This window comes from Notothenia rossii (assembly GCF_949606895.1).
Source record: "Notothenia rossii genome assembly, chromosome: 9".
In the NCBI taxonomy this organism is placed as follows: Eukaryota; Metazoa; Chordata; class Actinopteri; order Perciformes; family Nototheniidae; genus Notothenia; species Notothenia rossii.
Window position 1 is genome coordinate 73,049,080 of NC_136907.1, and position 114,362 is coordinate 73,163,441.

General features: G+C 39.7%; 8 protein-coding genes and 2 long non-coding RNA genes across 14 annotated transcripts; 7 read left to right on the forward strand and 3 right to left on the reverse strand.

Annotated features, from left to right (window-relative positions):
* The first annotated feature begins 2,810 nt into the window (after positions 1 to 2,810).
* Positions 2,811 to 19,903, forward strand: LOC307020193 (ATP-sensitive inward rectifier potassium channel 10-like). 2 transcript variants are annotated; one of them, XM_079651400.1, is made up of 6 exons: positions 2,811 to 3,114; positions 8,735 to 9,080; positions 10,984 to 11,195; positions 11,467 to 11,598; positions 16,804 to 16,981; positions 17,949 to 19,903. In XM_079651400.1, the coding sequence occupies exons 2-6, from the start codon at positions 8,735 to 8,737 to the stop codon at positions 18,341 to 18,343; spliced, it is 1,263 nt and encodes a 420-aa protein (XP_079507526.1). In that variant the 5' UTR covers positions 2,811 to 3,114; the 3' UTR covers positions 18,344 to 19,903. The 2 variants fall into 2 exon arrangements, with proteins under 2 accessions (XP_079507526.1, XP_079507527.1); XM_079651401.1 differs by lacking the exon at positions 2,811 to 3,114 and adding an exon at positions 5,172 to 5,315.
* Positions 19,529 to 27,129, forward strand: LOC307020201 (SLAM family member 9-like). Of its 4 annotated transcripts, XM_079651416.1 has the most exons (7): positions 19,997 to 20,135; positions 21,735 to 22,043; positions 22,127 to 22,408; positions 23,270 to 23,374; positions 23,707 to 23,750; positions 24,873 to 24,908; positions 25,372 to 25,504. In XM_079651416.1, exons 1-6 carry the CDS (start codon positions 20,078 to 20,080, stop codon positions 24,891 to 24,893), a joined length of 819 nt encoding a protein of 272 aa, XP_079507542.1. In that variant the 5' UTR covers positions 19,997 to 20,077; the 3' UTR covers positions 24,894 to 24,908; positions 25,372 to 25,504. The 4 variants fall into 4 exon arrangements, with proteins under 4 accessions (XP_079507540.1, XP_079507542.1, XP_079507539.1 ...); XM_079651414.1 differs by lacking the exons at positions 19,997 to 20,135; positions 24,873 to 24,908 and adding an exon at positions 19,529 to 19,663 and having other exon boundaries at positions 25,372 to 27,129; XM_079651413.1 differs by lacking the exon at positions 24,873 to 24,908 and having other exon boundaries at positions 25,372 to 27,129.
* A 10,830-nt stretch (positions 27,130 to 37,959) lies between these two features.
* On the forward strand, positions 37,960 to 39,926 carry LOC307019954 (uncharacterized protein; the record flags this gene model as incomplete). The annotated part of the gene is made up of 2 exons (XM_079651050.1): positions 37,960 to 38,091; positions 39,370 to 39,926. The coding sequence occupies exons 1-2, from the start codon at positions 38,082 to 38,084 to the stop codon at positions 39,924 to 39,926; spliced, it is 567 nt and encodes a 188-aa protein (XP_079507176.1). The 5' UTR covers positions 37,960 to 38,081.
* A 6,728-nt stretch (positions 39,927 to 46,654) lies between these two features.
* LOC307018380 (SLAM family member 5-like) lies at positions 46,655 to 52,931 on the reverse strand (the record flags this gene model as incomplete). The annotated part of the gene is made up of 6 exons (XM_079648610.1): positions 46,655 to 48,342; positions 49,587 to 49,630; positions 49,965 to 50,069; positions 50,931 to 51,212; positions 51,296 to 51,598; positions 52,919 to 52,931. 6 exons carry the CDS (start codon positions 52,929 to 52,931, stop codon positions 48,163 to 48,165), a joined length of 927 nt encoding a protein of 308 aa, XP_079504736.1. The 3' UTR covers positions 46,655 to 48,162.
* Positions 46,656 to 82,802, forward strand: LOC307020219 (zinc finger E-box-binding homeobox protein zag-1-like). The gene is made up of 2 exons (XM_079651458.1): positions 46,656 to 47,024; positions 80,636 to 82,802. The coding sequence occupies exons 1-2, from the start codon at positions 46,976 to 46,978 to the stop codon at positions 80,899 to 80,901; spliced, it is 315 nt and encodes a 104-aa protein (XP_079507584.1). The 5' UTR covers positions 46,656 to 46,975; the 3' UTR covers positions 80,902 to 82,802.
* LOC307017518 lies at positions 59,852 to 60,767 on the forward strand. Its single transcript, XR_013802207.1, has 2 exons — positions 59,852 to 59,952; positions 60,503 to 60,767. It is a non-coding gene; the product is annotated as an uncharacterized lncRNA (long non-coding RNA).
* Positions 61,929 to 63,130, reverse strand: LOC307017517. The gene is made up of 4 exons (XR_013802206.1): positions 62,983 to 63,130; positions 62,532 to 62,592; positions 62,338 to 62,449; positions 61,929 to 62,000 (listed from the first exon to the last, which is right to left on the reverse strand). It is a non-coding gene; the product is annotated as an uncharacterized lncRNA (long non-coding RNA).
* Positions 69,026 to 77,502, forward strand: LOC307020202 (SLAM family member 9-like). The gene is made up of 6 exons (XM_079651417.1): positions 69,026 to 69,240; positions 70,014 to 70,319; positions 70,403 to 70,684; positions 73,493 to 73,603; positions 73,940 to 73,977; positions 75,201 to 77,502. The coding sequence occupies exons 1-6, from the start codon at positions 69,180 to 69,182 to the stop codon at positions 75,378 to 75,380; spliced, it is 978 nt and encodes a 325-aa protein (XP_079507543.1). The 5' UTR covers positions 69,026 to 69,179; the 3' UTR covers positions 75,381 to 77,502.
* A 30-nt stretch (positions 82,803 to 82,832) lies between the features above and the next one.
* LOC307020196 (keratin, type I cytoskeletal 50 kDa-like) lies at positions 82,833 to 87,412 on the forward strand. The gene is made up of 7 exons (XM_079651403.1): positions 82,833 to 85,149; positions 85,624 to 85,706; positions 85,794 to 85,950; positions 86,027 to 86,188; positions 86,484 to 86,609; positions 86,763 to 86,977; positions 87,262 to 87,412. The coding sequence occupies exons 1-7, from the start codon at positions 84,790 to 84,792 to the stop codon at positions 87,299 to 87,301; spliced, it is 1,143 nt and encodes a 380-aa protein (XP_079507529.1). The 5' UTR covers positions 82,833 to 84,789; the 3' UTR covers positions 87,302 to 87,412.
* Positions 87,413 to 105,307: 17,895 nt separating this feature from the next.
* Positions 105,308 to 111,431, reverse strand: LOC307020205 (SLAM family member 5-like). Its single transcript, XM_079651423.1, has 6 exons — positions 111,313 to 111,431; positions 109,455 to 109,760; positions 109,090 to 109,371; positions 108,113 to 108,214; positions 107,756 to 107,799; positions 105,308 to 106,582 (listed from the first exon to the last, which is right to left on the reverse strand). The coding sequence occupies exons 1-6, from the start codon at positions 111,371 to 111,373 to the stop codon at positions 106,403 to 106,405; spliced, it is 975 nt and encodes a 324-aa protein (XP_079507549.1). The 5' UTR covers positions 111,374 to 111,431; the 3' UTR covers positions 105,308 to 106,402.
* Between the last annotated feature and the right edge of the window lie 2,931 nt (positions 111,432 to 114,362).

The window sequence follows — 114,362 nt, forward strand, 5'->3', positions numbered from 1 at the left end:
CTCGGTTAGTTGTACCACTCTTGAAGTGAGGTTTTGTTTCGTTCTTTATTTAGTGTGATAGTGTTATTTCCCGTATGCGTTTAGACTCCTTTTTTAGAGTCCTCCTTTAGTTGGTTATTTGTCAACCTGTGCCCTTTTGGCTCTTTTGTTTGTTTCAGGCTGCTTGCCTGCCATTTTGTTCACCTGTTGTGCATTAAAACAGCTTATAACTTTTACCAATTACATACTGGTGTGTGTTGCATTCCTCTTCCCCTAGTTGGGACGTAACAATGGGTTTGGATGATGGGGGAAACTCGTGTCACAGGCTCTTTAATGTTACATGTGTTACATATGTTACATGCATTAAAAAGTACTAAGATAAAAAAAATGTAGATATAATAAAAAATTAAAGTTACACAATTTACAAAATACACATCATTTAGCAGCCAGGTATATATTGCAGTTATTAACGGCATATTACACATATAGCACATATTGGGGGCGGGTCTGGCTGCTGCAGGAAGGAAGGACCTGCGGTATCTCTCCGTGAGACAGCAGGGGTGCAGTAGCCTGTCTCTGAAGGTGCTGCACAGTGAGGAAAGGGTGTCCTGGAGGGGGGGACACATTGTCCAGCAGGGAGGACAGCTTGCCTGCCATTCTCCTGTCTCCCACCCCCTCCACAGTGTCCAGAGGACTCCCCAGGACAGAGCTGGCCTTCCTTAGTCTGTCAGCAGCCGAGATGCTGCAGCCCCAGCAGGCCACACCATGGCTGATGCCACAACAGTCATAAAAAGTCTGAAGGAGTGCCGCCTGCAGCCGAAAGACCTCAGTCTCCTCAGCAGAAAGAGTCTGCTCTGTCCCTTCTTGTAGAGAGCAGCAGAGTGATCAGTCATTCATGTCATTTAGAGATTTCTGTTTCAGAAGGGGAATATCTGACAGATATATTTTGTCATGGTTAAAGAGTAAACTGTAGAGAGATGAGTGAAACTGTAATATGTAGAAGTATACTTCATGCTAATGGGCTCTACTTTGTGTTAATGAGAGGAAGGAGCAGAGATGACGGAGTTTGTTTTTAATATAGATTTGTTTGAGTTTACAGCCTCTCTGTGCATGTTTTTTGTCCAAATGTGTGTTGGACACCCCTCACCTAACTAAGGGAGGCTAAGCTGGTACGTGCAGATTGCATGCTTGCATCTGTGGCTAACACATCAGTTTTTTTGTGGTTAACCGTTGGCTGTAGGCTACTAGTTTCTAAAGAGGATGTCTAACTGGAAGGGAAGTTCTCATGAAAGAGGCTGTAAAGGTGCACTAGGTTTAGTAGGCTTTACAGTTTCTCTCACAAATTCTCCCACTTTGCATAGACAATGCTATATACTACTCATTTAGTGACTATCTGTTAAGCTGTGTGTGTGAAAGTTACACCTTGTACTGCAGCCTCTGCCTCTGAATTGGTGTGAATGTATTTGTAAAGTGCTTTGCAGGGTCGTAAAGACTGGATAAAGTGCAATATGAAATGCAGCTCACTTAATATTAATGTCGGCTGTACACAACAAATGCTGAATCTGTTGTGCAATCTGTTGTGCAGTTCATCAAAGAGAGACTGATAGAGAGAGAGAGCTCTCTGATTGGCTACTTGATCAGTTCAGTTTACATTTTTCAAAATATCACAGGATCACAAAGCTATCAGATCAGTTTTGTGTTAATCTTTTCCAGTTGTATTAAAGCATATGGATTCATATGGATTCTATAAAAGCACAGCGTATTTCTACTTGGTTGCACCTTTTCACATTTTATTCAAACATTTAAATGTTCTGTTATGGTGAAGATGTTTCCCTATTCTTTATGTGTTGTGTTGATGTGCATGATGAACTCTCAAGATCAGGAGCTGTGAAAAGGGTATGCTAGTTCAGTTTGGGTTGGCCTTCTGTGAAGCTGATTCTGTGCTTTCCGGTCTTGCTGATGCTGATGATATACTGTACTAGCAGTCTTTGCAGTTATTGAAGCGCAACAGAGGAAGTGGAGGTTACTGATACGTGTCGACTTGTTCTCTGCTAATGGCTCCAAGACGAGAGCTAAGTTCACTATGTTGACATGCAATTACACAACTCCACTGAGGTGCTCATGAGGAGAGGACTGAAAGGATGCTCCACTGTGATGCATTAAAGACGGCCTCCATCTTTACTTACATCATGCAATATGTAGTTATGTAAGTAGGTAAGGCCACTCCTGAACTTTGCATCAGACTCTTTAGCACATTTAACCAAATGTCCTCATCAAGTCTGTGCACCTCTCCCTCTGTTTTACATTCTGCTTTGTCACCCTCTCCTGAGGCAGAATAAGGGTCCGTATTCACCTCACGGACGCCCCTCTTTATGTGTTTGAGCTTAACAGGACGCTCCGTACGACGCTCTTGGACACAGCAAACGCTGGGCACGGAAGTTATGAATAGGGGGCTCTGTGGTAACCCCCGAAAGAGGGTGTGTGTGTGTGTATGTGTGTGTGTGTGTGTGTGTGTGTTTGTGGCGCAGGGGGTGGTCTGGTGGGGCCGTTTGTTGCCGTGTGAGCGTGTGAGCGTGTGCCAGAGTGCATTTGTATAGAATATGCATGAGGCCTCAAACGTGCATCTGCTGGTGTGTGTGTGAGTTTCTGTGCACATTTCAGGGAGTGTGAAACAACTACAAATGCAATAAAACATGTTTTTTAAACTATGATTCTTTTATCCCATGTTGATGCATTTTTGGTCCCCTTTGCTATTCTGATTTGGACTGAGACCGCTGGGAGAGGCGATCAATTATTACAGCAATTACACAGAGGCGAGGAGGACAACACAGGATTCCAGGAGAGAGGGAGAGACACACGGAGGGAAAGGGTAACAGTGAGAGAGAGATGCCTCTTATAAAGCCAAGTCCTGTCTCTCTGGGGAGAATGTGCGAGCAGTGGGACCGGGCTGAGGGTCAGAGACAGAAGCCTGAAGAGCCAATGACTGTCTCCATAATTCTCCTCAATGGTGCATCAGTGCAGCGGGACATTACTCAGCTGTGTGTGCGAGCAGGTGCAGGACAGCAGAGCAGACATGAGGACCAGAGGCTCCACTCCTCTCTGCACAGCCTTTAGACTGTAATTCAATCTGTGAAGGTAAGAAACACATTTCTCACCCGAGTGCAATGACACTAATGCAAGACATACAAATGTTTTTAATGCCAACATTTATATTTGTTGTAACAAATAAAGGAATCAACACGTGTCATTTACACTTCAGGTATGTTCCTTGGTTCCTACCTGAATAATGACTTCTCCAGAAAGGAAATGTGCATATTGTATTCCCGATTTATAGCTTGATTTAATTTATGTTTTATATATTAAGTAATATACTGTTTGTATTGGTATAAGTATTTATATTGTGTTATTTCCACTTGTAGTTTATATATTAATTGATAAAAAAACACAACAGCAAGAACAACGTACCAAAATATTCAATGACTTTATAATTCAGCGCATCAAAGCTTTAAATGATTGTGAAATTACCGAAATTCACAGAAGCCACATTTCCATAATCGACCAACCCTGAGCTGTTTTTGTAATGTTCTAAACATACAGAGGCAAACTACATTAGAGTAAAGCAAAACCAATTGTAGGTAATTAAACAAAAAGATAATAATTGTTTATCTCACGATGACACCTTGTTCACAGTTCAAATTCATAGTTTACATGTTTATTTATAGCTGCATTGTGAACAGTGGCAATATTCCTCTGATTGAATTTGATGCAGAGATTTCAAAGTGTCACAGGATGGGCATCAGAGAGGAATGACGCTGAGTTGGAGAACTAAAATCTCTCGTCAATGCTCAAATCCAATCAGAGCATTTGATTCTAGCGCTCAGATCTGACACTGCCAGTATTTCACATCTCACATTTATTAAAATACACATATAATTCTTATTTATTCTCCACGGCATCAATAAAATTGAATAAAGCTACAAAAAGTTATTGGCAAAACAGATATTTGAGTTGAAATCAGTTCACAAAGTCAGAAAGAGGCAATGGTTAGTTAACACTTAAAGGACTTTAACGCTGCAGTATGATAAGTAAAAAAAAGTGAATACAAATAAATAATCCAAATGTGTTTTATTTCTTAGGCGTTGCAGATATACGCAATGGAATTACATTATGGGGCGTAATCATGTTTTTATCTGATTGTGTGAGTGTGTTTCAGTCTTTAAAGCTAATGAATGAAAACGTGATTAAGCTTCTTTAAGAGCCGTACGATCTCAATTTATGACCTTTTTTGGCAATTCAACAAGTTTCTTTATTACGTTTTATGTGTTGGCTGTTTTTAATCAGACACCAGGAGAAACTATTATTGTAAAACACATATATAAGAACTGCAGGAGAAAGTGTGTGAGACAAGGAGGTGGGGAGTACACAGAAGTTATTTTCTGCTCAACAGATGTTTACAAATTGAGTGACAAATTATTTCAAACCTTTCACTCTTTTCTAATAAGTCACATCTTATTTTGGCACCTCATGTGATTCTGTTAATGCTGATAAAGTGAAATTATTTAAACTAAAATCTGGGAAAGAAAGAGAGAGATATATATATATATAGAGAGAGAGAGAGAGAGACAGAGACAGAGAGAGAGAGAGAAGAAAAGGAAGGTAAGAGCAAAAACAAACTCAAGGGAGAGAAAGAAAAAGTGTGTGTGTGTGTGTGTGTGTGTGTGTGTGTGTGTGTGTGTGTGTGTGTGTGTGTGTGTGTGTGTGTGTGTGTGTGTGTGTGTGTGTGTGTGTGTGTGTGTGTGTGTGTTTGTGTGTGTGTGGGAGATGAAGGGGGATAACTCCTCACTCCAGAATACTAACGAGGGCCTTTTGTCACAGACCTCTCTCTTCCTCCCTCCCTTCTTTTCACTCATCTCTCACACAAATAGACTTTTAATTGTACACTCTTTTACAAATAATTACACACAAACACATGCACACATGTAAGCCTTCAGTCACACACACACATTCGTAGAAATACTTTTGTAATTGTAATCCCACTCTCACATAATCACACAAACACACACGGATACAGAGTCGTTTTTGTCAATGGCGTCTTTTGTCTCTTTCATCTCGGCTGCTAACAAAGCATTCCTGTGTACAGAGAGGAGAGAGGGAAGGAAGCAAAGAGAGAGAACGAGGAAAGGGAGAAAAAAGTGAAAGACTAGGGAGAGTGAGAGATCAGGAAAACATGCAGCGCTCCTTTGTTTGGCAAAAGAAAACGTTTTGATTCAGTTTTTGGATTCGGCTCAGTACAGTGCGGTTGTTGCCATGGAAATGGAATACATCCTACTCGAGAGGTGGGTCTAAACTATTTCCCTCATTTCCTCCAATTATCTGATGTGTGATAGTAGTTATTATTTTTCCGTACTGGGAATGTGAGATTGGATGAGAGGGCGATGCACCGATGAAAGAGAGATGTTTTCAATGGTGTCTTTGTGGTTATGAAACTTCTGAGGGGCTCACAACTTGCACAATCACCAAAGTGTGATGTAATTAAAGCTGTTATGCAAACCGAGGTCAGCATTGTATAGAAGCCATTTAGATTAACACCATCCGAATGTACGAGGACATCCCTGACTTTGGGTTGTTCTCTCAGTTTGTTTTGTTTTTGATCCATAGAGTTTTATTTTGCTAACACTTTTGTTCTTAAGTACATTTTTAAAATGCGGAACGTATTTCTTCACCGTGGTATTACGAAACGACTACTTCTACTTTCCATCTATTTTCTCAACTTTGCATGCACCAAAGTGCAACAGGTCGGTTTGACCTCCGGATTTGGATCATCATCATCATCATCATCATCATCATCATCATCATCATCATCATCATCATCATCATCATCATCATCATCATCATCATCATCATCATCATCATCATCATCATCATCATCATCATCATCATGTGGCTGAATGGGAGCAAAATACAGTCCTGAGCCGGGCATTCAGAGAGCAACACTTTGGCTCTTTTCCTGCCAAACTCTTCCTGCTGTCTAAAGTTACCAGTCAGAGGTTCACTCTTTGTCCACTGAAGGCCTCTCTGGTCTGAATCAACAGTTAAGCCTTAACAAAAAACGTTATCTAGATAAACGACAAAGATTTCTACCCTTCATTTATTCATTAAAGTTCTCCTCTTTTCTCCGGATGAGAAATGAGTTGTTGGGTTAATTTAGTGCATCTTCAGCCTAACTCTACTGTTTCTCCTTTTTCTCTTTCCCTCTCTTGTGGGTTATCTTCTGCTTACTGGCCTGCAGGCTTTATCGGACGTAAGTGAGCGTATCAGATGTTCAGACTTACAGTAACTGTCTGTCTGTCTGTGTGTGTGACGGGTGAAACTCCATCTGCATGTACTGAAAGGGCACACATTCATGAAAACATCCCACAGTGTAAAGCACTAAAAACACACTGAGACTTTCATGTATGAATATGTGCAGCTTTTCTATACATTAAGACAATAATACACTGGGTTTGTCCTGTGAACATAGCTCAGAATCCACCCTGTACTATCTCTAATGCACTTTAATAATCTTTATTCTAGCAGTAGGCCTAATGGTTCCCCTTTTTTTGTTGTCATTTTAAGATCAAAAAGATATCAGCTAAACAGGAACAGCTTTTCGTTGATGTTCACACTTGATAGCAAGTGTTTCTTCCTGTATCCATGACACCACAAAATTCTACTGAAACACAGACAGACAGACAGAGGCTGTAATCATAAACACACTAATCGTAAGATGGATAAAAGTTCAGGATCGTAGTTTTTCTTTAGTCCTCAAGCACTCAGTCAAGTAGAAAAGATGCTAATGGATATCATGCTAAAAGTCTCACAGTGACATCCGCAGTATAATTAGATTACCGTCTCATCCTCTCAGTTAGCCTGTTAGCTAACATGTGCTAATGACCAGTTATCATTATATGTTGCTAATGGTATCGAAACAACATTTCTGAGAAGATATTTCCCTAAATGAACCTGGTGGAACACCTGAACGCCTACTAGTGTTGCTCAAAACCACAAGTATCGTTCACTACACGCACTATTTCCTTTCCTGTCTCACTTTCTGGTTTCATTTAGAATCATTTTGATCTACGTGCTGTTAACTGCTGCAAACTACACGTAGTATCAAATGTGTTCAAAAGGAGGAACACAAGTTTAGACATAGGGTCTGTACTCTAAAGAAACCTTGGTTGTAAAAGCAGTAGTTTCTTCATAGAGTATGTGTGTTCCCTATTAGGCAAACTGTGTGAAATGTTGACAACCACATTTGGAAATGCCTTTTTATCTTATTTTTTCACAATCATAAAAAAACGACCCACTTCTTGGTATTCAACTTCCCGTGGCACAATTGTGTGTTTTAGCTTACGTAATTTATTCTAGGGCATTTTCTAATGATCTTTCCACTGAGGGAAGACTGAAGGCTTGCTTTATACAAAATAAAAAGCGTTGGAAATCCCCCCAACTCACCTCTCACGTGATGCAAAAGAGAGACAATGTGTGTACACTTCCGAAACCAACGATATAAACAACACAAACAACTAACCCACTTTTAGCAGCAACTTCTCTCTTTCGTTTCTTCTACGTGACAAAAGGCTTTTTGGCTGTAGCTCTGAGCGTTGCACTTTAGTAGCTATATTTTTTTAGCATAACTTCATTTGTTTTGGGGTTTGCCTTAAAAAATACTTGTCTCAGGATGCTAGAAGCAGCTGTAGGGTCATCTTCGACATGACACCTGATGTTCTCGATTGAAGCTACTGACAGGATGCCTTTTATCTATTTAAGAAGGGACAATGCACATTATGCAAAATGAGCACTTGAGTTCATCATGTAAATGAGTATGCATTGAGTATGTTTCCTACAAATGGCAGGGTTTCAGGAACACTTCCAAAATCACAACGTGGGGTAAAACACACCGTGCACTCACACAAGGGTTTTTACCTATTTGGGAAACTCCATTGACTTTATGCAAAGTGAGAATAGGAATACAGGATAGGAACATGTTATTACAATACAATACAAAGGGGCTTTATTGGCATGACCACAAAAAATATACTTTCTGTTCTCAGCAAGCTAGAACAGTTTTATTTAAGCTTTTTCTTTGTTTCTATCAAGTCGAGCCTGAAGCAATGGTTTTTGAGGCTGGGGTCCAATTGATGAGACATAAGTACACACCTCTGTAGACTGTAATATCATGCCTGAAAGATGTGGTGACCTTAGGAAACTCGCAATCAAGTTTCACCAAACTTTAACAGAACATTATAGCAAAGACTTCAAAGACACTTGAGTCCGTGTGCTTGGCCTCTCAGGATTGCTTTGCTGATTAAACCTGCTTTATAACTTAACGTTACAGTTTCATGTTGAATTGCATGCTTGTTGCTTTTCTTTGATTTGCAACATATTTTTGATATGATCAATCACATGTTTAATTCAAAATGTTCATTTGAGATGAGAGCTGTGAGAATGAGAGCAGGTGCGTGCAGGGGAAGTTAGAAAACTTAAACAGTCATCATGGGCAGTTTTTGCTTTCAACACATGCTATAGGATATCACACTTGTCACTTTATCAGATCATGAGGTTCTGCTGATGTTGAGAACACACCAATATGTTATAGAAATGTTTTAAATGTCAAGACATTCTACCCCAAATCATCTCAGATGAGCCTATACGCACTGGCCAGTTAGAAATGTTATTATCAAGAGAAATGATTTATTTCTTTGTTGTTCCCCAGATGACATCCGCCTCACCGCCCTCCTCTCGTAGCTCCTCTCCTCAGAAGGTTTGCCACTCCCAGACACAGACCGATGTTTTGAAACCCTTACTGGGTGGCGGCGTATCCGGTACGGGCGGGACTCTGAGGAAGAGGAGACGCGTCCTGTCCAAAGATGGACGAAGCAACGTGCGCATCGAGCACGTCAGCGGACGAAGTGCTCTGTACATGCGTGACCTCTGGACAACCTTTCTGGACATGCAGTGGCGTTACAAGTTATTCTTGTTCACGGCTACGTTTGCAGGGACCTGGTTCCTGTTCGGGGTGCTGTGGTATCTGTTGGCACTGGTGCACGAAGACCTACTTGGTGAGAATGGGGGGGAATAAGGTTTAATGGGTACTTCAATGTGTCTTCCCAGAGAAACATGTTTGGGTCACTAGATGATTCAAAGACCTCCCTGTATAGGCAAGGCAAGGGAAGTTTATTTATATAGCACTTTTCAACACAAGGCAATTCAAAGTGCTTTACAAAAAATGAAAGACATTAAGAAAATGGCATTTAAAATCAGTCATTAAAAAGATATATGGAGAAAAGTTACAGTGCAGTTTAAGATATGAATAGTTCAATTAAAAGCACTGACAAAAAGAAAAGTCTTCAGCCTGGATTTAAAAGTAGTAAGAGTTGCAGCGGACCTGCAGGTTTCTGGGAGTGTGTTCCAGATATTTGGAGCATAATAACTGAACGCTGCTTCTCCATGTTTAGTCCTGACTCTGGGGACAGAAAGCTGACCAGTCCCTGAAGACCTGAGAGATCTGGATGGTTCATAATTTAGCAGGAGGTCAGAAATGTATTTTGGGCCTAAACCATTCAAAGCTTTATAAACCAGCAGCAGTATTTTGAAATCTATTCTTTGACACACAGGAAGCCAGTGTAAAGACTTCAGAACTGGAGCGATGTGATCCACTTTCTTAGTGTTGGTGAGGACTTGAGCAGCGGTGTTCTGATATGATAGCATGAACAGTGCATTAAACATCTTGAGCGTCCTTCACACAAAATAAAAAGCAAACCGCTCACACTCTAGTCACAGCTCTGAGAAGTGGGCGTCACTGATAGAGTGGTGTAAAGTAAAGTGTGAAATTATCTGCAGGAGGTGTTGAAGTGGGTGTTTGGAAAACATGAAACTTAACAACCATCTATTCTAGAATCTCTAGACCCTTGTATCCACGTTCATTGGGGGTGAGTGGGTGAGTTGTTAATGCAAATTGCATTTCCTGGACCTATTCTTGAGATTAAATAAAATATAAAATTAGACATTGGCATATCTCAAATATGCTCACCCCCACTTCCTCTAAATATCACTTCTTCTTACGCTTGCTCAACTTACCGGCATAAAAGTTATAAAAAGTACTATGTAATGACACATAGCAATAGCATATTTTCAAAGCAGACACTTGTTTACACTTCCCTCTAAATGTATAGTTTTTAAAGGTCCCATGTCATGGCCATTTCTACTGATCATAATTCCATTGTTGAGGTATACTAAAATACATTTATATTTTGTAATTTTCCAAACTCACATTGGTTTCTCATACAGCATCTCTGTATAGTATGTGTATTCACTCTCTGTCCTACACGGCTTGTTGGAGCTCCTGACCCCCCCCCCCCCCCTCCCCCTCCCTGTGAGCCCAGTGGCCGTCTGCGAAACAGCGAGACACAGCGAAACCCAGCCCGAAACGCACACACACCCGCAACCTAGCTGGGAGTTTGTGTGTGTGCTCAGGCTGAGTTCCGCGGTGTCTCGCTGTCTCGCAGACCCCACACCAGTGAGCCAGCTCACAATGTCCCGCTCCTCGAAGCAGCAAGGCTCGCAACGTCCCGCCGAGTGTGTGTGTGTGTGAGGAAGTCTGCGGATTGGTCCAAACGTAATGGCTCCGCGGACGTTACGTTACGTCACTATACCCGAAATACGTCACTATACCCAAGAAGTAAACAATGGAAAAAGAGAAATCCCCAACGAGGCGTTCTGGGGCAGCATAGACAGGTCTCTTCTGTGTTAGAGTTTTACTCGCTACAGGGAGTACTTTGAGGGTTTTTGACTCTGCAGACCGTTTACATGCAGAAAAACCTTCATAACACACAAGGGGACGGGTGATAACCAGAAAAGCATGACATGGGCCCTTTAAGACATAACAATGGCCAGTGTTCGCACAGAGTTAGAGAACAAAACAAAAACACAACATCACAAAAATAACTTTGTATATTTCCCCAGAATTCGACCCTCCATCAAATCACACACCCTGTGTGATGCAGGTGCAAACCCTGACGGGGGCTTTCCTCTTCTCGCTGGAGACCCAGACCACCATTGGTTATGGTTTTCGATGCATTACTGAGGAATGTCCAGTAGCCATCATCCTCCTCATCGTCCAGCTGGTGCTCACTATGCTGATGGAGATCTTCATCACCGGTACCTTTCTGGCCAAGGTAGCCAATGCGTAAATATTTAACTGCAGTACCAGCAAAGTTCTATTTACATAGAACTTTGCTGTTTTCTTAATAATTGCAGCAAAAAGTGAAAGAGAATTTGTTTTTCTCCAATACAAAGCAGATGTGTCCTCTCCTATTTTGAAGCACAACTGCAGGCAATTCTTGAACAGGCATTCATCTGTTCCTATGTTGAGTGCAAAACTCCTCAACAAGTTTTATCAAAGATGATCTGACTGAAACCTGAACGTATTGATCTGTCCCTGCTTAGATTGCCCGGCCAAAGAAGCGAGGGGAGACGGTGAAGTTTAGCCAGCATGCTGTGGTGTCGACCCACGAAGGGCGACCCTGCCTGATGATCCGGGTGGCCAACATGCGCAAGAGTCTCCTGCTCGGGTGTCAGGTAAATGTGCATTGAGACAGAGTGCAGGGTTGCCAACTTTGGGTACCTGGCTGGAGTGAGATTTTGATATCATGGGTTTAATACACATATGCGCACGAAATGACTGCTATCGTGTCAGCAGCGGGACCTTAGCATATATATAGGATATATATATACAATATATACAAATACACAATATTGGACACAGACTATAAAGGGCACACAGTTTCATTCACTAATGAAAGTCAAACACATGTTTGTTTCCACTAGTTTTATTGTGTGCCTGTCGCGATAAGCAATTAATTGACGTATCGTACGATAAATAAAAATGAAGTCGATAAATTGCCATTTACATGAGGATGTGACTAGCAGTTTGAAAGGATGTTCTTGAATTATTATTATATATTATCATTATGTCTAAAGTGGTCATACAACGGTGCCGACAATATTATCGCAATAATTTCCGGGAAAATGTATCCAACAAAATTAATTATCGTGAGAGGCATACATGAAACACACACACACAAACAAATCTACAGACTTACTCCAAACCGCCAAATATATTAATTAACACACTCTCACTCTCATATACTCTTTGACTCTATTTTGGCCTAGTAGAACAATAAGCAGCAGACTTTTACTTTTTTATAATTTCTACTGGATCTTAGATCTGCGCATGCGCAATACGGGTCGGCAGTTGCAGCTCCAGAGTATTTTTGTTGGCTAATCTATGGTAGGGCTAACCCATACAGTGGTGGGGCTCAAATCAGTCCTCATTTGCAATGTAATTACATACACGCTCCCCTTGACAGTGAAACGCCACGCGTGAGGTTTAGATTATTTCCCTGTCTCAATCCAAATTGAACTGTAGAAATAACTAGAGAATGCAATTCCTGAAGAAATTGCTAGTGGGAATGCTTTATGCTGAAAATCTGACGCTAAACTGTTGAAATGTAATGTGTAAGAAAAAAAGTGAATAATTTAGATTGAAATGATACATGAACACTGGGGGCTTGAATGTGTGATGAGAGAAGAAAAGAAAGTGAAAAGACTTGGAATAGCAGCAGAATATTTGAACCGCAAACTTCTGAACTAACTTGATGGCGAATGATCTGTCGCCATGGCAACGGCATTTGATGACACCTCATAATACGCTTAGATGCGTTGATGGCTGCATTGTTACCAAACCTGTGAAGTTTTGGGCTGTTTGGAGTATTTTCACTGAAGTTATGAGAAAACCGTGTTTCAAGGCGAGCATTGTGTTGCCATGGCAACGGCATTTGAAGAAATCTCAAAACTGTCCCGTAGATGTCTTCACGACTGGACTGTTAGCACACTTGTGAAGTTTGAGCACTTTTTGAACATTTGCATAGGAGTTATAGCGACATCATGTTTTATGGCGAGGGATGCGTTTCCATGGCATATGGTGAGATCTCAAATTTGGCGTAGAGCTGTTGAGGCATGGACCGGTGATATACAAGTGAAGATTGGGGGACGTTTGGACCGTGTCCATTGGACTTATAGCGACATCATGTTTTATGGCGAGGGATGCGTTTCCATGGAAACGGCATATGGCGAGATCTCAAATTTGGCGTAGAGCTGTTGAGGCATGGACCGGTGGTATACAAGTGAAGATTGGGGGACGATTGGACCGTGTCCATTGGACTTATAGCGACATCATGTTTTATGGCAAGGGATGCGTTTCCATGGAAACGGCATATTGTGAGATCTTAGATTTGGCGTAGAGCTGTTGAGGCATGGACCGGTGATATACAAGTGAAGATCGGGGGACGATTGGACCGTGTCGATGGGACTTACAGCCACATCGTGTTTCATGGCGAGTGGTCCGTCGCCATGGCAACCCATACTACGCTTAGATGCGTTGATGGCTGCATCGTGACCAAACCTGTGAAGTTCTGGGCTGTTTGGAGTATTTTCACTGAAGTTATGAGAAAACCGTGTTTCAAGGCGAGCATTGTGTTGCCATGGCAACGGCATTTGAAGAAATCTCAAAACTGTCCCGTAGATGTCTTCACGGCTGGACTGTTTGCACACTGCTATCTGAAGTCTGCTGCTCTGAGCATGTCAGTTGGAGTGATGACATCATCGTGTTCCATTGTACAGGTGTTTATAGTTGAGCTAACGAGGTGCCTAGACTTCAAAGGCTTCGTTGTTCTGAATGAGAGATGAACCTCTTACATGTGAGCGTTTTGTGGAAGAACCGTAACAGATATCTGTGAAATTTGAAAACGTGAAGCATGTCAAGGAAGTTGAGAATCTGAAGTGTAATATTTGTGTAGTTTCGGGTTAATAATGTGGCCTTTTTGGCAGTTTAACTAAAGGTGTGCGGCTGCTGCTGTGAGGAAATATCTGCCTGAAATTACAATGGGCTTTAATGGAGACATGTTGAACGTTTTTGTCACTTCATGCCCTCAAGAGCAGGGCCGCCTTAATGCACGGGCTGACCTGGGCTGAAGCCCAGGGGCCTACGGAGATCGGGGGCCTATCATGAGCCAATTAAAAAAAAAAAAATTAAAAAAAAAATTCTTTTTTTTTTATTTTGGGTGTTTTTTTTTTTTTTTAAATAAACAAATTCTTGGCTTTCAGAATAGGAAACTTTCATTTCCAAAATCACACGATAAATACATTTTTGAATCTTGTAAAGGGAAGACGACAGCTCTCCCTCACCACACTGCTGTTCCACAGCGCCGCCCCCCTCCCTCCACTGAAATTATTATTGTAAGACGTAGAGTAATGATAGATAACACAGCAAGGTCCGTTACAGTTTGTTTTCATCTGATTTTAAAAAAACAAAGTCTTGGCTTTCAGAATATTAAACTTGTTTCGGCAAATTCAGATGATAAATACAACTTTGAAGCTTGTAACGGCATAATTACAAGCGGAGAACGGAGTAACTTGACGTCACAGCAGGCATAACAACAGCCGATGTTTCTCGTGAGGGTTTTCCCCGGGAAACAAACACAATACACACAAACGCAAATATACACAAACACACACACGTCAGAATGAGAATATGTTTCACATATGACTTATTCAAATTGCGAGTGATTGAGTGAAGAAAAAGTTTGAGTGGCGCTCGGAAAAGGAAATTGTTGAGGGAAAAGGAGTTTCGAGACAAGCAGCTATTACAAAAAATGCCGACGCTTACAGGTTATTTTAAACCTGTAGGCCAGGATGAGGAGGAAGGACAGATGAGTTCTGTACCGAGCGGTAGCGGTGCCGGCCGCGGGGCCTCGGAGACAAGTAGGCCGTCTGGTTCTGATAGCGATGGAGTAGCGGGAGAGGAAAAACAGACAGGAGGGACATTATCTGTTGGAGGAGATGGAGAGGACGACGAGGACTTGCTACGTGGAGGGGAGCCAACGGCAACCGGACAAATACATGAGGGAGGCCCGATACGTCACTCATATGGAGGAGAGGACCAGGCGCGTGTAGAGCAGAGTGGAGAAGTGCGATCACAGAGCCTGCCGAGGCTATAAATGACTTTGATTTGTTGTTTAAATAGGGGGCCCACAAAAACTATCAGCCCCAGGGCCTGATGGCAGGTTAAGGCGGGCTTGCTCAAGAGGCACTTTGTTTAATTATTTTTGCTTAATTATTTGTAATCTTTCAAGCTACGGGATGTTTTCCTACGTTTGTCATGAAAAATTATGTCTCAGGAATGTAGGGTTTGGGAATTATTGCAGTTTTAAAAAAATATATGAAGGCAAATTTCAAACTGTCCTCCACTCTAGCTGTGACATCACGCACTCTGCCTTAGCGAGCTGCGCAATGTTAAAGTTCAAATGTTAAAAATGTGACGAATTATGGGATGTATCTCTGGAATTAGGAAAGTTATGAATGAGAAAAGTAATAGCCATCGATTCCCGACCGAGCTGAACGCTTTGATGTTTGAACAGAGTTTCTGCGATGTTCAATGCGGGGAGAAGAAGCGCGGCAAAATAAGTCGGCGGAATAATAAACTTTTCGTGCGTAGAAGAAAAGTTAGTGGGAATGCTTCCCACTAAAAAAGGCACATTTGTCTTGTAGTAAATAAAAAGGGCGACCTGGAGCCAATCCTGCAATTTCCCCACAAGTGAAAGAGTTGACATGCTGAAAACCCAACCCCTGCAGGGGGGTCTGGGGGGAGATTTTTTGAAATATTAACATAAAATACACGTTCTGGTACTCTCTTGAGAAGAAAAATAAATGAATCTATTACTAAACGACATCATTAAAAAAATGAATGCCATTTTAGTTTTTTGTTACTTTGTTCTGAAAGCTGAACCTGTTGCTCCTCACAGAGAGAAGAGGGAAGAGGCTGTGTGAATTACTTTACATTGTGGATAAGGGTGGATAGCCCCCATTGTTCTGTGTGTCAAAAATGAAAGACAGCCCACACACCTATCAATCATCAAACCGTGGGTTCTTATTTCATTAGATGTTGATTTCTATCAACACGTAATGTTGTATCGATGTATATAGAGATGTACTACAGCAAAAGTATTCTCCGTCGGGACTTCCTGCAACAATACAGTACCACGCCGTTAACTTGATTCTGATTGGCCAGAAGACATTATCAAAGATGTTCTATTGAGAAGACAATCACTGCCTGACAAAAGTTTTCAAAACCGTTTCTAGTCTTCGGTATTCTTGTTTTTGACGTGAGAATAGTTTGGGCAGCGTGAGAGCGTGAGATTGAGAGTGAAAGTGTGTGTCACACGCAGTTGGCAACCCTGCAGAGTTTAGATGAACAGATATTAAAGGTCTCTTATCATGCTATTTTGAGGCATATATTATGGGTCTCAGATATACAAATACATAAAAAACATGTCTATGATGTGTTTTGCTCAAAATAGTAAATGTTAGCTCTGAGTGTTAGCAATGCTTACTAATGTAAACTGTAGACCATATTACGTCCAACATACGTCTGACATTGTTTCTGATAGGGCCGTGGGTGAAAGCCAGCCCACATTTCCGATATTGCATCATATCGGAAGCAAATATGGATCGGCTCCGTTGTTCCCCTGTTTTTAGAGATTTGGTTACGGAGGAAAAGAGAGGGTTTTAATTTCTGACACTTTGTGAGTTCCCTGACACACCGGGGACACATCTTTATGTATAAAAGACATCAAAGCGCATTTAGCATGAAAGGAGACCTTTAATACAACTTCTACTATAAATGTGTGTACGAACAATTTCTCAAACTTTGACCACCTCTCCCAGGTGACTGGAAAACTGCTCCAGACTTCTCTGACCAAGGAAGGCGAGACAGTTCGTCTGGACCAGAGGAACGTTCCCTTTGAAGTGGACATGTCCAGCGACAGCCCCTTCCTCATCCTGCCCCTCACCTTCTATCACATCATAGATGAAAACAGCCCGCTGAGAGCCTGGGCAGCCAAGGGTAGGTTTATTACAATCTTGGCCCCCATTGGCTATGAGTTTGGAGAGTTGGGAGAATATTTAGCCTCTTGGGTCAAGGGGCTTTATTTCAGGTGTTCAATACTACTGGGAGTGCAAATGAGCTAGAATGCTTCAATACCTTGATCTTGTCTGGCCGTTGCCTGCAGTTAGAGATGACATTACTGAGAAATCATGTGACAGAATGCATTTCCGCTTTTCTGTGTTTGGCGAGCAAAGACGATCTGATAAGATTACATTTAGCTTGCGTCTTAACTTGCTGCAAATTGAGATGACCTTCCATTTGTAATCTCACTTTATTTGTAAAATAAAGAGACACAAAACGTATTGTTTTTTTCTCATTTTAACTTCCAACCTTTATACCTACCAGGTTTATCTCTTACCAATACCAACTTTCCTTAGTCAAAGTCAAAGTCAGTCAAAGTCAACTTTAATTTCAATTTTTCTGTGTGTTTGTACAGACAGAGGGATCGAAATAATGTTTCCAACAATCCCGAAAAATGCAAAATACAATAATACAAATATACAAATATGTTTAAATATGTATATACTGAGGGTGACGAGGCACTTGGAGGGATGGGTGGGGTCACCCACAATGCTGAGTGCTCTGCGGGTGAGGCGGGTGTTGTAAATGTCCAGCAGTGATGGGAGTGAGGCAGAGTTGCGACCTTCCCTGTCCATTGATTGGACTCCATTTGTTGCAAGCCAGCCTCTTTTTCCTCTCTTTTTAATGGTGCATTCCCCTTTAATTCACCCTTATTGATCTGTGTAATACCATGAAGCCATTGGCAGGACTTTGTATCACCTGTATCAAGATACAAACAAAATGTTGACCTGCTTTTACCAACGTTACTCTTAATACCACTGGTGGTCCAAAGTGTGCCTTTAAGTTGTGTATTTATCATGAATCTTGCTTTCCTCTCTTTCATTTTTCCTTTTGCCTCCACTAGGTGGGGGCTGGACAGATCCAGAGCTGGCGGACTTTGAGCTGTTGGTGATCATGAGTGCAACAGTTGAACCGACCTCCGCTACCTGCCAGGTGCGCACCTCCTACCTGCCGGATGAGATTCTGTGGGGTTATGAGTTTCCCCCTGTCGTCTCTCTCTCCACATCAGGCAAATACGTAGCAGACTTCTCCTTTTTCGACAAAGTGGCCAAGACGAAGACCACGCCCATCTTCAAACCCTCCAGCCCCCAGCCTGGGTACCAGAGCAACGGGGGCGGGGCTGCGCCTGAAGTGTCCGATCCGGAGAAGATTCGCCTGGAGCAGAGCTACAGGGAGAGAGGAGAGGAACGTGGCCGAGCCAGAGACACTCCTCTCAGTGTTCGCATCAGCAACGTGTGAACAGATTAAAATATTTGAAAAGACAGAGTTCGATGTCAGAGGCAAATGAATGAAAACAACACCTTTTGAAAGGTATCTAGGTTCTAGTAGCAACAGAACAAGGAAAACATGAAAGACTGTGGACTGCTGCATGGTCAACTTCAAGCTCGTCATGCTGAGTTGATAAGTGTTTTACACTGGGTTGACTTTACTCAGATTACAGCATGACACACTGCCTAACTGCAGCTACTATTACTGCATATTACTAACTGAGAACAGAACAGAACAGGTTAGACAGGATGTTGAGAGGTGAGACAGGGTGAACCTTTGAAAAAACAAGAATAATACACACGTGTAATCGCTAAACATTTATAAAAAGTCTTATGACGATGAGTTTCATCTCAGTTTTTTATTATTAGTATGAAAAACACCAATGAGTAATTCTGAGCCGGTAAAGTATAAATCCCCCTAAACTCCCTAAACTCCCTGAACTCCCATATCATGGTCATGGAAACTTTATGCAAAATACAGAAATACTTGAGAAGAGACACAAACAAAATACCACTTGCTGTAATAGGTTAGGTAAAGCACTTTCTGTTAAGATGATGGAGCACAACTGTAATAACTGTAACACGTTTCAGAATATTTAGTGTACATAATGCTCTGTATCTGTTGATGGTGTGGGCATTTATTTGTTGCTGTTATTGACAGAGTTAGCACTTTATCTAAGTACATGATGTACATTTGCACCTTAGGAAGATTAGCTTTGGAATATATGATTGTTATTATTACTAAAAAACACTTAAACATTAAACATCTTGCGTTTTAAAGCAGTTAGAAAATACTTATATAAATGCGTCCTTCCTGGAATTAGTTTCTCTGTCTCAGTGACTTTAGGCAATCTGACATGCAAATGAGATAACGTTTGAAGATAAGGACATCACAAACCAACCAGCCTAACAATGAAACCTGGTTACCACTTAAAGAGTTCAAAGGCTGAAGCCTGCATGGGGAAGAGAGGGAAAAGGCTCTGGCCTGGTTTACTGATCCATCCTTTATGGTCCTCAGACTCATCCTGCATCAATGTTTGTTCAGCTTCCTTCCTCCTCCTCTCTCTCCAAACAGATCCCTCTTCCTTCTTTCCCCAGGCCACGCCCCCTTTCACCCAGTGGCAGTTTCAACAGCTGCTGCACATACTTGGATGGAGACAGGTTATAGCAGGTTGAAAATGTGACTGTTGACAGCATCGAGGAAGCTTGCTTTTCCGTGCGATTTATGATTTACTAACTTTATCAAACTAAAAGGGAACAATTTCTCGTAGCCCTTTTTGATTTTTCAGAGGTGAGTGCGGAGAATGTGAAAGTTCTATTGTATGTGACTGAAAATGATTTTATTCTGATGGGAATGTTTGCCATTAACGAGGGTGAATATAATGACTATGTTGGAAATTGAATGTAAATGTTATATTGTATTGAATTAACATCGAGCCCTGGAATGTAAATAGTGTTTAAGAGAGAAAAAGAGATACACCTCTCTAAAAAAAGTGCTTTGATAAAGCTGGTTATGTGTTTTTAAAGGCCATATTTGGTGTCATGTTGTGTACAGGGCGGAACAATGGATGAAAGGAAAGAGGAGGAGTTTAAATGAGAAGCATCTGGTGGAAAGACAGGCTGGTTTCAAACATGAGCAATGAACCTCTTCTGAGAGGAAACTTACAAAACGCTGGGACACTTCATCATACAACACATTTGCAAAATGAAGTTGTTTGTTTTACTTCTCTTTGTTTATTTGCTTTATTTATGTGAATCACAAGGTAAGAACATCAACTTGTTTGGTTTTAACAGTCAAAGTTGTTGTACTGTAGCACTACTTAAACAATATAAAATTAGAAAGGTAAGGTTTTTTTAAACGTATATTTCAATGAGGTAGTATTTAGAAATGTATACAATCATTAGTTATCTGTTTATTGTCATTTAATAAAGTAGTAACACTAATTAAATGTAAAATTGTAAGTAGATATTTTGATACATACAGTTATGTCTGTTGAAACCACACCCAGGCACAAAGTCCTAGCGATGTAACGGAAATATATCTTCAGTGTAAGTGAATGTGAAATACAGCAGAAACTTGAACCAAAATCTCCAGTCATCAGGATTATTAAATAGTTTCTATACTTTTATGAATAAGTTGATCCATACGAAGATTAACATTTTATTTTAAACACTTTTGTGTGGCGGTACGCACTTTTTCAGTCCTTTCAAGAAACAGTTTAGATATTTCTATATTTCATAGTGTAGTTGTTAGCATTGTGAACCCGGAAATGTTGAGTCCATCAAAGTTTTATGATAGAAATGTGTAGTCCCCAGCTCAGAGAAACGGCCAGATAAAAAGTTGCATATTTTTGGCAATTTGCACAATTAGAATAAATTGCATTAACTAAAATCAACGTACGATGTAAACAATAGCTAAAAAAACTCTTGGCCCATTTGAAAAATCTTGGAGTGGTTTGGCAGTTATTGAGGACGCTGAATCCATTTCTGACAGTTTCAGGATCAAAAGTGGCAGCTTCAACCAGCAAGTGGAAATATATGTACTCTAGGCTGATTTTGACATGAGTTGCGATCATTGGATATCGAGAGCATGAGAGGGAAATTAATATTTTTACTTAGGACAATTCTTTTTCAAATGAATAGATAATCTGTCCAATCCAAATGAGTCCCCTAAATCTTTGAAATCGACCTGAAATGAATCAAAATTCAGAGTACAAATATTGGCATATTCCTTATAATTACCCCCAAAACAACTCCAAAATTGTCAAAATCGACCAAGCCATTTTTTTTTAAACTCTTCTCCACATAGGCTATAATAGTAATTCATGCTAATAATAATTATGCTGATTGTGCAAATTGACCAACATATGCAAGTTAGTATCTGGCAGTCTCTCTGTGCTGTGTACCCAAACTATACATTTTTAACATAACACTTTGGTGTTCTCAACATTTAAGGTTTCAAATTAGGACTCAATGAACTGGCAACTTCTAACCTTCAGAGTAGATGAAAAACCCGGGAAGTGGTTTGAAGCAGATTATAAACAAATGTAGAAAAGGAGTAAATGCTTCGCCTTTGTCAAATCTGGGAAACAATAGTACGGGAAAAGAGGAGGAAAAAAATGCAATGTGCAAGAAAGTCCCCTGTTTTTCATACGAGACTGAATGGAAATAATTTGTGATATGAAAAAAGAAACATAAATACTAAAGATTTAGGTTGGCTAAGTTTCACCTGATAAATGATATTGTATGTTCCAACCTTTGTTTATTCATAAGATGAAGGTATTTTATAATTACATATAGCAACCCAAATAACAATATACTGTATGTGATATTTACTGTATGATGTGTCTACTGTTTTACAGGGATCAGTGCTGGGACTATGTTTGTGCTGAAGGGAGAGGATGTGCTTCTGAATGTCACAAATGCTGATGTTTTTCAGGATGTTTTTAGTTTTACATGGAAATTTAATGAAAAAAAAAATGTATTAACATTTAACTCTGGCAACAATCCAAAAGTATTTCCTGATTACACTGGAAGGATTGAGTTTACTGTGAACAATTTCTCTGTGAAATTGAAGAATCTCCAAGAGGCAGACAGTGGAGTTTATACTGCTGTAGTGGTAAATCATTCAGGAGACGAAACAGAAGCTAAATATAGTGTCAAAGTTCAAGGTAGGTTTGTTAACCTCTCAAACACTGATAGAGTTTCTGTGGTCTTGTTTCTAAAACTCTTCACCTGCTTCTTCCCTCCTCAGATCGAGCGTCTCTCCCTCTCCTCACAGTGAGCTCTGTCTCCAGAAACTCTTCCTCCTGTAGCTTCACTGTGACCTGCAGCTCACAGCACTCTCACATCAACAGCACTTTCACATGTGACACCAGAACCTGCAGTCAGGAGGGAGGAGAGCGGTCAGAGGGGATCCCTGATACTTTTCTCCAGGTCCACCAATCAAGTGGCTCGATCATATGTAACCATAGCAACCATGTCAGCTGGACCAACGACACCAAAACAATCAAAGATGTCTGCGCCAAACCTGATGGTAAGACTGAAAGAGAAACTACTTCCTGATAATAACACACAGTTTGGAGTCAGAACATCTGACCTTAAAAGCTTCTTCTTTTTTTATCAAAAACTTTTATATGTCTGTAAATAAGATACATTTTATTCCGCAGTGTGAAAAATGCTGTACATTGGGTTTGTCACAAATATTGTAAAACCCATGTATTACTCTGTTTTTCCAGGCTCTAAAAACATTTAAGGAAGAGTTTATTTTTACCTCATTGAACCAAGAAACATTTTCAGTGCAAATATTGCTAACTGTTTTTGTCCTCGTCTTCTGACCTCTTTTAGTTTCCGCTGCTGTGAGCAGTGTTTTTCAGACAGGACAAGAAAACTAGAAGAGTGCATAACACCGAATGAAAAGCTTGTTTTTCTTAATGGTTTCAGTTAAACCTGTATAAAAAATATAAAATGATGAGCCTTATCTTTCAACTAGAATGAAGTGTTTTAATTAAGTATTTTGTAGTTTATTAAACTAAACTGGGAATTAGTTGGTGAAATTGGGGAAGTTTCTGCTCCAGTAATTTGACCATCAACGCAAGCTATCATTATCTACCAGCATTGCTTTGATTAAACAAGAAGCAGGTGTTGCTTACATTTTCTCATTCAGTGACCTTTGGAAGGTTGGTAGTTTCACATTGAACTGAAGGAATGTTTGGTTTAACTTATTAGGGTTAAAGCAAACTAATGAAATTATTTCTAACAACAGATCAGGTCTGCTACTAAAACATTTTTGTGTAATTCAATCTAACAGTCTGGCAGGATGTGATGCAGTGACACACTTGACTAAGTTTAAGAATTTAACCAAGCATTATAATGTGACTTATGTTTTTATTTACAGTTCCTCCCCCACCAAACCCTATTTACATCATTTTGGCAGTATTATTCACAATTCTCACTCCCGCCATCATTAGTGTACTTTGGTATCTTCGAAGGAGAAGAACATGTAAGTAAGTGTGCATTTTATCAAAAACATTTTTATTTTAGCTTTACTGTTTGTGGGAATTAAGTGTTTTAGTCAAGTTCATCATATGCCACCTACACATCCTCATTGTCTAATTGAGCAATCACATAAAACATATCTGAAACCTCTCAAACAGCAACATGCTCTTTATAATATTCTCTTGAAAAAAATAATTTATACACAATGTCTGGAGTCAATGCAGATGCAGCTCAAGTAATGTGAATGTTATGAAGGTGATAAGCTTTAAAGGTGAAGCTCTCAAAATGAAATGTAAATTAATGCAAATCCACATATCTCTTTTGACTGACCTGCAGGTAAAAGAGTGAGTATCGAAAATACAGTTTATGATACTGCTCAGGTAAGAGACAAGGTTTCTTTTACTTTTCAATCAAAAATGTAAATGAATTTTTGATTTTCAACAATTTAAACAGACTTGGACTGAATATGAAGAACAAGCTAAATCCATAACTGGAGCCTCAGACAGTTATATTGCCTACTATGCACACTAATCACTAATCACTATGCACACTAATCACTATGCACACTAATCACTATGCAAACTAATCACTATGCAAACTAATCACTATGCACACTAATCACTATGCACACTAATCACTATGCACACTAATCACCATGCACACTAATCACTATGCACACTAATCACTGTGCACACTAATCACTATGCACACTAATCACTGTGCACACTAATCACTATGCACACTAATCACTATGCACACTAATCACTATGCACACTAATCACTGTGCACACTAATCACTATGCACACTAATCACTGTGCACACTAATCACTATGCACACTAATCACTATGCACACTAATCACAAATCACTATGCACACTAATCACTATGCACACTAATCACTGTGCACACTAATCACTATGCACACTAATCACTATGCACACTAATCACTATGCACACTAATCACTGTGCACACTAATCACTATGCACACTAATCACTGTGCACACTAATCACTATGCACACTAATCACTATGCACACAGAGTATCTGCATATATGTAATGGCTATTTACTGTTTATTATCCATGACTCCTTTCTACACCACCGTCTGTCTGCAGTTCCAGGTCCTGCTGCTCACATTTCTGGTTGTGCTGCTTGCTCTTTTAAAGCTTTGGGTCACACTAACCTGATGCAGCGCGATGCTTCTCTCTAAACCTGCTGAGGTCTCTGTCTAGTAATATCTGTATTAAAACTGCACTGTGTTTCTTAGTGATGTGTATTTGTTGTTTGCTTGTGTGTGTTACTTTCTTTCTTTTTTTTTTAAATATAGTTTTCCCATAAGTTGATGCACTGATGGAACGATGCTCCTTCTTCATGTTTTTAAAACTCTAAATAACATGCTTGTGTCGTAAACATAATGCAGACACAGTGACATTTACCAAAGGTTTTTTTCATGCATATCACAAACATGATCTGAACTGTGCTTTTCTATTTTTGTCACACAGCCGTTAACCAAAGCTCTGTGACTTCCTGAGCCGAGGGTGTGCACTTCTGCATTTTCTTACACAACACATACTGAGAACAGAAGCCTCTCACGGGAAAGCTGCACTTGAGAAACATTTGATTGAAAACCGTGTGATAGCTGTGTGAAGAGTTAAACACAGTAACGTACAGATAACTGTTTTAAGAGAACCAGAAATCTTAATATTTAGTCTCAGAACAAATTAAGAAAAGAAGAGACCTGTAATTCCCGTGTGTTTCTCTAAATGCAAAGTACTGTATGTGTTAGCAGTGCAGAGGATTTTTTGTGTGCTTATTTGGCCTTACTCTGCTTTTGATTAATAACACCTAAAAAGTCATGCCTTTGAACTGAAAATATGAACACCATTATCACTTTTACAGTCAATAATATGGAATTGTATTGTATTTGAGGAATATATGACATATACAAATCCAATATTATACAAACAACCTTTGGTAAATCAATGTTTTGTTATGTTCCAGTTCGTAGCTCCAGCCCGGACTCAGGATCCAACAGATGATGAAGCTTCAGCTCCGCCTCTGTCCTCCACCTACGCTTGTGTTGGTCCTCACACTGGACCCGCAGCACCCACTGAGCCTAGAAACACAGCTCAGCTAGAGAGTGTGTACGCTCAGGTGAAAAATACCACACCAGGTCCTTGAAAAATGATCAGGAGTCGTATTCCACATACTGCACTTTTTGGGATTACGATGTATGCCAACTGAGCCATGGACTTTATTTTCACATTACCCTCTTTTAGTGTGAAAATCCTAAACCACGTCCTGTGTCTGCACCCAGAAGTGCTCTAACTCCACCTTCAATGCACAGTTGTGATTGGTTAATGATTGGTTGAAATGACTCCTTTTCTTGCAGTGTATGCATTCTGAATCTCTATGGCTATGGGCGGCCATCTTGACTCAAAGTACATTATTTATTGACTTCTCAGACAATCCTCGGACAAAAATGTACTTAATTTTTTTACATCTTAATGTTTTGGCATTTTTTGTATATCTTTAATTTCTGTCTGTTGTATGCACCTGATCCTATTAGTATATTTAGAAATATGGGAAAGCAATGATGTTTTGTAAATGTATACGAATGTTAGACTATATCTAACTTTAAAGGTCTCCTATCATGCAAAATGCACTTTTTTTTGTCTTGTATACATAAATATGTGTCACCGGTGTGTCAGGGAACAAAGGGTCAGAAAACAAAACCCTCTCTCTCTTCCTCCGTACCAACATCTCTAAAAACGGGGCTACAAAGGAGCTGATCCAGATTTGCGTCTAGATATGACGTAATATCGGAAATGTGGACCCACTGGCCAACTTGTGGCCCCACGCAAAGGTACTGCATGAGGCCCCCCCGGGTCTGTACACACAATGTGTGAATCTCAATATGTTACTTTTATTACATTTCCAGGAAATAAAATCGAATTCCTCAAGAACAACAGCTTTGGTGACATTCAGAAGCAAATCCTCTCCCTTCAGCACAAACACAGGAGTCCCAGCACTGATCCCTGTAAAACAGAAGACACATCATACAGTAAATATCACAATATATAGATTTCAATTCTGAATGTTACTCCAATTCTGTACTTTCTTTCTGACATTCTGATGAAAGGAAGGTTTCAGTTGTTATACTCCACATCAGCTTACTTGAAGAAACTCCTCTTGGACCACAGTGATGCCAAGATTTTAAACTCTTAAAGAGTCAAAATGTTTTCTGTTTTAAGCAGGACACACTGACTGTAATTAGATCGTGTTAAAACATTGAATTAGACGTGTTTTTATCCTACCTCGTGCCTCAGTGCAGACCAGCAGCCCCAGAATCACGAAGATGAACATGACAGTCTCTGTCCGGTTGCCCTGCCTGAATACTCAATGTCACAGGTTACAGTGTGAGTCCTGTTTAGCTCTAACAACACATCACCAAGTCTCCTTCCTGTAAAAACCACATAACCTTTTGCATCAAGTGAAAATATTAACATCTCTTTTTCAAAGTTCCTCTCTTATCTCTGTTTTGGGATCTTTTGATAAAGACCTTTTTTTAATCCAAACGTTTGTCAAGAAAGCAGATTTTAATGTGAAAGTCAATTACAGGATGATTAACAAGACACTTTACATTTCAGTTGGTGTATGTTGCACCAGATGAAGTAACAGATGGAAAAAAACATTACAATTGTGTCAATACTTTACATAAAACCAATAAAAGGTGTAGTTTGCACTGTTTATTACTCACATTAGTTTATGTGTTGCTTTACTTTAACTCTTCTAGCTGATGTCCTGCACAAACAACATTAACCACTTCCTTTCTTAGAACTCTGTGTCTCACACCTCTTGCACCTCAACGTGTTTATATTCTGTTTCAAAGATAGAGGAACGTGCAAAGATGTTTTCGCACAGCACACATTCTGCACTGACAACATTTACAAATAACTAACCATAAAAAAGGAAGGCCTGTCTCAAACTCAAACTTTGTCCAATTACCACTGACCTTCCTGCATGCCTCATTAGTCACACTAAAGGGGCTTTATTTGAGGATGAAACTGTTCTAAGATACCAGGGACTGAATCTGAGGAATGATAGATATTCACATTCTCCTCTAGTAAAATAAAGAATAAGTAACTAGTTAAGGAAACTGTAATGTGCTACTCTTTTACTGACACTGTGTGTTTTGAATTGATGGACAACTTCAATGAGAACAATGTTTACGAGCTGAAACAAAATGAAAACTATAAAGATACTGTGATGGAAAAGTCTTCACAAAGCTCTTTATTTGTCTCATGCTGCCTGTGCTGCAGCACCTCTTTTCACCCTCTGTCTGAAACCAGAGCCCAGTCTGCTTTGATTGGTTAGCTGGATGGCTCTGTTGTGATTGGTCAAACCGCTTAGAAATGTCCCGCCCATTTGCCTTTCATGTAAAATGTGTGTGAGAGTTAGACAGTAGAAGCCCGAACGTTACAAAGTGATGTCATTATGTTCTTAAAGTAAACAAAGGAGTCCAATGGAAGCATTTCCAGCCGGGGAGGATCGTGCGGGAGAGGAACTTTGGGATTTTAGGCTTTGCAGACCATTTACATGCACACAAACCTATATAAGGGAAACCCCACATACGTACAAGCATCTTTCGGTTCAAGAAAAGCGCTATAGAAATATAATTTATTATTATTATTATACAGTACAATGAAAATAGATCCCTTTAAGTAAATGAATTGCTCACAGCAAGAGTCTGAAACTTGCTCTTAACATCAAACATGTCAGATGTTGCGACACACAAGATACAATTATATATATAAAATACACCCTCACATTTTCATGCTGTAACCAGAACCATGATATGAACTACTCCCAAATGTTTTTTTATATAAAATACAACAGATAATTTATGGTTAAAGTAATAGGATTAGCTGTACACAATTTGGATTAAATAAACACAATTTATACCACATTAAACAGCTGATTTCTTTTTTTGGGTTAGTCTGAAGAAATATGTAATGTAAATGTTAGTTAAAGGCAGGGTATGTCAGAATGGAGAAACCAGCTTGAGTGCGCTATAATTTGAAAGTATTCAGCCGGAAAAAATCTGCCTCTTCCTTGAGGCCCAGATACACCGGCCCGAAATCGGCAGTAAATGGGAGTCGAGCCGAACATGAGCGTGGGCACTCCCTATTCGGAGTGGTGTGCGCCGCACCGTCGAGTCTTTTCTGCCGACCTGACGCCTTGAATCAGCGTCGGGAACACCACCGGAAGTCGGACAAAGGGATAACACTGATTGGCTGTTCAGCTAGCGAATCAGTGCATGAGAAGCATTAACGGAAGTGAGGGAGGTAAACAAATGATTTAAAATGGAAGATGGAACACACACGGACGGCTATTTCACCTAATCGGTTTATAGAGCTCCTGTTCGTTCATGTTTTCAATGGACGAGAATGAAAATGGAAAGAAAAACGCTAATTGTTGTTTGTTTATATCACGGAGTCTGTTCTTCTTCTCTGTTTTCCGGTTGTTGCCTCTTTTGAATGATGAATACACACTACCGCCGCCTGCTGGTAAGGAGGGTTATTGCCACTCACGCATACGCAGTTCATACGTGCTCGGCTCGGATTTGCGGTGTGTTCCAGTGCGCGAAGTCGGCAAATACGCAGGAGAGTCCGGCGACACAACAGTCGGTGTCGGCGTCGGCGACTTCTCAGGTGACTGGCCGGTGTATCTGGGCCTTTAGAGAATTTTACACCCAAAAGTAAGTATTCTCTCTTCTTTGCTTGACAAACCCATCCATGGACAAACCCCGTGATAGTCCTCAAGCTCTGTGATTGGCACTTTGAAATGGAATGGAACCAAGGCACATGGTCCAAAACTGGAGTCGGACGGGTCCACCCCCTCCCCCACCCCGTCACCAGAACTACACATGCTGGCTATTGTGTGTTTCGCACATAGCTTTCCATTTTCTATGGCACGTCTCTACTGGGAATTGTAGTTTTAAAAGACGTTTTCGTATTTCCCATATTAAGAAGTTGCCAGTATTAAACTGTGTACACCCCTAGAGGTTTAGGGGATACGAAACAGAGTGGTGTTATCACATTTATAACATATAATTCATAAATGGGTGAAAATTGCTTGTGCCCATAATGGGCAGCATTAGTATACCCACATGCCAGCTAAGGTCAGAAGAGCTTTATTTAACAGCTGGTCTTATGTCTGTGACCCCTCCTGTTGGTCATTGATAAGCCTTGAACAGGGCCGTGGGAAGTAGGGGTGCTGAGGGTGCTGCAGCACCCCCTGGTGGATGACAGGGGATCTGCACTTCTACAAGATACAATACTAATACAATACCAAAAAAAAGAATTTTCAGCCTTGATGTAACAACATTCATAATTAAGTAAAGATAACACCCTTTTCACCCCGGTTACATTTTCCATTTGCCCTGTACGATGGGCGCTGTAGTGATGAAAGTGGGGGATGTTGCCTTCAGGCGCCCGCAGCTCACAGCCAAAGTGAGAGAGATAGAGAGAGGGGGTGCACCGGTACCGGCGGGGATTGTTGTTAGCTTCTGCTGCGCTAACGGATATAAGAAGCTGTTTCTACAATAATGTGGAGGGAGGGTTCTGTCCTGTCAGACTGAGAGGCTCAGTGAGGTAAAGGAATCTGAGGGTTTAGATAGTTCACTTTAGTCTAAATTATCTCAGTGAGTCTCAAACGTATTGATCACAATTATGTAAACAAATATTTCCAAGACACACCTTTATAATTATTAGGATAAATAAAAACAGGTTTGAAATCATTCCAATGTATAGCCTACTATAGGACAGTGAACCAAAAATATCGTTTAAACTGGAGAGATTTAAAAATATGCATAAATAAATGTTAACTGGTAAAATAAGATATGAATGAACAACAAAAATAAAATAAGTTATATTTATTTGTTATTGGCTATGGTAGGTTAATGAAAATGTTCACATACTTATTTGATTAATAAAATGCAAACCGATCTTTTTCATATGGGTGTTAAGAGTTGTACCCCCTAGATCAGGGGTTTTCAAAGTGGTTAGGTGAGCCTCCCCTCAGAGAACATAAGAACAGCCGCGCCCCCCTTCCCAATTATTATTGCTGTTATTATCATTATTATTGTTGTTGCTGCTATAATGCAGGGGTATTCAATTGCATTTCAAAGAGGTCCAGTAAGATAAAATGTAATTAAATGCTCTGTTTTCGCTGTCTACCTTCCGCCATTTGAAGTTACTCCGACTGTTTCTCTCCTCTTGTCTCGTGTGTGTGTGTGTGTGTGTGTGTGTGTGTGTGTGTGTGTGTGTGTGTGTGTGTGTGTGTGTGTGTGTGTGTGTGTGTGTGTGTGTGTGTGTGTGTGTGTGTGTGTGTGTGTGTGTGTGTGTGTGTGTTTGAATCTATCGTGCTGACTGCACCGATTTGATTGGCTGGGTAGCGTCACCTCCTTAAAACACTACACAATAACTTTTTTAAACCTTTTTATTTTTATGTTTTAAACACATTGTATAAAACTCCCCCACTACTTGGACTATTCCTTGCACCCCTCTAGAATAAGCCCGAATGGTCTCAACCATATTGCATAAGTAACGTGCACTTGTTACTATAACAAGATCGCAAGGACATTGGTAGCGATCAGAAAATTGAGTGTTGTTCAGTTTGTGTGTTGTGGAACATGCGTGTCCGTGCATGAAAATATACCACACACCCAATTACAATTGCATGTTCAATTCACTACCCTGGAAGTTAATACAGTTGTTAAAGTTGGAACAGCCTGTGGACAGCCTTTCTTCCTTGCATGTCAGTCGCCGACACCTTCTTACAGAGGACAGGCACATCTAGCTGCAGCACGACCCGTATATTTCCGCACGCCGTGTTCTCAAGACATATTTGTTTTAACATTTTCAACATGGTGGATAAATCCTTATATGCTCCCGGCAACACACTGAGCGTCAACTTTGCCTCCTTATTACACTCACCCCTACTTTAGTGGGAACAATGAGTCTGCGTCTTTGATGCACACAGGAATAAACGCAGATCATACTCTGGCTGCAGCCTTTACCGGTACTTGCTTTTGATCAAAGTCAATGCGGAAAACCTGCACTCACACAGGTAAGTGGAGGGGAAAGGAATGAGCACTTTTACAGCCTTTTTGGCGAGGTGGGGGAACTCAGTCTCCACAGACAGCCACAAGTGGGCAAGTGTCACTTTACTCGTCTTTTTCTCTTTCTTTTGTGTCTCACGCTGCGCCTCCCCTGAAGCTCTCTGGCGCCCTCCAGGGGAGGTGCGCCTCACACTTTGAAAACCGCTGCCCGAGATCAGTCTTTAGTAATTGGGAACTCAAAGTGCACCAGATTGAAGCATTTTACTTTAAAATGTTAAAAATATCTTCCCGGGGGGGCACCCCCGGACCCCCCTAGAGGATGTGAAGTCCACCCCCCAATTAAAACATGTTATAATACTAAATAAATTTGAAGCATTTTTATATAAGCTGTCCACCAGTGGCGGCCGGCCCATAGGGGCGTTAGGGGCGCCGCCCCACCTCTTCCCGCATACAAAAAAATATATAAAAAAAAATATTAAATAAAAAAATATATATTTTAAAAAATATATATTTAAAAAATATATATATTTAATATTTTTATTTTTAATGAACAAGGTAAATATCATACAATTGGTATCAGTAAAATGTATAATCTACAATAAAATCTTGTTGAAAATTGTGTTACGATGTCTAAAGTTACTGATAAGTCACATGTTTCCTGCCTGGCCTTGCCCTTGGCATTAGTTTATCATTACGGGGCGCTGCCCCCGAGCCAAACAGCAGCAACCAGCACGTTGCAAAAGTCTCAATAGTAAACTGTGCCGCCGAAACATAATTTCAGCCAATCAGCGCCGTCAAATATTTTGGTCACGAGAGCGCTCACGTTGGCGCCCACGTTGCTTACGTGCGTTGACGTGAGTTGTTTTTTAGACTCGTGAGGAACTGGGATAGTATCTATTGACCCTTTTCGTGTTTGTACACAATGATGACGTAGAACGTATGCGCGCGCATTGTGGCAACAGAAGGATGGCAGAGATAAACAGCTTGTCAAGCTACGCAAGGGGATTATCAACTAAAGATCGTGAATGTTACCTTAACAAGTTGACTTTGACAAATGGTGTCCGACTTCCAGATCCGTGTTCTTTTGATGAGTGGGTTGAAGACGTTAGTAAGTGGCCGAATATACAGTGGCCAGATATATATACCTATTTAATTGAGAAACCGAGCGTGTACACCAGAGAGAAATTACGAGCCTATAAGTCAGTGGATGCTTACGAATACGTTGTCTGTGGTCATGTACAGAACGTCAAATACCATGACATAGACTCAGAGTTTTGTATTTTGAGATCAGAAATTCTCCCTAGTCAAAGACAAGGACACAAGACAACGATGTATGAGGCTTGGGTCATAATCAAACAACGAGAAAACTACGTCCTTACAGCGAATTGCACCTGTATGGCGGGGTAAGTAGCCTATTATTTGCTGTTGTGGGCTTGTAGGTAACAGTTCAGGGGTGTGTTACTGTCCTTTCAGCTGGCTATTACTCTCCTTTCAATATCAAAAATCGTATGCCTTGCCCTGTAACTTTCTTAAAAGGTCTTTTATTTTGAAACTGTACATTAGAATGTCCTGATTTTTTCTGAGTGACTAGATGGGGTGTCCTGCTATCACCCTGGAGTGATATCGATCTATGATACTGGACAGTCTTTGTTTTATTCTCATCTAAAAACAGGGATGATAGCTCATACAATAGAGATTTCAAAGGTCTTTTATTTTGAAACTCTACATCAGAATGTCCTGATTTTTTCTGAGTGACTAGATGGGTTGTCCTGCTATCACCCTGAAGTGAAATGAGTCTTTGATACTGGACATTTTTTGTTTTATTCTCATCTAAACACAGAGGGATGATTTTTTTTTTACTCTACCGTAATGCATAGGATATTCGCGCACCGCAATATCACGTGAGGGCTGGCTTGACTTGGTTTTCCCGAGTGGAGGCTGGCTTGACCGCAGTTATTTTAGCATACTCAGCCCGACTCAGCCTGGTTGTTCCTGGCCCGAGAACCACGATTTTAAGGGGCCATTACATCACCAGAAGTCCCAATTTAAGGGGTCCTTTCTCCCAAAAAAAAAATGCTGTCCACCATGTCAATATGTTTCTCTTTTCATAGCGTATTGGTCTTTTGTAGAGGTCTTTCATTGGCAGCTAAAATCTTGCCTATAGGACAGCACATCAGTCCTGGTGTCATCCCCACAGCACCCCCCATTTGAAACATGTTCCCACGGCTATGTTGTTAACCCATGTTAACCAGTGGAGAAATAACCGGAAATGCCAAGCAAATGCTACCCCGACGTAATGATTTATTTTTTAATAGTCAAACTGTTGTGACTCGACAGATATGTTAGGTTTAGTTATCCTGTTTTTATTTTGAAAGTAATCTTTCCTCTCATTCCAGATCCCACATTTCCTGCCTTTGTGTGTTTCCCGCCCTTGAGATTGCTTGGCCCTGCCCTGATAGTTTTCACCTGTGTCCATCCAACCCAGTCTCATGGCATTTGGTGTTCACCAACACGATTTTTAATCTATTGATTCGTGTTCACCAACACGATTTCCCCCTTTTTTTCGTGTTGCACAGCACGATTTTAAAAGCAATGTATTTCTATTGGTAGTCTCACGGCATTACGTGTTATAGGAAGACCGGAAGCTGTGTGGTTCATGAAAACATGTTCTTACTCAATAGCAAGCCACAATTATTGCTTTTATTTGATCTCACCAGAATGCGTGACTCCACCACGACTCCTTAACACCGCATTGCGTGGTGGAGTCACGACATTTGTTACATTTACGTGTCGGCGGCACGCAAACAACGCCAATGTAAAGTGAATGAGTCTCCTTTGTCGTGGTGCACACACGCATTTCTACAACGTCCTGCAGTGAGCTTTTTATTCTATAAAACGTTTTTAAAATCTACTTTATAGCTTGTAGTAACTCACGGGAGGCTTGTTTTATTTTATTTGTATTCATAATAAAAAACATTTTTTGTCAGAATGTATTATGGTGCATTATTTACCAAATTTGTGTTCTCAAAAAACAGTGCATTGTGTGTGATTTTTATTAAATTTGTTATTTTTTAAGGAAGGCCAGAGCTTCAGCTGTGTCAAATAGATTGTTCCCTTTAGTTTACGTTATTTAAAAGACAATTATATTCCTATTTGATCAATAAAGGGGTATTGTAGGCCAATATTAGTCATTAAAAAATATATATAATGATGATAACGATGGTGAAACCCACTCCCTCCACATCGGAATGATGATGGCTACTGACTGTATTTTAAATGCTTTTTGTTTAATAGTAATAATAATCATTTTTATTATAACAACAATAAACCAGAAGAAGATTCCGTCGTTACCACGGCAACGTTACGTCGCGCTTGACGGCAACGTGACGTAGCCACGTTACGTTACCCACAATCACCTCACTTTCATTAATTTCATCTGACAACGGACTACAATAAGTATCGAAAATCAAGGGGAGTTTATTTCTTTAAAACACGAAATAATATTGCTTTTATTTATTCCACTGTAGCAGTGTCTATAGCGTTTCATTCCTGGATATTAGGTTGAGTTTTGAAGTGTGTTTAGCTTTTACAATAGGCTACGCGCAACCTACTGTAGCGGCCACGTCCAGCTACCAGCTAATAGCGGCCTCCGGCCTTCCGGTCAACGTTTTCAGCTGGATAGCATTTATAGTTTATACAGCTACATGACATTAGCTGTCCCCGGCACAGTTGGATAGTGGAGGTGCCTGCTAGGAAGATATGTTTAAATGCATGTATTTGCACATATGTTGTAAAGACAGTGTTCAACACAGAGTTGTAATAGTGGCTAAAGGGCATCGGCGATGGAGTGGAACAAAAATGTGGAACTGGAGTTTTTCCAGAGGATTTGACTGGCCAGTGGGGACCACCCAATGTCCCACTCTGAATCAGAAATACTTAATTGATCTCCGAGGGAAATTGGGATTGTTACATTATAGAATTAAAATATATAGTAGAAGATATAAGAAAAAGGGGAGAGAGGAGCTGTGGATTATTGTTATTGATTAATGCATCAGTGTTTCTTAGGGTCAAAAACACTAAACTCACAACTTAAAATGAAAGCATTTAATTTATTTAATAAAAGAACACATGTTCAATGTGAAAAGTGACAGTAGATATAGATTAGTTGCAATTTGGTGCTATATATATATATATATATATATATATAAATTAAACATTTTTTATAAAAAAGTGTTTTTAAACACCTTGAATTTCAGGGGGAGCGCGGGGCTCCGTTGTCGGGGCGCAGCGCCTCTCCAAGACAATGGGCGCGGGAAGGGGGGTGCTGAGGGCGCTGCAGCACCCCCTAGCGGCAGGCAGGGGGTGCGGAGCTCCCCTGTCTGAATTATTATTTGACGGTTATTGCTGCTCCCGCTGTGCATAATCTGTGTAATATGTAGCCAATAAATTCCACATTGTTGGTAAAATAATATTTCGGCACGAATGTTTTTTCTGTAGCCCCGGACAATTCTACCTCAATAATATAATACATTAACCGTGCTTTACGTGAACCTCTTCAAGACACTAGAAAGGACGGCAGGACTGTAATTTCCCGTGTTCAGTGAATGCAACAGAGGCAAGACACCAGACCAATCAGAGAGTTGCATGGAAATAAAAGTGTGCTTGTGTCATTGAAGCTCGCGGCTCTGTGTGTGTGCGGAAATAGCGCATTTAGTGTGTGTGAGAGAGGGGGAGAGAGAGAGGGACCGGTGCCAGCAGCAGGGACCGTGTTGTTAGCATCTGGTTAGCTAGCTGCACCAACGGACATACGGAGCTGTTTGTTCCACAACAAGCTGGAGGAGAGCTCTCCTCTCAGACTGAGAGGCTCAGGTGAGCTAAAGGACTCTCTGAGTGTTTAGATAGTTAAATTTAGTCAGTGGGTCTCAAACGGTTTGGTCAAAAATTATTCAAAAGATTATTTCCGCGGCACACCTTCCTATGATCATTATAGTTATAAAAAAAATAAGAGAATAAAGGAAAAACAGTTATGAAATACTATATGGCAGTAAAACAAGAATACAGTTTGAAAGGGGAGTGATTTGTAAAATATCCATAAAGAAAAAGAACATCTGCTTACAGTTGTGTTTCATCTGGGTGTCGAGAGATGTATCCATAGATCTCTTAATGTTGCTCTCAAAGTGCACCAGATTGATGCTTTTAACTTCAATATTTAAAAAAAATCTTCCCGGGGGAACATCCCCCCGGACCCCCCTAGAGGAGGTGAGGTCCGCTCCCCACTCGTAAAAAATAGCACTTTACCCCTGCCTATATGCCGTGAGCGGATTATCGAGCCTTCATTGTAACAGTCGCGGGTTTACTATGTGTTTGCGTGTGGGGAGTTTTTTTGTGCGTGCTCTATGGTGCCCGTAATAGTGTTCACTGGAGTCCAGCACCTCAGCACCCCCACTCAAAATACATTCCCGCGCCTCTGAGTAAGGGAAACACTGATATGCACAGTATAAATGCATAATGTGTGCCAGAGTAATGCTCAGATTAATTATTATTGCATATAGAGTAATGCTCAGATTAATTATTATTACATATAGAGTAATGCACAGATTAATTATTATTACATAGAGTATTGCACAGATGTTACTGTTATTCTAAATAATCCTATTTATTTGTCCTGTTTTACAGCTTCATTACAACGCTTACTATCACCAACACACACATATCCACACACACACACACACACATATAAAACCAACGGCACTTTTAAGAGCCACTCTCTCTCACTCTCTCTCTTTCTATCACTCTCTCTCACTTTCTCTTTCAATCACTCTCTCACTTTCTCTTTTAATCACTCTCTCACTCCTATAAATGGCTGGAGGGTCACAAAAAAAGACCTGCCCAAACTGTAGAGAAAATATTTACTGTGGAAATAAAATCTGTCCACTATGTGAACATCCACAGCCAAACAATGTGAGACTCAAAAAGAAAATGGACAAATTCCAAAGCCAGCAGAAGCAGTGGTTGTCATCCATGACTAAAAACAGAATCAAGTCCCACGTTCTTGATGACGCCGTCCTTCTGGTATGTAGTTTACAGAATTATCTCATTTACCAAAAGTGTGAAAAGTAGTTTTATTACTTTGACAGAGGATTATAAATGAACTGGTATTGCTTCACATCCACAGTATTCATTGTATCATTAATGAGAATATAATTCATGATTAATGATTTTCAAACAGAATTAACTATTATGTGTAGGAAGTTTAGGAAGTGTCTCATAAGTTAAAAATCCCAAATGTATCCAACAAAACATTATGAACAAATCATTGTTTTTGTTATGATGCCAGGATATTAGGATAAATTCAAATGTAAACAACAGTTTTGTGTATTTATCTAATTGATCTCTCTACCTCTCAACAATTATTTTCCCAGCTGGAAAAGTTACATGCCCTTGGCTTGAAGCTGCTGCTGGCGTATCCCCCTACCAAGAGGGTGCCACGGACATCTAAAATGAAGGTTTTGATGCCCATGCATGCCCAGCTTATTGCCCATCAGCCAAGACATGCATCGACAATGTGGAGGCCATTTTCAAGCTGATGGTTGCAGGTGAGATTGCATTTATTTAATAACCATCTGCACGAGTCACTCATGCATACATGTATATTGACTATCTGTTATACAATGTGTGGTGTTGATTTGTCCTGTTTATTTCAAAGCAACAAAGAGAGTAATTTTAAAGAGCTGGGGTCTCATTTATAAGTGTTATGTGTGCACAAAACAGGGCTTGAAAGAGGTGTATGACACTTCCCATGCAAAAGTTGTAATCTATATATTTTTTTTAATTGACAGAAGATTATGATGAAAGGGGAAATTGTCTATGCAGATGGTGAGGTGGTGAATTGAAGCCAGATTGTAGAAATACATGTTTTAAGCATCATTATACATATAATAAAGCCTATATGAGTCCTAATTATATTGCAGGCCAAAACTTAAATAAATACATTTTGTTCACTTATCAAACTTCCATTTTCCAATGATAACCCAGTTTGGGGGATACCATTGACTTTTGCAAATATTGAAGCGATCAGTTTGATTGCTGTAAACATTTAATTACTGTATGATACTCGTAATGCTGCATGGTGGACCACTGGCACTGCTAGGACCCCCTGCATGTAAGAATTAAGAGGGGACAAGTGTTCTGGGACATCCTCCATCACAATCAGAGTCACAGTCACACAGTCAGAAAAAAATGTGTTTCTTCTTCAAATAAATTGCGCTGAGCAGTGGCTCTGTGGACAACCCTCAGCTTCTCTGGCTCCTCTGCCCTGATGCCAAGCAGATACCTGTGGGTGACATCATACTCAATCAATCTTTTTTTTTACAGTTTAGGTAGATTAGGGTTGCCTTTTTTTGCATGTTTTGCACATTGGCCTAATTTCATATTTTATAATGTATGTGTGTGTATTCCATGTTCCTGTTTTCGAACATTCAATGTTCAAAGGTGTTATTGTCATATGCACCGCTACAGCGTAGTTGTTGGAAATGACAATCTTAACTCCCAGGCTACTCCAACAATGCAGCATACAAATAGTACAAGAAGAAATAAAATAGTGCAAGAAGAAACTAGTCCAACAACCTAGGTGCAAAACTAACATGCAGGAATAAGTCAAATATATACTTATAAAATAGAATAAGATAAGACAGAAAAGTAAAATGAAATACTAATATGGGGAGGCATGAATGAAAAGGTTGTATAAATAGATGTGGATATGTATAAATATATTATATATGAACAGATAACTAACCAATGCAACATTATGGTATTATACATAATAAATAAATATGTGGGCTTTTAAACAGATTTGTACTACAAACCCTTTGTAGGTTGGACAAGACTCAACCCAGACCAAGAGGAGAACCCTGACACACCAACACCACCCCAAGACCCACCCAAACAACTGCCCGATGGAAGCTACATCTTAAATTTGGTGCCATGTGATCCATCACCCATCACCCATAGACAGCAACCACAGGAAACAGCAGATCCACCACCACACCAGGCTCCAAGCACCCACCCACCACCACACCAGGCTCCCAGCACCCACCCACCACCACACCAGGCTCCCAGCACCCACCCACCACCAAACCAGGCTCCCAGCACCCACCCACCACCAAACCAGGCTCCCAGCACCCACCCACCACCACACCAGGCTCCAAGCACCCACCCACCACCAAACCAGGCTCCCAGCACCCGCCCACCACCACACCAGGCTCCCAGCACCCACCCACGACCAAACCAGGCTCCCAGCACCCACCCACCACCACACCAGGCTCCCAGCACCCACCCACCACCAAACCAGGCTCCCAGCACCCACCCACCACCAAAAACCAGGCAAAAAGTTCTGCTGTCTGTAGCACCAGCTATACACAAGTTATTTTAAATGTGCAAAGTCCACACTAAACGATAAATTGAAACTAGGTCGTTTATTTAATTAAAGCTGTGTCAATATTTGATTACACCACAGAGACACCAGGTTCACGTTAGCTACTCTGGCGTTAAGTCCACACTTACTAAAGTATTAGTAAATAATCACCAAACAACAACAGAAATGTAAAGGAACAAGGACAAAGAATTATGATTAGACATTCATCTACAGATAGTGCAAATTAACAACAGTGACAATCAAGTGGTGAAACCGTAAACTACAACAAAGGGAAATATATCAGTACCCTATTATGGGGCAGATCAAATTGTAACGTAACAAACGCATCATGATATCATTTCCCTAAGGGGGTCTATATGTTTGTTATCTATCAAATGCTATTTGATCCCTTATCTTGGAATACAATGTGCCTGTTGGAGGAGTTCTTATTCACTTGAAATGTTGTGCTGTAAGGCTCTAGGGATGCAATGATTTTACATTTTGATGCTATGATAATAGTCTGAGGAAACATCACCTTTGGGTTTTAAAACTATTACACTAAGGATGGATGAATGTGTTCTTATAATTAGAGGTTTTAGAGGATTTTTCCACAACGTTTTGGCATTTTCAGCTGCTGTGCCTATTTACCTTTGTTAACACGATTAACCCGTTTTCCATATTTTTCAATGAGCAACAGTTGCTGTAAGGAACCTTAACGTACCATAATGTAGTTATTTAGAGAGTGAGAACAAAAACACTCAGTGTAGCTGAACTGTTAAAAATGAAATTGGTTAATCGCTGCATCCATACAGTGGAATACCAAATACTTCACTTGTCTTCAAACGTTTCTAAAACAGTATAAACATTTTAAAGTAGCCTAATGAAAATCAATTGCATGTGTATTACTGCTCACTAATTCTTCTTCACTCTCCCTTTATTTTATTTTTTTCTCAGTGGTATGTCCTGGCCTCCATCCTGGCAAGCAGCCTGATTCCCCCCCCCCATGCAAATCCCATTGCCAAACAAAAAAATAAATGTTTTGGTGTTTGTATGGAATTAATAAAGTGCAACAGTTTAACAACTGCAACAGACTTAAAAATGTTTTTACTTGAAGGATTGTTGCATTGTTTTATGGCCACTGGCAATTAATTTCACAGGTGAATTGAATATTGATGTTAAAATGAAGCTCAGCGCAAGTTCTTTCAGGAAGACTGGGTATACATATATATATATACATTCACTCCGCAGCTGCATATAATCAGCTCATCACAGGCGTTGTCTTTAAAATATTACATTTCACCTCTTTCTCCAGCAGCCAATCACCGTGCTGCAGCCAAACTTTAAAATGGCAGTCAGCTGTTATTTCAGGTTGTCATGCTGCCGCCCGCCTCCACCCCATCCACCTCCTCTCATCACATCCACTGCCAGGAGAGCTAATCCAAAGACCTCATCGCATCCCCTCTTCATCCCATCTCCTCATCAAATCCAGATCTTCAGCATCATCACCAGTGTCTAGACCCCGGGGGGGGGGGGTTCCCTATGTGCTCACGGCTCCATTTCCCCCTTTAGATATACCATTTCAGGATCGGGGTCTAATCGCCAAAGACTTAACATTTATCGTATGGCATGTGTCAATAAATGTTCTTTAAACAAAATGAAGTCTCTCCTGATTGAAATACACAGAAGCAGCCCACAAGGGGTCCTTGAGAGTATAGTACATTATTGAAAACATTAATAACAGAATGCTTAATGCACAAAACATCAAGAAATAAGTAGCCAATGCTTCAATCCTTTGAGAATACACTGTTTGTAGGCTATTTTAATTTAATAATACATTATATTTATAAAGCGCTTCTCCTGGTCCTCAAAGCGCTTACAAGCAAGTAAAACAAAAATAACAAAAGTAGAAATTGCTAAGCTAGGTGGAATAAGGGAAAGGGGTTAGTTGATTAGGAGTTGAAGGCAAGAGTGAAAAGGTGAGTTTTGAGAGATTGTTTGAATGATGTGAGAGTGTTGGCGGCTCTGACGTGGCTGGATAGGGAGTGGGGGAGGCTGCTGCGAAGGCCGTGTCACCCCAGGTCCGGAGGTTATGGCTAGAAAGGATCCGTCTAGTGTAAATATGACGTCACGTTCTCGTTGTAACTCTCGTTGTAATCGGAGCGGCTCGGAAACACATCTACAGCAGTAACATGATGCAACATACACATTAATGCAGCAGCAATATTAATAGAGAAACATCAGACATAATAGTAAAACACTGCAAGGGAACATTTTATTGCACCAGGAGCTATCTTGGGACTTTTACTGCGACAACGTTGACTTGCCTGTGAATAAAAAATAAACCATAGTGTTGTTGATCTACAGTGTGTTGTCATTCTTCTTTGAACACCAGCAAGACCGCTAACACCCTATTTCAACAATCACACTCCCTGTAATTGACATAATTAATAGATAGTTTAGCTTCTCATCATCATTTGCTGTGGCCCACTGATGTTAACGATCGTAGCTGAAAGGCTGCCTGCCAAACGTAAACATTCAGCCATGTGACATTCAGCTAAACTCTCGCGAGAGTTTTACACAAGACGGATCCTTTCTAGCCATAACAAGGTCCGGAGCTTTGTACTGATGGGCTGCAGTAGGTTTGCTTCAGCTAACATCTGAGGCGACGGGTGGGGGCAAGGTTGTTGAGGGCTTTGAAAGTGAAAAGTAATATTTTAAAGTCAATGCGGTGTTTCATGGGGAGCTCTTGATGGGAGGAATTTAGTGTTATTATTCTTTCCCCAGTTAACTAAGCTATGCTGAAGTGCCAGGAGATAACTTCTAAATACCAGTACAGGGGCTTCAAAGGTTTTTTACTCGTTTTTTTGTGGTCTTTTTGGACAGCGGAAGGCTAGATTACCCATGATCCTCAGCCACCGTTGCCTTGGAAACGGAGCCGTTCAACTCTCAGCTACCTGCATAACCCTAATTTATTTCAGATACCAAATACACTTTTTCCGAAGATTGGTGTCACAAATATCAAAACAATATATGTGTCGATAACAAAATACATCCATCATAGACTAAACTGGAAACAGCAGTAGGCTATCATTTGTCTTGTTAACACTTTAAAGTTGAGTTATTTTTAACCCGTACCGCCTAGTGGTTAAAGCACGTTATTGCATTTTTTTGTTGAATTATGTTATATTTGATGAAACATATAAATATTAAGAGTACATACATAGGGGGAAAGTAGAAGGTCAATCATAGAAATATAGATGAAAATATTAAGAAGATACTGTTGTGATCTCCACAATAAAACAGTTTAGTGCAGGACGTCCAAAGATATTAATAGGAGGATGTGCAAAACAGACAAACTAAATAGGCTTCATTTAAACATTAAAGAATACTTTAAGTTAAGGTCTTCTTTTAAAAAAGAAAAAAGCTTTGGGGGTATCAATCTACAGACAAATATTAAGTCTGACAATTACTTAACGTCTAATATATTGCATAGTTTGTTTTGGAACTTGACAATCAACTTTCCTGCAATGTTAACTAAGTTGAAGCACTTATTTTAACTGATATTATACATTATACTCTTATAAGATGTATCTAGATAGTATAAGAAATGTGCAGAATATGACAGATGATAGATGTCTTGTAATGCACTGTTGAGGAACCTGCGACCCAAGTTTTTAATCTCTGACCTTTTTCATCTCTGACCTTGTCAGGTATTGAACATCCAATAAATGAGAAACAGAGAATTATTAAATATAAAACATAGAATTTGTGTGATTATACTAAATGATTTCCAAATAAACACCACTGCATATTTCCAACTGTTAGACATGCTGCTGTAACGAAAAAATGTCCCCGCTTGGGATCAATAAAGTATATCTTATCTTAAGATGATCGATGGCTACTGCCATATTTGCAAAATTTGCCTCCGAACCTTGACAAGTGCATGTTTCAGGGCTTATCAATGGACAACAGGAGGGGTCACAGACATAAGACCAGCTGTTAAATAAAGCTCTTCTGACCTTAGCTGTCATGTGGGTATACTAATGCTGCCCATTATGGGCACAAGCAATTTTCACCCATTTATGAATTACTGTATATGTTTTAAATGTGATAACACCAATGTGTTTCGTATCCCCTAAACCTCTAGGGGTGTACACAGTTTAATACTGTCAACTTCTTAATATGGGAAATACGAAAACGTCTTTTAAAACTACAATTCCCAGTAGAGACGTGCCATAGAAAATGGAAAGCTATGTGCGAAACACACAATAGCCAGCATGTGTAGTTCTGGTAACGGGGTGGGGGAGGGGGTGGACCCGTCCGACGCCAGTTTTGGACCATGTGCCGTGGTTCCATTCCATTTCAAAGTGATGTTGGACGCTCGGCGCACTGCCACTCCAACATCCAATCACAGAGCTTGAGGACTATCACGGGGTTTGTCCATGGATGGGTTTGTCCATGGATGGGTTTGTCAAGCAAAGAAGAGAGAATACTTACTTCCGGGTGTAAAATTACACCGGCCAGTCACCTGAGAAGTCGCCGACGCCAACACCGACTGTTGCGTCGCCGGACTCTCCTGCGTATTTGCCGACTTCGCGCACTGGAACACACCGCAAATCCGAGCCGAGCACGTATGAACTAAGTATGCGTGAGTGGCAATAACTCTCCTTACCAGCAGGCGGCGGTAATGTGTATTCATCATTCAAAAGAGGCAACAACCGGAACAACCGGAAGACAGAGAAGAAGAACAGACTCCGTGATATAAACAAACAACAATTAGCGTTTTTCTTTCCATTTTCACTCTCGTCCATTGAAAACATGAACGAACAGGAGCTCTATAAATCGATTAGGTGAAATAGCCGTCCGTGTGTGTTCCATCTTCCATTTTAAATCATTTGTTTACCTCCCTCACTTCCGTTAACGCTTCTCATGCACTGATTCGCTAGCTGAACAGCCAATCAGTGTTATCCCTTTGTCCGACTTCCGGTGGTGTTCCCGACGCCGATTCAACATGTTGAATCGGCAAGAAAAGGCGTCAGGTCGGCAGAAAAGACCCGACGGTGCGGCGCACACCACTCCGAATAGGGCGTGCCCACGCTCATGTTCGGCTCGACTCCCATTTACTGCCGATTTCGGGCCGGTGTATCTGGGCCTTAAGGAAGAGGCAGATTTTTTCCGGCTGCATACTTTCAAATTCTAGCGCACTCGAGCTGGTTTCTCCATTCTTACATACCCTGCCTTTAACTAACATTTACATTACATATTTCTTCAGACTAACCCAAAAAAAGAAATCAGCTGTTTAATGTGGTATAAATTGTGTTTATTTAATCCAAATTGTGTACAGCTAATCCTATTACTTTAACCATAAATTATCTGTTGTATTTTATATAAAAAAACATTTGGGAGTAGTTCCTATCATGGTTCTGGTTACAGCATGAAAATGTGAGGGTGTATTTTATATAATTGTATCTTGTGTGTCGCAACATCTGACATGTTTGATGTTAAGAGCAAGTTTCAGACTCTTGCTGTGAGCAATTCATTTACTTAAAGGGATCTATTTTCATTGTACTTTATAATAATAATAATAATAATAATAATAATAATAATAATAATAATAATAATAATGATAATAATAATAATAATAAATTATATTTCTATAGCGCTTTTCTTGAACCGAAAGATGCTTGTACGTATGTGGTGTTTCCCTTATATAGGTTTGTGAGCATGTAAATGGTCTGCAAAGCCTAAAATCCCAAAGTTCCTCTCTCCCGCACGATCCTCCCCGGCTGGAAATGCTTCCATTGGACTCCTTTGTTTACTTTAAGAACATAATGACATCACTTTGTAACGTTCGGGCTTCTACTGTCTAACTCTCACACACATTTTACATGAAAGGCAAATGGGCGGGACATTTCTAAGCGGTTGACCAATCACAACAGAGCCATCCAGCTAACCAATCAGAGCAGACTGGGCTCTGGTTTCAGACAGAGGGTGAAAAGAGGTGCTGCAGCACAGGCAGCATGAGACAAATAAAGAGCTTTGTGAACATTAGAGCAAGGAGACATGTCCCAGTAGAGACACTGATATGAACCTGAACATGAGTGAAATATGGCCCTTTAATATTCAAAGAAAATCTCTTGACTTGAAACTATTCCTCTAAGACTTTTCCATCACAGTATCTTTATAGTTTTCATTTTGTTTCAGCTCGTAAACATTCTTCTCATTGAAGTTGTCCATCAATTCAAAACACACAGTGTCAGTAAAAGAGTAGCACATTACAGTTTCCTTAACTAGTTACTTTTTCTTTATTTTACTAGAGGAGAATGTGAATATCTAGCATTCCTCAGATTCAGTCCCTGGTATCTTAGAACAGTTTCATCCTCAATTAAAGCCCCTTTAGTGTGACTAATGAGGCATGCAGGAAGGTCAGTGGTAATTGGACAAAGTTTGAGTTTGAGACAGGCATTCCTTTTTTATGGTTAGTTATTTGTAAATGTTGTCAGTGCAGAATGTGTGCTGTGTGAAAACATATTTGCACGTTCCTCTTTCTTTGAAACAGATTATAAACACGTTGAGGTGCAAGAGGTGTGAGACACAGAGTTCTGAGAAAAGAAGTGATTATTGTTTGTGCAGGAAACCAGCTAGAAGAGTTAAAGTAAAGCAAACACATAAACTAATGTGAGTAATAAACAGTGCAAACTACACTTTTTATTGTTTTTATGTAATGTATTGACACAATTGTAATGTTCCATCTGTTGCTTCATCTGATGCAACATACACCAACTGAAATGTAAAGTGTCTTGTTAATCATCCTGTAATTGACTTTCACATTAAAATCTGCTTTCTTGACAAACGTTTGAATAAAAAAAAAGGTCTTTATCAAAAGATCCCAAAACAGAGTTAAGAGACGAACTTTGAAAAAGAGAAGTTAATATTGTCACATCATGCAAAGGTTATGTGGTTTTTACAGGAAGGAGACTTGGTGATGTGTTGTTAGAGCTAAACAGGACTCACACTGTAACCTGTGACATTGAGTATTCAGGCAGGGCAACCGGACAGAGACTGTCATGTTCATCTTCGTGATTCTGGGGCTGCTGGTCTGCACTGAGGCACAAGGTAGGATAAAAACACGTCTAATTCAATGTTTTAACATGATCTAATTACAGTCAGTGTGTCCTGCTTAAAATAGTAAACATTTTGACTCTTTAAGAGTTTAAAATCGTGGCATCACTGAGGTCCAAGAGGAGTTTCGTTAAGTAAGCTGATGTGGAGTATAACAACTGAAACCTTCCTTTCATCAGAATGTCAGAAAGAAAGTACAGAATTGGAGTAACATTCAGAATTGAAATCTATATATTGTGATATTTACTGTATGATGTGTCTTCTGTTTTACAGGGATCAGTGCTGGGACTCCTGTGTTTGTGATGAAGGGAGAGGATTTGCTTCTGAATGTCACCAAAGCTGTTGTTCTTGAGGAATTCGATTTTATTTCCTGGAACTTTAATAAAAGTAACATATTGAGATTCACACATTGTGTGTACAGACCCGGGGGGGCCTCATGCAGTACCTTTGCGTGGGGCCACAAGTTGGACGTGGGTCCACATTTCCGATATTACGTCATATCGGACGCAAATCTGGATCAGCTCCTTTGTAGCCCCGTTTTTAGAGATGTTGGTACGGAGGAAGAGAGAGAGGGTTTGTTTTCTGACCCTTTGTTCCCTGACACACCGGGGACACATATTTATGTATACAAGACGTAAAAAAGTGCATTTTGCATGATAGGAGACCTTTAAAGTTAGATATAATCTAACATTCGTATACATTTACAAAACATCATTGCTTTCCCATATTTCTAAATAGACTAATAGGATCAGGTGCATACAACAGACAGAAATTAAAGATATACAAAAAAAGACAAAAACCTAAGATGTAAAAAAATAAAATATTTTTTTGTCACAGTATTGTCTGAGGAGTCAATAAATAATGTCCTTTGAGTCAAGATGGCCGCCCATAGCCATAGAGATTCAGAATGCATACACGGCAAGAAAAGCTGATGAGTCATTTCAACCGATCATTAACCAATCACAACTGTGCATTGAAGGTGGAGTTAGAGCACTTCTGGGTGCAGACACAGGACGTGGTTTAGGATGTTCCCACTAAAAGAGGGTAACGTGAAAATAAAGTCCATGGCTCAGTTGCCATACATCGTAATCCCAACAAGTGCAGTATGTGGAATACGACTCCTGATCATTTTTCAAGGACCTGGTGAGGTCTTTTTCACCTGAGCGTACACACTCTCTAGCTGAGCTGTGTTTCTAGGCTCAGTGGGTGCTCGAGGTGAAGTTTTAGGACCAACCAAAGCGTAGGTGGAGGACAGAGGCAGAGTTGAATCTTCATCATCTGTTGGATCCTGAGTCCGGGCTCGAGCTACGAACTGGAACATAACAAAACATTGATTTACCAAAGGTTGTTTGTATAATATTGTATTTGTATATGTCATATATTCCTCAAATACAATACAATTCCATATTATTGACTGTAAAAGTGATAATGGTGTTTATATTTTCAGTTAAAAGGCATGACATTTTAGATGTTATTAATCAAAAGCAGAGTAAGGCCAAATAAGCACACAAAAAAGCATCTGCACTGCTAACACATACAGTACTTTGCATTTAGAGAAAGACACGGGAATTACAGGTCTCTTCTTTTCTTAATTTGTTCTGAGACGAAATATTAAGATTTCTGGTTCTCTTAAAACAGTTATCTGTACGTTACTGTGTTTAACTCTTCACACAGCTATCACACGGTTTTCAATCAAATGTTTCTCAAGTGCAGCTTTCCCGTGAGAGGCTTCTGTTCTCAGTATGTGTTGTGTAAAAAAATGCAGAAGTACACACCCTTGGCTCAGGAAGTCACAGAGCTTTGGTTAACGGGTGTGTGACGAAAATAGAAAAGCACAGTTCTGATCATGTTTGTGATATGCATGAAAAAAACCTTTGGTAAATGTCACTGTGTCTGCATTATGTATTGTTTACGACACCAGCATGTTATTTAGAGTTTTAAAAACATGAAGAAGGAGCATCGTTCCATCAGTGCATTAACTTATGGGAAAACTGTATTAAAAGAAAAAGAAAGAAAGTAACACACACAAGCAAACAACAAATACACATCACTAAGAAACACAGTGCAGTTTTGATACAAATATGACCAGACAGAGACCTCAGCAGGTTTAGAGAGAAGCATCGCGGTGCATCAGTTTAGTCTGACCCAAAGCTTTAAAAGAGCAAGCAGCACAACCAGAAATGTGAGCAGCAGGACCTGGAACTGCAGACAGACTGTGGTGTAGAAAGGAGTCATGGATAATAAACAGGAAATAGTAAATACTTATATGCAGATACTCTGTGTGCATAGTGATTAGTGATTAGTGTGCATAGTGATTAGTGTGCATAGTCACAGTGCATAGTGATTAGTGATTAGTGTGCATAGTGATTAGTGTGCATAGTGATTAGTGTGCATAGTGATTAGTGATTAGTGTGCATAGTAGACAATATAACTGTCTGAGGCTCCAGTTATGAATTTAGCTTGTTCCTCATATTCAGTCCAAGACTGTTTACTTGTTCAAAATCAAAAATTCATTCACATTTTTGAGTGAAAAGTAAAAGAAACCTTGTCTCTTACCTGAGCAGCATCATAAACTGTATTTTCGATAATCTCTCTTTTGTCTGCAGGTCAGTCAAAAGAGATATATGTGGATTTGCATTAATTTACATTTCATTTTGAGAGCTTCACCTTTAATGATTATTACCTTCATAACATTCACATTACTGAGCTGCATCTGCATTGAGTCCAGACATTGTGTATAAATTATTTTTTTCAAGAGAATATTATAAAGAGCATGTTGCTGTATGAGAGGTTTCAGATATGTTTTATGTGATTGCTCAATAGACAATGAGGATGTGTAGGTGGCATATGATGAACTTGAATAAAACACTTAATTCCCACAAACAGTAAAACTAAAATAAAAATGTTTTTGATCAAATGCACACTTAGACTTACTTGTTCTTCTCCTTCGAAGATACCAAAGTACACCAATGATGACGAGAATGAGAATTATGAAGAATACTCCCAAAATGATGGGAACAGGGTCTGATGGGGGAGGAACTGTAAATAAAAACATAAGCCACATTATAATGCTTGGTTAAATTCATAAACTTAGTCAAGTGTGTCACTGCATCACATCCTGCCAGACTGTTACATTGAATTCCACAAGAATGTTTTAGTAGCAGACCTGATCTGTTGTTAGAAATAATTTCATTAGTTTGCTTTAACCCTAATAAGTTAAACCAAACATTCCTTCAGTTCAATGTGAAACTACCAACCTTCCAAAGGTCACTGAATAAGAAAACACCACCTGGCTCTTGTTTAATCAAAGCAACGCTGGTAGATAATGATAGCTTGTTTTGATTAATTAAATGTAATTACTTGAGCAGAAACTTCCCCAGTTTCACCGACTAATTCACACTTTAGTTTCATAAACTACAAAATACTTAATTAAAACACTTCATTCTAGTTGAAAGATAAGGCTCATCATTTTATATTTTTTATACAGGTTTAACTGAAACCATTAAGAAAAACAAGCTTTTAATTTGGTTTTATGCACTCTTCTAGTTTTCTTGTCCTGTCTGAAAAACACTGCTCACAGCAGCGGACACTAAAAGAGGTCAGAAGACGAGGACAAAAACAGTTAGCAACATTTGCACTGAAAATGTTTTTTGGTTCAATGAGGTACAAATAAACTCTTCCTTAAATGTTTTTAGAGTCTGGAAAAACAGAGTAATACATGGATTTTACAATATTTGTAACAAACCCAATGTACAGCATTTTTCACACTGCGGAATAAAATGTATCTTATTTAAAGACATATAAAAGTTTTTGATAAAAAAAGAAGAAGCTTTTAAGGTCAGATGTTCTGACTCCAAACTGTGTATTATTATCAGGAAGTAGTTTCTCTTTCAGTCTTACCATCAGGTTTGGCGCAGACATCTTTGATTGTTTTGGTGTTGTTGGTCCAGCTGACATGGTTGCTATGGTTACATATGATCGAGGCACTTGATTGGTGGACCTGGAGAAAAGTATCAGGGATGCCCTCTGACCGCTCTCCTCCCTCCTGACTGCAGGTTTGGTTGTCACATGTGAAAGTGCTGTTGATGTGAGAGTCCTGTGAGCTGCAGGTCACAGTGAAGCTACAGGAGGAAGAGCTTTCAGAGACAGAGCTCACTGTGAGGAGAGGGAGAGACGCTCGATCTGAGGAGGGAAGAAGCAGGTGAAGAGTTTTAGAAACAAGACCACAGAAACTCTATCAGTGTTTGAGAGGTTAACAAACCTACCTTGAACTTTAATCTTGTATTTAGCTGCTTCTGTTTCGTCTCCTGAATGATTTACCACTACAGCAGTATAAACTCCACTGTCTGCCTCTTGGAGATTCTTCAATTTCACAGAGAAATTGTTCACAGTAAACTCAACCCTTCCAGCATAATCAGAAAATACATTTGGGTTGTTGCCAGAGTTAAATGTTAATACTTTTTTTTTTTCATTAAATTTCCATGAAAAACTAAAAACATCCTGAGCATTAGTGACATTCAGAAGCAAATCCTCTCCCTTCAGCACAAACACAGTCCCAGCACTGGTCCCTGTAGAACAGTAGACACATCATACAGTAAATATCACATACAGTATATTGTTATTTGGGTTGCTATATGTAATTATAAAATACCTTCATCTTATGAATAAACAAAGGTTGGAACATACAATATCATTTATCAGGTGAAACTTAGCCAACCTAAATCTCGTTTTTAGTATTTATGTTTCTTTTTTCATATCACAAATTATTTCCATTCAGTCTCGTATGAAAAACAGGGGACTTTCTTGCACATTGCATTTTTTTCTCCTCTTTTCCCATACTATTGTTTCCCAGATTTGACAGAGGCGAAGCATTTACTCCTTTTCTACATTTGGTTATAATCTGCTTCAAACCGCTTCCCGGGTTTTTCATCTACTCTGAAGGTTAGAAGTTGCCAGTTCATTGAGTCCTAATTTGAAACCTTAAATGTTGAGAACACCAAAGTGTTATGTTAAAAATATATAGTTTGGGTACACAGCACAGAGAGACTGCCAGATACTAACTTGCATATGTTGGTCAATTTGCACAATCAGCATAATTATTATTAGCATGAATTACTATTATAGCCTATGTGGAGAAGAATAAAAAAAAATGGCTTGGTCGATTTTGACAATTTTGGAGTTGTTTTGGGGGTAATTATAAGGAATATGCCAATATTTGTACTCTGAATTTTGATTCATTTCAGGTCGATTTCAAAGATTTAGGGGACTCATTTGGATTGGACAGATTATCTATTCATTTGAAAAAGAATTGTCCTAAGTAAAAATAATAATTTCCCTCTCATGCTCTCGATATCCAATGATCGCAACTCATGGTAGTCAAAATCAGCCACCAAAGAGTACATATATTTCCACTTGCTGGTTGAAGCTGCCACTTTTGATCCTGAAACTGTCTGAAATAGATTCAGCGTCCTCAATAACTGCCAAACCACTCCAAGATTTTTCAAATGGGCCAAGAGTTTTTTTAGCTTTTGTTTACATAGTACGTTTATTTTAATTAATGCAACTTATTCTAATTGTGCAAATGGCCAAAAATATGCAACTTTTTATCTGGCAGTTTCTCTGTGCTGCGGACTACACATTTATATCATAAAACTTTTATGGACTCAACATTTCGAGTTCACTATGCTAACAACTACACTATGAAATATACAAATATCTAAACTGTTACTTGAAAGGACTGAAAAGTGCGTACCGCCACATAAAAGTGTTTAAAATAAAATGTTAATCTTCATATGGATCAACATATTCATAAAAGTATAGAAACTATTTAATAATCCTGATGACTGAGATTTTAGTTCAAGTTTCTGCTGTATTTCACATTCACTTACACTGAAGATACATTTCCGTTACATCACCAGGACTTTGTGCCTGGGTGTGGTTTCAACAGACATAACTGTATCAAAATATCTACTTACAATTTTACATTTAATTAGAATGACTACTTTATTAAATGACAATAAACAGACAACTAATGATTGTATACATTTCTAAATACTACCTCATTGAAATATCTGTTTAAAAAAAAAACCTTACCTTTCTAATTTTATATTGTTTAAGTAGTGCTACAGTACAACAACTTTGACTGTTAAAACAAAACAAGTTGATGTTCTTACCTTGTGATTCACATAAATAAAGCTCATAAATGACAAAGAGAAGCGTAACAAACGACTTCATTCTGCAAAATGTGTTGTATGAGGAAGTGTCCCAGCGTTTTGTAAGTTTCCTTTCAGAAAAGTGTGCATATTCCCATTGAATCAGATGCGTCTCATTTAATCTCCTCCTCTTTCCTTTAATCCATTGTTCCACCCTGTACACAACACGACACTAAATATGGCCTTTAAAAACACATAACCAGCTTTATCAAAGCACTTTTTTTAGAGAGGTGTATCTCTTTTTCTCTCTTAAACACTATTTCCATTCCAGGGCTCGATGTTAATTCAATAAAATGTAACATTTACATTCAATTTCCAACACAGTCATAATATTCACCCTCGTTAATGGCACACATTCCCATCAGAATAAAATCATTGTCAGTCACATACAATAGAACTTTCACATTCTCCGCACTCACCTCTGAAAAATCAAAAAGGGCTACGAGAGATTGTTCCCTATTAGTTTGATAAAGTTAGTAAATCGTAAATCGCACGGAAAGGCAAGCTTCCTCGATGCTGTCAACAGTCACATTTGCAACCTGCTATAAACTGTCTACACCCAAGTATGTGCAGCAGCTGTTGAAACTGCCACTGGGTGAAAGGGGGCGTGGCCTGGGGAAAGAAGGAAGAGGGATCTGTTTGGAGAGAGAGGAGGAGGAAGGAAGCTGAACAAACATTGAAGCAGGATGAGTCTGAGGACCATAAGGGATGGATCAGTAAACCAGGCCAGAGCCAGAGCATTTCTCCCTCCTTGACTTCTTTTTGTAAAGCACTTCTTTACTTGGATATATGTTTGCCTTTTTGAATGACATTGGATTTTCATTGTACTGTATAACGCGCATTAAAGAGGCCCTATTATGCTTTAGATGGTTTTCCCTTTTCATTTGTTGAATAGGTTTGTGTGCATGTAAATGCTCTGCAAATAATCCCTCCAGAGAGAGTTTCTATCACACACTCGCTTTTTATTTGCCCCTCTCTTCCCCATGCAGGCTTCAGCCTGAGACCTGAAAAATAGGCCCAGTGCTAAACAGGTCCAAGGTTTTATTTGTCATATGAACATAGCTATAGTGTAGTTACGACGATGCAAATCTTAGGTCACAGGCTCCTCCAACAGTGCAACACAATAAAACAGATAAACAGAAAAATATAGTGCAAGTAAATATTTAAAAGTAAATACAAAAAGAAAAATAGTTTAAAATAGTGAAATAGTGCAATAAGAGTCTATATGCAAGTTATTCGAATATGATATATTAGATAAATAATTTCTGCCAGGCACTGCCTCATACAGTTAAAAAATGTACATAAGTTGCACTAATACACTATACTCTAAAGTAAAACGTCATAGATTCTTTCCCAAAGTTTCACCATTCTGTGAGAAGTGTGAACAATCAGAGGCAGACTTACTTCACGTGCTATGCAATAAATTAAAAAACGTTTGGGTCGCAATATTCTCATTCTTCTCAAAGGCATTTAAAGTCCAACTACAACCAGATCCAGTGTTGGTGATACTGGGCACATCTGAACAATCTAACACACTTCAAATGCACAACTTCATCTCCTGTCCTCTCCTGTGGGCAAAGAAACGTATTCTCCTGATATGGAAATCAAAAGCTGTGCCCAGTGTTAAAGCTTGGATAACAACATGGACTGATACTCTGCATTTGGAAAGAATTTGATATATCTTAAAAGATAGACAGGGGGAATTTGAAAGGATGTGGGATCCAATGGTTTCATTTATAAGGGGGACCGTCGGCTGAGATGCATTGCACAAATAATCGTTTTTTAATGGCTTGGGTGGCACTGCTCGGGGAGCAAAGGTTGGGGGGGTAGTCTGGGCTCGTTTGCACCCTTTAAGTTGATTTATTTATTTGTATTATTTATACTATTTTGTATGTTGTTTCCCACTATGATCATGTATGTCATTAAGTATGGTATTCCTGTCATGTTTTTTCTTTCTTATTTCTTGTTGGCTGTTGTGTTTGTCTTCTATGTGGAAAAAGAGAAGCATGATTTCCACCCCAAAGAAGTATTTACTATTGCTTACACTTGTATGCTTCTTCTCAATACAGATATTTGAAACAATAGTGAAATTATCACGGGACAAATTGACAGCGGTTCCACTTCCTCAAATGTTCATTCAGCAGAATGAGTCTGTGGCTTGCCTTCTGTGTTATAGTTTCTTTCAATTGCTAAAAAACTTTTTTTACAACAGGGCTCATCTGGTCAAAACACTTAACACAATTCACAAAACCAGACACCCAAAGCGCAAAACACCTCATATATCTTGCAAAATTAAGCACTGCACCCAAAAACTACATAAACACTTACCAAAACCAAACTTTTGCACCAAATGGCATACACTTCACTTATAGTACAAACCACTTTGTCCAACCAACACACTGTGGTGCTTTATCTAAAGCACACTCATCTTTTATGGTGATCTGTATGTAGAGAATTCTGCATAAAAAGATTGTTCAATTCTACAAAAATGCGTGCAGAAACAGAACTGTAGCTATGTGTTGTGCATGAATGTAGCACATTACATTACATGTCACTTGTTAGACGCTTTTATCCAAAGCAACTTATATACTCAATACTGTGGACAATCCCCACAGGAGCAATTTGGGGTGAAGTGTCTCAGGGACACAACGACATGCTGACTGCAGTGGGGTTTGAACCTGTGCCCCGCTGATCCCAATACCAATGCACTAGTCCACTGCGCCACACGCCTCCCTGCACATTTAGTTTTGGAGAAAAGTCAAACAGTATATTTGCGTTTATGCACATATTTTTGTAGACTTATGTAAACAATCTTGTTATGCAGAATTCTCTACATACAGATCACCATAAAAGATGAGTGTGCTTTAGATGAAGCACCACATGTGTTGGTTGGACAAAGTGTCTTGTACTATAAGACCAGCGACACAAAAACAATCAAAGATGTCTGCCACCTGCATGATGGTAAGACTGAAAGACAAAACTATTTCCTGATAATAAGAAACAGTTTGGAATTTAAGTTCAACGAAACTTCTTTGTGAATAAATGTGCAATTTGGCTCTTATCATTATTAAGTGCATAACTTTTAAAACAACATTCGAACATGAATATTTGAATAAGCAAAAACCAGAGCTAACAATACATCACCATAAAACCACCACATACAGTCTGTAAAACTCAAATGCACTTTGCCGTGCATGTATTTGACAATTTAGGACTCAAACTGTTATCCAAATAAAGTAGTAATCCCTGATTTGCTGCTTCCACTCAGTTGTGCGTCTCAGTCTGGATCTCTGTGTCGGTTTTGATATGAAACTCTCTGTTTGTTGTGTTTCAGATCCAGAGGGGTTATCTGTGTGCCTGGTGAAGACGTGTGTGTTCTCTGTGGGTCTGATCATCATGGTGTCTGCTGTCATCACGGTTCATCTCATGGAGAAGCTCAACAAGAACAAATAAACTCATAGTTCTGGTTCCAAACCAGGGGTAGGGGGACCCCTAGTGGTAGTTGGGCGGTTTCAGGAGAAAGACTGGGGGTTGCAGATTATTTCCTCACAAAAAACATTTTCAAATCATTTCCATAATCCTGGTGTCCCGCCTCCAGACTTGTTGCAGTTTATGAAAGACAGGCGAGCTCAAATGTCTCTTTAAGAGCTCTAGTCTTAACAAAAGATGTTGAAACTGCCAGACGTGAGTCTTCATTTTATTACGTTCACTCACAATATGTGTAAATATCAAGTTTAAATGCATTTATATTAAGGGTGAGTTATAGAGTTACAAATAGTTAATACAAGAAATGTGAATCATCACAGCTGAGTGACGGGGTACCTACTAAATATAATAATAGTACTTGCAGCCTTGAGGCCGCACACATTTGTTGTTGCATTTCTACATTTCTTGTTGTGCCCCAAATTGTGGATCCATGAAATATCATCAAATCAGCAGCAGAAATGTTGTACCCGTAAGGGCTTGTGCATGCACAATAGAAATAAAACAGGGACTCACTAGTCAGAAAATGTTGATGGAAAACATGGATATAAATATGTACACTTACAGTGTACAGCAGGGGTGCCCACACTTTTTTGGCTGGTGAGCTACTTTTGAAATGACCAGCTAACCGAGGTCTACCAACCAAAAATAAAATCCCAAATTGCAAGGGTTGCTGAATAACACGTTTTATTTTTACATGGGATAACTACAATAGGGCTGCAACAAACGACTAATTTGATTATCGATTAATCTATAGATTAATGAAACGATTAATCGACTATTCGGACTACTACTGTGTGCCTTGCACAATTTCTCAAACGCTCTTATTTAGCCATCAACTTTTAGATTTAGTTTGAGGTTGTTTTAGGCATGTGGAAACTAACAATGAAGACAATAAAGATGAATACTTGATTCAAAAATACATATATTATTAAATTAACTGAACAAATTGTGAACAAAATTAACGTTGCTTTTTATTTGAATTAAATAAATAATATTTCACATCAAAAGAAACAACAATGTTTTAACAAATCGTATTAAATAATCTGATGACAGAACTGGAAACAGAATAGCTGAAACTTTAACAAAATAAATAACTCTGTTACCTCTAATCATTAACCCATGTTTGTATAATGTAGTTAACTCCGTGTGTTGCTGCTAGCATACATAACACCTGACGTGGAAACGTTACTCGTGGATGGGGCTACAGAGCTACGAGAAAGACAGTCGAACCCGGTGCATTCCTCCGTCTGAATGTGGTGCACTTTTGCTAAATGTTTAGACAAATTGCTCGTGTTACCGCCCTTACATGCTAAACACTTTTGGTGACGAGCATTGTCCACATCGAGACGGGTAACATGTAACCACACCTTGGAGCGCTTCTCTCCACAATCTCCTCCGTGTGTTGCTGCATGTAGCAGATGCGTGTGTGTAAACTGCCCCGCCCCATTGCAAACAGACGGGGGAGAGAGAGATCTCTTCTGGATTGGAAAGATAGAAAATACACCGACCATAGACGCATTTGTTTGTCTTTTTGCATCTTAGAAACGAGTTGGCGACACTAAGACTAAGAGATAATGTTTGTGTAGCAATAATACATGACCTTTCTCTTTCTCAACTCGCTACTCGGAGGGAAGTCGCTGTCATATGCCTTGTGAACACTCCGATAATGCCTCTCCACGTTACCTTTCTTTGGCAGAGCGACGCTTGCTTTACAAATAAGGCAAATAACCTTTGAATGTGACATCACAAAAAAAGATTCTCCCTCCCATTCTGTGTGGAAGTGGTATGTCTTTAGCTTTTTGCTCGTTCCCGCACTCATTTTGTTGTTTGTCTCTCCCGGTACTTGACTGATTTTGTATCGCTTTGCATTCTGGGTTAACAGACTGGAAAGCAATAGGTCGCTTTTTCTGTCAATCAAGTAAACTCCTGAATTAAGTGGCAGGGAGGCCAAGGGAGGAGGAATCAAAAGCTGTTTTGTCTATTTTAACGGAGCTGGATTTTTTTTTTTTATGAATGACTCGCGATCTACCAGCATTGCCCCCGCGGTCGACCGGTCGACCGCGGTCGACGTACTGGGCACCTCTGATGTACAGTATCTGCATGGGTACTGACAACGCATTGTTGGCTCGTAAATCGTCAGGTTTCAAGAAACTGCTGAATATTCCTCTTAATCCAATCATTATAAGTAATAATATTCATCCCGCTTTCGTCTCATTAGTATGCATAACAAAGTGACAGGTCACACCTCCCCCAATTATACAAATGAGCTAAGTCCCGCCTCCCCTTTGATCGAGGTGTGAGATCTCAAGTAGGTGTGATCAGCGCCGTATAGATAGAAGAGTTACGACAGCGGAAGTCCAAAAACGGTTATCGTCACGTGGTTCATGCAGACGAGAATCGTTCCCCGGAAGTTCATGGCGGGCAATGTGAATGCATTGATAACAGGAGATAGAACTTCGACTTTTGGTAATTATTAGTGAATAAAGGTTTTGATTTGCAATATTTATACAACAAATCGATATGTGTATGTATTTACATCAATATGTTTTAAAAAATAAAATAGAATTTGCTAATATTAAGTGATAATATTAGGATTAGTGTGAACAACTAGTTTACATGTTAGGCTAACAGTGCCTTGGTTAAAGAGCCTGTTGCTGTTTATAGCTTTGAATTCTTTCAAACCAATATTATCTTCTTAAACTTGTATGGTAGTCAGGAGCATCACTTTCTAATGTTTATTGATATATTTAGAGGGAGGGGATCTAAAGGAATGCTTCAAAATTCAGATTAGATTCATTTCTACCATTTTCTTAAATTCATGGGAGTTTCAGTAATCCCATGGTAATTGAGGACACAAGTTATCTAAATGACTAATGTCATCTTTATGGCTTTCAGAAAGGACAGGAGACCGACAGGTGACTATCAAAGGACTAGCAGCAGCAGCAGCAGCAGCAGCATGATGATGATGTTAAATGTGTTGTTTTAGGAACATCCATTGCAAATACATGGAATTCAATAAACATTGAATAGCATACCATGCAGTTTGTCTGTGCCTTTTCCTCCTAGTGGCCACCATGGTTTGCTGTGCTGCCTGGGGATGCTCAAATCGCTCTGGGAAAGGAGTACGAATGTACGGCTTCCCCACTGACACAGAGCGGAGGAAAAAATGGCTGGCTCAAGTCAGCAAGAGCAATTTCACGACCAACAGCAAAAAAATATGTGAGGTTATTATATACAAACACTGCATTTGCACTTTTTCACAAAACGAAAACCACATCATTGGGAAAGCTTAATGTTTTGTTTAATACAAAAAAACAGGGAAAGGCTTGAAAAACACAGAGTTGAGACTCAGGGTGCAGGGTGAGGGTCTCGGGTATTCAGGCTCCATTGAATCCCCCTCTGGTTCTTGTGCTGAAAGAGGGAGTAACCGACAGGAGAAAGGGTTATACACACCTATATAGCACACCTATTGGATGGGAAATTGCCTTGGGGAGATAAGGTGTGGTCTTTGTTCCCAACTGAAGTTATGGAACTTTATTATTTGTGAGTTTAACAAAGTATGACAAATGGCATCAGTAACAGATGTGATATGAATTTCTATAAAGTTGTCTCACATTCTTGGTCATATTTTATATACAGTATGTAATGAGTATAACATGTCCAGTAAGTATAAGGTGTTTCCTAATACTGTGTATTCAACCACTATGGAATATGTATGTGGGCAGACAAAACTGAGTTTTTCTGTGTATGAAGTAACCTCAAGTCACTCCGCAGGCACATTTTGATGCAGACCAGTTTGTCAAGACAAAAAAGGGCAAGACTAGGCTGAGAGCAGAGGCTATACCCACCATCTTCGTGCATCGCCCTGTGGTCAAAAAGAGAAGGGCCCCTGCACCACGATTCACCCCGGGACCTGTATCTACAAAGCCCATAGCTCATGATCACAGCTATAGTGTGAAAGGTGACACAGGTATAATAAGTATGAACTCTTAGTAACAAAAGTCATATTTCTTATTTTTAAGTGGTATAATATTTTAAATGTTCGAAAATCTACAGTGCCATGTCTTCTACTTATATTAGTCTAAAAGATTGAGGGAAGAAGGGATGAGGAGACTGAGAGAAAGGAAAGTGAGGGTGAAGAAAGAGAGGACATGGCTAGTGAGGAGAGACAGGGAGGGTGGACACCACCCACTCAGCCAGCAGCCAGTCAGCATACGAGGGAACCAGCAGCCAGTCAGCATACGAGGGAACCAGCAGCCAGTCAGCATACGAGGGAACCAGCAGTAAGTCAGCATACGAGGGAACCAGCAGCCAGTCAGCATACGAGGGAACCAGCAGCCAGTCAGCATACGAGGGAACAAGCAGCCAGTCAGCATACGAGGGAACCAGCAGTAAGTCAGCATACGAGGGAACCAGCAGCCAGTCAGCATACGAGGGAACCAGCAGCCAGTCAGCGAGGGAACCAGCAGCCAGTCAGCATACAAGGGAACCAGCAGCCAGTCAGCATACGAGGGAACCAGCAGCCAGTCAGCATACGAGGGAACCAGCAGTAAGTCAGCATACGAGGGAACCAGCAACCAGTCAGCATACGAGGGAACCAGCAGCCAGTCAGCATACGAGGGAACCAGCAGCCAGTCAGCATACGAGGGAACCAGCAGCCAGTCAGAATACGAGGGAACCAGCAGCCAGTCAGCATACGAGGGAACCAGCAGCCAGTCAGCATACGAGGGAACCAGCAGCCAGTCAGCATACGAGGGAACCAGCAGCCAGTCAGCATACGAGGGAACCAGCAGCCAGTCAGCATACGAGGGAACCAGCAGCCAGTCAGAATACGAGGGAACCAGCAGCCAGTCAGCATACGAGGGAACCAGCAGCCAGTCAGCATACGAGGGAACCAGCAGCCAGTCAGCATACGAGGGAACCAGCAGCCAGTCAGCATACGAGGGAACCAGCAGCCAGTCAAACAGATCTATTAAAAAAATTAAAGAGAAAATTAAAGAGCCAAGAAGGAATCACCAAAAAAGCAAAGTCTGCACTAAGAAAAATCAGGAAGGAAAATGCAGCTCTCAAGAAAACAATGAAAATTAGGGACAACAAATATGAGAAAACGTTTTCAAAAGACCAACTTAAAGCATTAGGCAGACTCACCAAAAAGGGGATGAAATGGAGCAATGAGACAATTAAGAAGGCTTTAAAGATTCGCTTTGCGTGCGGACCAACGGGTAACAAAACTCTGCAGGAATTGCAGATTCCCCTTCCAGGAATAAGGACACTGCAAAGAAGGATGCAATGTGTTAAGTTTGAGCCTGGTGTGTAACAGCTAACATCACTGCCCTCCACCCGTAACATCACTGCCCCTCCACCTGCCAACATCACTGCCCTCCACCTGCCAGCACGCAGCCACAGGAGCGCAAACAACAAAAACAAGCAAGGTGTCCCGTCATGTACCTGGAAGTTTGGGTTGACAAAATGGAGTAAGAGAGGGACTTGAAAAACCTTGGTGGCTCTCTACTCATGTTGTTACAGTTGTCTTGGTTGCAGCTCTCAAGTTTTTTTTTGTGCCATTTCCACATCTTTAGAAAATATGAAATAAATGAAGTGAAATCAACCTCTTCTCTGGAGAACAAACTTTGATTTCTCTGTCTTGTGAGTTTGCAGTCTTGCAGTTTTGCTCCTCCACCTGTAACATCACTGCCCCTCCACCTGCCATACAGTAGGTTACTAACAAGATTACTTATATAATACAGTGATAGAATACATGTTTAGTATGCTTACTTATATAAAACAGTAGTATTAAACTTACCTTGTGTTTTCACTCTCACTTAAGTCCCTCTCCCTTTGCCATCAATCCAAAATCAGCTGAGCTGCAACATTATACAGACAGGTAATAATCAACATAATCACAAGGACACAATATGGCTCTGCTAAAAACACTCACTCTTACACGCACCAAAGTTATATTTATCTAATATTGAACTCCCCCCACCTCCGCATACAATCCCTTTTAGAAGCCCCTCTTTTCTAATTCAACAACGTTGGATGAAATGACATTAAGAGAACGGAATTTACAATTAAAAGGCTGTTCAACGTGTGTTGCTAACTTGATCCGGAATCCTAGCTTTATCTGTTATCTGTAAACGTTCCCTAAATCTACTAATTTAGGGATAATCCACTGACATCCTTTAATACACATGTTAATTTGAATCAGATGTACTGATAATATCCGCAATATAAATCTTTAAACTTCTTCTTACCTTTAAAAGTCCGTCACGAACGGTCTATTATGCTGCAACTCTACAGCTCTGCTAGCCTTGGCGCTAACTTCCGGGGAACGATTGAGAGGCTCCACGATCCGCCATTGCTGTAAAAAAGTGGTCCATTGGAGTGAACGGAGATGACGTAACTCTCAGTCTATACGGCGCTGGTCTGGATATTCCTCTTGCTATGAATTTACGGATTTATGTTTTTTTTCTTGTTTGTTCATCGTCAACAGCTTTTTTTTTTTAATTTAAGCTCGCTTTTTGCTATACACAGCAAAACGAGAAGAGTTCATATTTTGGTGTTGGTGAAATGTAAACAAGAGTAGAGTTAAATATACTCCTGATAGAGTTAAATCCCTTATATTTAACTCTCATTAGACAAATAGTTGGTGTTAAAAACGAGTGTCAAAACGAGATATTTATAAATCAAATCTGTAAGTGTAATTGTCGTACATTAACTCTGAACGTTTAACTCCAACCTAACACCTTAAGTGTAAATTAATGTATCACCACGCCCCCATCGTCGTAGCACTGAAGCCACTTCAAACCAGAATCTGCCGTGACGGCTGACTGCTCCCTGACATTGTTCAGTAAGTAAATTAAAATCATTTCTGTTAATGTTGTGTTTTGTTATTGGTATTTCTCTTTTATGTCTCTGTCTAAAAGTGAGACACCGTAATCCTCACGTTATCGTTATCCTGTAACTTTATACCGCGGTTCTGTTTCTTGCCACCCGTCAATAACCAGTGATAATTCTGGTTACTTTTTCTTTATGGATATTTTACAAATCACCCTTTTAAACTTTATTCTTTTTTTAATGTCATATAGTATTTCATACCTGTTTTTAATTTATTCTCTTATTTTTTTATAACTATAATGATCATATGAAGGTGTGCCTCTGAAATAATTGTTTACATTAATGGTGACCAAAACGTTTGAGACCCACTGAGACTTATATACGTTAGCGTAGCTCGCTAGCACCAGAAGCTAACAACAACGATCTCCGGTACCGGTGCGCTCTCTCTCTCTCGCTCACGCACGCACACAAAATGTCTCGTTCCACACGCACACAGAGCCGAGCTTTAATGAAACGCAGAGACCCAGATGTAATAGTACTGTATCATATTATTTTCGAATCAATAATTTTTCTAAATATATATATATATTTTTAATAACCATTTTTCCTCCTGGTCTCTCGCCCCCCCTGTCATGCCCCCACTTTGAGAACCACTGGCTTATTCCAACATTTAGTTCGCTAAAACTTCCCTTTTCATGACAAACGTGTCATAGACTATTTTCCTGTTGAGCTGTGCTATAAAACAGGCGAGTCACCGCTAAGATAAGTGTTTGGCTTGTAGGCTTTTAGCATTAAGCTAGAGTTAGCGCTAGTGAAAGCAATTATAGAACCCTGAAGGCAGGAGAGACTGAAAAGAGTCAAGGGAAGCTTATAAAAGTTAACAGCATTTAATTACACAAAAGATGCAGTGGTGTACAAAATGAAATGTGCAAGTGGAGGCGCTCTCCACATCCGACCGGTCAGTTCAGGTCAGGGGGTCGAAGAGATCAATTCTTGGCTTGCTCTTCCTGTTGTCATCTGAGGTCTTCTCCTATTGGCCGGCGTCGTTGGGGGGCGGGTCCAATGCAATTCCTGCCTTTTTCTGTAGCTAAATTGCATCATTCTGGCGTCTGTGGTTATTTAAACATTCCCTGCTACACATTATTCAGTGTCAATAAATGAGTGCTAATCCCAGTGTGCTCAGTGTACAACATCACATGTCATTTCACCTTGGTTCAAGGTTTGAAATCGTATGATTCCGCCAGATGCTAAATGCTAGCCGGAAGTGACGAATTTTCAGAATAAAAGTGTTAAGCTAATAGTGAGAACTTCCGGTTTTTCAGAATAAAACTGATTTAAATCAAATAGTGTATTTAATTCAAATTACGCCATATCAACATTGATTTTAATTTCTAACACTAGCTAACCAAGCCAATTTTTTTTAATTTATAACAAGATAAACATAACCTTTATGTGAATGCAGGCACCGAGTGGGATCGTTATCTCGGTAGTATTTAATGAGATCCCTGTTTTGAAGGCTTGCGTTTATTTGCTAATGAATCATAGAAACTTTCAAGACTACATCATAGGTTAATGTTACTGGTGCATCTGCCTTGTAACGCAGGTTGCTTCTCTCGTCTTTTTGGTTGGTCAGACAATAATAACAGTTGTGTTTTTAAGATAAAGAAGTTGCCTGTTTAATAAGTTCAATATGTAACAGTAGCCTCAGCTACAACTCTCGCTTGGATCGCCCCACTCCTTTCCTAATGAGGAGCGCAGCATGTCCTCGTCGTCTTTGATTTTGAGTCCTTCGGCCTTGTAGAGCACGTTGGTCCACCTCATCCTGTTCTCCATTTCTTTGTTTGCAGCGGGGGCCTTTCTGAGCAGCCGTTGAAGGAGAGGGCATTTGTTGGGAGATGAGGCTTCTTCTCATCTTTAAAACTTTTCTTTTTACACTTCTTCTTCGACTCTTTCTCTTGCTGATAAAACAATCTCTTCGCAAACTTCTTAAACTTGAGATCCTCTCTTGACATTCCAGCGTGTTCCTCCAATCTGCATTCAGGGAAGTCTCTGCTGAACTGCTGTTGCCAAGGTCCATCCAAATTCACAACTGAGATTCTGTTCACAGATACTTCTGGTTTGTCAAAGTCCATTGCATTCCCACTCACTCCTTTAAGTGGTCCATTCACTGTCCAGCCCAGGCTTGTCCTGCTTGCATAGGGTCCGTCATCCACACTGCGTATGACTTCCAATGGTTCCAAGGCCTGAGCAACATTGATTCCTATCAACAGTCCAATCCCTGCAATTATTTCAGGCAAATTAACATTTTTCAGATGAGGCCATCTCTGTAGGTCCGCTTGTCTAGGAATGTTCCCACTGCTGGCAGGCATGCACTCTTGGGTGTAGCTTTGTGGCAGTTCAAAGAAATTGTCATTTTTTAAGCCAGCCACTTCTAGTCCGAACACAATATGGCTATTTACGACCCTCTCTTGGCCCATGGTTCGTAAACGAATCTGCGCCTTCTTTCCAGTTAGGCCGAGCTCGTGCATCAGGTCCTCTGTACAAAACACTGCTGTACTTCCTGGGTCCAAGAAAGCATAGGTGGTGACAATCTTGCTGCCCTTCGTTGACTTGACTTACACTGGAACTATGGGAAGTTTACAATTGTCATCACAGCCCCATTTAAGGCCACTTGAAACCAGTGTGCTGTCCACTGATAGCTCTGATGTACTCTTGGCTTGAGCAGGATTATGTCTTGCTTCATTGGAAGGGATGTGAAGTATGGTTGGATGTTTGAAGCCACATTTTGAACAGGACATTTGTTTATTGCAATTTCTGCTAATGTGCCCCACACACAAACAGCCGAAACAGACACCTTTTTCCATCAGGAAGCCTATCTTCTCTTTGTGTGTTCCTTTTTCAAACTGATGCCACAAGTCCAAGGTGTGACCTCCTCCGCAGCACAGACATGTCCTCCATCTTGTCAGAATGTGTTCCTTCCATTCAGTATCTGTCTGGGTTTCATTTTCTACAAGGGCTACAGTGGTGGCAAAGCTAGTTCCTACAAAATGTGAGCGAGGCTGTGATCTGTTTAAAGCAGTATTTGTTGTTATGAAGGGAGCATCTTGAATGTTTCCAAATACTGGGTCGGTTAAGATTTTTACTTGTCTCAATGAAATGTGTGATGTCGAAGAATGTTGCTCTGCGGCTGTTCCTCTCCTGCAGCTCACAGGCTAAAGTTCTCCACTTGTCTCTGAAATGGTAAGGTAACTTTCTTATTATGATCATCATATTTGCAGCCATGTCAAGCTCATGCAAATACTGCACCTCTTCCATTGCGTTTGCACATGCTCTAAGGAAGAAACTGTAGTCTTGCAGAGCCTTAACATCTTCTGTTCTTATAGGAGGCCATGAAAGAGCCTTTTGCAAATATGCAGATGCCACTTTCTGCTCATTTCCAAACTGCTCCTGGATTAGAGCTTTAGCCTTGACGTATCCCCTCTCTGGATCCATATGCTGGCAACTTCGAACAAGTCCTTTGGGATGACCCTGAGTGTACTGCTCCAGAAAATAGAGTCGGTCACTGTAGCTGTTTGTGTTTTTCTCAACACCATTCTCAAAAGCCTTTATAAATGTGTGATATTTTAACGGGTCGCCATCAAAAACTGGAATCTCTCTCTTTGGCAAGGATGAAAGGCATTGCTGTTGTATTAACATTGTGGTTATTTCATTTTGTTTTCTCATAATGCCCAGTATGTTGTTTAGATCTTCACTTGTGTTCAAGCTATCTCCATAATTCATTTGTGTTTTCAAAGTGGATTTTTTATGGGATACTGGCTCTGAGGAAAGGAACCCATGAAATGTTCTTATTAGGCCGTGTTGTTGGATCCAAGTAGTCATTGCTAGCCTCCCTTTGGTTTAGCAACATTTGTGGAGTATTTATATTGTCCTTAGCAGTGTAGAGGACTTGTGGTTTAAGGTTTCTTTGTTCAATATAAGAGTTCATTCCATCCGAATGCCTTGTCTTTGAACTGTTCCCACTTAGGATGCTTCGTGTTTGCAACACATCTAATTTAGCAATGTGTACTGCAATATCCTCCTCCATCAGAAGTATGCTCCTTATTCGTTCCTCCTCTTCCTCCAGTTGATGTTTGTCCTTTAATAGTTTATTTCTTGCCATTAAAGCTGCCAAGTCAGCCTCTGTTTTAAGGCATGCAGACGAAGCAGTAGAAGTTGCAGACTTTTTCCCCAAAGCAGAATTTTGTGATGGGTTGCTCTTCTTCCGATTTCCACGTTTGACACACCGTCACTTGGTTGTACATCCTCTTGCATGTCATCCGTTGTTGGAATATCCAGCAGCAGTTATTGTGGCAGAATCCTCTTGTGGCTCTTTTAACCACTGTTTAATGTCCCTCTGAAAGCTTTCACTGTATTCCAAGATTCTGGCAAACCATTCCTTTTGTTTCTTCAGTTCATCCTCTGGGAGTAAAGGAATCAACATTTCATGTGAAATAATGGCTTTTTCACCCAGTTGAATTAATGTATCTAAATGACTTTGCACACGTGAGGCATTTCCCCTTTCTCTAATGTGTCCTTTCATTTCTGGTATGAGTGCTTTTATTTTTGTTCACACTGGTTTTACGTTCCCGTTGAAGTTTTTCGATGTGATTTACCAATGCCTTCGCAGTGAGTGTGCGTTCTCTTTTCCCATAGTCCATTTCAACACCTTCAACGTCAACATTTATTTGACTAATTTTCTCCGTTTGATTATAACACACTCAAAGATCGGAAGAAAATTCCTTCAAAGCATCACATTTCCACATCAACAGAGCAGCGCAACTTCCATGCGACAGAGCGGAGTTACAGTGGAGACACACAGCGGTGAATATGTGCACATTCAGCGGTAAAGCTTACCTGGCTGTGATCCGCGTTGAATGCGGCTTCCAAAACTGCAGTCTCTATTAACAGCCAGTGCTTACCTCCGTGAATTATTTCCATTTCTCCATTCTCATCCAATAGATCCTTAATCCATGCGCTGTTTGAAGATGATCGCCTTACGTCTTGTGTGCTTGTTGTTTTTTTGTTGACAAAATGTAGCGACAGCAGGAAACAAAGTCGCTGAGAGGCTGAGGCCGGGCCTGTTTGAAGTTGTATGACACGCTAAAAAAAGTACTTGCTGAGATCAAAAGCTCTGTTTCATAGTATTGTAATTTAATCACAAAAAACTTGGCGATCAGACATATAGGCCTACATTGTTATAATAATCAAAGCAATCGTAAATCTTGCGGTCAACAAAAAAGTACAACAGCCCTGTGTCACCCTCTCTTCCACACACCCACACCTCATGCAGGTGAACAGGATTACAATGAGTGCCACCCATACCCATGTGTCCCAAGCCAACCAATCAATAGTGATCATGGCTCTTACAGTGTTTAAGAGAGAGAAAAAGAGATAAACCTCTCTCAAAAAAGTGCTTTAATAAAGGGGATTTTGTGTTTTTTAAAGGCAAAGTCGAATCATGTCGAATATGGAAACAGGCTGGTTTCAGAGGCAATGAACCTTTGCTGAGAGGAAGCTGGGGGAGATTGTGGCTGACAAAACGCTGTGACACTTCCGCATACCACACATTTGCAAAATGAAGTCGTTTGTTACGGTTCTCTTTGTCGTTTATTTGCTTTATTTATGTAAATCACAAGGTAAGAACATCAACTTGTTTTGGTTTCACAGTTAAAGTTGTTGTAATTTAGCACTACTTAAACAATATAAGATTAGAAACGTAATACATTTTTTTAAACGCATATTTTAGTTAGATAATATTTAGAAATGTATACAATCATTAGTTGTCTGTCTATTGTCATTTAATAAAGTAGTACAATTAGTAAAATACCAATTAAATGTAAAATTGTATCTAGATATTTTTGATATATACAGTTATGTCGGTTGAAACCACATCCAGACACAAAGTCCTGCTGATGTAAAGGAAATGTATCTTCGGTGTAAGTGAATGTGAAATACAGCAGAAACTGGAACTAAAATCCCCAGTCATTAGGATTATTAAATAGTATCTATACTTTTATGAATATGTTGATCGAAATGAAGATTTACATTTTATTTTAAACACTATTGTGTGTATTTGTAGAAATGTAGAAAAGGAGGAAATGCTTCGCCTCTGTCTAATCTGGTGAACAATAGTATGGGTAAAGAGGGGAAAAAAATAAGCAAGGTGTGAGAAAGTCCCCTGTGTTTCATACGAGACCGAATGGAAATAATTTGTCATATGAAAAAGAAACGTAAATACTTAGGATTTAGTTTGGCTAAGTTTCACCTGATAAACACCTCTAAGCTGCTTTAAGGGTCAAAAAAAGGTTGAAGGTTTTTTATAATCACACATAGTAGGAATAGAGGCATATTCAGTTTTGCCCGAATAAACATGTGTGTGATATTTACTGATGTGTCTTCTGTTTTACAGGGATCAGTGCTGGGACTCCTGATTTTGTGCTGAAGGGAGAGGATTTGCTTCTGAACGTCACCAAAGCTGTTTTTCTTGGGGAATTAGAATTTTTTTCTTGGAAATTTAATACAAATAACGTTTTAGTAACATTTAATTCTAATAATAAAAAAGTGTTCGATAATTATACCGGGAGAATTGAGTTTCCTGTGAACAATTACTCTGTGAAATTGAAGAATCTACAAGAGGCAGACAGTGGAGTTTATACTGCTGTAGTGACAAAGGGTTCAACAAAAGTACTAGCAGAATACAACGTCAAAGTTGAAGGTAGGTTTGTTAACCTCTCAAACACTGATAGAGTTTCTGTGGTGTTGTTTCTAAAACTCTTCACCTGCTTCTTCCCTCCTCAGATCGAGCGTCTCTCCCTCTCCTCACAGTGAGCTCTGTCTCTGATAACTCTTCCTCCTGTAGCTTCACTGTGACCTGCAGCTCACAGGACTCTCACATCAACAGCACTTTCACATGTGACAACCAAACCTGCAGTCAGGAGGGAGGAGAGCGGTCAGAGGGGATCCCTGATACTTTTATCCAGGTCCACCAATCAAGTGGCTCGATCATCTGTAACCATAGCAACCATGTCAGCTGGACCAACAACACCAAAACAATCAAAGACGTCTGCCGCCAGCTTGTTGGTAAGACTGAAAGATAAACTATTTCCTGATAATAACACACAGTTTGGAGTTAGAGCATCAGAGCATGCATGTTTTTTTTCTAATCAAAAACTTGTACATGTCTGTAAATAAGACCCGTCCAATTCCAGTTTTGGAAAGTCTGCCGTGGTTCCATTCCATTTCATAGAGCTGTTTGATGCGCAGCGTAACCTTGTCGCGCTGCCACTCCAACATCCAATCACAGGGCTTGATGACTAATCACGGGGTTTGTAAAGCAAGGCGGATGTTGTAGTCCCAAACGATAGCTGGGGATTCTGGGTAGTGTAGTGTCTCCGGAAACTGTAGTGTCTAAATTCCGAAAAAACGATTTGTTTCTCTGAATCGAAGGTTAAAAACACAAAAGCATTGTACACAATTTAAACCAATCAATATTGTGTAATTAACAAGGAGAAACTGATGTTTTTTATTGGATGAGTACTGCAGATATCACTGTGTAAGCATTTGACAGTGAGGGGAATATATCCAGTTTTATTATGAAAACTTTGAGACCGGGAAAAACAGTTTTCACCCACGCTAACTTTACATGGAAGCTGCATACACGTTATCCTGGCGAGACCTCAGATCATCTTCGTAAATATCTATCAAACTATAGATCCTACACATCGAATGGACGTGGATTCTAAGAGTACAATATACACTTCTCGCCAGAAATCGAATCAAAAAGCATTTTAATGGCCAAACTATTCTACAATTTTGGATTTTCTAGAGAGGGTTATTTGTGAATAAACGTCCCTCCGGAGCGTTTGCAATGAACGGGCCGGGAGCATGTTGTTTCTTACACGACCACTAGAGCACCTCTAGTGGTCGTGTAAGAAACAACATACACTATAAAACGTGTCTCTGGGTCGTAATAAGGGCATGAACAATTGGCCATTATGGTCGTTTTTTGTAGGACGACAGGCTGCAAAACACATTTGCAGGGCAAATATTGCTAACTATATTTGTCATCGTCTCAACATAACCTCTTTTAGTGTCCGCTGCTGTGAGCAGTGTTTTTCAGACAGGACGAAACAAACTAGAAGAGTGCATAAAACTAAATTAAAAGTTTGTTTTTCTTAATGGCACATTTCAGTTAAACCTGTATAAAAATATAAAATGATGAGACTTATCTTTCAACTAGAATGAAATGTTTTACAAACCAACGGTGCTTTAGCTCGGTTTTACTCGTGGTGTGTCTCCCCCCTCCCCCACAGATCCTAACAGTCGTGCACATCAAGTAATCACAAAAGCTTTTACATATAACGTTGCAAAAAACGGCGTGTCTCATTAGCGTAGCTTACATATCGATGATATCTGATCATTCTTACAGACTACAATCACAAAAGCTTGTACCTATAACGCTGCGAAAAACGACACTTAGCTACAGAAGATTACGCTTGTTAGTATAACTTACTTTATATGATTTTAGAGGATACAAAATAATAATAAAGACGAGAATGAATACTTGTGTTATCTGCTATGGCGTGGCTTTTACAGCCTTCACACAGATCGCCATTGCGGCAGTATGTCTGAGCATGTTATCAAATGCCTGATAATTAAAATAAAAGCAAAGACAGCGGAGCGTACAAAATAAAATAAAATGTTACAAAAACATATAAACACCTAACCGATTACTGTTTGGGTTTGAGGCGAAATTGATACGGTGCAGCTACATGCTAATGCTACATGCTACAAGCTAGAATAGCTTTATCAGGAAAAACACAGCTAAATAAAAACTTACAGCTTCCAAATTGGATGTGGCCTCACTGGCCTGGTCCCGGATGGTGGGTATTGATCCCGGTTTTAGCCTTAGTCTGGAGCCAAATCCTTCTTTGACTTGAGTGAAGTTCAAAAACATGTCCGGGGCAAAATGTTCTGAACACACAAGCAGAAATCTGTTGTAGTCTTCTGTTCTGGCACATGTCCCTGGAAAATAAACTCTAGCCACAGATTCCTATCTTCTTCCAGAGATGGCAGTGCATGCAGTCCCTTGCCCTTGTCCAGATTATTGCAGCCAACAACAGCACAACGTCTAACTACCTTGGACGACATCATTGTTAGAGTACACAAAAACATAGATGTGACTGGGGGAGCTTTAGGCTGCCGACAGCCCATATGCGAATGAGAGGTTGGGCAATGGCCGTGGCCGTGGCCCAACCCCCCATTCCCCTGATAGGTGGAGAGTTGGCCCAATAGCCGTAGCGCAACTTCTGTGACGACATAAAAGTGTTCAAATCTGGATCAGTCTGTATCAGATCCATTGCAGCCCCTTTTTTTAGAGATTTGGGTATGGAGGAAAATAGAGAGGGTTGTGTTTTCTGATAATTGGTGAGTTCCCTGGAACACCGGGGACAAATATTCATGCATAAAAGACGTACACAAGTGCATTTTGCATGATTGGTCCCCTTTAAGTATTTTGTGGTTTATAAAACTAAACTGGGAATTAGTCGGTGAAATTGTTTCTGGTCCAGTAATTTGACAAGCAAAACAAGCTATCAACATCTTCCAGCGATGCTTTGATTAAACAAGAGCCAGGTGGTTCTAACATTTGCTCATTCAGTGACCTTTGGACTGTGGTAATTTCACATTGAACTGAATGAATGTTTGGTTTAAATTATTACAGTTAAAGCAAACAAAATAAATTATTTCTAACAACAGATCAGGTCTGCTACTAAAACATTTTTGTGTAATTCAATCTAACAGTCTGGCAGGATGTGATGCAGTGACACACTTGACTAAGTTTATGAATTTAACCAAGCATTATAATGTGGCTTATGTTTTTATTTACAGTTCCTCCCCCACCAGACCCTGTTCCCATCATTTTGGGAGTATTCTTCACAATTCTCATTCTCGCCATCACTGTTGTAGTACTTTGGCGCTATCTTCGAAAGAGAAGGACGAGTAAGTCTAAGTGTGCATTGAAGAAAAACATTTATTTTTGTTGGACTGTTTGTGGGAATTAAGTGTTTTATTCAAGTTAATCATATGCCACCTACATATCCCCATTGTCTATTGAGCATAAAACATATCTGAAACCTCTCATACAGCAACATGCTCTTTATAATATTCTCTTGAAAAAGATCATTTAGACACATGTATACACAATGTCTGGACTCAATGCAGATGCAGCTCAAGTAACGTACATTTTATGAAGGTAATAAGCTTTAAAGGTGAAACTCTCAAAATGAAATGTTAATTAATGCAAATCCACTTATATCTTTTTTGACTGACCTGCAGGCAAAAGAGTGATTATCGAGAATACAGTTTATGCTCAGGTAAGAGACAAGTTATTTTTTACTTTTCACTCAAAAATGTAACTGAATTTTTGATTTTGAACAATTTAAACAGACTTGGACTGAATTTGAGGATCAAGCTAAATCCATAACTGGAGCCTCAGACAGTTATATTGACTACTATGCACACTAATCACTAATCACTATGCACACTAATCACTAATCACTATGCACACTAATCACTATGCACACTAATCACTGTGCACACTAATCACTATGCACACAGTATATCTGCATATATTTAATGGTTATTTCCTGTTTATTATCCATGACTCCTTTCTACACCACCGTCTGTCTGCAATTCCAGGTCCTGCTGCTCACATTTCTGGTTGTGCTGCTTGCTCTTTTAAAGCTTTGGGTCAGACTAACCTGATGCACCGCGATGCTTCTCTCTAAACCTGCTGAGGTCTCTGTCTGGCAATACTTGTGTTCAAATTGCACTGTGTTTCTTAGTGATGTGTATTTGTTGTTTGCTTGTGTGTGTTACTTTTTTGTTTTTCTTTAAATATAGTTTTCCCATAAATTGATGCACTGATGGAACGATGCTCCTTCTAAAAAGCAGAAGGTGTCACGTTCTTAAAACTCTAAATAACATGCTGGTGTCGTAAACATAATGCAGACACAGTGACATTTACCAAAGGTTTTTTTTCATGCATATCACAAACATGATCAGAACTGTGCTTTTCTATTTTTGTCACACAGCCGTAAATGAAAGCCATGTGACTTCCTGAGCCGAGTGGTTTGCACTTCTGCATTTTGATATACAACACATACTGAGAACAGAAGCCTCTCACGGGAAAGCTGCACTTGAGATACATTTGTTTTCAAACCGTGTGATAGTTTTGTGAAAAGTTAAACACAGTAACGTACAGAGAGCCAGAAATCTACATTTTTTGTCTCAGAACAAATGAACGGAAGAGGGGAACCTTGATTCCCCGTGTCTTTCTCTAAATGCAAAGTACTGTATGTGTTAGCAGTGCAAATGCTTTTTCTTGTGTGTCCTTAGTCTGCTTTTGATTAATAAAATCTAAAATGTAATGCCTTTTAGATGAGAATACAAATTAATCTTACTTTTGTGTTAAACACCATTATCCCTTTTGTAGACAATAATATGGAATTGTATTGTATTTGAGGAATATATGACATATAAAAATACAATATTATACAAACAACCTTTGGTAAATCAATGTTTTGTTATGTTCCAGCCTGTAGCTCCAGCCCGGCCTCAGGATCCAACAGATGCTGAAGCTTCAGCTCTGCCTCTGCCCTGCATCTACGCTTTGGTTGGTCCTAAAACTGGACCCGCAGCACCCACTGAGCCTAGAAACACAGCTCAGCTAGAGAGTATGTACGCTCAGGTGAAAAAGATCACACCAGGTCCTTGAAAAATGATCAGGAGTCGTATTCCACATACTGCACTTGTTGGGATTACGATGTATGGCAACTGAGCCATGGACTTTATTTTCACGTTACCCTCTTTTAGTGTGAACATCCTAAACCACGTCCTGTGTCTGCACCCAGAAGTGCTCTAACTCCACCTTCAATGCACAGTTGTGATTGGTTAATGATCGGTTGAAATGACTCATCAGCTTTTCTTGCAGTGTATGCATTCTGAATCTCTATGGCTATGGGCGGCCATCTTGACTCAAAGGACATTTTTTATTGACTCCTCAGACAATACTGGGACAAAAATGTATTTAACTTTTTAGTATCTTAATATTTTGTCTTTTTTTATATATATTTAATTTCTGTCAGTTGAATGCACCTGATCCTATTAGTTTATTTTGAAATATTGGAAAGCAATGATGTTTTGTACATTTTTACGAATGTTTCAAAGACTATTTTAGATAAATGAAATTAATTTAAACATCAATCAATCAATTTCATTTCAAACCTTTCTTTAATCAGATTGGTCCCTTGAGATCATAGATCTCTTTTTCAAGGGAGACCTGCAGCAAATAGGTTCCACATGAAACATAAAACAATAAAGGACATCATACATTATATTTACAGGATACATTTACAGACATTTACAAGTGCCCATAGTATCAACGAGCATTTCATAGCCTAGCTTGAGAAACATGCAGAGGAATGAGATTGCTCAGTTTCAATTCTTGCTGAAGATTGTTCCAAGCAAGTGGAGCTGCGCACATAAAAGCTGTCTCATAAGACAGTCCTTGCTCTTGGCACATCTAACAATACTACATCATGCGATCTCAGACAATAGCTGCTTGCAACTCTCTGTGTTATCAGAGAGCAGATATAATACGGGAGTTTACCCAACAAAGCTTTATAAATAAACGTGTACCAATGACTGAGCCTCCGTACAGTAAGTGATCAATGTTTATTTATATAGCCCAATATCACAATACGACACCCTCTGCCCTTAGACCCTCACATCGTACAAGGAAACACTTCCAGAGAAAACCCACAGTTTAAAGGGGAACATGGGAGAAACCTCAGGGAGAGCAACAGAGGAGGGATCCCTCTCCCAGGACGGACAGACGTGCAATAGATGCCGTGTGTAAATTGAAAAGAAAATACATTTACAACATAGGTAGTCCAAATGTTTGGAAATGCATGTGTGTATAATAAGAAGATGAATCCACGAGGATATCCATCCAGGACTTATGATCCAGGACCACAGCAACAGGATCATCCATGACTCCGGATCCCGGCGTATATAGACACCAAAAAGAAAATTTGGGGAAACTGGGTTAATCGGAACATGAGTACACAGGTATAGACAGAGAGAAGGAAGAAGTAAGATGTCCCCCGACAAACTAAGCCTATATCAGCAAAACTAGGAGCTGAATCTAATCAGCCCTAACTATAAGCTTTATCAAAAAGGAAGGTCTTAAGCGCACTCTTAAAAACGGATAGGGTCTCTGCCGCCCGAACACAAACTGGAAGCTGATTCCACAAAAGTGGAGCTTGATAAGAAAAGGCTCTGGCTCCCATTGTACTTTTAGAGACTCTAGGAACAACCAACAACCCTGCATTCTTGGAACGCAATGCCCTAGTAGGACAGTAGGGTATAATGAGTTTTTTAATGTTTACTAGCCACAATGCATTGTTTGTTCACATGTACAGTACATTGTAAGTGTACATATTTATATACATGTTTGCTGATCCACCAATTGTGGATCAGTGAAATATCATCAAATCAGCAGCAGACATGTTGTACCCCTAAGGCCTTCTGCATGCACAATATAAATAAAACAGGGACTCACTCGTCAAAAGAGGAGAAAAAAAAGAAAAGAGTTTCTATAAAAGAGTGAGATACTGTTTATGTAAGATTGGTTGCATGTAGCAGTGGTTCCCGACCTTGAGCTGGTCGCCATTATATACTATTATTATATTTAGTAGGTACCCCGTCACTCAGCTGGGATGATTCGCCTACATGTTCTTTTTGTAACTCTATAACTCACCCTTAATATAAATGCATTTAAACTTGACATTTACACATATTGTGAGCGAACGTAATAAAATGAAGACTCACTTCTAGCAGTTTCAACATCTTTTGTTAAGACTAGAGCTCTTAAAGAGACACTTGAGCTCGCCTGTCTTTCATAAGCTGCAACAAGTCTGGAGGCGGGACACCAGGATTATGAAAATTGATTTGGAAATGGGTTTTTTTGTGTACATAATGTGCAACCCCTAATCTTTCTACGTACATCCTGCAATCCCCCCAACTACCCCTAGGGGTCCCCCTACCCCTGGTTGGGAACCAGAACTATGAGTTTATTTGTTCTTGTTGAGCTTCTCCATGAGATGAACCGTGATGACAGCAGACACCATGATGATCCACAGAGAACACACACGTCTTCACCAGGCACACAGATAACCCCTCTGGATCTGAAACACAACAAACAGAGAGTTTCATATCAAAACCGACACAGAGATCCAGACTGAGACGCACTACTGAGTGGAAGCAGCAAATCAGGTATTATTCCTTTATTTGGATAACAGTTTGACTACTTTACAGTTTGCAAGTACTTTGAGTCCTACATTGTAAAATACTTGTAAAATACTTGCACTGCAAAGTGTGGTTGAGTTTTACAGACTGTCCATATCAAATCCTCTGGAAAAACTCCAGTTCCACATTTTTGTTCCACTCCATCGCCGATGCCCTTTAGCCACTATTAAAACTCTGTGTTGAACACTGTCTTTACAACACATGTGCAAATACATGCATTTAAACATATCTTCCTAGCAGGCACCTCCACTATCCAACTGTGCCGGGGACAGCTAATGTCATGTAGCTGTATAAACTATAAATGCTATCCAGCTGAAAACTTTGACCGGAAGGCTGGAGGCCGCTATTAGCTGAGCTGGACGTGGCGCTACAGTAGGTTGCGCGTAGCCTATTGTAAAAGCTAAACACACTACAAAACTCAACCTAATATCCAGGAATGAAACGCTATAGAGACTGTGCTACAGTGGAATAAATAAAAGCAATATTATTTCGTGTTTTAAAGAAATAAACTCCACTTGATTTTCGATATTTACTGTAGTCCGTTGTCAGATTAAATTAATGAAAGTGAGGTGATTGTGGGTAACGTAACGTGGCTACGTTACGTTGCCGTTAAGCGCGACGTAACGTTGCCGTGGTAACGACGGAATCTTCTTCTGGTTTATTGTTGTTATAATAAAAATGATTATTATTACTATTAAACAAAAAGCATTTAAAATACAGTCAGTAGCCATCGTCATTCCGATGTGGGGGGAGTGGGTTTCACCATCATTATCATCATCATATATTTTTTAAATGACTAATATTGGCCTACAATACCCCTTTATTGATCAAATAGGAATATAATTGTCTTTTAAATAACGTAAACTAAAGGGAACAATCCATTTGACACAGCTGAAGCTCTGGCCTTCCTTAAAAAATAACTAATTTAATAAAAATCACACACAATGCACTGTTTTTTGAGAACACAAATTTGGTAACTAATGCACCATAATACATTCTGACGAAAAATAAAAATGATTATGAATACAAATAAAATAAAACAAGCCTCTCGTGAGTTACTACAAGCTATAAAGTAGATTTTAAAAACGTTTTATAGAATAAAAAGCTCACCGCAGGACGTTTTGTAGAAATGCGTGTGTGCACCACGACAAAGGAGCCTCATTCACTTTACATTGGCGTTGTTTATGTGCCGCCGACACGTAAATCTAACAAATGTCGTGACTCCACGCAATGCGGTGTTAAGGAGTCGTGGTGAAGTCACGCATTCTGGTGAGATCAAATAAAAGCAATAATTGTGGCTTGCTATTGAGTAAGAACATGTTTTCATGAACCACACAGCTTCCGGTCTTCCTATAACACGTAATGCCGTGAGACTACCAATAGAAATACATTGCTTTTAAAATCGTGCTGTGCAACACGAAAAAAAGGGGAAAATTGTGTTGGTGAACACGAATCAATAGATACAAAATCGTTGGTGAACACGAAATGCCATGAGACTGGGTTGGATGGACACAGGTGAAAACTATCAGGGCAGGGCCAAGCAATCTCAAGGGCGGGAAACACACAAAGGCAGGAAATGTGGGATCTGGAATGAGAGGAAAGATTACTTTCAAAATAAAAACAGGATAACTAAACCTAACATATCTGTCGAGTCACAACAGTGTGACTATTAAAAAATAAATCATTACGTCGGGGTAGCATTTGCTTGGCATTTCCGGTTATTTCTCCACTGGTTAACAATACTGTGTAACTGTCACGTTTGAAGGGACGAAATCGTGACATCTTCACGTCTCCCAGCATGGTAAATCGTCACATGTTCACGTTTTGCCGTGATATTGGGTTGTTTAAAACGTAGTAAAAGCCTTATTGTATTTATTTGTATTGCATTGATATTGATTTGTCCCAAAAATAATGGAAAGTGATTTGTTGAGGTTATATGAATATCAGATACTTACAGTAGGTTACTGATGGTTAGGCAATTAGTAAATGTAATGGAATACATTGTCACAAATTTGCATGAACACATAATAGATAACGAAAAATATAGGAATAAAACAGCTTTATTAAAATAAGAACTGTCCATGTCTATTGAATCAGTGTGGGTGGGATGCTGCCATTGTTTCACATAGTTGACCGTTAGCGTTTCGTGGCAGAATGGGCTTCTGGAAGCTTCTACTGTATCGGGAACTAGAATAGAGGAGGATTTGAGAACCTCTTCATATTGTCAGCTGACACATTTTGTCACTACAATTTTGCAATTGTGCAAGATGCAGTCATGCAACTTTGCAGATGATATATGTCCCGAGTCAATTTGACCCGAACATTACCAAAGGGTGTGAAATGTGAACATAACACAAGGGAAAAAAACATATGGCCAACAGGCCTAAACCTAAATAAAAATGTATAAAAGCTCTCATTGAACAGTTATTTTTCTGTCAATCAACTAATGAGTGTATCAGGTAATTGTTTCAGTTTTTTAATGTTCGAATAATTTCTGGAGAAATCTAAATGAACACAAGTTTGGGTATCAGTCTCCTATCTTATCGTGTTCAGTTTTAGTTATAGGTGTTTACTCTACTACTTAATTTTGTCTCAGTTTTGTTGGTGTCGTTTTTCAGACAGGCGCAGTATGAGTCTGACTCTTTGTTCTCCTATTTTCAGGAAAACGACCATTTGAATGCAAAGTCTGCGAGAAGGCCTTCAAACACCAACACCACCTGATCGAACACATGAGGGTGCACTCCGGGGAGAAACCCTTTCAGTGCGACAAGTGCGGGAAGTGTTTCTCTCACTCCGGATCGTACTCCCAGTACAACTCTAGACGCAACTCTAGTCGCTGCATGAATATCCGTCCTGACTCTGACCCGGTTCGAGACCTCTCTTACCTCATCCACACCAACGCAACTCCGGTTCAAGCTCCGTGCTAGAGCTTTTCAGGTTCAGAACCGGTTCTTCGGTTTAGCTCCGGCTCTTTTCACACCGCCCAGAGTCCGTCTGGTGCTGCGTCATTGCGTCATCGTTTGTGGTATGAAGTAACCGTTTGCGTGCCTGCTTCATAAAGCCAAACCGCGGAAACCCCTCACAGCTGACACCGACAACAACAACAATGGCCGATTGTGTTGAAGCGCTACTTGTTTTGGTTTTGCTCTGTCGAAACGAAATGGAAGAAATGGGACGACTTTCCTACCAACTTTACAGTCGTTATATGCTACATTCAAAACTGCTCTACAATCGTAATCATCAACTTCAACGACGATTCCGATTCCCCCTACCCCCGCCTCGACGTAAGCGTGACGTATGCGGTGCTTTTGCTCTAGCCGGACACGAACCGGATTCCGGAGCTAAGAGGCTGCTCCGCTGCGGTGTGAACAGGAAAACCCGGTGCTTTTCAAGCTCCAGCTCCGAACCGGCCCTGAAACACCGTTGGTGTGAATGAGGTAGCAGAGTTTCACTCCTCAGACCTGCATGTACCGTAGTTTGATGCTTGGACTACGGCCCCAACGTGACTCAGATGAGAGAGAGGGAATAAGAGAAAGTTCTCGACTTCTGCTGTGCTGCTATGGAGATCCAGCTGGAGGACGACAGGAGAGGAAGAGATGACAAACGGCAAATTAAAGATATTCTTTAGGAGTAAGTGGAGCTAGAATGAAGTCACCGCTATCTACAAAAGCCACATGTGCCTGCACTTGAGAAAACAAAACAGTGAGTTTTGTGGTGGCAATGAAATGTATTTTTTTTAGTGGGGAGTCTGGGGACACATATTTTTCAAACAGAACTTAAAAAGTATCTTATTAAACGTGTAACTGACACAACCCCAGGTTGTTTTATCTTTTTTTGTTTTTCTCATTGGGTCAGTCTCCGTGTACAAATTAAAGCCTGACTCAACCACGACTGTTTTAAAATGTCAAGCTAACAAAAAAATGAGGAAGAGAGTCAAACGCAAAAGCAAAGATAAGAATGTATCACTGGGTGGCGCTAGAAGACCACCCAACTCTGAACTGAAGGCTGAAGACCACAATCAGCACTAATCATTCATAGTTCATTTAGTTATGAGCAAGGATTATATATTTGCAGTGTTGGAAAGTAACTAAGTACAATTACTCAAGTATTGTACTTTAGTACATATATTGATGCTTGTACTTCACTAAATTTAAAAGAGAAATTAAAAACGTGATGAACTTGATGTAAAAATTAAATGAGTGGACTAACTGTTTAAGGAACAACAAAGTACAAGTATACAATAAATATCACAAGACGTTCTAAACATTGTGTATAAAAACTGTGTTTATCTACAACCGTTACTACCTGCTTGATGCAGCAATTAACAATCTAAGGTCATACTGTATATTTAATTATGTATATCGCATATGGAGAATTCTTTTTTTGTACTTTGAGTGTAGCGGCTGTCAGCACTTTGTCAGCAGAATATACCATGCATCTGTTTTGAACTGTAATTCTTATGGACTTTTTAACAGGAATGAAATCGCTTGTCCCAAATAAAACCACTAGATGGCAGTGGAGGTCTGACCTGTTGCTTTTATTAGCGTCAGGTTTGTACTGACAACCCTATCTTGAAGAAGTACTCCAATGTTTCAGACCTTAATGGATTATTACTAAAGGAAGACGTCAACTGCCTTTTATCAAAGAAGTGCTTTAGTTTAAATATGAAAGTGCCTGGAATAAAATAAAAGAAGAGCCATCATTTGTTTGGAGAAAGTGCTTAAGTTGTACATTTTACATGCCTGAGCCTTTTCTTTAAGTTGTTGATGTTTAAGTTAAGAAGAAACTTTATAGTTGCTGTTAAAAGCCCCCTTTATGATTTTTGGGGTTTTCCCTTTCATGTGTTTTATAGGTTTGTGTGCAAAGGCTAAACTCCCAAAGTTGTGCCTGTCTCTCCTCCAGTGTTGGTATCAGCAGTAGGGGGCGCCAAAGGGAATTGTAAACTTGCAGTAAATTATCCTTGACTTATTAAAGGTGATATTTAGCTGCTCTTTGTTCGTATATATAAGTAAATTAACACCCATTGCTATAAAGTTGTGAACTTGAAATCTCAGGGCACTGTGATAGGCGGCATCTAACTTTTCCAGGCAATGGGCAGGTGCATTCATATAGATCAAATCACCATAGCACAGGTAAAAAGGTCACAGTGACTAGCCTTTTCCTGGCTTCAAATGAGAAAAAGGACTTGTTTCTGAAAAAGAAACCTAGTCTAACCCTCAGCTTTTTAAGCAGATTAATGAACTGAAGTTTAAAAGTAAGACAATCATCAAGCCAGATACCAAGGTATTTACAACAGGTAACCACTTTGAAAATGGAGGACTGTCTAACCTTAAAGGGGCTCTATTCTTCTTATTTTCAGGTGCATATTGTATTTAGTGTCCCTGTCCCTCAGTGTTTCTCAAAGTGGGGGGCATGACAAAAAAAATATATTAAAAAAATATATTGCTTTGTCAATTCCGAGTCACTGAGTGCGGGACTCTTGACAGTTACCTGACAGAACACGGACTGAAATGGGAGAACTGTGTGGGCTTTTCCTCGGATGGCGCACAGACCATGTCAGGGTAAAGAAGGGGACTGCAGGCACTTATCAAGAGGGTCTCGCCCAACGCCCAGTGGACGCACTGTTTCATTCACAGAGAGGCTCTAGCATCAAGGCAGCTTAGCCACGAGCTAAACGAGGTTTTGACTGAAGTTGTTAGAGCGGTCAATTTTATCAAAATCCGACCCCTGAAAGCACGCCTGTTTAATTTACAAACTCTTCAACTAGAACCCTAGTTATATTTAAAAACATTTTAGAAGACCTCACAAAATACTTTAATGTAGGAGTGTGTGTATAACAAGTCACAGAGCGTGTATTGAGATGGAACATTTGTAATATGTGGTATTTGGATATTTCAATAACAGCAGACCTGCTCTCTGCTCTTGTTTCGTGGCTTTTATTCGGATTGCATCTCTTCTGGTTTCACCGGTTTCCTCTGCGGACAGTCTGCCTCACATTGTTGGTATTTATTGGCTATGTTTTAAACATTACTGCTTTAATTCATTACTGCTGCAACTATTGATTACATTCCTCATTTAATTATCTCTGGATTTATTTCTATATCAAATGTTTGGTGTATAAAATGCCGGAAATGTGTGAGAAATATCCATCTCAGTCTCCAAGAGTCTATAAATCCATACCATAGACTATATATATAAAGGTCCATACCCACAAATATTCACTTTAATTATATAAAACAGAGAAAAGATAAACTTCTATATTTTAGAAACTGATAACAGCATTTAAAGAAATCATCAAGAGTGACTAACTATTAATGAATTCAAATATAAAAATAGTGTGAGATTGTGTAATGTTGACCCCCTAATCCTCTCTGCTCTCCTTGCATGATTCTGTCATACTGCGCTAAACTCTTTATCCTGTTGTATGTTTTAAGTTTTAATGGCCAATTTGAACATCAGATACATGTACACAATATGGAAATGAGTCCCAGTTTCATAATTGCAGCAGAATTCCTGCTTTTGAAGGTGTGTGTGGTGTGGCTGGATGTCTCTGTGTGGGCTGGCAGGACTGGCTCGTCTGGTATAGACAGCCTTCGGGTCCCTCATGCTGCTAGCAGGCCCCTGAGGCCCTTGAGGACATTCTGGTTATGCCCCCGCCCTGCTGGACACCGCCTGCTCAGACCGGTTTGCTCTGAGGGGCTTCGGGGCATCACAGTGGCCCCTGCCCAACCCCTGTCCAGCCTCATAAAAGGAGCCCGTGGCCCCAGCAGCTCTTCACCCTTCGCTCAGAGCCGACCACCAGCCGACACTCAGCCATGTACTCCAGCAACCGCAGCAACATGTCCTCCTCATCCCGTCGCGTCGACAGCATGGGGGCCGGCAGTGTGTACGGAGGAGCCGGAGGGTCCGGAGTCCGTGTCTCCCAGGCCAACTCGTCGTTCTCCGCTGGCAGGTCCTTCAACCTGGCCGACGGCGTGGACGTGTCTGCCAACGAGAAGGCCACCATGCACAACCTCAACGACCGCCTGGCCACATACCTGGACAAGGTGCACAGCATGGAGAAGGCCAACGGAGAGCTGGAGCTGAAGATCAGACTTTTCCTGGAGGGCAAGAGCCGGCCTTGCGCCCACGACTCCTCCGCCTTCAGGGCCACCATCATAGGCCAGCAGGACCAGGTGAGATTCTATAAAGTTTAGAAAATAAATACAACGCAAAGGGAAAAGGTGCCAAGCAATGCAAAGAAGGCTTTGGAAATAACAATTAAATCATAAAATAACAAGATAAGAACTTGTTGTGAAGAAAGATGAGAAACAAGAAAAACGATTAGATATACAGTATATATTATATCACCTTTTTTCATAAATAGTGTTTAGCTTTGAATGAAATTAACACATTTTACTTTGGAACATTGTAAGATTTTCTTTTCAATCTTTGGGAGGGTTTAAAATGTTAAGTTATTATAACTTCTTATTTTCTGACCAATATTGTCTTTATAAGCTCACATTTTTTAGATAATAAGGGTTTGTAATAATTGAGACAAAGTTTGTTTTCTGTAATAAAGATTCTACTTTAAAAAAATACAATTTAATATAACATTTTACTATACATATCTTTAAGATGAACATTTTTCTTACTTTTGGATCTTTCAGATAAACTTCGCTGCTCGTGGAAACGCCGCCCTTGTCCTCGCCATCGATAACGCCCAGCTGGCCGCCGAGGACTTCAAGATGAAGTGAGTGAGAGACTCTTTTTCCTTCAACACTAAACATAATATAACCTGATTGAATCTGTCTGAATGTTAAACTCTGCTGTGCTGCAGGTATGAGAACGAGCTGGCCATGCGGCAGTCGGTGGCGGCCGACATCACCGGGCTGAGGAAGGTCCTGGATGAGCTGACCCTGAGCCGCGCCGACCTTGAGATGCAGATCGAGGCTCTGAAAGAAGACCTGATCAGCATGAAGAGGACCCACGAGGAGGTGAGACCCTGAAGCGACACGGAAATAGCATTTAAAATGTTAAAAGACACAAGTCTAAAGTGCCGTTTTCCTGCAGGACCTGCTGGCTCAGCGGCAGCAGATTGGAGGTCAGGTGCACGTGGAGGTGGACGCCGCTCCTCAGGAGGACCTGACCGCCGTCATCGCCCAAATCAGAGAACACTACGAGGCCGTGGCCTCAAAGAACCGCAAAGACCTGGAGTCCTGGTTCCAAACCAAGGTGAGAGCTCATCTTACACCACCAGGACTTCCTGTTTAAAGTTTATCAACAATTTGTTTAGTTTTTTCCCTTTATATTTTATTATTTTGTTTTGTTCTTTCATAGTAGTTCAGGTCTTTAAGTTTTAAGATTTTTCTTTCACGTTTACATTTTTTAAACATAATATCAAAGTCACTTATGTTTCAAACTTTTTTTATTTCTATTTTATTTTGTGATTTCTATGAGTGTTTTTAGTTTGAAAACGTTTTTATCAAAGTACATGATCATAACTTTAATAACAAACTTTCCCTCACAGACAGCCGAGCTGAACCAAGAGGTTTCTGTGAGCACTGAGACGCTGCACACCACCAAGTCTGAGATTGGAGAGGTCAGACGATTAGCGCAGAGTCTGGAGATCAAACTGCAGGCGCACATCAGCAAGGTGCACTATTTACATCTAATATTAAAGATATACCTTGTATATTTAAAGTTTAGAAAATCATGAAAATGGATGTCTAAAAAGTTTTCCCTCTGTTCTGACAGTTTGAGGAGATTTTAAAGTGTTAAGTGAGTCCCCCCTCTTCCTCCTGAACAGAAAGGAGCTGTGGAGATGGCTCTGGCTGAGACCCAGAGCCGCTACTCCGTCATGCTGGAAGGTTACCAGAGGCAGGTGGAGGCTCTGGAGAATCAGCTGGGCCAGCTGAGGGGTGACCTGGAGAGGCAGGGACAGCAGTACCAGATGCTGCTGGACATCAAGACCAGACTGGAGCTGGAGATCACCGAGTACAGGAGGCTGCTGGACGGAGAGAGGTGAGCCCAAGGAAAAGTTGTCTCTACCCACAATCTAAGTTCATTGTTAGAATGCTAACATCAGCCAGTTTTTAGAAATCACAGGGTGCATCTGAGGTTACTGTGGGCGTGCATTGCTGACGTGAGTTAATCATCTGAAATAAGTGTTAGCATGCCAACATCAGCTTATTATCAGTTAACACTAAGTGCAGCTGAGTTGAGCGTGTTTGCAGGCTGACATGAGCTAAGAAAAAATAAATAAGTAACAAATAAAGCTGTAATAACTGAATTATGTTATTTCCCAGCCTTGTCACCACTACCAAGACCATCACCAGCACCAGGTGACCATCACGCAGGGAGTGGACCAACACGGAAATGGGATCAACAGTAATTAGCTTCAAACTCTAAACAGACTCTGTCTGAGCGTCTCCAATACAAATAAATGGTAACATTGTTCCTGAGCTTCATTTGTTTTACTTACACACTGATGATCAGCTGCTGCTGTGACATCATTAACGAGTCATCTCTGAAACATTTGGAATATGTTCTATCTATTATCTTTGCACACAATATCTTTCAATATTATTTTATCACCAATGAATATATAGATACATAATTTAGTTGCAAAATATACTAGGTCTACCATATGTTTTGAAGTGTCCTTAAGAGCCAAACAATTCATGGCACAGAGCAGTGGCGGCTGGTGGACAATATTTTTGGTGGGTCTGTTGATATAGTGAGTAACATTTTTTTTTTGGGGAGAAATGACCCCTTAAATTGGGACTTCTGGTGATGTAATGGCCCCATAAAATCGTGGTTCTAGGGCCAGGAACAACCAGGCTGAGTCGGGCTGAGTATGCTAAACTGGAGAGAGAATCGCTGTCAAGGGGGCTACAACTACAACAAGATGAACATATTTGACCGTGATTTAATTGTAATACACGTTTCAAAATGATGCCGAAGTAACAACATACTGATACCGGATAGTAAAAACCATGAATTAAGGCTTTGACAAGTCTGCAGACAGACGGCAGGCGAAAAACCTTTTTAAATGCGTGTTTTCTAATGGAGATTTGGCTAAGCTAACGTTGTAAATGCTCCGACCGTCCAAACTCACAACAACGGCCTATACAGACATAAATAAACCAGCGACTGTATTCGCCATGACACAGACAGTTTGTGGTTTGTACTTGTTTAACTTTTGTCTAGTTTCTGAACAGATATGAAGAGCTGTGAGCTCTGAGTGCTAAGAGCTAACGGCTGTGTTGTTTTCCTGAGGAGCTCATTGAAGATGACGTCACGGCTCTGCCTACACTGCGTTACTATAAACTACCCCAGTTCCTCACGAGTCTAAAAAACAACTCACGTCAACGCACGTAAGCAACGTGGGCGCCAACGTGAGTGACCTCGTGACAAAAATATTTGACGGCGCTGATTGGCTGAAATTATGTTTCGGCGGCACAGTTTACTATTGAGACTTTTGCAACGTGCTGGTTGCTGCTGTTTGGCTCGGGGGCAGCGCCCCGTAATGATAAACTAATGCCAAGGGCAAGGCCAGGCAGGAAACATGTGACTTATCAGCAACTTTAGACATCGTAACACAATTTTAAACAAGATTTTATTGTAGATTATACATTTTACTGATACTAATTGTATGATATTTACCTTGTTCATTAAAAATAAAAAATATAAAATATATATTTTTTAATTTAATTTTTTTTTTTGTATGTGGGAAGAGGTGGGGCAGCGCCCCTAGTGCCCCTATGGGCCGGCCGCCACTGGCACAGAGTTATTGTAATAATAACAGCAGCTCACTATAGTTCTCTGTTATAGATCCGTGTAGCACAGATTTATTAGTGAACACAGCTCACTTGATTGCACAAGGATCCGTTAGAAAAATGTTTAAGAAAAGATTAGTGATAGAAACCACTGATATGTGTTTGCCCCCCTTGCAGTAGATTCCCTAGGGGTCACACATGCTGGCTATTATGTGTTTCGCAACATGTTCTATGGCACGTCTCTTTATAAGACGTTTTCGTATTTCCCACAATTAGAAGTTGCCAGTATTAAAGTGTGTACACCCTGGAGGTTCAGGGGATACGAAACACAGTGGTGTTATCACATTTAAAACATATAATTAATAAATGAATTAATATACCCACATGACACCTAAGGTCAGAAGAGCTTTATTTAACAGCTGGTCTTATGTCCCTGACCCCGCCTGTTGTTCATTGATAAGCCTGAAACATGCACTTGTCAAGGCTCAGAGGCACATTTTGCAAATATGGCAGTAGCCATCGATCATCTTAAGATAAGATAAGATATACTTTATTCATCCCAAGTTGGGAAATGTTTTTGTTACAGCAGCATACTAGGCCTACTTTGTTCTACTCCACTACAATTCAGAGGTTAACCTGGTATTTTTACTCCACTACATTTATTTTAGTTACTTTGCAGATTCTGATTAATGATGTGAAATATAAACAACCCTTAAATCAGACTTTAGTTACACCTGAGTCAAATTCAGGGAAGGTGATTGTCAAGTGCCAAAATAAACTATGCAATATGTTGGAGCTCAAGTACTTTGTCAGACTTCATATTTATCTGTGGATAACCCCAACGTTTTTTTCTTATTCAAAAGAAGACCTTAACTTAAAGTATTCTTTCATGTTTAAATAAAGCCTTATAAGTTTGTCTGTTTTGCACATCCTCCTGTTAATATCTTTGGACGTCCTGCACTAAACTGTTTTAGAGATCACTACAGTATCTTCTTGATATTTTCTATTCTATAGTTCTATCATGCCTTCTACTGTCCCCCAATGTTGTATGTAGGCTACTCTTAATATTTAAATGTTTTCATCAAATAAAACGTATTCAACAACAAAATTCAATAACGTGCTTTAACCACTAGGCGGTGCGGGTTAAAAAAACAGTGGTGTAGTTAATAAAACATAATAATATCAAACATAACTATTAACTTTATTGTGAAATTAAAACAGAACATTAAAGGAAAATACAGTTTCAGTCTCTCGATTTGAAGCTTATGTATTGTACCATGAACCTGTATAGACCTGTAACAGTCAACTGCATGAGGCGTTGGAAAGGTAGTAAATAATATCTTTAAAAACTACAAAAGAAAATCCCTTTCTATCAGCTGTGCACCGTTATGGTGTAAATATAACCTATCTACCAATTCGATCAAATATAACAGTCAGCCGAATTAGTGTTGATACTGCGAGGAGACGTATTGTGTGAAAAGAAATGGAAGATGTTGTTTAATTGCTAATATATTTATGATCTACGTCATGTATTCAGTTTTGGCGGCATTTCTTACAGTTTGTCAAAAGGTTTTCTGATCAGGGCTCGATAAACAAATATCTACGGCAGATATGTAATATTTAATGCAGCCGGACCGTGTATTACAATGCCGTTATGTGATGACTCCCAAAGAGAAAAGCAAGAACACTCGGAATTAAGTATTATTATTAATTTTTAAAATGTTTTTCCAATTTCATATCGGATAAACACCATATCCCGACATGCATTGCGGTGATGTTTTTAGCCCATCAAAACCTCTGAAAAAAGAAAGGTGTCTCTCAGAATCGAAAGAGAAAAACCTATGGGGAAAACAAAAAAAGCATTGTACACAATTTAAACCAATAAAGGATAAACTGATGTTTTTTAGTTGATGAGTAGGTGCAGATATCACTGTTAAATCATTTGATCACTGGTTTTATTATGAAAACGTCGAGACCGGAAATACTGTTTTCAACCCGTAACTTTACATGGAGGCTGCTGCATACCTCAAATCATCTTCGTATAACTACAGATCCTACATATCGACTGGACGTGGATTCTAAAAGTAAAAAATACACTTCTCGCTAGAAATCTAATCAAAAAGCGTTTTAATGGCCAAACTATCCTACAATTTAGGATTTTACAGAGAGGGTTATTTGGGAATAAACGACCATCTGTAACGTTTGCATTCAACGGGAGCACTAGAGGGCAAACACTTTAAACGTAATTATAGGACTTATTAAGCGCTTGAACAAACAACATATTTGGTTTTAATAAGGGCCTGAACAATCGGCCCATTTGGTCGTATGAGTTGGAGGACTTGTTGTCACCATTTACAGTAAAGCAACAGACGCACAAATCTGTCTCTGAGAGTCTCTGAGTGTCTCTGAGTGTCTCTGAGAGTCTCTGGGTGTCTCTGAGTGTCTATGAGTGTCTTTGAGTGTCTCTGAGAGTCTCTGGGTGTCTCTGAGTGTCTCTGAGAGTCTTTGAGCGTCTCTGAAGGTCCTTACACACCAAACTGACACCAAAGAACACTAAAGAACACGTCCCGACAGAACGTCGCCTCACGTCGCCTCAAGTCACCTCACGTCTCCTCACGTCGCCTCACGTCTCCTGCGTCTTGGCCATGTGTCGCTCTGGAACACACCGCAAAGACTTCAGCCGACGGCCAAGTAGCACGTACGAACTGCGCATGCATTAGTGGCAATAACTCTCCCTACCAGCAGGCGGCGGTAGTTTGTATTCGTCATTCAAAAGAGGCAACAACCGGAAGACAGACTGCGTGATACACTGAGAGAAGAAGAACGTGATATAAACAAACAACAAATAGCGTGTGTGTTCCATTTTCACTCTAGCGAGAAGCTCATGGGGCTTTCCCGAACCTGTGTCGAGAGCTGGAGTTAAATGAAATCTCAGATGTGCCTTCTTAATAGTTTGTTTGGGAGTCTGAGTGTCTCTGAGAGTCTCTGAGAGTCTCCGAGCGCTTCTGATAGTATCTGAGAGTCTCTGGGTGTCTCTGAGCGTCTCTGAGCGTCTCTGAGAGTCTTTGGGTGTCTCTGAGTGTCTCTGAGCGTCTCTGAGTGTCTCTGTCACACCTGCACTTTTGAAACAATATCCATAACATTAATCTGGTGCAATTTAACAATTATTTATCTAATATATCATATTCCAATCACTTGTATATAGACTCTTATTGCTATTTTTCACTATTTCACAATTTTAAAATTTGTATTTATTACTTGCACTATTTTTTTTGTTTTATTGTGTTGCACTGTTGGAGGAGCCTGTGACCTAAGATTGTCATCGTCATAACTACACTGTAGCTTTGTACGTATGACCAATAAAAGCCTTGAACCTGGAAAACATGCTAATAATAATAATATAAAATAATGGAGCAGATTAAAAGTTTGGTGTTGAATAATGTATCGTAACAGAGATTCCTTGAACATGACTTCTTTGTTGATTTAAATTGCCTTCTGAAAATATCAATTGTATATAATCAACACATTTGAATTGCAATTAGCTTAAACTCATATCTAAACAACTGCACCCGTAAGTGATTCCTAACACTTGAGAAATCAGTAGAAAATAGACAAAGCAAATAAAAAAAAACATCAATTGATTTCACATTTTACCTTAGGTTAATTAACATAATAGTAATATCTTTAAATGCTTGAAGAGAACATGGTGTTGAGTATTGTTATTTTACACTTCAATTAAGAATCCATTTTGAAGGCCAGGATAAAGAACATCCAAGCCCCTCCACCTCATGACATCACCTGCTGATGATGTCATGAGGTCATCAGCAGGTAAATGATGACATCATCTGCCTTGATGTTGGGTTGGAATTCGGAACATTCAAAACATGCAAGGGTGATTCACATTTATACTCTGGTACTCCCTAGGAACAGGTCGTGTTAATTACAGGTCATTCGGATTCACACTAACTTCTACAGAAAACTACATTCAGCATACGAACAATACAGTCTTTTTCAGAGAGAAAATCTACTAAAGACAGTTACCGTTTTCTACAAAGAAACACGGTTTCATACAGACACGCTTCAATTATTCTAACCACGCACAATTCAAGTCAAAACAAACTGTGCCATGGCTGGAATAATTAGCCAAGTAGTGTGTGAGCAGGAAGCCGCTCAGAGGCTCACGGAGGCCACAAATACCTTCAGCAATGCTAAACTTATAGAGGTTATCAAACACTGGGAGTTCAAATATGAACTTCTGGACAAGTACGCAAAGGACCTGGCAGTGAAAAACAAGCACTGGGAGGTGAGTTGGTCTTATCACCAGAATATGGTGATAACCAGGATCGAGCAGAGGGAGGCTGTAATAAAGGGTCTGACTCAATCAAACCAGTTGCTGGTGCAAAACAATGCCGGATTTGTGCGAGCTGAGAATGGCTGGCAGGAAGTGATCCACCAGAAGGACTCTGAAATCATGGGTCTGAAACAGGAGAAGGAGTCTCTCTCTCACCGTCTCTCAGTGTCCACAAACTGGCAGGAGAAATACAATGCACTGAAGGAGGAATCTTCAAAGAGCCTGGAAGAGAAAAAGGCGACAAACGTTAAAAGCATTGAGAAAGATAACAAGTCCCTGGCAGAGAGGATTAGAAAAGACACGGCAGAGAGAAGAGAGAGCTGGGCTTCTCTAAGCAACTTGATTAAGGATACATTCCAGAAGATTGAGGACAAAAAGTCACATCTGGAGGAAATGTCCACAAAGGTCCTGGCTGTGAAGCAAGACATCCTGGAGGAGGAAGTCAAGGTCGAAAAGAACCAGGAGGAGAAGTTACCCCAGGGCCCGGCTGAGGAACAACAACACCTGGAGACAGTGATGGTGACAGAAGTCCAAAAGATGGAGGATCAAATGAAGAATCCAGAGGAGAAATCCATTGAGGACCGAGCTGAGACACATCACAGCCAGGCAGAGGAAGTCACCTTGATCGAGATAATTGAAGATCAGGAGGAGAAGTTCACTGAGGAGGAGTCCACACAGGACGTGGTTCAGACTCCAGAGGGGGAGGACGAAGAGGATGAGTCCACACAGGAAGTGGTTCAGACTCCAGAGGGGGAGGATGAGAAGAAAGAACCAGAAGAGTTCTTCTTCTTAAAGAAGACCGAAGAGGTAGTGAGGCAGAAAGAGAAAAGCAGAAAGAAGAAAAAACAACAGAGGAAAGGAGTCAAGGATATCAAACTGGAGGAGAAGTTCCCTGAGGCCCAGGCTGAGAAACAGCTTCGCTTGGATGAGGAATTGATGAAACCAGAGGAGTCCATAAATGACCTTGTTGTTGAGACAAATTGCTGGGAAATTAACTTCACACCGATGGCGAAGGTAAAACCGACAGAGAACAACCTGACCAATAAAGACCAGATCTGTGAAACCCCAGAGGAAGAGGAAGAGGAAGAGGAAGAGGAGAAAGAACCAGAAGAGTTCCCCGACTTAAAACAGACCGAGGCCGGAGAGGCAGGCCTCCAGGAAATGGAAAGCGGAGAGGAGACAAAACGCAGCTGGGCAGCAGTGGTGGCCAATAAAGACCAGAGCTGCAAAAGCAGAGAGAAGAAGGCGGAGGAAGAGGAAGAGGTGAAGGAACTGGAAGAAGTCTCCGACTTAAAGCAGACCGAGGCCGGAGAGGAAATGCTGCAGAAAGAGAAAAACAGAAACAAGAAAAAACATGAGAGGAGAAGAGAGAAGGCGTTGAAAGCGATTATGGTAAATGAGATGGACAGCCTGGCCAATAGAGGCCAGAGCTGTGAAACCTCAGAGGCGACGGATGAGAAGAAGGAAGTGGAAGAGTTCCCCGACTTACCGAAGACCGAGGCAGGAGAGCTGGGTCTGCAGAACATGGAAAGCGGAGAGGAGAAAAAACGTAGCTGGGCGGCAGTGCTGAAAGACCAGAGCTGCAGAAGCAGAGAGAAGAAGGAGGAGGAACTGGAAGAAGTCTCTGACCTAAAGAAGGCCGAGGCAGAAGAGGAAGTGCTGCTGATAGAGGAACAGGCGAAGGACCCAGAAGAAGTCTCTGACCCAAAGCAGACCCCCGCGGAAGGAAAGGTACGTATGGGGAAGAAAAGCAGAAAGGATAAAAAAAAAGAGAAGAAAAGAGGAGTATAATAGAAGCCACTGCTAGTTGTCCACGGCGACAGTAGCTGCCTTTTCTTCCCGATCTTCATCTCTCTTCTCCTTCATCTTCCTCACCCCACCTCCATCTACCCTTCCTCCTCACCCTCTCTATCATATTTCTATATAGGGTTTTCTCCCGGAGTGCCGGGTTTTCCCACTTTATCGAGTGATATAAAAAAAAACGCTTAAGAAATACCTCCATACTCCTCAACTCCCTCTCTTTCCCCTTCCTCCTCCCTCTATCCACCCTTCCTCCTCCCTCTGTCCACCCTTCCTCCTCCCTCTCTCTCCCCTTCCTCCTCCCTCTATCCACTCTTCCTCCTTCACCCTTTTCTTCTAACCCTCTCGATTATCTATCAGTTTGGGCTTTCCCTGGTGTTCAGGTTTTCCCGCATTACATTTGTCTACATTTATTTTTTTAGTGCTCTTTTGTTTTGTAGAATTGAATTGCCAAGTCTCAAAAAGTCAGGCATTAAATTCAGATGTTTTTTCATTGAATAAAAATAAAATGTTTAATTAAAATTTGAAAAGTTTGTGTTAAATGTCTCCAACCAACCCTGTCTCCTAAAAGTTACGTTCCCACAGAACTAAACTGCATTCTCAATTACGTTTAGCTAGAAACGTATTTTCTCCCACGTCACGTTTGTTATGAACGTATCTTAAATACGTTTATTTTCTACATATCTTTGCCATTTATTGTCTTGCTTATAATAACGATAATATTCATTTATAAATATCATCTCCAACCCACTTAAACATATGAGTTAAACTAAGTGAAAGGACTGCTGACTGAAGAGGTAACGCACTGTTGAATCACGGGCTGCCAATCCAATTCAGACAATTAGTCGATGAGTTGTCGCACGTTTATGATTATTAATATTATTGAACTGAAAAACTTGAACTTTATTAATGACAATCACTCAAGATGTGTGGTTATTGATCATGTATTTATTTGTGTTATGGTTTGTTAAAGTTAATAACAATGCATTTAATGAGATACTGAGAAATGTTGTGATCTTATCACTTTAATTAACTTTATGATCTGTGTACTAATAACAAAGCATGCAAGAACAGATGTTTGTTATCATGTTAAAAGTTCATTTTTGCATCTCTGTAAACAATGCTGTGATCCTGCAAAGAACATCAGATTTAAATAAATAAAAAATCTTTCATTAATTTACGTGAACTTCTTGTCCGAATGATTGTTTTTACGAGTCATTGGGAGAGACTTAGAGAGATGATTATAAACATGAAGCTGAACATTACTCTAACATATCCTCCTTATGCAATCATTCTAATTCTAGAATGTCATATCTTGTCTTGTTTTGCCTTATACTATTTTATTATGACTTCAGCATATCAGCCATTTCCATCGTTATGGCAACCAGCTGAATGTACCACAGTTATAGTATTAACCCCGATGTATCAGAGAAAAGAAGTTCCTCTTACCTTTAAAACTCACTTGGTCCATTTGTCTTTACTTTGAGATCCATCTAGATGCAACAAAGCGTTGGGATGGACCCATTTGAGCTTTAACAATTTTCATTTTCGTTCATTTAACTTTTCTGCATTTTTCCTCTAAGTTCAGCAACACACTTATGGCGCTTTTCCACTTCAGCACGCAGCACGGTTTAACTTTCTCCTTCCCCCCTTCCTACTTCTCCACCTCACGTTTACTCTTATACATACATTTTTCGCAATTTGTCCCCCCGTTTTCATCTCCTCTAGAGTCTACTCCTTGTCTTTATGTCATTCCTCTTCTCCAACTCCCTTTTTCCTCTTTGAATCTTTTCATCTGTTCTTCTCTCCTCTCAATTATTTCCTTCAGTCATGCATCATCTTCTCTGTGTTTCCTTTACACCTCCCACCTGTTATCCTTTCACAATGTCTCATGTCTTCCCTTGTTGTATTTCTTATACAGTCTGCTCTCTCCCTACCTCATATTGGCATGTCTCATCTCCTCATCCCCTTCTTCAATCTCTTCATCCTCTCTCCTTTTCCTTCTCTTCATCTTCTCCTTCCTTTTTACATGACCTTCTCCCACCTCTGTGTCGAAATACTCATAAAGAATACGTCAAAATGATCACAAACCACACACACATCTCCCCTTCTTCAAACATGGACCCGGGATTTCGTCCCTTCAAACCAGTGGCGGCGCCAGAGATTTTCTCTAGGGGGTGCTGTGGGGTAGCTTGACGTTTCATAGAGGGTGCTCAAACATTAAGGGTTTCCCATTAATGCACCAGAGCTACAGTTGATTCCCCGTTCTGCCCTTTTAATTCCATGATCAAATTTCTGCGCTGCAGACCCTCCACCAACCCGTCTTCACCACTTTTTCTTATTAAAGGAAATGCTCCCCTAACGCAGCGCCTGTTCAAAATCTACCTCAAGCAAGTTCTCATTCAATCCGGCCTATCTCCTATATCATACGCGGGACATTCCTTCAGGATAGGTGCAGCCACCTCTGCTGCTAATCAAGGTCTCTCTACCTCATCCCTACAACGACTAGGACGGTGGTCCTCCTCCGCTTTCACAACCTACATTCGCCCGGACATCAGCGCCGTACTGGCTTCCCAAAGATCTCTCAGACCCTAACTACGGTATTTATGCATATAACTGGTGGTGGTTCATATCACGTTTACGCGTATACATGTTTCATTATGGTATCTGATTTCAAACTGCATTCCTGTCTAGTCCACGGGCCCCGCCCACAGGGAATATGTCTCGTCTCACGTAGCATCTACATGTCACTGGCTATATTCTCCTGCACGCAGGTATCTAATCCAGGCCCGCGCTCAAATGGGCTGTGTAAAAATGTATAACCTGCACGTCAGGTCGTAAGAATGAGAAAGGAAAAAAAAGAGAGAAAGAAAGAAGAGAGTAAAAAGAAGGGACTGTGGGTCCCCGTAGACTTCGGTTTCCGTCATAAACAAGATCCCTGCTTCGGCAGGACGTTCGACCTTCGCGGCGGCGTAGTCAAGCCCTGCTAGCCAGGCAGGCGACCCTCAGGTCGTTTTCAGATAAGACCGGCACTGACTTCGGCAGTCAGAGTCTCAGCATGACCCGTAAGCTCCGGCAGTGATTCCGGCCCCGTGCCGCATACATATATTAATCTATTATCTCCTCCCCAGATCACCACAGTCACCCTACAACGTAAGAACTCAGTTCATCTCAGTATTCTATACTTCACTGGTTTTGGGGATTTTCATCGGAGCGGTTCTTTCCCTCCCGAATGATTATCCTGCAAACCGGGACCTAATCGCCAAAACATCATTCCATTCTCCTGTTGTATTATCATGGCAATCATTTCATTTATATGACGTGTAACAATAAACATGTATTCCATACATCACGTCTCTCCGGTTTGAACTTGAATCTTGTGTCTCGCAACATCTGACATGTTTGCAGCGTGAAGAGATGTATTTGTTGAGAATCCCAGCATGAATCTCTTTTCTGTCAGTAAGAAACCAAATCTTTGAAAAAACAATGACAGATTTGTCTCTGATGCATCGTCTGCATTTTAATGACAGACAAGTAGACATAATCTTTCCCAATCCGCAATCCTTTCTTTCTTGGTTTCTCTCCAGGTAGCGATGCCAGCATGGCGTCCTCCAGCAGAATACCCAATGTTTGCATTCATTGCACCAATTGGCTGTGTGTCTACATCTGCTGTTCTTCCTTATTAACAGACACTTTAAAAGATAAGGAAACACTGCATGCTTGTGTTGAAGGACAAGTGTTTTAGATGGACTCCTGCTCCGCCTCAAACTTCACAGACATGCCGGTTAAAGCCTCATTCCTTTGTGAAAGAAGAGGCTTCAGCAGCATCAACACAGAGGGAGAATGATCTGCCGACAGTTGTTACTGATCGGCCTGGGTTCTTAACGCCATGATTTAAATAATCCATCTTCTAATAGAAGAGGGATGCCTCTGATTATACTGCGAGAGCATTTGAATTTTTAATTGTTGATAAACAAGTGCATCATGTCCTCAAGAGAAATAATTGCTCAGTATTACATTGGAATGTTTTATTAACCAATATAACTTTGTTTTCATAATCACAGGTCTCCGTGCAGAATATGGCCCCTTAATATTCAAAGAAAATCTCTTGACTTGAAACTATTCCTCTCAGACTATTCCATCACAGTATCTTTATAGTTTTTTGTTTCAGCTCGTAAACATTGTCCATCAATTCAAAACGCACAGTGTCAGTAAAAGAGTAGCTGTTACGTTCCCTATTGGGCTAGGGGTACCAAAGGGAACAACACGACCAGAGTAGAATTGGTAAAAATAAGTGGCTTTATTACAGCAGGTGGCAACAAAAAGATAGGCAAGCAGCCTGAAACAATAAACGGCCAACAGCTGATACAACCAGCAACACAGGGAGAACTTCAAAAGGAAGTTATAAGGAAACAAACCCTCACGTTACACGTGGTACAAAATAGGAATGAGGAAAGCTGCACACACACAGCTGCAGCTGGTCTACAGGTGCTAATCACCTGGATCTAAGCTAACACGTTTATACAAATAACAACAGCTGATCAACAGGTGATAATGACCTGGGTCTAAGCTAACAATCCTAAACACAGTTACACAAATAAGAGGCACAACACACTACTTGCACTCTGCTAAGTAGTCCACGGATTACAAGGGAGCTAACAGCATAAACACACGAGTAAAGTATCACGAGGCTAGAGGCGTCTGTCTCCCAACACAGAGCCTCCCGAATGATCCGCGTTCCCAGCGTTTGTACTCCTCCCCCCGTACGAAGTTCCGGAAGCGGGCGGAGATTGGATGACGTCCTCCAATCACCGGCTCCGATGTTGCGGGGTCGGAACGGCCAATGGCATCAGGGGAACTGTGCAGCTCATTTACATATCACACACACACACGCACACAGCTGGAAACACTCACAGGCAGATTGATGAGCAGACAGAAACAGCAGCCGTAACAGTAGCACATTACAGTTTCCTTAACTAGTTACTTATTCTTTATTTCACTAGAGGAGAATGTGAATATCTATCCCTCAGATTCAGTCCCTGGTATCTTAGAACAGTTTCATCCTCAATTAAAGCCCCTTTAGTGTGACTAATGAGGCATGCAGGAAGGTCCGTGGTAATTGGACAAAGTTTGAGTTTGACCTTTATTTTTACAGAAGCACCCAGAAGAGTCGGCCTGAATGCATTGTTCTTCATTTCTGGGATATAATGTAATTGTGACATGCTCTAGTTTGCATTATAAACACGATGGGACTACAATGCAACAAATTAACAAGGTCATAAAAGTGGAATGAAATTGCCTCTTTTATCTTGTTTTTTGCATGCTCCTTTATCAACTTGAAGTACTCATTCAGAGCAAGGTGAGGACACTAATAATGTGATGCTTGATGATAACAGAGAGGAGAGAAGAAGAGTCGGCCTGAATGCATTGTTCTTCATTTCTGGGATATTTAAGCCCATCTTCTGGAGGAGATTTCGGCTGGAGCAATAATGTAATTGTGACGGTAGTTTGCATTATGAACATGATGGTTTTTCTTATTGTTTTTTGCATGCTCCTTTATCCATTTGCAGTAACAATTCAGAGCAAGATGAGGACACTGATGATGTGATGCTTGATGAGAAAAGAGCAGAACAGTTTTGACCTGCAGGGTTACAGGATCACATCAAGCACATAATCTGACATATTAACATGTTACTGTCATTTATGTATAAACAACAACAGAAAGCCCTGGCCTGCATAAGGAACACAAGACTGGCCTTCCTTTTGTATGGTTAGTTATTTGTAAATGTTGTCAGTGCAGAATGTGTGCTGTGTGAAAACATCTTTGCACGTTCGTCTTTCTTTGAAGCAGAATATAAACACGTTGAGGTGCAAGAGGTGTGAAACACAGTGCTCTGAGAAAAGAAGTGGTTATTATTGTTTGTGCAGAACGCCAGCTAGAAGAGTTAAAGTAAAGCAACACATAAACTAATGTGAGTAATAAACAGTGCAAACTAAAACCTTTGTTTTAGGGGGGAAAATGCAGAAAACTAAATCCTGGTTATCAATTCTGAGCATTAGAAGCCAAACATGTGTATACAAATATTGAATAAGAAGTTTAGAGAAGAACATATTGACAGACATCTTTATTAAAAAAAGAAGGTATATTTAAACCAATAATGGTGTTGCATACTGAAATCTTCTGGGCTGCTTTATTAAAACATAACATTAACTTGAAATGTTTTCTTTCTCCTATTCTACAAACCATTGAGGAACAATCTGGCAGTTCTTGCACAAAGCTACTTTAGTATATGGAGAAAAGGATCAAAGTTGGGGGAGGGGAGTATAGGAACAATGGATCATTAGATTTAGTTTCACCAGAATTGTTACTGACATTTCCTTGTAAGGAGGAGTCTTAGCTGTATTAATGGTAATGGAAAATTGTTAGTCATTTTTATTTCATGTTCCCTTTCAGCTAAAGTTACTTATCATACTAATTAGCAGGAGAGACACAAAAGCTGAACATCCATGAATGTTGCACTTGATGGTGTTCACTGGATTATTATGAATTATGTTCATAATAGGATGATGATGTTTAGCTGATGATCAGAATGTCAGAAATAAAGTACAGTATTGGAGTAACATTCAGAATTCTATATTGTATGTGATATTTACTGTATGATGTGTCTTCTGTTTTACAGGGATCAGTGTTGGGACTCCTGTGTTTGTGCTGAAGGGAGAGGATTTGATTCTGAATGTCACCAAAGCTGTTGTTCTTGGGGAATTTGATTTATTTTTCTGAATATAATAAAAGTATAATAGTGAGATTCAATTAAGGACAAAAAAGTCGCTGCTAATTACGATGGAAGAATTGAGTTTCCTGTGAACAATTTTTCTGTGAAATTGAAGAATCTCCAAGAGGCAGACAGTGGAGTTTACTCTGCTGAAGTGACAAAAGGTTCAACAGAAGTACTAACAGAATACAACGTCACAGTTCAAGGTAGGTTTGTTAACCTCTCAAACACTGATAGAGTTTCTGTGGTCAAATCATTTCGATTTTACAAACATTTCTAGTAGTATATCATAAAAGCAACATCTTATATTTTTATAATCAATTCAAAAGCATTTTCTGCTACATGCACCATTTAATAAAGCTTTTCTATTCCTATATTTTCCATTATCTATGTGTTCATACAAATGAACAAGTTACTCTTCTTATATGTTTCTGATTTTTTGGATTCTACTAAAGATCATGTTTGGCAATTCTTTGTTTCACTCTGCTGTGACAATGTATTCCATTGCATTTACTAATTACCTAATTGTCATTAACCCAATGTAAGTATATGATATTCATAATAACATAAACTAATTACTTTACTTTTGGGACAAATCAATATCAAAGCAATGCAAAATAATACAACAAGGCTTCTACCTAGGTGTAAAATATAAAACAACAGAACAATGTAACCTTAGAAAAAAATAAACAAAAATATGTTTGTTTAGTTTCAACAATGGGTCCTCTGCTCTTTTTATAACAAACAGAATATGCTTTTTTAAGTTCACTGCAGTATGTGAATTAAGAGCTTTCACAGCATTTTTAATAAATCCCCTGTCCACCCACTGAGCTGTCAAAGAGGGAAACAATTCATTGAATATTCAGGCAAAATAAAGTCTAAAGATTTCAAACAAAATTTTTTAGAAAAATATAGTTACAAATACTTTTTTATTTAAAGCCCCAGTGAAGTGCATGTTTTTGCACCAAAATGAAATGGCAGTTTCATTCCTTACATATCATTGTGCCTGTTCATGGCTAAAATAATTTTTAATAATTCATAATTAATGAATTAATGAATTATTAATTTTGCCGTCTGAGCCTAACAGAAGTTGCAGACGATAGTGGCTGTGACGTCACAAGATGTACCCAGTTGCGATTGTAAACCTGGCGGAGACTCTGGAAAGTGATACTAGTGTGAGAGAAATGATTGATTTGGACAGCTTTTCGGACAGGATAGATGAGGAAAGTGATCAATCTGGTGCACTTTGAGGGCAACATTAAGAGATTTATGGATACAGCTCTCAACACTCATATGAAACATATATTTCAATAATCAAAAAACAATTCACATGCGCGGTGGGGGGGGGGGGGATTTCCTGTATTCTGGTGCATTTTAACAGGTGGTTTGATACTTTTATGTAGCTATAGTAGCATGAGGAAAATGATTGGTACTTTTTGTAATTTCATCCAGTAGTAAAGAAAGGAAACATATTTGATTATTAATTCAGAGCCGTCTTTGAATTAATAAAATGCAGTTTAAATGCCCATTTTTTGTACATTTATATACAACAATAAATATTTTTGAGTGCATTGAGAGATATTGTTGTGGAGAGTCATTTATATATAAATCGCAAAATACATTTGTGAATCCTTCTGTGAGCATTTATTAATATTGAGACTGATCTGATTCCATACAGATGTTAAGTTCCCGGAATGGTATCATTGACTTAAATGTTCAAATAAATGTTGCTCGTCTATATTGGTCATATGATGCCCCTTGACTGAAATGTTTCCTCTTCAATATCTCCACTGATTTCCTTAAAATTCTGGGATGAGAGTCCACATCACAATTTACTCTAAACCTTTCATTTCCCTTTCATCACTCACCTCAGCAATGGAACTCTCTCCACTGTCCCCGTGTTCTGCCTCTGACTCACTCTCAAGCGCTTAGATGTCAAGAGAGGTGGTGAAGTGATCATTATTTATTGAGCAGTAGGCTATACTCTTTCACATTGAATCATAAGAAGTCAAACTGAATGTAAATACAACTGACTCTAAAGTAAGTCCCAGTCTGTGACATTGGACATTTTGAAGATTCAAAGCCCAAAGCAGTCCATGGTGTCTGGGGGAGAAAACATATCAAACCAAGAGATCGTCAGCTTTGATTTTCGCTGTATTAACAATGTCCTGAACACTTGGTGTGTGTGCCTTACCTCCGCTACCGGCATCGCTTCATACAACAGATCTGAGCTGTCCAACTATGATAACACTCCTTGACAGTGGCGGCTGGTGGAAAATATTTTTGGTGGGTCTGTTGATATAGTGAGTAAAAACATTTTTTTTGGGAGAAATGACCCCTTGAATTGGGACTTCTGGTGATGTAATGACCCCATAAAATCGTGGTTCTAGGGCCAGGAACAACCAGGCTGAGTCGGGCTGAGTATGCTAAACTAGAGAGAGAATCGCTGTCAAGGGGGCTACAACTACAACAAGATGAACATATTTGACCGTGATTTAATTGTAATACACGTTTCAAAATGATGCCGAAGTAACAACATACTGATACCGGATAGTAAAAACCATGAATTAAGGCTTTGACATGTCTGCAGACAGACGGCAGGCGAAAAACCTTTTAAAATGTGTGTTTTCTAATGGAGATTTGGCTAAGCTAACGTTGTAAATGCTCCGACCGTCCACACTCACAACAACGGCCTATACAGACATAAATAAACCAGCGACTGTATTCGCCATGACACAGACAGTTTGTGGTTTGTACTTGTTTAACTTTTGTCTAGTTTCTGAACAGATATGAAGAGCTGTGAGCTCTGAGTGCTAAGAGCTAACGGCTGTGTTGTTTTTCTGAGGAGCTCATTGAAGATGACGTCACGGCTCCGCCTACACTGCGTTACTATAGATACTACCCCAGTTCCTCATGAGTCTAAAAAGCAACGTGGGCGCCAACGTGAGCGCCCTCGTGACCAAAATATTTGACGGCGCTGATTGGCTGAAATTATGTTTCGGCGGCACAGTTTACTATTGAGACTTTTGCTACGTGCTGGTTGCTGCTGTGTGGCTCGGGGGCAGCGCCCCGTAATGATAAACTAATGCCAAGGGCAAGGCCAGGCAGGAAACATGTGACTTATCAGTAACTTTAGACATCGTAACACAATTTTAAACAAGATCTTATTGTAGATTATACATTTTACTGATACCAATTGTATGATAATTACCTTGTTCATTAAAAATAAAAAATATAAAATATATATATTTTTGAAATATATATTTTTTGAAATATATATTTTTTAATTTAATATTTTTTTAAATATTTTCTTTTGTATGTGGGAAGAGGTGGGGCGGCGCCCCTAGCGCCCCTATGGGCTGGCCGCCACTGCTCCTTGAACATGCTCGCTATGTGAGAATCTGCCGCGCTCTACAAAGTGCGGCGAATGGATAGACCGATTCACGGAATTTCCACATGGTAAAAGTTGGGGGGTCTAAACTAATGATTTCAAAAAGTGGGGGGGACTTTTCCCACCCTCATATAATGGCTATGACGCCCATGAATCTGTCAAAATGACGGACTGCTTTCAGATTTGTCCGTCATTGTTAAAAAAATGACGGAAAATATTCGGTTAACGCGACCTCTCACATAACATTATATGACATACTCACATTACATCACATTTATTTATCTGACACTTTTATTGAAAAGTGCCTTGAAGAAACTAACTAAAAAAAGAAAGAAAGCTATACATTCACTAAAATCAATGTTGGTGCAACTGCATAAAATGATACACAGTATTTTTTATAAATCAGGTGTACACCTACTGCATTTAAAAGTACATTTTCTTTTTAAAAGAAGAAGAGTGACAGTATCCTAAATGAAAACAAAAAATGTAAGCGCGGCTACCTATACCAAGTAGTGGACCACAGAAAACCATAATTTACAAATCATTAACCTGCAAATTCTTCTTTAAATTAAATGTTGACTTCTTGGCAAATTATAGCATATTAACAGCTGGAAGGCAAAGCTTTCAATGGCGGTAATGTTGTTTTATTTTTCTCCTTTCAACACAAAATGATGGAGAATTTTCCATTCAATTCATGACTTCTTTAAACTCCAGTCAACAATGGAAGATTAGCTTTGGTTTCACTCGAGACTCGGTGTTGTGAGACTCTTGAACTTTGTGTGAGAATGAGCGTCATAATATATACTTCTTTACTTGAACATGTATTGTAACATTGTAATCATTCTTATAGTCCCCCTTTTTTTGTTATGTAGCAGAAACAACGTATTTCTCTAACTCTAAGGGTAAAAACTGTAAAATCCTTTGCATACAATAACATTAATTCCTGGTTCAAGTCCCCGAACAGACCTAAAATATGGAATGTGGACTGATACTTGTAGAAGTCCCAATTCACCTCCTGGGCTCTGCCGTGGTGTCCTTGAGCAACATTTTTGTCCGAGGATTGTCTGAGAAGTCAATAAATAATGTCCTTTGAGTCAAGATGGCCGCCCATAGCCATAGAGATTCAGAATACATAAACTGCAAGAAGAGCTGATGAGTCATTTCAACCGATCATTAACCAATCACAACTGTGCATTGAAGGTGGAGTTAGAGCACTTCTGGGTGCAGACACAGGACGTGGTTTAGGGCTTTCACACTAAAAGAGGGTAACGTGAAAATAAAGTCCATGGCTCAGTTGGCATACATCGTAATCCCAACAAGTGCAGTATGTGGAATACGACTCCTGATCATTTTTCAAGGACCTGGTGTGGTCTTTTTTACCTGAGCGTACACACTCTCGAGCTGAGCTGTGTTTCTAGGCTCAGTGGGTGCTGGAGGTGAAGTTTTAGGATCAACCAAAGCGTAGATGCAGGACAGAGGCAGAGCTGAAGCTTCATCAGCTGTTGGGTCCTGAGTCCGGGCTGGAGCTCCGAACTGGAACATAACAAAACTGATTGATTTACCAAAGGTTGTTTGTATAATATTGTATTTGTATATGTCATATATTCCTCAAATACAATACAATTCCATATTATTGTCTACAAAAGGGATAATGGTGTTTAAACAAAATTTAAGATTAGTTTGTATCATCTCAATCTGAGATTCAATGGTGACTTTTTTGTTCATCTTGCCTGCTTTTGGAAAAATAAAGTATCTTTCCAATACTTTACCTCTGTCGCCCGGGTCGTACAATTGGGTCCTATCTCCTAAGTGCCTGAGTTCGTAACAGACATGGGAATCAAGGTTCCCCTCTTCCGTTCATTTGTTCTGAGACAAATAATTAAAATGTCTGGTTCTCTGTACGTTACTGTGTTTAACTTAATAACACATTAACTAACACACAACTATCACACGGTTTGAAAACATATGTATCTCAAGTGCAGCTTAACCGTGAGAGGCTTCTGCTCTCAGTATGTGTTGTGTAAAAAAATGCAGAAGAAGTACAAACCACTCGGCTCAGGAAGTCACATGGCTTTGATTAACGGCTGTGTGACAAAAATAGAAAAGCAAAGTTCTGATCATGTTTGTGAGATGCGTGAAAAAAACCTTTGGTAAATGTCACTGTGTCTGCATTATGTTTACGACACCAGCATGTTATTTAGAGTTTTAAGAACGTGACACCTTCTGAATTTTAGAAGAAGGAGCATCGTTCCATCAGGGCATCAACTTATGGAAAAACTATATTTAAAAAAACTAAAACTAAAAACGTACACAAGCAAACAAATACACATCACTAAGAAACACAGTGCAGTTTGAATACAATAATTGCCAGACTGAGACCTCAGCCGGTTTAGAGAGAAGCATCGCGGTGCATCAGGTTAGTGTGACCCAAAGCTTAAAAAGAGCAAGCAGCACAACCAGAAATGTGAGCAGCAGGACCTGGAACTGCAGACAGACGGTGGTGTAGAAAGGAGTCATGGATAATAAACAGGAAATAACCATTACATACTGTGTGCATAGTAGACAACATAACTGTCTGAGGCTCCAGTTATTGATTTAGCTTGTTCCTCATATTCAGTCCAAGTCTGTTTAATTGTTAAAAATCGAAAATTCTGTTACATTTTTTTACTTTTCACTCAAAAGTTTAAAAAATACGTTGTCTCTTACCTGAGCAGTATCATAAATTATATTTTCGAAAATCACTCTTTTGCCTGCATGTCAGTAAAAAAAAGTGGATTTGCATTAATTTACATTTCATTTTGAGAGCTTCACCTTTAATGCTTATCACTTTCATACAATGTACATGACTTGAGCTGCATCTGCATTTAGTCCAGACATTGCGTCTAAATTATCTTTTTCAAGAGAATATTATAAAGAGCATGTTGCTGTATGAGAGGTTTCAGACATGTTTTATGCTCAATAGACAATGAGGATGTGTGGCATATGATTAACTTGAATAAAACACTTCAAATAAACAGTCAAACAAAAATAAATGTTTTTGATCAAATGAAAACTTTGACTTACTCTTTCGAAGATAGCACCAAAGTAATAGACCAATGATGGCGAGAATGAGAATTGTGAAGAATACCCCCAAAATGATGGGAACAGGGTCTGGTGGGTCAGGATCTGTAAATAAAAACATAAGCCACATTATAATGCTTGGTTACATTCATAAACTTAGTGTTACTGCATCACATCCTGCCAGACTGTTTTAATTACACAAAAATATCTTAGTAGCAGACCTGAGTAAGAAATAATTGAATTTGTTTGATTCAACCCTAATATGTTAAACCAAACAGTTACTCAGTTCAATGTGACATTTCCAACCTTCAACAGGTCACTGAATGAGCAAATGTAAACACCACCTGGCTCTTGTTCAATCAAAGAAACGCTGGTAGATAATGATAGCTGGTTTTGCAAGTCAAATTACTGGAGCAGAAACTTTCACCGACTTATTCCAAGTTTAGTTTTATAAACTACAAAATACTTCATTAAAACACTTCATTGTAGTTGAAAGATAACGCTCCTCATTTTATTTTGTTTGTACAGGTTTAACTGAAACATGTGACAATAAAAAAAAACAGGCTTTAAACTTTTAAAGACTCTGCCCCACACACACACGTTTTTTTTCATTAGTTGTCTGAGAAAACACTGCTCACAGCAAACATGTTTTGGAGATTTGCACTGCAAATGTTTATTTTATAATTATAATGGCTTCAATGGGTTCATTTCTGCCTCCTGAGAATCTCTTCCTTTAAATGTTTTTTTAAATGATAAAAAAAATGTTTTGACTTTAAACATAATTGTAACAAACCCAATGTATATGTCACACCTTGGAATACTTATTTACTGATTTAAAGACCCATAAAGGTTTGCTTTTTAAACTTATATTAAATTGTTTTTTCATAAAAGTGTTCTTAAAAAATGATTATACTGAAAGCTCTAAACTTTACTCCAAACTTTGTGTTATTATCAGGAAGTAGTTTCTCTTTTAGTCTTACCAACTTGCTGGTGGCAGACATTTTTGATTATTTTGGTGTCGCTGGTCCAGCTGACACGGTTGCTATGGTTACAGATGATCGATCCACTTGATTGGTAAACCTGGAGAAAAGTATCAGGGATGCCCTCTGACCGCTCTCCTCCCTCCTGACTGCAGGTTTGGTTGTCACATGAGAAAGTGCTGTTGGTGTGAGAGTCCTGTGAGCTGCAGGTCACAGTGAAGCTACAGGAGGAAGAGCTTTCAGAGACAGAGCTCACTGTGAGGAGAGGGAGAGACGCTCGATCTGAGGAGGGAAGAAGCAGGTGAAGAGTTTTAGAAACGAGACCACAGAAACTCTATCAGTGTTTTAGAGGTTAACAAACCTACCTTGAACTTTGACGTTGTATTTAGCTTCTGTTTCGTCTCCTGAATCCTTTGCCACTACAGCAGTATAAACTCCACTGTCTGCCTCTTGGAGATTCTTCAATTTCACAGAGAAATTGTTCTCAGGAAACTCAATCCTTCCAGTGTAATTAAGAGAGGCTCCTTTGTCATTAAAAGTGAATCTTACTATGTTACTTTTATTACATTTCCAGGAAAAATTATCAAATTTTCCAAGAACAACAGCTTTGGTGACATTCAGAAGCAAATCCTCTCCCTTCAGCACAAACACAGGAGTCCCAGCACTGGTCCCTGTAAAACAGAAGACACATCATACAGTAAATATCACACACAATATATGATTATTCGGGCAAAACTGAATATTTCTCTATTCCTACTATACGTGATTATAAAATACTCATATTATCAAGATTATGATCAGCATAATTATTATTAGCATGAATTACCATTTGAGCCTCTGTGGACAATAGTTTAATTTAATAATAAGTTTTCATTTAGATTGGACAGATCATCTATTTATCTGAAAAAGAATTACTAATAATACTTTCCCTCTTGTGCTCTCACCCTTTTGCCTGCAGGTTAGTCAAAAACAAATATATGTGGATTTGCACTAATTTACATTTCATTTAGAGAGCTTCACCTTTAATGCTCATTACCTTCATAACATTTACATTACTTGAGCTGCATCTGCATTGAGTCCAGATGTTGGTTGTGTCTAAATTATCTTTTTCAAACAGCTGAACACTTTAAAGCCTCTATATGTAGATTATTATATAGAGTATGTTGCTGTTTGAGAGGTTTCAGATGTTTTATGTGATTGCTCAATAGAAAATGGGGATGTGTCGGTGGCACATGATGAACTTGACTAAAACACTTAATTCCCACAAACAGTAAAACTAAAATAAATGTCTTTAATGAAATGCACACTTAGACTTACTTGTTCTTCTCGTTCGAAGATACCAAAGTAATACACCAATGATGGCGAGAACAAAAATGTTGCTCTCTATATCCAATGATCGCAACACATGGTAGTCAAAATCAGCCACCAAGAATACATCTATTTCCACTTGCTGATTAAAGCTGCCACTTTTGATCCTGAAACTGTCAGAAATAGATTCAGCGTCCTCAATAACTGCCAAACCACCTCAAGATTTTCCAAATCGGCCAAAAGTTTTTGTAGCTATTGTTTACATAGTACATTTATTTTAATTAACACAATTTATTCTAATTGTACAAATTGCCAAAAATATGCAACTTTTAATCCAGCAGTTTCTTTGTGCTGGGGAATACACATTTATATCATAAAACTTTGATGGATTCAACATTTACGGGTTCATTATGCCAACAACTACACTATGAAATATGCAAATATCTAAACTGTTACTTGAAAGGACTGAAAAAGTGCGTACCGCCACACAAAAGTGATAATCTTTATATCGACCAATTTATTCATAAAAGTATAGATACTATTTAATAATCCTAATGACTGGGGATTTTAGTTCAAGTTTCTGCTGTATTTCACATTCACTTACAATGAAGATATGTTCGCTTTACATCACCAGGACTTTGTGTCTGGATGTGGTTTCAACCGACATAACTCTATATATCAAAATATCTACATACAATTTTACATTTAATTAGTGTTACTACTTTATTAAATGACAATAAGTAGATAACTAATAATTGCATACATTTCTAAATACTACCTAATTTAAATATAGGAATCAAAAAACATTAAGTTTCTAATCTTATATTGTTTAAGTAGTATACAGTACAACAACTTTGACTGTGAAAACAAAAAAAAGTAGATCAACAAAAGAAGACAAAAAAATAATGTTCTTACCTCGTGATCCACATAAACAAAGCTCATAAACGAGAAAGAGAACTGGAACAAACGACTTCATTTTCCAAATGCGTTGTATGCGGAAGTGTCACAGCGTTTTGTGGGCCTCCATCTCCCCCAGTTTCCTGTCAGCAAAGCTTCGTTGCTCATGTCGGGGTGGTGTTGGCACAATGGGCTAGAGCAGGGGTTCCCAAACTTTTCAGCATGAGACCCAAAACAGAAATGTTGTGGTCCTAAGGGACCCAAGCTCAAAAAAGGTCATGATTTTCCATAATATCTACAGTTATAAACAAAGAATGCAACCCAACATGAATTTAAAATGTAAATGAAAATATTTATTTAATTATAAAAGTGCATCGCAGTAATTAGGTTTCTCACCATAACAACCTTCCCTTTGAGCTTGCCCAGAAAAAATAAGGATAAAAGCAGAAAGACGAAATGGACGTGCAGTCAAGTATATAAAGTCTAAATCAAATTTTAATTATAAAATTCTAAGAAGTGCAATATTAAGTTTGTCGCTAGCTCAAAAACTATGTCCACACCATTTTAAACTATTTTAAATGAACAAAGAACAAACATGTTGTAAACAGAAAGGGACAAAACACTAACTATAAGTGCAGTCAAGTGTAAACAGTACATCGAAGGTGAAACCACATTTAAATTCTAAGAAGTGCAACATTAAGTTTGTGACTAGATCAAAAACTATCTACACACATTTTTTAAACACTTTTAAATGAACAGAGCTGTTATAAAACACTCTGAGAGAGAGACAAAAAACTCCAACACTTGGCAACTGATTAACTTTTTTTTTGTGGAGGCTGACTTGATAGGATGCCCTCAGTGCCCCTCCCTCTGTTCCCTTTGAATGCCTGAAAATAACAGAGAAGATATTATCATTAACATTGCTGGGTTATTGGGTGATTTTTAACACCAGCCGGCGTACGAATGTGGACCTGGCAACCGCATTTATAGCGCATTACATTACATGTTACCTGTTAGACGCTTTTATCCAAAGCGACTTACATACTCAATACTGTGGGGAATCCCCACAGAGGGATTTTGACAGGGTTGTTGCACAAAAGATCCAAGCGCGCACAGAAGAAATCTGAGAGCAGACATTTCACGAGCGCACAGAAACAGCCTGAGTGCGAGGAGAAGGTTTTAAGCTGGAACACAGGAAACCTGTAAGCAGAAATATATCTGAGTGCAAGCGTACAGTTTGAGCAGAAGCAGAGCAAATCTAAGTGCAAGCAGGCACTATTTGAGTGTGAGGACGGGGTTTGAGGGAAATAAATACATATTCTGAACGTGAAATCAATAAAGTATGCTCTCAAATTTAAAGACCACGCTCTGGAATAAAGATAGGGAATAACCCCCATATGTATTCCTATGTGCATCACACTGCAGCAGTCACGTCCGTGCGGCTGATACTTTCTCTCGCTTTCCTTCTCCTACTGCCTGTCACTTTCCCTCTAATCTTCCTGTGGTTATTGTTTCTCTGTTTTTCTCCCGGCCGTTTAAAAAACATTTCAGGCTCGTAAAAGTTGAAACACCGCTCTGTGCCGCTGCAGAATGTAGTGGACTCGCGGGAGCGAGTAGAGGAAGCGCGAGAGCGCGCAGCTGGCGGTCCGCTCCGGGGCTCAGTCTGCATTTCATCCAACTCTGCATTAACGAAACAATTTCACGACAGACCCTGACAAATTCACAAACACACAAAACAAATGATTCAAATGAGTGACTTACTTTTCCGCCGTCAAAACACTGCTTCTTGAAAGACTCTTCTTTGCAGAGGAAAAAATCCTTCGATTTGTCCCGATGCAGACGATGTTTTGTTTGGAGATGCCGGTCCAATTTATTAATTTTCAAGCATTCGTTACTGAGCACCTCTCCACATAAAACACCCTGAGGCCGCTCCTCTCCATTTCTAACAGCTTTTGTGAAGCCAACGTTTAAAAACTCCTCTTTGTATCGTCTTTTTGCCATCATGTACGATCGGGATTAATCAACAGACAATAAACAGACAGCGCGAAAACTTTCGCGGGGGACGCAGTTTATTTGTATTTAGAAAATTAAATCATTCAATATACAATGCTATATTGCATAATTTTATTTTCAAAATAAAAAAATTAAATAAAAAAATTGTATTTGCAACGCAGCCATCAGCTCTGACGCTGTGTGTGTGTGTAGCAATGCATTTAACTGCGACCCAATCAAAACGGGTCCGCTACCCATTTTGGGTCGCGACCCTGAGTTTGGGAAAGGCTGGGCTAGGGCTTTGTTCATCAGATCAAGGGGCGTCTCCAATAAAAAAGTAATGCATTATTATTATTATTATTATTATTATTATTATTATTATTATTATTATTATTATTATTATTATTATTATTATTATTATTATTATTATTATGTCTTTGAAACCAGCATGTATCCATATTCACTTTTAGAGAAACATTTCCTTTACATTACTGACATAACTGTATATATCAAAATATCTCAATACAATTTTACATTTTATTAGCATCACCATAACATTGACCAACATTCTTTTGAACACTATTAAATTAAAAAATAAAACATAAAGGGTATAATCGTACTGACTGTATATTGCTTAAGTAGAGCTACAGTACAACAACATTAACTTTGAAAACAAAAAAATGTTGATCAATAACAGGAAATATAAAATAAAGTTCTTACCTTGTGATTCACATGAATTAAGAAAGTAAACAAAAGTGAGGTTTAAAATACGACCTCAATCCGTAAGATGTGTTGTATGGGGAAGTGATTCTGATCCAAGTCGGCTTGTGTCTTGTTTTTTATTCCATGGCTCTCTGTCCTTACACAAAACTCTAGATGAATAGGAAGTAAGAATAAGACAACATTCAAATAATGTGTGTTGTTAGTTGTTGTTGTTGTTCTGGACTAAAACTTTTCTGGTTCTCTTAAAACAGTTATCTGTACGTTTCTGTGTTTTAATTTTCACACAACTATCACACAGTTTGCAGAAACATGTATCCCAAGTGCAGCTTTCTTTTAAAAGTATTTTGCTCTCA

Excerpts from the sequence above, each read along its gene's own strand:
- LOC307020193 (XM_079651400.1), top strand. The coding sequence starts at position 8,735 with ATGACATCCGCCTCACCGCCCTCCTCTCGTAGCTCCTCTCCTCAGAAG. Across the intron at positions 9,081-10,983 it reads GGTGCACGAAGACCTACTTG|AATTCGACCCTCCATCAAAT; the intron begins GTGAGAATGGGG and ends ATATTTCCCCAG. Across the intron at positions 16,982-17,948 it reads GAGAGCCTGGGCAGCCAAGG|GTGGGGGCTGGACAGATCCA; the intron begins GTAGGTTTATTA and ends TGCCTCCACTAG.
- LOC307020201 (XM_079651413.1), top strand. The coding sequence starts at position 20,078 with ATGAAGTTGTTTGTTTTACTTCTCTTTGTTTATTTGCTTTATTTATGT. Across the intron at positions 22,044-22,126 it reads ATATAGTGTCAAAGTTCAAG|ATCGAGCGTCTCTCCCTCTC; the intron begins GTAGGTTTGTTA and ends TTCCCTCCTCAG. Across the intron at positions 22,409-23,269 it reads TGTCTGCGCCAAACCTGATG|TTCCTCCCCCACCAAACCCT; the intron begins GTAAGACTGAAA and ends TTTTATTTACAG.
- LOC307020219 (XM_079651458.1), top strand. The coding sequence starts at position 46,976 with ATGTTCATCTTCGTGATTCTGGGGCTGCTGGTCTGCACTGAGGCACAA. Across the intron at positions 47,025-80,635 it reads GGTCTGCACTGAGGCACAAG|GAAAACGACCATTTGAATGC; the intron begins GTAGGATAAAAA and ends TCCTATTTTCAG.
- LOC307020202 (XM_079651417.1), top strand. The coding sequence starts at position 69,180 with ATGAAGTCGTTTGTTACGGTTCTCTTTGTCGTTTATTTGCTTTATTTA. Across the intron at positions 70,320-70,402 it reads ATACAACGTCAAAGTTGAAG|ATCGAGCGTCTCTCCCTCTC; the intron begins GTAGGTTTGTTA and ends TTCCCTCCTCAG. Across the intron at positions 70,685-73,492 it reads CGTCTGCCGCCAGCTTGTTG|TTCCTCCCCCACCAGACCCT; the intron begins GTAAGACTGAAA and ends TTTTATTTACAG.
- LOC307020196 (XM_079651403.1), top strand. The coding sequence starts at position 84,790 with ATGTACTCCAGCAACCGCAGCAACATGTCCTCCTCATCCCGTCGCGTC. Across the intron at positions 85,951-86,026 it reads TGAAGAGGACCCACGAGGAG|GACCTGCTGGCTCAGCGGCA; the intron begins GTGAGACCCTGA and ends GTTTTCCTGCAG. Across the intron at positions 86,189-86,483 it reads AGTCCTGGTTCCAAACCAAG|ACAGCCGAGCTGAACCAAGA; the intron begins GTGAGAGCTCAT and ends TTTCCCTCACAG.
- LOC307020205 (XM_079651423.1), bottom strand. The coding sequence starts at position 111,373 with ATGAAGTCGTTTGTTCCAGTTCTCTTTCTCGTTTATGAGCTTTGTTTA. Across the intron at positions 109,372-109,454 it reads ATACAACGTCAAAGTTCAAG|ATCGAGCGTCTCTCCCTCTC; the intron begins GTAGGTTTGTTA and ends TTCCCTCCTCAG. Across the intron at positions 106,583-107,755 it reads TAATTTATGATACTGCTCAG|TTCGGAGCTCCAGCCCGGAC; the intron begins GTAAGAGACAAC and ends GTTATGTTCCAG.